The sequence below is a fragment of the Phoxinus phoxinus genome, assembly GCF_949152265.1.
Source record: "Phoxinus phoxinus genome assembly, chromosome: 17".
NCBI lineage: Eukaryota > Metazoa > Chordata > Actinopteri > Cypriniformes > Leuciscidae > Phoxinus > Phoxinus phoxinus.
Genome location: NC_136892.1, coordinates 23,482,213 through 23,626,391, shown reverse-complemented (window position 1 = coordinate 23,626,391; position 144,179 = coordinate 23,482,213). Strand labels below are relative to the sequence as shown.

General features: G+C 37.1%; 8 protein-coding genes and 2 long non-coding RNA genes across 12 annotated transcripts in view; 7 read left to right on the top strand and 3 right to left on the bottom strand.

Moving 5' to 3' along the window:
* The window catches only part of LOC306984874, a 44,550-nt gene extending 2,877 nt beyond the window's left edge, over nt 1-41,673 (bottom strand). Inside the window, exons 1-2 of the long non-coding RNA XR_013794678.1 lie at nt 41,489-41,673; nt 23,079-23,171 (exon numbers count right to left, since the gene is read on the bottom strand). This is a non-coding gene — a long non-coding RNA (uncharacterized lncRNA). The remainder of the gene's footprint in view (nt 1-23,078; nt 23,172-41,488) is intronic.
* Nucleotides 4,402-9,268, bottom strand: LOC306985047. The gene is made up of 3 exons (XR_013794736.1): nt 8,962-9,268; nt 7,696-7,772; nt 4,402-7,227 (listed from the first exon to the last, which is right to left on the bottom strand). It is a non-coding gene; the product is annotated as an uncharacterized lncRNA (long non-coding RNA).
* A 19,321-nt stretch (nt 41,674-60,994) lies between the features above and the next one.
* On the top strand, nt 60,995-72,046 carry smarcb1b (SWI/SNF related BAF chromatin remodeling complex subunit B1b). Of its 2 annotated transcripts, none has more exons than XM_079586856.1 (9): nt 60,995-61,235; nt 63,317-63,428; nt 63,581-63,689; nt 64,104-64,241; nt 66,437-66,564; nt 67,163-67,329; nt 68,604-68,794; nt 71,179-71,310; nt 71,417-72,046. In XM_079586856.1, exons 1-9 carry the CDS (start codon nt 61,152-61,154, stop codon nt 71,454-71,456), a joined length of 1,101 nt encoding a protein of 366 aa, XP_079442982.1. In that variant the 5' UTR covers nt 60,995-61,151; the 3' UTR covers nt 71,457-72,046. The 2 variants fall into 2 exon arrangements, 1 of the variants encoding a protein (XP_079442982.1); XR_013794723.1 differs by having other exon boundaries at nt 61,116-61,235; nt 70,733-71,310; nt 71,417-71,934.
* A 6,567-nt stretch (nt 72,047-78,613) lies between these two features.
* mmp11b (matrix metallopeptidase 11b) lies at nt 78,614-103,323 on the bottom strand. Its single transcript, XM_079585311.1, has 8 exons — nt 102,940-103,323; nt 93,945-94,243; nt 87,382-87,525; nt 85,232-85,365; nt 84,374-84,612; nt 84,085-84,289; nt 82,555-82,815; nt 78,614-81,400 (listed from the first exon to the last, which is right to left on the bottom strand). Exons 1-8 carry the CDS (start codon nt 103,081-103,083, stop codon nt 81,273-81,275), a joined length of 1,554 nt encoding a protein of 517 aa, XP_079441437.1. The 5' UTR covers nt 103,084-103,323; the 3' UTR covers nt 78,614-81,272.
* Nucleotides 103,324-112,221: 8,898 nt separating this feature from the next.
* On the top strand, nt 112,222-114,550 carry chchd10 (coiled-coil-helix-coiled-coil-helix domain containing 10). Its single transcript, XM_079585921.1, has 4 exons — nt 112,222-112,443; nt 112,968-113,193; nt 114,033-114,174; nt 114,368-114,550. Exons 1-4 carry the CDS (start codon nt 112,400-112,402, stop codon nt 114,385-114,387), a joined length of 432 nt encoding a protein of 143 aa, XP_079442047.1. The 5' UTR covers nt 112,222-112,399; the 3' UTR covers nt 114,388-114,550.
* Nucleotides 114,551-115,011: 461 nt separating this feature from the next.
* Nucleotides 115,012-121,231, top strand: ddt (D-dopachrome tautomerase). The gene is made up of 3 exons (XM_079585922.1): nt 115,012-115,238; nt 115,381-115,556; nt 120,350-121,231. The coding sequence occupies exons 1-3, from the start codon at nt 115,131-115,133 to the stop codon at nt 120,420-120,422; spliced, it is 357 nt and encodes a 118-aa protein (XP_079442048.1). The 5' UTR covers nt 115,012-115,130; the 3' UTR covers nt 120,423-121,231.
* Nucleotides 121,232-121,542: 311 nt separating this feature from the next.
* LOC306984483 (glutathione S-transferase theta-3-like) lies at nt 121,543-127,631 on the top strand. The gene is made up of 5 exons (XM_079585919.1): nt 121,543-121,792; nt 124,247-124,334; nt 124,895-125,045; nt 125,258-125,434; nt 125,550-127,631. The coding sequence occupies exons 1-5, from the start codon at nt 121,681-121,683 to the stop codon at nt 125,748-125,750; spliced, it is 729 nt and encodes a 242-aa protein (XP_079442045.1). The 5' UTR covers nt 121,543-121,680; the 3' UTR covers nt 125,751-127,631.
* Nucleotides 127,632-133,083: 5,452 nt separating this feature from the next.
* Nucleotides 133,084-135,890, top strand: LOC306984484 (glutathione S-transferase theta-3-like). Its single transcript, XM_079585920.1, has 5 exons — nt 133,084-133,379; nt 133,822-133,909; nt 134,488-134,638; nt 134,846-135,022; nt 135,138-135,890. The coding sequence occupies exons 1-5, from the start codon at nt 133,268-133,270 to the stop codon at nt 135,336-135,338; spliced, it is 729 nt and encodes a 242-aa protein (XP_079442046.1). The 5' UTR covers nt 133,084-133,267; the 3' UTR covers nt 135,339-135,890.
* A 388-nt stretch (nt 135,891-136,278) lies between these two features.
* p2rx4a (purinergic receptor P2X, ligand-gated ion channel, 4a) lies at nt 136,279-140,457 on the top strand. The gene is made up of 12 exons (XM_079585918.1): nt 136,279-136,753; nt 136,829-136,976; nt 137,958-138,029; nt 138,293-138,365; nt 138,481-138,577; nt 139,047-139,127; nt 139,236-139,377; nt 139,491-139,627; nt 139,715-139,808; nt 139,912-139,977; nt 140,065-140,160; nt 140,289-140,457. The coding sequence occupies exons 1-12, from the start codon at nt 136,614-136,616 to the stop codon at nt 140,307-140,309; spliced, it is 1,167 nt and encodes a 388-aa protein (XP_079442044.1). The 5' UTR covers nt 136,279-136,613; the 3' UTR covers nt 140,310-140,457.
* A 280-nt stretch (nt 140,458-140,737) lies between these two features.
* The window catches only part of idh3b (isocitrate dehydrogenase (NAD(+)) 3 non-catalytic subunit beta), a 9,989-nt gene continuing 6,547 nt past the window's right edge, over nt 140,738-144,179 (top strand). The window contains exons 1-3 of one of the 2 annotated variants that reach the window (XM_079587150.1): nt 140,738-140,892; nt 143,636-143,806; nt 144,030-144,150. In XM_079587150.1, the coding sequence (XP_079443276.1) occupies nt 140,848-140,892; nt 143,636-143,806; nt 144,030-144,150 (337 nt within the window). In that variant the 5' untranslated portion in view covers nt 140,738-140,847. The remainder of the gene's footprint in view (nt 140,893-143,635; nt 143,807-144,029; nt 144,151-144,179) is intronic. The other variant, XM_079587149.1, reaches the window with a different exon arrangement.

Sequence of the window (144,179 nt, the reverse complement as noted above, 5' to 3'; positions counted from 1 at the left end):
TCGTTTATCATATGTTCGTCTGTGATATTTCTCACATCAAACCTCACACAGTTCTCAAACAAATTCTCTAGGGCTCCTAGTTTACTTCTCTGGTAATAATTACTAAGGCTTCTTGAAATCAGTTTGCATTAGCTATGAATCTTAATGAGTCCCTCAGGGCAAAAGCACTCAACACTTTAACAAAGATTTCTCTTTCTAAGACATAGGTTGATCTACGGTATTTTATAATCTAAAATATTACTTACAGAGCCACAGGGAAGAATTATTTCAATTGCGGAAGAAGACAAAAACAAGTCTTGATTTTTTTTTTTTTTTTTTACAAATGTTATAAATAAAAGTGTTGCCTGGGTTCTTCTGTTCTATAAAAGAGAAGCCCATTTGTCATATTCACACACAGATACGGTATGTGTAATTTCTCAGAGACAGTCACTGGAAATCTCATAGCGTGTACAGTGTATCCATCTTCCTATAGCTGTTGTGTATTTTATGACAGATTTTAAAGCACATACATTTTTCATCAGCACATAAGGTAAATTGCAAAGCCTGCCATGAAGTGTCTTCTAAAGCAGACCCGGAGGGGAATATCTGGACTGTGAAGAAGGACTGAGGGAGAATATGAAATATGATGAATACATAAACTTAGGCCATTGAGGCGTGTAAATGATAAGCATGGAGACTGTCCCGTGACTCTACCGTTCAGCATCGATATACTTCAGGAACATGGAAATCTGGTCTACTATGCTAGAATATTTACACGAGAACTTCGCACAGTGTCACGCCTGACATCTTTCCAGAATCCATGGAAATGAATGACAAACCCTGTCAACCAGAGACACACACTTCAACATAGAACAGCATGAGAACGGGAGTGAGCTCAGATTTCAGTCAAAATGTTTTCTTGCGGCTCTCCCCTCAGAGGAAATCACACATCTTGAGTCATTAGCCGAAGGTTCCTTTGGGGCACGGACAAAGCGTTCCTACCGCCTCACCCGGAGAAAATAAAATCCCATCTCACTGCCGAAAGATTAGATACGGATGCCTTCAGAACACAGCAACATCATTTTAAAATGTACGTAGATGTAATACATCACAGAGCTAATGGAGAGAAAAACATGCAAAAACTAGATCAAAGGTGTCTGAGATGATTCAACTAGATTGCACAGAAAATGGACACACTCCAGCTCTCTCTCCCTCACATATACACACACATTCACTATAACCACAAAGCGGAAAATTCAGAGAGATATGGATGCAATGATGTGATAAATGTAGTCGTCCTGTCTTTTTTTTCTCCTTTTTTCCACACAAGTTTTCCAACTGACTCAAATGTCAGCACCCAAGGATGTGGAAATTACTGACAGCCCATCCAGATCTCAGGTTCAGATAAGCTTAAAAAAAGGAAAGAAAGAAGTAAAAGATGAAAGACTGTCCCTCTATGGAAACTTCATCAAACCAAATCCCCATATTAAATGGACTAGAATAAATGAATGCATTTAATTTAAAAGAACCCCGATAATGGAGTTCACTTAAGCCTTAAATAAGTGTTGAATACAGTCTTTAAAGCTAAAATTAGCAATTGTTTTATGTTACAATACTTTATTCTATTCCAGCACATAAATTTAACTTTTGTTCCTTTTAGGCCATGTTTAGCTTATCTATATGCTAGTGCACTCTACTGTTATTTTTAATTAAAATTAAAACTAAACGATGAACAATCAAGTAAAATAAAGCTAAAGTGAACTTTTTTCCCGCCAAACATGAAATTTTCTGTTATTTGTGAGAAAATAAATATAATTTTCCGGGTGTCCGTGTTTTCACTCTTATAGGCTATAGGGGACGCTATGACACATCTTCCGAAAGAGTACTGAGTCTCCTGATCAAAACACATGCGAAGAAGATGCTGAAACAAGCGATCACATATGTGCATTAGCATATATAAAATAACGCGATCATCAACATTAAACAGCATATAAATCAAAACTGTTATTGAATGAAATGTCGACCCAGGACAAGGTATAGGACTGTGCAAGCATTAGGGGTGTTGTGAAATGTTTTGTGTGAAAATGGTCAAAGACGCTTGCGGTGGCTGGCAACTTTTAAAAAGAAAACAATTCGGGTGGGGAAAAAGTTAAATAAAATAAAAATACAATGAAAAACAAACTTAAACTTATTTTATTTAAACTTACCTTATTAGTTGCCAGGGTACTTTTTTTTTTAAAAGTAGGCTACTTAAACTACTTACACTAAAACTGAAATAAAAATAAGTTAAATAGAAATAGAAATAGGCTACTTAAGAGAAAACTTATCTTATAAATATAAATTACTAACTAAATTACTAAAGGAAATAACACAATTACTGAAACAAACTAAAATGAAAATCAATATTACAAATTACATATAAATAAATAAATAAATATATAAATATAATAATTTATAAATAATACTAAAACAAGGCTGGTGTAAAAGTTAACCTAGCAGATATGCAAAGGTACAGTCTTCTTTATCTTCCAGGACAATGGAGAAGACGTGAAGTCGGACACTTTCTGCTTTCTGTAGTGACCGCTCATGTGGTGTTTGCATATTAACCACAGCTGAAGTGAAATAAATGCAATATTGGTGAGTTTAGGGGCAGGATTATCGGTTTGTCCAATCAATAGCAGATAAAGGGAGTGTTCTGACAATAATTTGTTTGGTGATACTGGAACTACAGTACAAACTTCAGCTTTCTTGAACTTTAAAACACGTCACCAAACTGTTCAGACTGACAATAAAAAATAAAGGTGTAATACAGTGTAATACTTTGATTTAAGAGACATGGGTTGCTAACACATTTAGCATGCACTATACATTTATGCTTCAGGGGCATAATGCAATACTTATGTCAACCTTTCTTCTGTTGTCAGTAACCTTCTATTTTCTCCCATGCAGGTGAAAGAGTGTGAGATCAACAAATTGTTCCTTCAAATGGGGTCACGAAGGTCTCCTGCTGGAAGTGTTATGGATGTGGTCAGACTTTCAGCACGGTACACAAAGAAACTCTATCAGTCTCTAGTGGGGGAATAATAGCATTTGCTACTGGGGTCAGCCTAACAGACTGAGGAGTATCATATTAAAGTCTAATGTCTCCAAGTAACATACTGTGGAAAAACACTTCAGGAATAAAAGTGGAAAACAGACAAATGATGAAAAACAGTGTGATCATATCATATTACATAACAACTGAATAACGGATTTTATATGCATTAAAATAATTTTAACTTAATCACAGACTGGATTTTGGTAAATGTGAAAATTGTGTTTGATATAATAATAAAAAGTTGCCTATGTAAGCAAGCACAAAGCTGGGCATTGAACATTTTCAATAATGTTTTCGCTTGAAAATGAAGATGAAATAAAAGAATGAATAATTATTATGTGGAAAAATTTCAATCTAAACAAAATTTAGAAATGTTTCCTTGGCTTGTCACCTAACTAAAATAAGTGCCCAATAATGCTATTTATTTGATGAAGAACTTCGCCGATTTACCGGTGCCTTGATGTGACAGATGCATTTCTGAAGGCGTGCAGTCGAGGCACAAAGCAGAGAGAGAGAGAGGGGAAAGAGATAAAAGCAAGCAAGTGTTGTTGTCTCCTCTCCTATATGCACTTTAAGTCATGCGCATAGACAAGAGATTAATCCTTTGTGACTCATCAGGACTGCATCGGATGTTTCTTCTCTAAGCTCACTTGTGCCCAGTTGCATTTGACACACAACTTGCTTACATTGCTTTCAAGCTCAAGGATTATAACATGAGTCTGTTTGCAGTAAAAAAAAATGGAATTAAATGTAAACCCCTTCAACCTTAACCCATGAGAGCAGAACATCTAACATTCAGAGTAAAGAGTGAAAACTCGGTCAAGGTTTAGCTGGTTAATATATATTATAAGAAGTTAATGTAAACAGTATATGTGTTTTCTATACATTTTTATTCTTTTATCTGTGACAACCACTATATAACGTTTTATACACTCTAAAAACTCCTGGGTCAAAAATAACCCATAATGGGTTATTTTTGACCCAACTCCTGGGTTAAAAAGGGACCAACTAATTTCTGGGTTATTTCAACCCAGAAAATTGGGTTATTCTTTTTGACCCAACTTCTGGGTTAAATACCTGACCCAAATTTTGGGTTAAAACAACCCAACATTGTAGTTAATATAACCCAACTTCTGGGTCAAAAGAACAACCCAACTTCTGGGTCAAAAGAACAACCCAAATATCTGGGTTTAAATAACCCAGAAATTAGTTGGTCCCTTTTTAACCCAGGAGTTGGGTCAAAAATAACCTAACTTGGGTTACTATGCCAGTATGCCTTATTTCAGAAAATAAAACTTTGTTTTAAATTATATTACACACTTCAAGCACTTTTACATTTGTATTGCATTAAATTAAATTAAACTATATATATATATAGATATATATATAAAAAACACACACACTTGGACATATTTATTTTCATATTTATTTTAGGTCAGACTGTAATAACAATATTGGAAAGAAAAATTAGAAAAATAAACAACTCAAACATTCGACAACATTCAATAACTGGATTGAATTTAAGGCTTAAAGGACAAGTTCGGTATTTTACACTTAAAGCCCTGTTTTCAGATAGTTTCTGATGAAATAAAACGGTTAAGATTACAAAGACGTGAAACTTACCGAGTGGTCCGGGGTGTTCACTGATATGCTCACACAAAAATCGCTGCAAAAGATGCTTTCCAACAGGTTTTATCATAGTTAATCGTAGGATTGTTCCAGTGCACCTATGCAGCCATTGTGGAGGTGGGGGTGCTACCACAGAAACCAAAAATTCTCGGGACAGCAGCATGTGTCCAAATTTCAATCTTAACCGTTCTATTTCATCAGAAAAGATCTGAAAACAGGGCTTTAAGTGTAAAATACAGAACTTGTCCTTTAAAGGACAATTCCGGCGAAAAATGAACCTAGGGGTTAATAACACATGGTTACCGAGTCGACCGTTCTCTGGGATGTGTTTTCATGATAATCGAATGTAAAGAGTTTTATCTCTAAAAACTGATTAGCTTATAACGCTAGTATTTATATAAAATAAATTGTTTACCACTAACAAGGCTCAAAATAGCCTAACACGGTAGCATAATGAGGGTCCCTACATGCAAACCGAAGCATTGAGAACTGTGTAAGTGTAAAGACAGTTTAAAAAGAAGATACTTTATAAAGACAGTACATACCAGTCGAGCCACGAACGCCGTGCTACGTGAGCTGGTCTATAGGTTAAAGTCACAGTTCAGCTGTCTTAGCACGGCGTTCATGGCTCGACTGGTCGAGTCTGTTTTCCAAGATGGCTCCTGCCTGTATACGCGTAATGTACTGTCTTTATAAAGTATCTTCTTATTAAACTGTCTGTACATTTACAAAGTTCTCAATGCTTCGGTTTGCATGTAGGGACCCTCATTATGCTACCGTGTTAGTGTTAGGCTATTTTGAGCCTTGTTAGTGGTATTAACAAACGATTTCTTTTTACTTATATTCGATATAGCGTTATAAGCTAATCAGTTTTTAGCAGTGGTGGGCCGTCAGGGCCAGCAAGGCCTTCTCTGCTGGCCTAAACACTATGAGAATCACTGACTTGCACTTTAATATATTTTTTTTATGAATGAGTATTAAATTATTCCCAATAGTCCGTTCTCATAATTTCATAGCTTTTCTCTTGGTTGCGCTGCTTCCAGTAGTGTATATTTATTTTAGTGCTTTTATCCAATCATATTTCAGTCATCATGTGTTGCCAGGGTCAAATATATCTGCCTCGAGGCCTTCAGAATCGATAGTGCGGGCGCCTGTAGCTTAAATGAATGGCAATGAAACTGTTACTTTAACCAATCAGATAATCGGTCAGATTTAATCAGCCAATCAGATATCGAGTTGATTGCACCGGGGCCATCTAGCAGGCATACAATAACGTAAGCATTTTCACGCCCTTTGATTGGATGGTCAGAGCGTGTACTATTATTACTGGTAGTCAGAGCTAGCTAACCGCATCTGTAGCGAACTGTGTAAACTAAAATATATTCCTGTAGATTTAATAGTTTTTCAACCCACAAATTAATGTTTATTTCCTTCCTCGACCACCAGCAGGTTCAAATCTACCGGAAAAAATCCCTTATCCAGCTTACGCAGAGTCTCGGCACTCTATCGATCTGTCCGGGTAAAAACAGAACTGACTGCAATGTAACGTTACGCCAGGACTGATTTTGAAGGCTAAAGTCCCGCTGATCTCATTGATATCGTTCATAAATCTGTGTGAGAGCTTGTGTCGGCTGTAACGTTACACATCGTCATGTTTTGCGGTGTTTTCCCTGTTTAACGTCTGCTTCTGTCGAGCAGACACTCTCAGCACTAAAGCGCATTAAAACTTATGCCAGAAATACGACGGGACAGACTCGACTTTCAGCACATTAGCCTCGATGGCGATAGAAAAGGTTGCTGGGACTGAAAAGCACAGACAACCTGTACAACCAAGTAATTCAAGTCTTTTTGAGGAAAGAAATTAGGATGGATTTTGTGTAAAAAAAAAATCAGTTTTGGAGAGTATAATGCATTTTTTGCCCCTGTTTTTGTCCGTGCTGAATATGATTTTCTTCCTAATTTTTCTTGTAAATTTATGATCGAAACAACTTCTTTTTTTCAAACATTAATACTATAGCCATTGAAGGATAAGACAGGGATGAGGATCCGTTTGTGAATTTATAATAGGAACGCAAGAACCTCTGTACACAAGCCGAACTCACTCGCTCGTTTCTCTCTGCCCGGCCTTTCGCGAACTCACCGAATTAACCCTATAACTGCCGGTGCAAAATAAAAACTGGAATTTAACAACAATTATAGATAGTATGTGCGTGCGCTGCTACACTATTAAACGTTATTAATTCAGGGTGGACATCACTGAAGGCCTAGGTGTGAAATGCACGGCCCGCCACTGGTTTTTAGAGATAAAACTCTTTACATTCGATTATCATGAAAACAAATCCCAAAGAACGGTCGACTCGGTAACCATGTATTAATTACCTCTAGGTTCATTTTTCGCCGGAATTCTCCTTTAAAGTCTCTGGAGAGCTTTAGGAATTTAAGCCTGGGACAAACTTTGGGGACAAGATTTTTGATAGTGTCCTCATCTAAGAGAAGAAATGCCTCCTCATCCATGTCTTCATCTGAAAGACAGAAAACAAGACAACATGAGTATTACTAATAAGTCGAGACAATTGTGAACCACTCACCAGACACTCTTTGATTATAAAGCTAAAAAATAATCACTTTTAAGGGAATGTTGTGTTGTTGTTTTTTAACGTGGCCCAATTTCCTAGTTAACTGATGTGGTTATTTTGCAGCATTGCCCATTTAGTGTGAATGACAGTCTATACTACTGTCCATCTTTTCTTTCATTAACAAGTGTAATGACATTAATGCAAAGGTGAATATCTGGCCTATTCTTATGCATAACAGCATAAAGACAAGGCACAAGTATCTTTTAACTATAAGGGTTATATAGATATGCATACTCCACTGTCGAAGAAGTTGTGACTTTCACAGAATCTTGCACCGACACATTTAAGCCCAATTAAAGACATTTTTTTAGGTATAGAGAGATGATATAAGGGTAGTAAGAGTAAAATGCTCACCTTTAAAATTCTCTATCAGCTCAGAAAGCCGCCACTGAGTTGGCACATCAGCGACAAAGCTGTCCATTTAAAATGACCTGGAGAAAACATAGCAATATAGAGGTTAGCAACAATTCAAAGACTTGACCTCAGGCTGCTCTTATGGATTGAAAACACAGTAACGTTACATCAGAGAATCCAGTGCTCATAATTATTACATCGACACATTTGGGTATAAATTCAATAAATATTATTCCTGTCTATAGAACTCTGATGTAAACCTATGAGAATCTATCAATATTTCTCCAAATCTGCACATTTTTGAGCTAAAAGCCCTGAGGCACGTTGTTTTGTCAAGCACTGTCATTTTTTTGAATGAGAGCGGCTGACGATCATAATTCATATTAAAGGACTAATTTTTTCATAACTTCTGACACAAATTAAGACATAACTGTCAATATAAGTTTCTCAGAATACAATAGTGGTCAAATACTGAAACTTGAGTCATATATTTTTAATGATGTATAGTTTGTCACGGTAATAACATTAAATCTGATAGTAACTTTGAACTATTTAACCAAATAACGCTTCAGTGCGCCGGCGCACTTGCAAAGGTTAACAGGTTTTACTTCAGCCAGTAACTTAGAGCACTGTATGATATGATAAGCACGGCGCAGCTGGTAAACATAACTCAACGATTGTGTCGTCGCTCTAGCCGCGGCACGACACGTTTATATACTGTCTATGGGCACGACGTCGCCACTAAGTTAGCTGGACTGTAACGTTAGCTAACGTTACTTAACGTTACCGTATTATTGCCGTTATTATAACAATGAGATAAGTACAGCACATGTTATGAAAAATAGAATTTAAAGACCGTGTAAAGTGAATTCAGTCATTTTCTTCTAAACACATTAAATAGCCTAGGTCATAAATGTATTTCTCAACAATGTGTAAAAAGCATTTCAACCATTTTGTCACCTAATATCATGAACCTATCGTTATTTTTAATCATTCAAATTGTCTGGGTGGTTTACACTTTCTTCTTTAGTCTGACAAACTCAAAACACATATTTATTTTGACTTTACACAGACTTTAAACTAGTTAAGTTAGATGTTTTCGCGATAGCGTAGCTACATGACAACCACAATTAAGTTACCACAGCTAACACTAGTCTCAACGTAGCAAAGCCATGGTAATTTTTTCAGCAAATGGTGCTAAACTAGCAACGGGGACATGGACACAGAAAATATTACATTATATCAACACTGAAAATACTCGCTTACCTTGAATACACGACGAAGTTGCACCGAAGAAGCACAGGCCAAGACGGATCGAGCGCGAAGTGTCGGTTATTTCAAATGTCTCCTGTGAGAAAATTCCAGAACAACTGCAGGGGGAGGGGCCGAGGGGGGACCCAGAACATGGGTTACTCTTTGAAAAATAACCCAGAAACTCAAACAACCCAGGAATTGGGTCAAAATATTAGCCCTATAACCCAGAAAATGGGTACTCTCTGAAAAAATAACCCATAAGTTTAACCCAACACAAATAACCCAGAAAATGGGTTGAAGAAATAACCCAGGAGTTTTTAGAGTGTAGTAGGCTACTTGTTTGCACTTGAAAACAATCATTTGCATTAAGCTATTACAATCTAAAATTGCCTGAATATTTAATTACAGTTTCAGAAAGAGTGTGTAATCATAACAACATAGCCTACATTCCTCAACCGATAATCATTTTGTTTCAGACTTTTACAGATACGCACAGGCCTACTTCAAAATATCATCACATTCGTTATATAATACAAAGAACAATCACATTAATTTGATGAGAGATGAAGCGGGGGGGGTTGAAATTAGAATGAACTTTTCTCGGTCTGCGCTCGCATCACATTTAAATAGTGTCAGACTTTTAACTGCTCTGACTCATTCTGATTGATTGTATGATTAGATTTTTTTTTTTAATCACTATTATTTTGGTATACACAATCTCATAGTGTACCACTGAAAAGATCAGTCTATAAAAAAATCTATAAGACACTCTTAGGAGAGATTTCAAACAAACGTACAAGAGCTTGACTAGCTGTACAACTTTTCAGTTCCAAAATACCAAAGCAATGTGCACAGAGATTTTTTTAGACAAGGCGATTTACTTTTAAAAAAAACATCATTTTGATTGACAGCCATGATCTAAAATAACTCGATGTGTTTCAGTAATGAATAGAACATAACAGCCTGTGGCATCAAGAAACCACTTTGTTTGGATTTTGGATGTTTCTTTTTCTTTAGTAAGAAAACACCGTTGAGGGGCGGCAGTGGCTCAGTGGTTCATGTAGATTGTCTACAAACCGGAAGGTTGGTGGTTCAATCCCCGGTTCCACCTGACCAAGTGTCGAGGTGTCCATGAGCAAGACACCTAACCCCAGCTGCTCCCGACGAGCTGGATCGCCTTGCATGGCTGACACCGCCGTCGGTGTATGAATGAGTGAGTGAATGGGTGAATGTGAGGCAATATTGTAAAGCGCTTTGGTGGCCATTGGGTCTGTGAAAGCGCTATATAAATGCAGTCCATTTACCATTTTACCATCTACTAACATCTACTAATTTAAGAGTTAACATCTGACATTATTTATATTTTTTTTCTTGGGAATAGCCAATACTGCAAGCTCAATTTGGTATCTAAGGTAATACTGTAAGTACAGTCCTTGAAATGTCAACTTAGAGTCAATAATTTAAAATGTGCTGCACATGGGGAATAACGGTCTAAGCATTGATCCTAACTCTTTTGTAAACCAAACATGAACCATAGAAGACCATGCCAGTGCAATATCCATAAAGCTGGCTTTGTTTCTTTGGAGTTGGCGAATGTCCAAAGGAAAACTGAACTGTCGAATAATATGGGGTCTACAGAGTGCATTGATGGTTTGGTGGATGGATCTGCTACCGATGGCTGGGATATCGCTAGATCGTCGGCATTACACAATCGCCTTTTCCCCGTTGCCAGGTAGCGAAGTGTTATCAAACATTTAAATTCGGCACTGATTGGGTTGTTGCGATTAGTTGGCGCTGTTATTGCATCCCTCACAAGATCCACAACAATCAGTATTCCCTCACGGTTAAGGCGGTGTCTTTGTAATAACTCCGTGTCATTGAGTGTCTCCAACACACTGTGTCGCGCGGCGATTTTAAGATCCTTTGTGAATAGGTGTTAGTGAGTTAGGAGTCCTCTCGACTTCTTTTAAGCTGTCCCAGACTTAGGTGCTACTTTTAGGACTAAAATGCTTCGTGAATTACTCTTAGTGAAAAAAATTAGGAGTCCTAAAGTTAGGAGTGACACTCCCATTATTTTTAGGAGTTGCTCCTAAATTCGCCTGTTAGGAGCTACTTTTAGCCTTAAAATTCTTTGTGAATACGGCCCCTGGTGAAAAACACCATCTGTAGTAAGTGAGCTCACTAGGTTTTGAGATACCGTATCCAACATCTACATTTAACATCCTTTGAAACTAACACCTTTAACAGCCTGGCTTTGATGGTTGGCAATTTATGCAGAAATTTGTCTTTACAGGAATGAAATTTCACCTGTAAATTGTATAATAGTTTAATTTCAAAATGGTTTCTTGCCTATTTACTCATCCCGGGGTAAATGTAGCCACTAGCATTGAATAACCTTGTTTATCTCAAATATAAGCACAGCCACCTTCATGTTTCACCTTGCATCCATCCTCATGCAGCTGCTTTTTCTTTTCCCAAGTCACATCAGTCCACTGCATGCTAATTGAATTTCTGATTAAATCTTTACATCCCATGACTCCTGACCCCTGAGTCGGCAGGGAAAATCTAATGTGCTCGTAGCATCCTAATGTGCAGGTTCTCCCCATTATTATGTGCCAATAGGTGAAAGCGTAGGCTGCATTCACATAAGCTATTATAGTAATTACTGACATACAGTACACTGGTACACAGTGCCATGATGCAATGCACTAAATCTGTGCTCAAACTGTGATGTGCCACTTATCATGCTGTGGAATGTACCTGCTCGCTCAAACGACCGGTATCGTGCTGGAGGAAATGGGAGCAATTGCATCCACATTCAACAATTTTCCAGTGATGTATGACAGAAGGGAAGAGTCAAGCTGTTGTTCCAATCTGTTCCACCTCTTTATACTAATACTGGATATAAATCTACTACGGCATGGTTACTGTTTTTGTATGATTTTTTTTCAAACTAGTTTGTTCTATCTAACAGGACAAGGCAGGAGAAGTTAGGCTGTGCCCATCATGTACATCACTCTCAGTCTAAGTTCAAGAACTTTCTTTGAGTATGCAAAAGCAACAAACTTTACCCATAATCTTTAATGAAACTTTAGAGAGAAAGGAATAGGGAGGGGGAGAAAGAGGTAAAGTGAGGTAAGGTGAAATGAGGAGAGATGGGTAAGCAGATGGCGAGAGACAGATCCTATCTGAGACAATTGATGGTGTAAAGACCAACAAAAAAATGCTGATTATTTACAGTTCAGACTTTCATATTTGTATTGTTTCATCAATGGTGGGAACTCACTATTTCCTTTTACTCTCTCAAAGATAAAATGAACCACCTTTTAAAGGCAAATGGCATAAAGCCTCTTGAATCAAATACATAATTTACTCTACGGTAAGATTTCAATGAAATACACACTGCACAGAAAACTCTTCCAAAGCATTGCACAGGTTTAGTGTGTAAAATAGGCTACATAATATATTTCACATAACATTCAGGCGTTTGGTGAGGCAAGGTATACATATATTTTATTAGTTCATAAATGTAGGCTCTAGGCTAATATTGCATATACACATTAATGTTCAAAACTGTCTAATTAGTCTCATTCTCAAGGCTGCATTTATTTGATCAAAATACAGTTAAAACAGTAATATTGTGAAAAATTATTACAATTTAAAATTGTTATATTAAAATGTAATTTATTCATATGGCAAAAAGTGTCACATGACCCTTCAGAAATAATTGTTTAACTGCTTAATACTTTTGTAAATAGAAACTTTTTTTTTAACAATGTCTTCACTGTTTGCTCAATTGAATGCATCCTTGAGAGAGAGTTAAAAGTAATTGAGCCTCAGGGTTAAGTTTAACAGTAAATCTAAAACTAAAATGAGTATAATGACTTACAAATGACCCTGTTCAGTAGTGCATTTAGAGTCACTTTTCTACGGTGGCATGAAATAATTTTCAACTCTGTACACCTCTGGGTTTCTCCAACGGAGACCCAATTTATGTGTCAGGTCAGGTGGAAATTGCTCCTTAAGGAAACCACTGCACATTTTCACCTATGACAGTGTGTATGCTGCTTTTGAGGCTCAAGATGAAAAATCTCTCTCATATTAGGCAGAATTATAAACACGAGGAAAGCGCTAAAACGACTGGCTTGGGGTGAATATACAGCTCTGAGCTCTATAAACATGGAGATCCATCAAAAAGAATATGTAACAATTTCCTGGGTGCTCAGCAACATAGCCATCGGCAATTACAAACTTTGTCGTTTTTAAGTGCATAACCTGTTTTGGAGTTTTTGCCAGTCCTAGTCTCTCGCTGCCTCTCTCTCATCTCCGTTACCCCGCAGAATCATGGAGATCTGAGAGTTACTCTCGTTTATGCAAGGCTTGGTGATAATATCAGTTTGAGACAACTCTAGTGAACAGTATGCAAGTTACGTTGTCCTTGAATAGTTTCTGGTTTTCTGATGATCAGTCTTGCAATACTTCAAGACGGTTGGACTGCACCTTGGAGGTCAGGAGATGGTTTGGGGAAATAAAAAAGAACAAATCCTCTCCAGTGGCCTCATGGGATAGTAAAGTGTCCATCGTATACACACTTCAGAATCTCGCCGGAAGTATAGGTCAGCCTACTGCAGCTTTAGTCTTTGTCCGTTCATTTGTTTTTGTTTTTTATCAAATATGTTTTTATTATTTTTATTTCTGTTTTCTTTTAGTTATTTTCCGTTTTTAATGTTAGTGCTTAAAACTTAAACTAAAATAAGAAATATTGACTTGGCAACTAGGTTAAAAGTAAATACTGATTTTATTTTAGACAACATCAATGACTGTAAATGTTTTTTTTTATAATTTTAGTTAACAATCGTGGTCAACACAACTTGTTTCCTATATTTGAATCATGATGAAATACTTTTAGTTGTTGGAGAATGCATCTCATTCTCTTGGGGAAATAACTGTAAGGGAACGAGATACAAATAAACAGCTAAGATATGTTATCAAGCTGAATAAATGAAACAGTTTTGATTTGTGAGAAATTACTTACAACCTGAGTGAATTAATAGCCACATAATGATGATGAGGGTTTTTGGATGACTGTTATTAATATGCATATACTGAACTATTTGGATTGATCATAATTGCTGCAATCAGGGTGAAGGGCGAAGGGATTTAGCAAGGGGAACGCACACACACACAGACGTGATAGTCTCCATGGCAGTCGCTCTCCTCGGTGTACAAACACTGGACCTGAGGGAAAGCACCTGCACGCTTAGAAACTGAGTACAGACACCCAATTCAATACAGTGCGCTCAGATCAATTCATTTATTCATTTACCACCTCATGTGACCTTCAGTATGTGATGCTGGCTTTCTATAATCACATTAGCAGACACGCAAGGGGTGCAGTCATGTTTTATTACACAAATGACTCTCCACACTGACATCTGATTAAGACTCATTTGCAACACGACTGTGGTGCCTTAATAACTGAACCTGGGGCAGAATTGTAGCAAGAGCAACAGTGAACACCATTAACACAAATGGTAAATTAATTGATATTCACGGTGTAAAACAATGAGAACGTTAAAACAATGGTCTATCCATCACTAAGCCATAGACCAGCAGTGTCTCATTTGGTTTCAACCCTAGCTGTCTTTCCCAGTGCTAAACTACCAAAAAAAATGGTTTGGCAGCACTGAAATTCAGACTCATTACTCATTCCAGCTACCAGGGCTGTGCAGCAAACAGAGGTTTATTGTATGTGAATGAGCACTAGACAGCAAGAAACAGAGATTCTTGCTGATGTTAGTAGCAGGGCACAGCCATTACAGGTAAACAACACAGAATAATTGGATTTATATCTCACAATACAAATGTATGTTTCACAAATACAAACTTTGTATCTTGCGATATGAATTTATATCTCACAATAGCAACGTATTATCTGACAATATGACCTTATTTCTCACAACCACAGCATTATATCTCAAAAATAGCTTAACTTTATATCTCACAATATGAATTTCTATCTAACAACATGGCCCTGTACTGTAGCTCCCATATGATTTATTATCTCAAGTTATGTTCTTATCTTTCAAATGTGAATGTATATCTCACAAAATGAATTTACATCTCACAACTGCAATGTCATATCTGACCATGTGACCTTATAGCTCACAACAGCAACTTCATATCTCACAATTTGACCATCTCTCAGCAGCAAGCACATTAATCGTATATAATCTATGATTTTATTTCTAATGTACTTGTTTGTCTGACGAAGACCTTCGGGTCGAAACGTTGCACATTTGAATAAACTGATTTTTGGAAGCAGTAGTGGCAGTGTGCCGACTTTTGCTTACTCTAGTCAAGTGCTTTATTTGTTTGCGCACCTGCCTAAAAAGTTTTTTCCTACTACTTTGAATATAATTGTATTTCTCACAACAACGTTAGCCTATGTCCTTATCTTTCAATCGTGACTTTAAACTCACAAGGTTTTATTATTTATTTCTCACATTTGCTACTTCATATCTGACCATATGACTTTATATATCTCATTATATGTCCTATATCAACTGTATACCTCATAACAAAATAACATTGAAAGCTATAAAATCATATATTGTGAGTGAGCTATAAAGTTGCAATTGTGAGCTACTCTGTAAGGTCATCTACATCTCACAATTCCAACTTTATTGCTCACAATATTCTGTATGATTTTATATCTCACAATATTATTGTATTATCTCTCAATTGCGACTTTATATTTCACAAAATGACTTTCAGTCTCCGATTTAAACAAGTGTGCCAGAACTCTTCATTGGGTACTTGACGTGCATGTAAACATCTATGGGTAAATCCATTAGCCTATATGAATACAAATTTCCAGACTGAAGGGTATTTATATTTACTATATTTCTGATAAGTGCTTCCAGTCCCCATTGGAAATAGCTGAATGACAAGTACTTAAATCTATGATCTTCTCTCCTAGACGTAGACAACACGATTTAGTTGATTCTTTATGACAGCTCTGTTTAGTTTAGAAAATTTCAGCCCATTCACTCTGATTAAATACAGTTGTCAGACCTTATTCCTCTTGGATGTTTTTGAAACAGACACTTTAAGCATTTAGAAAGGTCAGTTCCGTCACTTCTGAAACTTTTCCAAGGAAATGAAGTTAAAACATGTCTACAGTTATCCGTTTCAAAGAGTTAAAAGCACCAGACACTCCACCAGGCACATTAGATTCAGTTATTTCATGCAATCTTCTATTCTAAGACAGTTCTGTCTAAAAAATTGTGTGGCTCATTAGCAACAAGAGATTTGGGACGCACTTTAAAGTTCTAGATGCTTTATAAGATGGACTTAATGGCATTCACTGAGCTATAGCGCTAATGAGAAAGTTACCCAGTTCTTACAGAATTATCGTTTAAGCTAATTAGTTTACAACATTCGAGGAACAACTGTAGACTGACTGAGCCTCAATTAATACGTTTTATGTGGTAAGCATGGACTAATTGAGATAATAATCATATTAAACTGATTCATCACTTGAAACTAATTTTCCCAAATGTAATTGCAAAACATTCATATTCAGCTTGAGCAATTAAATGGGCCAAGCTTACAAAATAAAGCACACATTACATCGTATGCTCTTGTCTGACTCTCTTTTATCATCACAATAAAAGCCTTAAACTTAACATAACTTGAAATAATACAAAAGCAGCATATTTGAGTCATGGTTGAATGTCCCTTCCTTTCAAGCTTGATCAAGCTGACAGCCTTGTCGTAACAAAAGAAGAACGTTTGTCTCTGTCAGTAAATACAAAGCCTATATAGACTGCTATATTTTCTGGTCTGTCTCTTAGGAGCAAAGAAAGACAATGATTCAGAAATGTCGTGTGAATGTGTCTCTGCTTTTGCAACGAGCCAACATTGAGCTTTCATCAAACCTCCTCCGCAGCTATGCAGCAGTTGCATGAATTAAAGAGATGAAATGCTGGTATTTTCTGCACTGCATACCCAATTCCTATTGAAGTCTTGCTCACAAACACACAGTTGGACTCCTGACTGTATCGTCTGTCTGTGAAGAATCTCTGTGAGCAATGGAATAGGCTGCTTTGTACTCGGGCAAAAAGTGAGATCCTTCCCACATCCATTTTTCAGGTTTATCAGAACTGGCGTTCACATAAGGGCTTGCCATTTCACATTCGCAAGATGTAATGCATGTAAAATGTTCTATTATCCAGCAGATTCAGTTTTGTGTGTATCATTTTCCTCTCAGGGTTTCTATAAAGCAGAATAACCATCAGGAATTTGATAAATTATGCATTGATTTAATTGATTTTGTAGATCAGAGCATATCCACGTTGAATAAGATAAATTCCCATTGTAAAACAAATTAAAAATATATATTTTAAATTGAACTAAAATAAAATTAATGGGATTTAGATTGTTATTCTAAAAAATAAAGATTACACATTAAAAATAAAATGTTTTAAATAAGTGGGATTTACAATTGTATTCAAGAAGAATGGAAAATAAATATAGTAAGCAAAAATAAAGTAATAAAATTAGGATTTAGAAAATGTTATTTTAAAGAGATGGTATAATGCCCCTATTTACAATATGTAATATACGTCTCTGTTGTCCCCAGAGAGTGTATGTGAAGTTTTAGCTCAAAATACCCCACAGGTATTTTTTTTACAGCATGTCCCTTTTTGAGGGTCAGTAAAAATTTAGTTTTTTTTGTCTGTCCCTTTAAATGCAAGTGAGCTGCTGCTCCTGGCACAGAGGGCGGAGCTTCAAGAGCTCCTGTGTTAGCAGCTCCAATTACCTCACAGACGCGCACTAAAATGTCAGACACTGTTCTGCCTTTTATTTTTAAACTGGAGTCGGATTTATGTTGCTGATGTGGAGTTAACTATCTTCAATTAGCATATTTTTGTCATGAAAATCTATAAAATCGCTCGTGTGGTAACTGTTGTAAGATGTCTACAGTGTGACATGCTATTGTATTTATGTTACGTATTGTATTGCATGTGAAAAAACGTGCGACAGCTTGAACATATTCACAAATGGGCTCGACTACAACAACTCTTCCTCTTCTCAACATAGACTGCGTGTTCCCGGGGGCGGGGTTTCTGTAAATTTTAGGGTCAGTGATGTAGGGTCAGCTCTCCCCCTAACCCGGGAGGAATGCCGTGCCTTAAAAAACGCTTTCTAAAAGCAAATATCTTCCTTTGCTTTGAACTTTGAGCATTGTAACTTTACAGATGTTGTTTATGCTCAAACAGCAACATTACACACTAACTATAAAGTTAGAAAAGTGAAATCATAAATCAACCACCCCTTTAAAAGAACGAAATGAATACTAAAAATAAATATCTCTCAGCTTTGGCATAATTTGTACAAAAACTCTTCCTCTGTTTGTGCAATGCCAATTAGCTTGGAAAAACAAAAACCTGTTAAAAAAAAAATCCAATATATGCAATATCCAATCAAGAATTAATAATATATCCAATAAAATATAAGCCCAAAGAAATGGTTTTGGGGCACTTGCAACATCTGAGTAAATGATTTAGATAAATGACAATGCTAACGGGTAGCTTTTTTCCAGGTAATGTGGACCTCCCTGGATCTAATTCAATCGATCAATCACTCAAGATACTGTTCTGTAACTCAGTCTGATGAATAGCCTAAGCGTGGGGGAACAATGAACAATGTTTCAATGATGACCATGATTATTACTTTCAATTCAACAAGCTTTGTGCTGAAAAAAATGTATGCGCTCTTCATAGGCTCATTCCTCCAAAATGAACGTTATCTACAAAAAACATTCTTCATCTCTAGTTGAGCTCAGGCGGTAAAAGTGTCTTGATGGATAAGCTAACGTTCCTGCTAACAGACCCGGGGCTGTTTGGACACCATTGGGTTCCTCTCAAATAACACCGGTGTGACATATAATCCGCCTGAAGGAACGTACATCAAGCTGAAAATCTTCATTGCGTAATTCAACCATAAGGTCTGGCAAAGAATCTGAAAAGCTGAAGCCCTACGGGTGTTCATTCATAGTCTCACTTCCAACATGATCCTACCATCTCTTTAAAAAAGTGTCTCTGTCCTCGCTTGACGTGCCACAAAGAATGTAGGTTACATAGCTTTATTTGAAAGCTGTCATAAAAATTATTTCAAGATAATGTTTCTCCCATTTCTTTATTCTATCAGTTATTTAGGCTAGCTGTTTTACAAATGTTATTTTGCATTGCTGGATACACAAGGCTACAGTTATTCTTAAAAAATTGCATCACTTCACTCACAACTGTCTTTGTCTTGTCTGCTGGCTTATAATTTTGTAAGGTACTGACCACAGCTGTGCCTATGGAAACATTCTTTTGAAATTACAAGCCATCATATCATTGATGACGTGCGGTGCTACATTATGCCACTTATTCTGTTCTTCTCAATTTAATTATACTATTTTTCATGCGAAAAACATAACCATGTCAACCATTTCTCCTGAAGGAAGAAAAACTATTATGTAGCAGCACACAGAAAAATAAATAAACTGACAGTGAAACAAATTGCACATTGAATGACATTTACTGCAATGCATAAAAAAAAGGAAATTATATATAACCTCATACGATCCTAAAGGAACCAGAACAGTCAACAAACAGGAGCAAACATCAATTAAATTCGAAAAACAGAACAACATACCATTAAGTGCCAGAGTTCATTTCATCTTGTTTGCATTAAAATTAGCCTTTGGATAGGCTCTTTGAGCCAGGGGAAATACTGGATTTCAATAATTTATAGGACGTCTAAAAGTAGAGCTTGGGGAAAGGGCCTTTTGTGTTATTTGATGGTGTAAATAATTCATAAAGTGCGAGGAAAGAATGACAGGTTAAACAGAGACGCAATGTTGACAAGTCCGCAGGCTATGTAGGCAACACTGGGAACCCCTGAGAGAGGTTTAGATAAAATATTTTATAGAACTAGGCAGTAGGTGTAATGCAGCAGGGAATATTGAACTTTTAGGACAAATGAATGACTTTAGTTTATATACATGTACAGTAGACCTATACAGATATTGTGTATTTTTTTACTCAAAGGTTAAAAAGAAATCAACAATGCCAGTCACAACTCTCTAAACTGGCATCTTTGCGTGCTCAAATTGATCCATCCTAAACGTATTTGTAAGCTGTTACTGGTCCAAAACATAATGCTTTGAACAAGAACCAATTTGGCTGTGGGGACTTACAAAATGAAGATGACTTGTTTTGGTCATATACAAAGGGGGGCATATGAAACAAAAGCTGTTTATATGAAAGCGACGGCAATGCCTTGTATTGACTATAAATCAAGGCATTCTTCACAGGTTGATATGAGCTACGCAAATAAAATCTATAACTCAATCACACTTGTTATCCGTTTTCAAATGAAGAGTCCAAACGCCACCATTTTGGTTTGGCAAAGCATATACACTGGAGGGGGTCCAGTAATAATTTATTGAGCTCAACTATTTATTTTGTGAAAAGGAGAGAAAATTTGCATTAGGCTACTCAAAATAACTCTGTGCGCAAAATAATATAAAAATAAATCTGCCATCTCTCTATCCATCAAGGGCTCTTTAGACCGAAAAAAAAGTTTGTGAGTTGCACATATTAAAAGATGAACAATCAGAACATGTTTTAATCACATCACATTCCATCCCTCACAATTTATGAAAGGAAAAGCGTTTTTTATACCCTGGAGAACAAACGTGTCTTGTGTGATAAGCTTAAAATCAGAAAGACTGAGGCAAACCGTATAATTTAGTTTATTTCGCAGAGGATTGCAATTTGTAGGCCCATCAATATACGGTTGTGAAGTTCAGTAAGCTCCCACTGAGATCCCTGTCTTAAGCTTCTTTTTTGGGAAGCTTGCAACTTAACCTCACATGGCAGCTATGATTAGATTCTTCAAAGTCTCTCTTGCCAAATGGAAGTACCGTAGGTTTCTTTTCTAGATTGAGTATTTAAGACAGGATGGTTTTAGTTAACGATTTGTATCAATACTGCAGCTACAGCCAGGATCCAAAGTTAACACTCGCCAAATGAGAGTACAACAAATTACTTGGGCAAGGTACATTTTTTATATATTGTACATCTTTTAATACATTTCCATTTTCTATATTCCAATTTGTATTTCTTTGTCTAACAGTGGAGCACAAAAATAATTGAATTGTACTGGACAATAAACATCCTGACAAGGCTAAATAAAACCAGCCAACCATTAGGTGGTTTAAGCTGAATTGTGCCTTCCACTTCTGGAGACAGGTACATAGCATAAAAAACAGCTAAATGAGCCCATTGTCATATTGTGGAAAAAGTGTAAAGACCCCCTGTGGAGAAAATAAAATGTTTATTGCTGTTTATATGTCTGCCTATGTGGTGTTTTTAATATGCTTTGAGACAAACCATGTGCAAATTCATCAGTCAACACCATTGATGAGTATTTTCTCCTTAAACCTGCAGTGAAAAGATGTGCCCTAATTCCTACCGTCACAAATATGTAACCAAACTGTCCGCTTCCACAGAAAGCTAAATAACCCCTTTAAGAGACAAAATCAGGTGCATATAGCAATATAGCGGAATTATGTACATTATGAATATCATCACAATGTTATGATGAACTATAGCCTAGGCTATACCTTATTGACTTTCTATGTTCAAGGCGTTTCTAAGGATGCTGATTTTTAGAAGGCAGCGGTCTGACTCTGAGATGGCGAATGGGAACATGGTTTGTGTAACATTAGCAAAACATTATAAGCTGTTTGATAACGCAGTCAAGCCAAAAGCTAATTGTTACATGTATGGTCTGTCTCCCATGGTTCATCATGTTTTTGGGACCCAGTTTTCCCCTGTCTAATTAGTAATCTCATTCACCTGTGTCTTATTAATTATCTAATTGAGTTCCTTTTGTTAGCTCTGTACATTTATTTTAGTCCCTGTGTTCTCCCTAAGTCTTCGTCCGTTCTCGTCAATGTTAAACTGTGTTATGTGAGTTTCCAGTTTTGTAAATAAATACCGTTACTCCTATTTTCATCGTGCTTTTCACTACACACGTTAAGTGACACTAATCATATCAATTACCTTTATGTGTCCGACGTGTGAGCGATTTCTGGTTCAAACATATGACTGAATTAAACCAATATTCCCTCTTGCGATAGTGTTTACTACAGTTGAGTGGATCGGGAAGTCTGAGCTGGTGTGATTGAGTGGATGCGGGAACTAATTTGCATATTCATAGATCCGCGTATAATAAATGAAGCAAGGATATATAGAGTTACATTCAAGCTATTTGAAGGTATAAATAATTGAAATGCGTCATTTTTTATTATCAAAGAAGAGGTTTAAGGGATCAAATTTTAAGTAAAACATAATGTGAAATTGTAGAGACACAGTCTAGCAGTTAGTTAACATGCTCGAACAAGTTCCTGATCTTACCAAGGTCATCATTATTCAGTCAGGCGGGGAAAAAAAGTGTTAACAGGTGTAGCAGGTGTAGTTTATTTGCACCCTGTACGGACATACCTGGCCTTTTTCCTGAACCTCTCAAGCTGTGTTTATGAAATAAATTTAAATGGATAATTTGCTTCATTTTCTAAATCGCCGCATGGGATTTACAGTTTAGATATAAATGACTAATTAAATGGAAAGGCAAATCACAACAACCAGTTAATTTCACTAATTACATCAGTGGGAATGACACGGCGTTCATTTGCATGGTTCCCGACCTATCCTAATGTGAGCAGATAGACTCTCTCTATTGAGTCAACAGGGATTCCTACTCCAAATCAGTTCATATTCAGCTCGCTTTCGTGCCTGTCATAGCACTGTTCTGAATAAGGTCTATTACTATTCAAATAAATCCAACCCAACATGCAGGAATCAGGAATCAAGATCTTTTAGAGATCCTCATATTCCGTTTTTCATCAATTTACTCATTGTTACAGTCAAATCAGAGAGGGATTTCTCTGTCCATTCTGAATCTAAAGTTGTCCCAATCTTGCGGTCCATTTTGGCATAATGGACAAATTACTCACCCCCTCTTTCTCTGAAGACACGACACAACAAACACAGACTGCCACTCACTGGAATTAGTCCTGACAGCCGTGTCATAGGCCGTCTCGTCATCTCTCCAGGGCACATAACGACTCCAGATGAAGTTACGATTTTGAAATAATTCTGCAAGAAATTGGAAGACACGGGTATAATTTGGATCACTAATGCCTGGGGAAGAATAGAGCACCTAAAAAGTTTTTCTGTGATTCAGGTGACAACATAATCAGAAAGTAGGCTATATATTAATCCCCAGTATAGATAATAATATAGTATGTCATTGTCATCCCTGCAATAACTTTCAGCATGAGCTCTGAAAACTAACCAAATGAAATAACATGTCAAAACATTGTCGCAAATGCATCATAACTGTGTGCGGCGCGGCTGTTTCAAATACTACGCTTTGCATTTGGGTCACTATCGTTGTCATGTCTGATTTCATCTACACTTATCCACCAGGATATGAAAACAAAGTAGGGGATAACCTTGGAACCTTGCAAGCCAAGTGGGTGGTCTTAAACCATTGTGTTGGATTGTTTTAACAGCAGTGAAATGCTGCGCAGCTTGCACAGTCATTAGTCCTTGATTTAATTTGTAAACTAATAAGCCCATTCATCATTTGATAGCATTCTTATACACATCAATCTATGCTGAGATGAATTAGCTGTTCCGTTGAGCAAGAAAATAAGTTAGACCTACCATTTTGGCAGCACTAAATACAAGCCTGTAATCAAAGTAGATAGACTTCTATATATATATATTTTTTTTAAACACGTTAACTTTTCCTTTCCTTGTTTTTACCCACTGAACTAATGTGATAGTATAATTATAGCCTGGTAAATCAAGCTTAATTTTATGTAATTCAGAACGCAATGAGATCCGGATCCAGGTTTGTGCAGCCAACTGCAAGCTGTAGTGAGCTGCCACCAGAGTAATGAAGATAGAATAAAAGGAAAATACACAAAAAGATCAGTCAGGCATGCCACGGTCACGGTATAGCATTAGCCTGCTTATTCAAACAGCAGAAGCTCCCTGCTGAAAAGCTCAGGCTATAGAAGAGCTGCCCTGACCCATAATTCCTTGGGGCCTTGGACAGTGAGCACCACCCGTGAACAGAATGCTGAGAAATACTTTACTGGTCAGCATGAAGGATTCTTTTCTTGTGTCATGTGGCCATTTATTGTGCAGATTCGGTTTGCAAATCAACTGTTCTTCAATTAGCCCATTAATGACCAAAAAAACTGCATTGTTAGATTCACACTGAGGTGGGGTTGTGGGCTACCTAAATGTTCAAAAGCACTGTGTGGAAGTTGATTATGTCCTGCTCAGCCATCTCACCGTGAGCCTCTATTCATTTATGGAAAATGTGCCTTTTTCCAAGCATTACATGGAAAAAACTATAAAATATTCACTGAGATTGGGCTTGTACATATACAGCTAATAAATTTGCAACTGTCAAGCACCTTCGAGCAACACTTTCAAACAATACAATAATCCTCTCACACATACTGTCAATATCACAGAGTCATTACTATTTTGAAATAATAATAAATAAAAAAAACTGGAGAATAAGCAGGCAAAATATTTAGCTGTCAGTCAGCAACGTACAACTATGGGAGGCAAAGCATATTATAAGACAACAATGTTTTAAACAAAATATCTGTGATCGCTTCAGTTGGAAAAAAACATGTAATTTCAAAGGCTCAATAGCAGCCAATCATGGGTTTTGAGGCTATTAAATGCACTATTATAAAAGGAGTATGAATGATTTCAGAAGAGTATTTAGTAGTGGTGCAATAGATCACAAAACTTACGGTTCGGATCATTTTGCGGATCAGCAAAAAGTTCAAACATTATTAAAGACAAGTGAACAGTCAGTAAAACAAAAAACAATATACACTATTACAACTACAAGCATAAATACAATGTAACAAAGATACAAATAAAGTAAGGTTTTTAACAGTACTATGAAATCTAATAAATAACTGCATAATGTTCACTATATTAATTAAATATAGATTAGTCTTTGTTAAAGCTGTCTTTTGTTGTTTGTTTGATTAATATTAATGACTATATTAATCTGAAATGCGCTTCTCTGTGTGTGCACGCTTCGGGTGTATGCGGTTGTGTGCACAGCAAACCAAATTGAGTCCTTTATTGCCTTTTCTTGCACTGGAATAGTTTAAAATCACTTGAATGTGTAAACTGACAAGACAAAACATGTGCAAATGATAAACTTTCACTCTATGATGGTTCAACTTTGCAATTGGTCTGCTAATCGTGCTAAACTGTTGGGCCGGGTCCGTACGGATCGCTGATGATCAATTATGATCCATTACACCCCTAGTGTTCGGCAAAGTCTCCAAATACTGTTAATCTTCTCCCTAAACTATGCATGTTTTTTGTTATCAATGTTGAAAAGTTTATTATGAGATGCTGGTAAATGAAACACCACCAGAGGGTTTCTGAGTAAGAACTTCCAAGAAATGCAGGCAATGAATTATTAATGATTTTCCAACGTTTTAATAATGGACAAGTGCAAGGTTTCCGAAATTGATAAACCAAATTACAGTAATAAACCAATAAAAATAACTCAAACATGTGCACTGTATTAAATAAACATCAGACTGAATAATACGATATAGATTTTTGTATAATATCACAACATGCTCACTTTACAAATTAACAAAGCGTTCTCTTTCACTCAGTCAATATGCAAAGGGTTTGTTTGATGTGTCCTAATGTTTAGAAGAAATCAACATCATCACAAACAATCAAAAACAAAAAAGAATTTTGTCTGAATGGAAAGTCCGGATTTCAGCACATATTCTTAGAAGTGACCTATACGCTAGAATGCAAAAGAAAATAAACAAAGCCTTGTGTTCAATTGGTTCTGCGTCTGAAGCAGACAATGCTCTGAAACAGACTTCAAACGGAATCCACTAAACCAAACTGAATTCTCTCAGGGAGTTGCTTTCACTTGAATAGCGACTTGCCTTTAAAGCGACAGCCACTCTGAATGCTGACTGCCACACGCTTTGGGAGTGGAGTGGTTTGGCTCTGAAGTGCAGGTGGGCAGGAGGAGAGGTCTGGAACGACACTAGTGGGCAAATGTCCTTACAAAGAGGTTGAGTACATCAATGACTGGCTTTGTAACTAGAACAGCACTATGTGCTCTGAAAGAGAAAGGAACTTTTCAGAAATATTTCCAGAGATTTATTCAGCTTATCCAGGCCAACTAAAAAGAAAACTGCATTTCTAAGTAAATTTGAGCATTGCAACGACATACAGACAGATCGACGATTCAGCAGACGCAAAAAAAACAAAATGTCAGACAGATAGACATAGATAGATAGGCTAGATAGAAGAGAATAGAATAGAATGAGGCATATAGCGCTTTCATACTACTGTACACCCAAAGCGCTTTACAATCATATCAGGGAATCTCTCCTCAACCACCACCAGTGTGTAGCATCCAATTGGATGTAGCCACAGTACAATGGCGCCAGTGCGCTCACCACACACCAGCTATAGGTTGAGAGAGGAGAGAGTGATAGAGCCAATTCAATGGATGAGGATTATTAGGAGGCCATGATTGGTAAGGGCCAATCAGTGGAATGTGGCCAGGACACCGAGGTTACACCCCTACTCTTTACGAGAAATGCCATGGGATTTTAAATGACCACAGAGAGTTTTACGTCTCATCCGAAGGACAGTGCTCTTTGGCAGTATAGTGTCCCCATCACCATACCCGGGGCGTTAGGACCCACACAGACCACAGGGTGAGCGCCCCCTGCTGGCCTCACTAACACCTCTTCCAGCAGCAACCTGGTTTTCTCAGGAGGTCTCCCATGCAGGCTCGGGCCAATATACTGTAACATACACATATGATATGAACAACCCAAATTATCTCAGATTGAAATATTTTATGGATTATTGGAGTATTTATAATAAATGATTTATCCATGCAGATCCATTATTTATTTATTTTGATTCATGTGCCCTCGTAATCTTTAATCAAAATAATTTCCCCTCCCACTTACAACAACATCTCTTCTCTGATGAAGTTTCTCTCTGTGGGAAGGCAGGACAACCTGTCAATCACATGAGATCACATAGCAAACCACAACCATTCAATGATCCAATCAATCCCGGATGGACAAAATTAAGTCTTTTCTGGTTCAATTGATCTGAACTGAGTTTGGTTCATTTAAAATGCACTATCTGTGAAAACACCCTGACTCTGAACACGAGCAACAGAAATGATCCAAGGCCTCTGGTTAATGAGCCCAAGCAGATTTTCCTAATGAGAAGGACTGCAGAAAAAGTGGATGGGACTCTGTACATCAACCCTTGAAAATATATTATTAAGCTGGCGGAAATGCTCTGGAGGAAATACTTGATTTATAAAAGAAAAGAAAAAGAAAGTGTGTGAGTGAGTGAGGTCAAATATATACATAAATAAATACATAAATAAACATCTTACTGCATATAGCAGCTTCTGTCTATCAAGTTTACATCTTTGATTAGATTCTCAGGTTCAGAAATTGTGCCACGACAATTCCCTTGCTCACTTTTCCTTCATTCAAAATACATTTATAGAGAGGTAATATCACAACATATATTAATATTTATTTTCAGATAATATATCTTGAATTAGTCTAAGTTCAATTTCATTTAGTTTTAGCATATAAATCTAAGATAATTTAGTGGTGTTTATTCTTAAAAATCCAATGGAGAAAACTAAAATTATTTAAACAAAAATACTCCCCTACCACGCATCTATTTTTTAAGTATTATAATACAATTTTGCCTTGTGATACAGAGCCACTGAGACATGTAATTACATAAACTCAAACTCCTTGTCATCAGTCCTTCCCTAGAAAAAGGATGTTAAATGTGTGTGTTTTTTTAAAGAGTGTTGTAAAACTATTGACTCATCTTGCACCATAATATTATTTTTACACTAAGGGTAAATTTGAGCCTGTATACATGTCACATTATCTTATAATATTAACATCTCTGTAAAAGGATAGAATGCGTCTAAAGCGGAGATTATATATATTCAGCATAATCCACTCTCATCCAGAGGATTTTAATTATGGGATAAACACTATCGGTCTTTGCACATGCCAAAAGAAGCTCCTTACCAAGACACAAATTCTCCCCTTCTCACAAGAAAGGTTTTATTTATTTATGTCTATTTATTTATTTATTATTACAGCAAGACGCAAGAGCTGAGCTGTTATAGCTAATTAAATAGCTAATTAAAAATAAAAATATTATAAAGTAATTCAAGCTCTTTAGAATTCAAGAATTTACGTAAGAGAATTTAACACAAAAAATGTGTGTTTTGTATTTCAAAGAAACAGTTTTCTTTTAAACTCCCTCTGAAATGTCTCAGATTTGATCTGTGATTTTTTTAAAAATGTTGTTGCTTGCCCATTACAATTATTTCATCTCACCATCTTATCTGGTTTTATTCCAATCCAATTACAGATGTGTTGTTTACATTTTCTTTCCAAAGCTGAGATGAATCGACTTCATCGCATGTCTCTGTATCTATTAATCACAAAATAATATTTTAATTATTAATTAATAATATAGGAAAATAACTAAACTGGCCTGGTATGTGTTTCCTATTGCCATGTACATACTCGCGCACAATAAGATTGCCCTGACTTTGAACACTGCGGACTGACAACAGAGAAAAACAATCAGATAGAAAAGAGGGAGACAGGCAGACAGAAAGCAAACACAGAAAGAGAGAGTTCTGAATATTTCACCCAGACACAGCTTTCTTCTTTAAATATTGCCCTAAAACAAAAAGCATGCTATTGTAAAGCTGTAAAACAGAGGAATAGCGGGTTTGAGAATGAATTATTATATTACAGACAGACCTTTCTCTCAAGCACAGTCAGCTTTCGTCATCGCTATTCTTTTACGTTACGTCAGCTTGGCGTGTCGAGCCTTCGAGGAGCCTTTGCCAATCGGTTGCATCGAAAGAGACTCATAAATGGAACGAACATGTAAATGGTAATCTATTCTGATTAGCACCCATCTACCTGCCTTACACTAAATCAGTTATGTCAATTGATATTTCCTCATTCATATTCATGATTAATATTCATGTGATAAACTGCTAAAGTTTATAATGTGTCCATCCATCCTAATTGTCATTCCAATGGCCCTGCTGTAATCATGAATATTTTGGACGGTATATGAACAGCATGTTGTTTGGATCATATGATTAAAGAAAACCACATCAGACAGGAAGGTTTTTGACGGCAACTGTGCAGTTCAACCTACTAGACTGACTTTTAATTAGTCGGGCCATTACAGGCACACATAAGCCAGGGCATGATGGCTTCCTTCATCAAATACAAAGCGATCAAAGCCTGTGATGAAGAAAAGGGAAGAGGTTATTCATTACCTTGTTTAGTCAATAAAACAAATCAGAACACTGCCCTCTGATCCATATTCATGAGAAGGGGAAATGTTTCATTTCATACTTAGTATGAAGCTAAGGATAAAAAAGGATGTAAAAAAAGAGTTTATTTTTCATCCAGATTGCAGGGTGTACTATAAAATAAAATGATGATTGCTATTGCTATAATAATACAAAATAAAATAAAAATGCTAATGCTTACACCTGGCTGCATACCACAGACAAATGCCACATTAGTCTCCTCCGTGCAAGCACATGATGTAAAACATTTTTTTACTTCTATTTAATTGGATTAGTTTGTCCATGCATTAAATTCTCAAACTAGTTATTTCTCTCCCTCTCCCTCTGTCTCGTTCACTCTGTAATTGGCTTTTGTGTTGTTCAAGTTTGCCTTATGGCACTTTCCATAACTTTGGTGTCCTGTATGATTTTATAGCATTAGTTCGTGGTTGGTCAATGTCAGTCCTGATGAAATCTGAAAGCTTTCTGTCCCTCTATAGACAGCTATGCCACTTTCATAAAGAGATCATACAATTGAAGTGAGTGGTTTAGTCCATGTCCGTGCCGTTGTCCATAGCCTACCGGTCTCCATGCCGGTGTCCGTGTCATAAAAAAAAAGTAAAAATCTCTAAAATAGTGTAACGGGTCAAATATGTGCTTCCACTTGCTACATTTATTTTCATGTATGGCCCCTTTAATCACACTCTCCGCCCAGATCTGGTCGTACAATGAACTGGTTGCGGTAGGGTCATTTCGATTTGCGCCAGCCGAGAGAGTGAATGACTGCGGTGAGTGAGTGCTCCATGAGAAAAATATAATGGATTAATTGTATAACCATTTTATGGGTTAATACTGACTTATACGTGTGTTTAGAAGTGTGTTATATTTGTGTTCGTGCCACTGTTATAGGCCTATGTATTGTAATATCAAGTTTAATGTTCACCTCCATTATAGAATATGCACATGGGTGATTCCTGAATCTGATCACCGCTGTTCTATGTTATCAACAGAGGTACAAACCATGTGTTACAAATGTGTTGATTTATAACTGTTTATTGTGTAGTTTATGTAAACGAGACTTAGCCTAATTTAGATTCGCGCCACCCGAGAGAGTGAATGGCTGCAAATATGCACATGGGGGATTCCTGAATCTGATCACTGCTGTTCTGTTATCAACAGAATAAAAATCCATCATAAAGTGCAAATTGGTGTCCATCGTGAGTTAAACACAACACAACGCAGACAACACTGTTACAATTGCAACACACAGGAAGTGACATCATTTGGACCGTTTCTACAGCACAGCATGAAGACAAAATAATCTCATTCCATCTTCTCTATGCAAATATTGTCGTTTTGAAGCATTCATCAAGATTAACCATACAACCAAAGATATTCTAAGAAGACTTTACAAAATATAAGTTTATCAATAACTGCAAACCAACATTAGGTTCCAACTTAGCTAGACCCTGCTGAGTAATAACTCAATTTAAACTAAATATGCAACCTTGTTTTAAAGTAATTTTTAGTTATTGTTATTTTTATATTTTAAATGTTATAATTTTTGTGTATCCATTTTTTCTAGAAATTAATTTGGCTTTTTTATTTTGCAAGGATTTAAACGGTAAACTATAATCAGACTTGTTCGAAAAAATGCACACACAAAAAATCTGATTTAAATTTACATTTACATTTATGCATTTGGCAGACGCTTTTATCCAAAGCGACTTACATTGCATTAGCCTATACATTTATACATAGGTATGTGCAATCCCCTGGGATGGAACCCACAACCTTGCGTTGTTAACACAGATGCTGCATATAATGATAAGAAATATTATATTTGGCATGAGTCCTGAAGCTGATTATCAACGACCATTTTTTGGGGGGTGTCTTTATTTTTAGGAGTTTCAGGTGTAATTTTGTAATCCGGATGTGCCTGTAATTGTAAAGCCAAACCCCATGCATGTTTAAATTTGTGTTTCAATGGACAACACAAAGACACTTCCATGAAACAGAAAGTGGAGGTTAATATAAAGAACTAGCCTACATTCAAAAAAGTTAGAAGAAGTGCAATACACAAGGGCGATACGGTCATCGTTTGAATATCTGCCCCTCTGTGTTTGCAATCTCTCAGCACTCCATGGCGAGGACAAAGAAGACTCAAAAGCAAAAAGAAAAGACGTTTTTAATCTCAGGTTTCAGAACAAAAAGGACACTACAGGAGAAGGACTGACTGTGAGAGATAAACAATAGATAATAATAACAAATATGAAGGAAGTGAAAACAGGCATTTGAAATTTATGTTTTTCATTACCCACTCAGTGGGAAGATGTCACTACAGAAAAGTGAAGTAAACGAATGATTCAGTCGCCATGAGGTGGCCTTCCAAAAACAGGGAGCTGGCAGGAGGAGATACAGCCAAAGGATTCAGCTCCATCCTCATTCTGCATCCATGAACGACAGTGATGTAGTGCCCTCGTGAAAACACATATAGAATACGATTCCTGCTAATTGGCCAGAGTGGGAACGTGGATCTGAGAAAATTCAAACAGAGCCTCGTAGAAGTTTCTTCTAGAATGTGTGTGTGGGTTTCATACTCGCACACATCTCCTCAGATAATCATTTACTACTCGTTTCTGCTAGGCACAGAAACATAAATGGATTTTGATTCCATACATGCAGAAAATGAAAGTAGCAGAGGACGGGAAAATAACCTGGAGCCTCTCTACGCTTATTATTCCTCAACTCTTGAGTACGAATGCCAGATTGAAAACTTCTGCAGTTAATTTCAAACATACAAATAGCCTACCAGAATTTGGTAATTAGAAATTTAATTTATTAATTATCTCTGCGGGTCTGCTGGGATGAAGCAGTGGGCTTATTGTGAAGTAATTGCTCACAGTTTAAGGTCTATTTCACAGCTGAGCAGCCCGCTAAACCCGCGAATGCAGCATCTACAACTTTTCCCTGTTTATGGCAGAACTGCATATTGGGAGGGATTAGCTAGAGGTCACAAGTGATGCTCATTATGGCAAGCCAAACTGCCCGGGATTGATGATTAAAACACACATACACACACACACACACACACACACACACACACACACACACACACACACACACACACACAAGTGACAAAACATTGAAAATGAGCTTTACGTACACTTCAACTTAACACAGTTGTGCAACTCGGATGTTTTATTTTTGTCAGCAAATAAGTATTAGATGAAGACGATTTGGACCTATAGTGGATAATCATTATGATGGTGCCATCCACTCTTCTTGTCAGGTTTATTCTCTGGGTTGTTAAAATGGCTACTAAAATGGCACTGCTATTTATACTATAATGCCAGCCACTCAAGTGTACTGCAGCACTCCATTGTAACTTTCATCAACAAATCAATTCTTAAAGACATCAGTTCATGTATATTTAAAAATAAATATATTTAGCTGCAAGAAGCAATAAGCAGAATGTCCTAAAAATCTCAGATTCATTGAATGAATGGTTCATGAGAAGACAACCTTTAAAGGTTTTACTGTGTAAAATACTGAAGAAAAAAAAAGTCATGACAGAACTTTTGGATCCTTGAGGCAAATTGGTTCTCCATGACGAGTGGGACTCTCGTATGAAGTCTCCAGCTCAAAGTAGTTGGTCTGACGTTTTGAATTGAGCTAATTTAACAGGCAGTTGCCAAGCAACCATACGTTTCCATCCAACCAAAAAGTACACAAAATGCAATTAGCTGTAAACACTTTGCATATACAAAGTATAGGCTAGTGAGTTTACAGCATAAAGATAAAAAGTTATAGCTGTTCAAAATTAGGAAAAGTAACAATAAATGCAGCTGCAAGAAGCAGCAATTAGTAGAATGCAAGCCTAAGAAACTATAATATGGACATTTTTTTACAAGGGCATCCATCCATCAAAAAAAAAAAAGTTTTGTAACACTTTAGAATAGATTATGGTCCAATTTAGTTGCTTATTAGCATGCATATTACTAGGATATTGGCTGTTTATAAGTATAAAGCATGCTTTATTCTGCATGACCATATTCTACATCCTTTAATCCTACCTAATTACTACCGAAACTTAACAACTACCCAACTAACTAATAAGCAGTAGGAGTTTATTGAGGCAAAAGTTGTAGTTAACTATTATGTAGCCTATGTTAATAGTGAGAATTGGACCCTAAACTAAAGTGCCAAAAAAAAAATCTTACTCTTTAAACCTGATAAGGCTCAAGTATTTTGTGGAGTTGACTCAAATTTGTTAAAAGTCTCTTTAAATCAAACGGAATATCGAGATGACGTTTTGGAATAGCACAAATTTAATGGCTAGTTGCTAGATAACCATATATCCAATCCATTCAGTAAGTAGACAAATCTTACCCGTGGATCCTTCATGCACTCAAAGTTTGCTGTGTTTTTACCATAAGGATAAAATGTTATACGCTCAAACTGAGAAAGAATAATAACAATATTAACAATTAAAGGCCAGAGCAAAAGTTTACATTGAATCACAAATACTATTTTAATTTACTAATTAATAAGCATTATATAATGCTTGATGATGTTAATTAAATGTATTATAAATTGACAAATATATAATATATTAGAAATGCTAAACACACAAATGCTACACTAATGTCTGCACACCAAACGTCGGATTGATTTATCCTGTTCATTCAGTGTTTTCATTGCGATACAATGATGGCAGAGCTCTGTGACAAGTCCAGATGTCAAGTCCCTCGTGAACTCTTTACAACATACCAGCAGACCCTCTTCAGAATCCATCCCGCTGATGTTACACACGAGTGTCTACATCACAATGACAGGCCAGATGGAAGAGAAAAACCTGTTTGGTTGAGAGCCAACAATGCTCACCTCCCACACTGGCTGAATGTGGTGCTTGACTTCAGCATAACACTGGCATAAGAGCAGAGCACCATCCATCCAGATGACTGCAAGCCCCCAAAGAGAGATGAATGTCTCTGCTTACAACAACAGTTGTTGCTTGTTCACTAAGCATGTGGGCTGTGAACTCAATAGTTTCAGATTCTCAAGTTTAGGGTGACACTGAGCAAGGTGCTTTAACACGTGCTGCAGCAGATGGCCTGTTCCTGCAGTTACGCAGTCTTTTGTAGAGGCAATAAAGCATGTCTTATAATCACAAATTAGATTTGTAAATTAAATAAAATAAAATAATATATATTGGCAACATTCAAACTGTCAGTTTTGGGGATTTGGGACCTGACAGGTGTGAATCTCCCATTCAAACAGCAATTTACAGTAGTGTCTCGAATAGGCTACTGTTTGTAATAACGTGCAACGGGAGTCAAGCCCGTATTCTCTTACCAGTAACCATAGCGACAGTGACCAAAGTAATATCCAAGATGTCGACATCCATAAAACTGAAAGGTCTTATCACTTTTAATACGACAAGAGTCCAATCAAGTTCATCCATCAAATCTACATTTATATCTGGGTGGAGAGCGGAGCATTTGAGTCGCGAGTAGAACACAAAAATTACGAGAGCAGCTCCGATGGAGAACAGTGACTGGATCTAAAACCTTCAGATGACACACAGCTCATATCTCTGTCGCTGTAGTAAAAAGCGAAACCACACATGAAAACCTGCAACACACGGTGGAAAGGCGTTTGTGCAGAGCAGCTCTCTCGCACTGTATGACGCAAGACAACCAGAGGCGGCCTTTGCAGTTCGGAGGCCCGTCTCAAAGAACGACTAAAATTATTCTAAAACGATACTAAAAATGTATAGGTGGCAGCAGTTTAGCTAGTTGTTTTACTTTATAAAGTTTTAAATATGACTATTTTTCTTACACAAACTCATCGCTTTACTTCAGAAGGCCTTTATTAACTCCCCGGAGCCGTTTAGAGTTTGTTTATGGATGGATGCATGTTTTTTGTCGGTGCCAGTGTCCGTGCCGGTGGTATTGTGTAAATGTAATGTGTATCTTTGTTCTTATCTTTAATAACAAAGAAATAAAATAAAAACATTTTTAATTTTATCTTCGCCACTTTGACCTCAATGTCACCAATTATTTTTTATTTTGTTACCTTGTACGGCTTTGTTTTTAAAATAGGGACATTAGTTTGGTTGTAATGCTCAGTCACTTGCAAAATAGTAGTGTCCACTTTCACTTGCAAAATGAACTGTGTCCACTGTTTATTTCATTTGTATATTATATGTTTTGTATGTAATGTGTATCTTTGCTCTTATCTTTTAATAAAAAAAAGAAAATAATGGCCTCAATGTCTGCCACTCTTTTTAACCTAGCCTATATTTTGTTACCTTGTAAGGCAAGTAAACTTGTTTTTAAAATAGGGACATTAGTTTGGCTGTAATGCTCATTCACTTGCAAAAGAGTAAAACCAACATGAAAAAGAATCGTGATAAAATTGTGAATCGTGATTTTCCTGAAAAAAAAATAGCGATATGACATTTTTGCAATATCGCCCACCCTTAGACCCAGTGTGCGTGGCATCATGGCGGGGGACGGGGCTCTTTTTCAAGCGCAAGCCGAGGCCCTTTATTTTGCTAGGACTGTTTTATCGAGACAGCGGATTCTCATATTCGAGAATGCGGTTGTGAGTGCTGAAAATGTACGGATGTGACCGTGTACGGAATGTGTACGTAACGTAAAGACAACCATATTCTGCTGACGTGAACATGCCATTACATGGCTTTTTAGAATACTTGGTTCTTCTAATTATTTATTTGTTTAGCATAGCATATTAGCATGTAATATTTGGATAACATATACTTGACTTTGTGTCCAGGGTTTATTCTGTGAAAATGATACATCACTTATGCTACTTATTAACCATGAAGCACTGGGAGACCAAACAAGTTACTCCTGTCAACAAAGCCGGTGCCTACATTAACAACAACCATCCAAACACACAAAAGCAAAATCAAACCTCAGATAAAAGGCAATAATCAAGCTTCCACTTCCTTGCACCGCTCAGTCAACATTGAAGTTGAATAGCTATAACAATAGGTCTCTTCCAAGGAAAAAAAAAATATGGGTACAAAAATATAATGAACAATTTTTAGGACAACAAAAACATGAATTTGGCTTGTTACAAAGGATGTTTGTCCACACTGAAATTGAAATAATGGAAAGGAGAGCTATAATTCCGAGCTATTAAGCAGTTTCCTAGTAGGCAGTGAAGCAACCTTGTCATCAAACACACAAATAAAAGAAGTTTCTTTACTATTGTAATGGAAGACTGAATAGCTGTTATTCTATCTCATTTAGTGTAAACAGAGTAGTGAGCCTATACCACGGTAGACGGGACTCTATTTTCCATAAATGGTTATGAAATTTCTCTTAGTTGAATGATCATATAAATACAACTTTTTTTTACTTAGGTAAAGTTGGTTTTATATTCGCACATTCACACTTTTTTGCTTAAAAAGTGTCTCAATAACATATGCAATAAAGCATATTTTTGCAAAATAAAAGCAGCTACATGATCTTTAGGACAAGGATGGTGAACTACAACATTTTCCACAATCGATCAAAATGGGCAAGTATTGTTTTAATGGCATACAAACTTGCGAATGTTCACTGAATGTCCAATGTAGTGCGGTGAACAAGATAGGGACCGTCTAAAAAGTTGTCTTTTTTTTCATTGTGTGCAAACAGACAACTACATTTTTGCAAACTACAGATGTACCAGCAAATATCTCTCACATTATGTGTTCTAATGCTATTGATTGTACTTTAGCAACAATAAAAAGTGCATTATAATGAATGTATTTAGGAAACCTGCCTCACTGTACATAATTTACATAAGTACTTTTTAGAATAAAATTACATTAATTCACCAAAGGGATTTTTTACTATCCGAAGGTTGTAGCATGTTCCCAGTAACCAGTCTGACTTACTACAGGTGAGATTTTTTACAAAAACTCCCTTACTGTACGTACAGTTGACAAATATGTTTTTAAAAAAATTACAGTAATTCACAGTAAGTTTTTTTTCGTGTTCAAAAGGATGTAGTGCTTTCCTACGGACCAGACTGACTTACTACAGGTGAAATTTTGACAATACCTCCCTTACTGTACAATTATCAAATATGTTTATGTAATAAACATATTATTACATATATTATTACATATTTTTATTGCATATGTTTGTGAAATAAACTGTAATTCACCTATAGTGATTTTATTTTAATATTCCAAAGGTTGTAGTACTTTTCTAGTGAAAGGACTGACTTACTACAGGTGAAATTGTGACAATACCTCGCTTACTGTACGTACAATTATCAAATATGTTTATGAAAGAATTACTGTAATTCACTGTAAGTATTTTTTCGTGTTTCAAAGGTTGTAGTACTTTCCTAGTGACCCGACTGACTTACTACAGGTGACATTTTGACAATACCACCCTTACTGTATGTACACTTGACAAATAAGTTTATGAAAAAATTACTGTAATTCACTGTAAGTATTTTTTCGTGTTTCAAAGGTTGTAGTACTTTCCTAGTGACCAGACTGACTTACTACAGGTCAAATTGTGACAATACCACCCTTACTGTACGTACAATTGACAAATAAGTTTATGAAAAAATTACTGTAATTCACTGTAAGTATTTTTTCGTGTTTCAAATGTTGTAGTACTTTCCTAGTGACCAGACTGACTTACTACAGGTCAAATTGTGACAATACCACCCTTACTGTACGTACAATTGACAAATAAGTTTATGAAAAAATTACTGTAATTCACTGTAAGTATTTTTTCATGTTCCAAAGGTTGTAGTACTTTCCTAGTGACCAGACTGACTTACTACAGGTGAAATTTTGACAATACCACCCTTACTGTACAATCATCAAATATGTTTATGTAATACACATTATTACATGTTTATTACATATGTTTATGTAATAAACTGTAATTCACCTATAATGTTTTTTTTTATATTCCAAAGGTTGTAGTACTTTCCTAGTGATTAGACTGACTTACTACGGTTTAAATATTGCCAATATCGACCTTACTGTAAGTACAGTACATACATATTTTTATGAAAAAAATACTGTAATTTCAGCTCGTTCCATGTTCCAAAGGTTATAGTATGTTCCTAGTGATCACTCTACTCAATTAATTTTGATAAATGTTTTAGATAAAAGTAAGTATTAGAACTGCTGTTCCTTGTACAACACATTTATTTCATTGATTAAAATAACGGTAAAGATTTTAGCTTAAGCATTTTTTTTTAACATTATAAATAAGCAACACCCTTATTGTAATGATTCAAGTTTAGTTTTTGTTATGAAGTCCCGAAGAAGTGGATTCTGGATTCTAATGAGTGATTTTAATCAAGGTATTAATCAATATTTTTCCTTCTAAATATCAAATGAGTTGAATGACTTCTCTAGGCTTATGAGATTTTACTTTGTTATAGAAATTACCAGTGTGATTATCGAAAATGTTATTTAATGTATCCTTTAAATGTCTGTATTTGATATCTGAGGTGTGACTGAAGGGTCTGGCCCATGCCAGGAATGCAGTAACAGTGCTTGCTCATTTAGCCCGGTTTCCAGAGATTAAATATGGACTTCTTTAACAGGTGTTACTACATCCATCTGCTTTTCTAGGGTACCCTGATAGCAATGGTCTCAGCAGGGGTCATTGAAGTCTATAGTTGAGAGACCATTTCTTAGTTAAAGTCTTTACTTTACAGTTGATTTAAAGTGTGAGAGAAAGAACATGTTATCTTGATGTTTTGAGAATACTCTCCTGTTTATTGTTAAAGCCTGGCCAAATCCAATCTTGAAGAAACTGTGTCTGTGTGTGTTAGTATTCTTGGTTACAGGTTAAGGAACAAGTGGAAATATAGCTGCAAGCAGCGATACGGGGCCAAGCCCCTGAAGCAGCAGCAAGAGCAGGAAGAGTAAAAACAGCAGAAATTGAACATACATGAAAAAACAGCTGGTTCAGAAGTACAGGTGAAAATTAACTCAAAATGAACAGAAGTTCAGATGAGAATGAACACATAATGAACAAGACAAACTTATTTCTAACCCAAGAGGAAGAAAGATTAGTACAATGTTAAATAATAAAGGAATCGATATGACACAACATTACACACAATTTTATAAAGTCGTTCCACACGGGCTTGAACCCACTATCTCTGGGTCAGATGCCTGACTCTCATCTCATTGCGCCACTGTTTTTGTGCATAAGGTCCATACTTCAAGTGAGAAGCAACTCAAAATTATAATTGTTTATATACATTTGCTGCATGTTGGTATTTATTGAGTTCCTTCACATATAGACACCATATCTGGAAAAGAAGCAACTTTTCCACCACTTAAGGCCACAGTACCTCTTGCGGTCTGGGCATGTGCCACACAGGATTCGAACCCACGACCGGAATGGTTCGGGGCTCGTGATACGTGGTTTAGCAGCTTGTGCCACTCAGTTGACACTGTCTTACTATACTGCCGAGGAGAGGCTTCAATGTAAGAATGAGAACACAAAAGCATGTTAACCAGATTAGCAAGCTAAATTAGCTTAATGCTAATGTAGCTTATGGTTAGCCTGAGTGTTTGTGTACTGTATGTACAGTAAGGGAGTTATTGGCAAAATTTCACCTGTAGTAAGTCAGTCAGGTCATTAGGAAAGCACTACGCCCTTAGGAACACGAAAAAATACTTTAGGTGAATTACAGTAATTTTTCATAAACATATTTCACAATTGTACGTACAGTAAGGTGGTATTGTCAAAATGTCACCTGTAGTAAGTCAGTCTGGTCACTAGGAAAGTATTACAACCTTTGAAACACGAAAAAATACTTACAACGAATTACAGTAATTTTTTCATAAACATATTTGTCAATTGTACGTACAGTAAGGGTGGTATTGTCACAATTTGACCTGTAGTAAGTCAGTCTGGTCACTAGGAAAGTACTACAACCTTTGAAACACGAAAAAATACTTACAGCGAATCACAGTAATTTTTTCTTAAACTTATTTGTCAATTGTACGTACAGTAAGGGAGTTGTTGTCACAATTTGACCTGTAGTAAGTCAATCTGGTCACTAGGAAAGTACTACAACCTTTGGAACATGAAAAAATCCATTTGGTGAATTACTGTAAGTTTTACATAAAAATATTTGCGTACTGTATGTAGAATACACAAAAGTAAACTAAAGCAGTCTAGGTGAATGAATACGCATCAAATATCAAACCTAAAACTATGTTTGGCAACTTTTTTTTGAAAACTTGACTATGTTCGTGGCGCTGTCCACGTATGTGGTACTGAAGGTCATGATCCAGTCTGAACTTTGGGTAAATTTGGTTTTATATTCAGATATTCACCGAGATATTCAATATCTCGTGAGCTGAATATTGTTCCTTCACAAATAACATTGTTTCAATATTTTATTCTTCCTCAAAACGAGCTTTCCTTCAGGTTTGCACTTTGCAGATGGTCCCTTCTTAGAAGCCTGCGCATAGAGATCAATGTATTTTGTCCACTGCGAAGGAAAGATCGTTTTGAGGAAAAATAGGTTGTAGCTTCTGGTGTTATATGTGTAGTTATATGTGATAGGTGTTTTGTGTAGCAACAACGTTTAGTTCACGAGTTATTGAACGCGGAAGTCCGCGAATGTGCGAATATGCGAATATAAAACCAACTTTACCTAAGTCTTTTTTTTGAGGTCGCAGAAATTTCAACACCTGAGTGACAAAATCAGCTTTACCAGCCCACAACTGAGAAGCCTATTGAAGCGTTGTTAAACAATAGGCTATCCTTGTTATTTATCACGCACGTGACACATAGCCTAACTTACAACATTAGCACAACTTAAAATGTGCTGTGTACGCATACCGTTCTAGCTTGAACTTCCACCAGACTACTGACCAAATTAAACTCGCTTTCTACAACCTCTCCGCTTTGACCTAACGTTAGCCAGGGAGGGAGAACAATCAACATATTTAGCTATTAGCTTAACTTACCTGTCAGGTAACGTTACCGTTAGAAGCCGCGCAAGCTCGGAATCTGTTTTCAAGCGTTTTGAATTTCAGCTCCCTCCATCGATTAAAAAACTTTACTGATGTTCACTTTATTGTTCTCTTTATATTCCTCTGTCATCATATATTCCGTTTACGCTTTACGCCGTTGTTGACAAGAATATTTTGCACCATCCACACACTCCAAGTTCATTAGGCACGTTATCGACTTCCGGCTTCCCATAAATGGAATGCCCGCTTAAAATCGCAAAATGATTGACAAGTAAAAAAATGCTTCAAAAGCTATCCGATGGACACTTTTCTATCATCAACATCAATTTCTATCATCAACATACATTTTTTATTATTTTTTTTATGTAGGCTACATGTATAACACTATACTTCAATATGTAGCTTATAGGCTAGGCTACTATATTATAGTATAGCTATTATATAGGCTACTGTGTATTATATTAGCCTACTTTAGCATCAAATTACACAAAAATATCTAACGCGAGAGTGTTTCTAATACAAGGTCTGGGGAATGATGGTAAAATGTATATCTTTGTCTCTTGACTGCCATTATCAATCTTTCTCTGTTTTTTTTCCTCTCTTCGAAAGTTGTGAAAACACTAATTTTTTTTGCTATATGAGCAAATGGGAACACACAAATATTTAACGTAGTCTCTCATTCACCACTTTAGAAGTTTACCCAACTATGATGACTTCCGCTTTTGAGAAACCCGGAAATGTGAAAAGGGTCCATTGACTGAACAAAAACCTGTGGCGTAATGGCCACTTTGTATTTTACACAGAGACTTTAGGGCTGTTACAGAGTTCCGCACTAAATCTTTCACGAATTAGGGTCATTTTCTTTATAGCATTCCATCAAAATCACGTACAACAATTAGAATTACAACAATATTGCGACTTGTTTAATGCAGACTTTAAACACTCAAGTGATATACAGAGATTTTTCATTTCACATTGTATTGCACAAGCAACACTAACATCTGACTAATAAAAAACTCTTTAAAATTGTCTCCTTCAAAATCCTATGCACCCTAAAGTCCAGTTCATCCAAATGGATCTGGTAAATCATAGACCTGTTTAAAGTAAATTTATCAGTTCACAATTTCATTTTGTCAATATTTATATGCATCAATGTCAATGTTGCATTTTGTTAGTTACTTGGGTGTGCATTCATTTTCAGAGCAATACATTTATTTGTCATCAATAATTTCCTCCATCCATTTTCCAAAGCACTTGGTCGCGGGTGCTGGAGCCTATCCCAGCGTCTCGGGCTGTAGGCAAGAGTCAATTATTACATACTCAAAATACACTAAGGAGTGCTCCAGTGAAAACATAACACATCTAGATATCAAAAAGATTTGTTAGATTTGTGCAAATTGTGTCTGGAGGATTCTCTCCAGGAGCTCACAGATTACGTGCTCAAACGGGACGGGAGGTGGATAGAATGTGTAAAAGTTGCAAGGACGTCCAGCATCAGACGCAGCAAGAGCCCACCAGGAAATGAAACTGGCACACGGCTATCTAAATTTCATCTTGTATTGAATAGCAGAGCAGGTTTGCATGTCGGTATTGTGAGGTGGCAGCTGAGCCGTTCGCTGCATCCCATAATCCTGCCACCTACGGAGATTTAACCACAACCAACATGCTTTCCATTAGCCAACCCACAGGAGCAAGCAAGCAGAGGAGATGGGGAGGTGGAGATAGAACGGGGGCTTTGTGAAGGACAGATTCAGGTGTGACTGACAAGCAGACAAGGAGACAAAAAGGAGGCTGATTGAGTGACAAAGCGAAAATACAATACACATGACTCTTTCCAAAGGTAAATATTATGCATTGCTTTTCTACAGTTGCAAACAAAAAGAACATGTGAACCTTTGGATTTACTATACGTTTCTATAAATAATACTTTTTGATCTGATCATCAGTTAAGTCACAACACAATCTGCTAACAAAAATTCAAAAAAATAAGGATGTATTTTCATGCCTGTATTAAATATACATCGTAAACATGGGTTACACTTTATTTTAAGGGGATGTAGTTACATACTTACTCTAATAAGTACTGAGTAGTATTAATTAACTATGTACCTACTAGGGTTAATTAAATTAATGCATATATTGAAGAATTCATTAAAATGTTATTGCAACTGTATATCTGCATGTGGAGTGTGAAGATTGTGAAAGCTCAGATTTGCAAGTATTTAACATAATTACATAAGGAGCGTTCCCATTTTTTTTTTTTTTTTTTTTGTCATTTGATGGGAAAGCTTACAGGCAGGTGAATTTGCCTTATTTTTTTAAATCTCAGGAGTCAGAGTCAGATGTTAATTAACACATGATTGTGTGTGCAAGTGAATCTGTAGGTGTTTTTATGAGCTATTAAATGCATCACAACAAGCAACAATTTCTCGCAGGTACATCACCTTCGCGGCTGGCCCTTATTATCCTTTCATCTACCTCCCAGGAAGCGCCAGGTGCCACTCCCAGCCAGTCTCTTAATGCCAAACCGATGCCACTTTCTGCTGACAATAACAAGCAGAGCGTGGCATCAGCGCTGACAAGCAGGCTCCTCCGGAGAAAAGTAAACTTGCTGCACTCTCAGTGACTGCGTATCTTTCTTCAAACTTTTGTCTACTTTGCATCTGTATACTGAAATTCATATTTCAGTATCATTCACAGCCCACAATGGCTGAATAGCTCTCGTGTTGTTGACCTTGTGGAAGGTTCATGCATTTGCATGCAGGAATTTTAGTGGACTCCCGAAGGACGGCCACGATGAATGTAGTTTAGTTTAAATTCAGCATCATCCGAAAGCAGCTCGGTCGTCAGCCGCCTGGATTAATTTGAAAATTACAGAGTGTATCTTCATCTCTAACTAGCATGGAGAATGTGACTCAGCCCCTTTTGCAATGATAATAGTATTTATCTGAGCTACTTAGAGGGAGCTTCTCATACTGATATGGATTCCCATAGGGGATCTACACAAAAGGAAACTTGGATTTTAATTATGAGTTTTAGGCCACCAGTTCTGGATTTGCAGACTCAGCTTTGTCATTCTCACTGCAGGGTAACGTTGAATATATAAGTGTCTTCTAATCGTTTAAATGTAAAGTGTGTCAATGTTTGGATGTTAAAATATATACCGGTAAATATCCCAATATCAAAACATTGAAATCAGTTGTGCTCCCTAACATTTTTGTGGAAACTGATACATTTCTTTCAGGATTCTTTGATGAATATATTTCAAAACAACAGCTTTAATTTGAACAGAAATCTTTTGACACGTTTGATCAATGTAATGCATCCTTGCTGAATAACAGCATCAATTTCTTCTTCAAAATAAAAGTGACTGTCCCCAAGTTTTTAAAAGGTAGTGTATATTATTATTAATTCTAAAGCTCATTTTTATTAAACATTACATTACATTCACATTAATATTAATTATCAAAATAGAATTGATACACATTGACTCATTTTCAATGCATTAAGGTTTTGTAGACTTAAATCAGTAACACTTTCTTTTGATGGTCCTCTTTAGACATTCTGTTGCCTATAAGGAACCGTTGCACATATGTCAACTATACCAGTTATAAATTATTATTATAGAGTAGTAGACTGTCTACTGAATATTTGCTAACTCTTTAATTTGATGGTCCCCCAACAGACATAACTTAGTATAACTTTGCAAGTACATGTCAACTTACTATTAACCATAACCTCTTATTCTATTAACCCTAATACTTGTAATACTCAACTAACTTACTGAGAGTTAGTTGAAATGTAGGTACAACGTCAATTATAGGCCTGGTTTCACAAACAGGGCTTAGATTAAGTCAGTACTGAGCCTTAGTTCAATTTAGGACATTTAAGTAGCTTTTATAAACATGCTTAGATAAAAGCATTACTGGTGTGCATCTTGAGACAAAACAATTACACTGGCATATTTTAAGATATGTGAGTTCAAGTTGCTTTCAGTTAAAGCAGCTCACACATGCATTATAGTCTATTAAACCTGATCTGTGAAACTGGGGGAGCGTCAAAAAGTGTAACCCTTAAATCCAAAGTTTATAGACATGATAGATCTCCATATGCTTCTGTTGTTTAGATGTTTCTTATGTAGGCTAAAGCACTTTGTGGAAAATGTGCTGTTTTTAAATGCAAAGCAATAATACAAATTTAATCTGTGGCTTAAAGTGACATCAAATGGTATTTAAAATTCAGGTGATTTAGTAGTCAATCTCTATAATTCTTTTGTTTACATTAAGATTGCTAACATAATGACACCAAGGGACACACACCAAAGATTTTTCAAATTAAAAATTTGAATCATACAATTTTAATTTATTCTTAATTTGCTTCGCTAGAGCTACAGTTTCTGGCCGCCACATTTAAAAAGAGTCATATTGTCTAAGGGTCATAATGCTGGAAAGTGTGTATGGCCAGCTTGATGTGAAATTGTGTTTGTTGATGTGTCCGCATTCTTAATAAGCTTGAAGGGTGTTTACAAGCCTGTACCCAGCTGAGCTACTTTGTTAAGCTAAATGAACAATCTGTTTGTCCTGCAGGATATGACTATAGCTTCCCGAATGTAATCTGTCGTCTGATAAGTGTCTCCCGCGACACATCCTGCTATACCTGACTGGTTAAGTTAAGCTTTAGTGTTGTTTTCCATCAAATAAATAATCTCAATAACCAGCTGGCACAAGTAAAAACACACACACCTCTCTTCACGTTATGCGCTTTATTGTCTTGTCAGTTAGAATCAGTTTCTACAACATGCCAGTCATTTAAAGGGCCTACTAGTCTTGATCAAAGTGACAGATGAAACATGGCAGCCCTATGCTTTTTTCTTTTACATTCTGTGGCTTTCGAAAACCTTTGTACGATGCATTATCCATGCATCTCGCCTGCCTACAACACACACTCTCTGAACAGCGTGCCCTTGACCAGTCAAGCTACTTGTGATTTTCACATTTCACAGTAAATTAGAGTGCGTTGCACTTTTAAATGTGTGAACAACAAGTCCTACACAGAACATATCTGGAAGCCTATGGGAATTCATAGATTGTTTATGTCAACCTCCAAAAACATAAGGGGGGTGTGTGTGTGTGTGGGGGGGGGGGGGGGGTTTAAGCATCAATTTTTATCACACCTCTGCTCACTTTTCATTCTCGTTCTTTAGTTTACTGATATGAAGTGGAAAAATAGAACTAAAATACATAAATCTCAAGCCTCTGAGGTAATTCTCATCATTGAAGTCAGCGGTCCACATTATCTGATATTACTGTCAACAACAGCCTTGAGCGTGACACTTGCATACGATATGCAGTGCATATGATTTACAGTGTAATATGACCAAGACTAAACCTAAACCATAAAAAGGGACCATCAGCATCAACGACAATTATTATGGAATATATTACCCACCTAAAAAACATGAACAAATGTGGGCTTATAATAACCAAGCCATCTCGCTGTGTGTGAAATGAAAATAAGACAAGCTGACCACAGCTGTGCCTGTTTTTAATTCCCTATAATGAGCCAAATGTTACCAAGCACGAGTGGTGCTGTACTGCATTAGCCCTTCGCAGAAACGTCGGCCCCCTTTTACCTCTTAGAAGCCTCATTAGCTAATCAGAACCCTGTTATTTAATAAAAGTGCTATAGTTTCGTCCGGCTGTTCTAATCAGCATTATTGTCAAAAGCTCCTTGACCTCACCAAGAACGAGTTCACACGAAATACGCAAGCCTGGCTATGTGAAAAACTATAGCGTCATGAAGTACTGAGACAAAAAAGCTCATTTAAAGGACAATGAGCGACCGATTGAATCTTCAGAGGGTTGTAGGGATTGCCAGACCCTTAAAAATAAGTTTATGCACTTCTTTTAAACTAAAAATAAGAAAGTATATAGGCTACTTTCAGTCTACTTTGTATGTACTTCTCTGAAAAGAAGCATTTAAAATTGCACGTAAAGTACTTGACTTATACTGACAGAAAAGTCTAAGTATTTGGCCTATACTGTAGCTCAATGTTTTGATCGAGCTATACCTAAAAGTATGATTAAGTATTCTAAGTATAGTTGTGTTTACTCTTTTGATTGAGTTAATATTAATTATTATTAACTATTAATTACTTTTTCACACATATTTTACATATAGGTCTTATGAAAATATTGATTTATAAAGAAAACAGATATGTTCCCAATTCTTAATTTGTGTCTCTAGTCCATAGTGTGCATAGGAATTTACTTCAAATCTACTTTACTTTTCCCCCGCCATTGACTGAATTTTCGTTTTCACTGTTATATAGGGGCCGGGGGCGCTATTACGCATTTTCTGAAACAGTACAGAATCTCCAGATCAAAACACAGGTGAAGAAGAAGCAGAGAAGAAGCACAAGTGACAGAAGATTGCTTAGGTTTAACGAAGGAAGGTTTGCTCAGGACGGGTTAACGACTGAAGCTTTGGGGATGTTGATGGACTCGATCTACTATCTACGTTTGATCCTCCTTCTGAATCCAAACAGTTGTTGTGCCGAATTTCGACCACCTGCCAAATTATGTTTGTAAGAAAACTTACAAGTAGCCTACCTATGCTTGCAGCATAAAACTACTAAACTAGTACACTGATAGTATACTTCAAAGTGTACTTTCATAAACCAAAAATATTTGATTAGTTAACTATCAGTATACGTATTAGTTCACTTTTATACACTAAAAAGTAGTATTGAAACAGTACACTTACAAGTATACTTCTAGTTCATTGATATAAGTATACTTACTGCATAAAGTATGCTTAAAAATATACTTGACATTTACTAAAGTATTACTTAATCAAATAAACTTTAAGTATACTTATTTTTTGTAAGGATAGCCCAGTTGTAAAGGGGAAATGGCCCCTTTCGGTGAGATCCCCTGTGCTCTCATCATTTTTAAAAGTAGGGCAGCCGCCACAGCTGCACCGTGAATCAGAAGTGAAATTTCCATTGGAAATGGGGGGCTTAGCTCTCTTCCGTGACGACGGAGTGTTGCAGGTGGATGAGTGAGACGGCATGAAGTAACCTGTACGCATCCTGAAGAGAGACATTGCATTCTGGGAGGAGATGCAGGGCAAACAGCATCAATCTGGGTGAGTTGGGTGCCATATAGCATGTAAATAAGAGTTTTTGAGGATAAATGTCAAGCAGATTTGCAAAGGATTTTTTCCCCCCAATTCAAGCTCATTGAAAAAAACATGACTAGACTGACATTTTTGTGAAATTTTCAAGTGCCTGGTTTCACAGACAGGGCTTAGATTAAGCCAGGATTAGGCCTTAGTTCCAACTTCCATCATGATATTTAAAAAGCTTTCAGAAACTTGTCTTAGAGAGAAAAAACATTACTGGTGTTATTCTTGAGACAAAACAATGGCAGTGACATATTTTAAAATATGTTAGTGCAAGTTATAACATGTTAGTTATAATAGCTCAAACATGCATTTTAGTCTGGAAATATGCTTAATAAGGCCTCGTCTTTGAAACCAGGGGTCAAAGCATGTTCAGTTTTATCATAAAGAGGTGAACATGAAATTTGCAACATTTTATGTAGCGTTATGTTTGCTATTCTATGTATAGCGGCAGTTCGGAAATTAAATGTCCAGTGTCGCTAAAAGGTTAATGCTGTAATGCGATTGAAATGAATACTATCTGTACACTAAACCCAAGCTAACAGGTAACGTTATCAGAGCGTTCTTCCGCTAACGCCAATAGACCATGCGTTCGTGCGAAATGAAACCAAACACCTTAATCACTGTTGGCTTTGCTTAGATGATGGAACATCATACATCTCCACAATTTATTTAGGAAAAATCAACATGTAACCAAATTCAATGTTATTTTGGCTAGAAGTGGGATTACTCATAGACGGACTACAGTATATAGGCTCTATGCACGATCTCTTCCGTGTTTTGTCTCAGCCTGCCCAGTTACATCCGGTGCTGCGTCGGAAGACGTTTTTGCATTAGGTGGAGATAATGGCAAATAACACTCGCTGTTTACAAAAACTTCCAGTGGTTAACGTGAATGATGTTAACAATATTGTGAGGCAGTTAGCTGTCACACCTAAGAGTAAGAAAGAGAAGGGCTTTAAATTATATATTTCGAGCTACATCAACAACTTTGAGGGTGAGTATTCTCTAATTTCATGCGAAATCCGACTAGCGAATCGGTTTCTAAAATAGTTGTCTCCGTTTCTGAGAAAATGAATCTTATTAAAGTTCTGAAGCTAGTACACTTCGCTATAGAACGCGAAATGCAGAAGTAAAGACGCTGGCTGAGATTCTACCGGAAATACGTCAGCAGCGTTCATACATAGAGTCTATTGGGTCTATTATTAAAAAAAAACGAGACGAAAAAGCGTTTCACAGGACCGCATCAGTGTACCAGGTGTGTTGTCAAGCAAGTGTACTTGTATGAAAAGCGACACACATGGAGTTGGTTATGTAATGCAAATGTAAAAATGTATTAGTTTATAATTTTTGTGAAGAGGATTAAAATGCGTTGGTGTTTTACTAGTGTTTATTTCAGATGGAAAATGCAGTGAATTGTATGTATATGTAATATTTTTTGAGTTTAGCAAAAAGTGTTGGAAAATGTTTTTCCAAAGAGCCTAAATGTGTGTTGTTGTTGTCTTTTTTTTTTTTTTTTAAAGAAAACTGTTCTGAATGACAAAATAACTTCAATTTACCAGCACAGTTTGCTTATGTAGGCTACCTATGCTATACACCTAGTATCCTTTGTTCATTTTAGTGTGCAGCTTAGAATTCGAGTTTTATGCCATTTGGCAGTGAGTCTTTGGGGAAATGAAGGATTTTCCCCCACCAATGTAATCACGCTAATGGTTTCCAAGTCCACAGCGGAGTCTGTGCGAACTCTGGCATGGCTTCATGCTTTTAGACACGGCAGGCTGACGAGCACTGCCTAGATTAACATTTCATTTTCACGCTGCCAATCAACTCAGGTAAATATACCCACTCGCTGTTGAAACCTTAGGCAGATTTATCTCGGTGTGGTGTGATCCAGGGGGAGGATACTAGAGTAGCAGTTAAACAGTCAAGATGGAGTCAACTTCTGATTTCCTCCCACTGTTATGTGCAGACCCCATCATCGGACCCCATCTCAGAAGCCAGTGCCTTCTTGAAAACTGAATTGGATGCTTCCCAGAAACCAGAAGGAAAATAGGATTGATTCCAATAACAAGAAAGGTGGTGGCTATAAGGCAGCAGAAAGAGAATTTTTACTTTCAGAAATGACAGAAAACATCCATGGAGAGGTTAAGGTTTACCTGGTCAGTAAAAGCGGCCAAAAAAAACAAAAACAAAAAGTCGCTGTTTGGATTTAAATAGGCAAATGCTTAAGAGTCTATGATTGGATCATTATTGCAGTGATTATTATGTTTCATATGTTCTCAAAACATTCAAACCTAAGCTTGTTGCAGAATAAAAAATAACGACTTTTTTCTTCTTCTCAAAATTGCGTGTTTACATCTCGCAGTTCTGGCTTTCAGAATTTGGACAATTCTGAATTCAGAATTGCGTGAAATATAGTCGCAATTGCTTGTTATAAAGTCAGAATTGTGAAATATAAACTCGCAATTGCGAGAAATAAACTCGCAATTATGACTTTATAACATGCAATTGGGAGATATAAAGTCAGAAGCATGATATAAAGTCATAATTCCATGTTATAAAGTGAGAATTGTGAGATAAAAAGTAGTTTATTTTTTTATCCTGTGGCGGAAACAAGCTTCCATAGGTTTGAATGTTTTGAGAACATGCAATAATGATCCAATCATAGACTTTTTTCCTTAGAATTGGAATTTATAACTCAGAAATGCGAGTTTATATCTCACAACTCTGAGAAAAGATGTCAGAATTGCAATTGAGATATAAACTCGCAATTGAGTGTTGTAAAGTCAGAATTGCGGGTTTATTTCTCGCAATTGTGAGTTTATATCTCGCAATTCTGACTTTATAACACCCAATTGCGACTAAACTCGCAATTGTGAGATAAAAAGTCCCAAATATCTTTTAAAATGTTTTATTCTGTGGTGGAAACAAGCTTCCATAAAAATCACAACTTTAAACACAATTCAATTTTAGAAAGACGTCCCACGAGAATCACAAAAGGAAAATGCCTGTACCATCATGTTTGCTCTCATTCTTTGGTGTACAGTTGATGTTAACTGTTCATCCAAACATCAACATACAGAACGAGAGCAAATGATGGTGCAGGCCTTTTCCCCGATGACTTCTGTAAAAAGCTGCTTGTTTGTTTGATTCCTAGCTTCACTCCTTTTGTCATTCTCAGGGACATATATCTGAAATTGAATTGAAGCGTTTAAAGTTGTGATTTGAATGAACATAGAAGGATCAGACATTGAGCACACTCTTGTCTATTCAAGTTAGCTGGAAACATTTGATGAAAATCCTGTCCTCATCCTGTGGATTGTGCTCACTAAAGCAGTGGAAAGACAGGATTGTCAGAAACATGACAGGAGTGCGAGTGGATTTGGCAAGTGAAAGCGTGTGTGTGTGTGTGTGTGTGTGTGTGTGTGTGTGTGTGTGTGTGTGTGTGTGTGTGTGTGTGTGTGTGTTTGTGTGTGTTTGTGTGTGTGTGTGCAGACAATTAACTTTATTAACTAATAATTACTAAATTAACTAATAGTGGGAATATTTAGTATGATGCATAACTACAACAAGTACAGTAAAGTCTCATGTGTCTTGTGTGCTGATCTCAGAATTTTTGTGTGAAAAAGGCATCAATGTGCTTTTTAATGTGAAACCTCAGGGAAACTGTCCAACCTATAAATAAAATCACTATCTTATAATAATTGCATAAATACGTTAACAATAAAGAAAAACAAGCGGGATGCAACATTATTATTTCACATGCTACCAAATAAACAATGGAAAAGTTGTTTTCCAAACATGCTTGAAGTAATTAGCATAAATGAAAATTAAACCCACTGCTATACCAACTTTCCATTGCCACAGGCAGTTACTTGTGTTGCTTCTGTTGTGCTTTCATATTCGTAAACAGTTCTAAACTCAGCATGGAACATATTTGTTTTTAATGCATACGATATATGCTTAATATTTGTTTTCCACAAAATTAAAATGTGGTTGTTATTTACTCACTCTCATGTTGTTCCAAACCCATTTGACTTTCTTTTATCCAAAGACCACAAAAACTATTATATATTTATATATATATATATATATTAGGGCTGTCAAACGATTAAAATATTTAATCGCGATTAATCACATTAATGTCATAGTTAACTCGCGATTAATCGCACATTTTTATCTATTCTAAATGTCTCTTGATTTCTTCTTGTCCCATTATTTTTTCTCATTTTAATGCTCTTATCAACATGGAAAAGTGGATCGGCTTGCTTTGTGCAAATGTTTTTTATTGAAAACAAGATTGGCATATACTGTTCAATTCATTCTCACTTGGAGCAAATAATCTCTCACACAATGTAACACTGTCCATCAATAAAAGGGTGACAGAAATACTGACGAGGTACCGTTACTGATAGTGACGAGTGTGCTGAGATCGCATCATGCGGTGTGTGTGTGTGTGTGTGTGCTTGCCATCAAGTGGTATTTCAGACTGGAAGTGCTGCGATGATAGCTCAGTTCACAACGACAAAACGTAACGTTAAAGAGGGTCGCAGTCGCACACCGGACGAGAAGCGCAGCGCCGCGTATTTAAAATCCGAACACATTATTCTCTATGAGTGCACACACACACACCGGCGGCGCCATTCTGCGTTTTTATTGCTGGCCATAAACGGAGAAAGTGCGCGTCCGATGTGCGATACGAGTTGTGCTAGACGCGGCTCGGCTCGGCGCTGCGCCTCTCGTCCACTCTTTGGCGGCTCGCAAGCCCAAACAAGTGTGTGCGGCGTGCTGTTGTTTTGTTTCTGGTCTAGCTAGATCCGGTGTGGCGTTGTAGTTTTAATAACGTTACTAGTTGCTGCAAAAGCATGTGAAAAAAACTACAAAGTTTGCTAGGCGTTAATCTCGCGATAAAAAAATTGACGCCGTTAACATGGGTTTGCGTTAACGCCGTTAATAACGCGTTTAACGGACAGCCCTAATATATATATATTTATATATATATATAGTGAATGGAATGTGAGCAGCTGCAAGGAAAGTAATGAGAACCCCCTAGCTAATCTAGGCAGGTGGAGCTGGGGAAGCTGGAGGGCTAGGGAAATTCCATGGCACACTGCACTGAGTTGAGCCGTTTTAGGATGGAAATTCCATTTCGGGACGGAATGGTTACGTATATAGAACAAACAAATCGATTGGCCAAAGCAGTCGGCTTTACGAGAACCAATCAGCTGCTTGGAAGAGTTTCATGATGGAACTATCTATACCAGGGGTGGCCAACTTCGGTCCTGGAGAGCCACAGTCCTGTAGAGTTTTGCTCCAACCCAAATCAAACACACCTGAACCAGCTAATCATGGTGTTATGGGTTACTAGAAAGCTACAGGCAGGTGAGTTATAATGGTTGGAGCAAAACTCTGCTGGACTGTGGCTCTCCAGAACCGACATTAGCCACTCCTGATCTATACAGTATATAAAAAAAGATATGATGCTTTTAGTTATTTAGGGGCTTGACAGCCCTTGGTCACCATTTCCTTTTGCGTTCCACTGAAGAAAGAACGTGTTTTGGAATGACATGAGTGAATAAATTACCGGTATATCAAATTTTGACTTTTGAACTATCCCTTTAAAAGTGACATTTGTAAAGGAATAGTCCTCTTAAGTGCATCAGCTTATGCAATTTTGTCTCATTCTCATCACTGAGAGGTTCAACAGATTTTCTGTGGAATTACATTGGGATGTGAGGGCCCAGAGCGGCATCATCAGGATAAGGCGGGGAATCATTTTTACTACTAAAGAGTCACTTGAATGCGAGCCATCCCAAATGACATATTAAAGTGCCTCTCTCTCTCTCTCTCTCTCTCTCTCTCTCTCTCTCTCTCTCTCTCTCTCTCTCTCTCTCTCTCTCTCTCTCTCTCTCTCTCTCTCTCTCTCTCTCTCTCTCCCTCTTAAAATTCATGCTTTGAATGCTCATTTGCACTCACGACAACAATGCATCAATCACTGGCAGTCGTAATTAAAAACATAATCATAATCTTCTGGATGGGTTCCTGAGTAGTGTTCAAATCAAACCCAGACATTTCAATATTAAAGGTATATAATGAAAAATAGATTTATTTGAAAAAAATATGTTTTATTGATAATTAACCAGTACATTTACGTAATTCTCAATAGAAAATTCTACTCTGGCTTGGATATCCACTTACATTTGATAGAAGCACGCAAACTGTAGCACAGAAAATCGATTACTGGGAATCCGCAGTGAAAAAGGATAGCAGCTCACAGCTGTCTAAAATGTTGAAGAGTTGAGCTGAGAAGTGAAGGGAGTAGGCCAAAACATTGACAAAAATGGATCTAGAAAAGAAAGGAAAGAGGAGTGAAGATTTCTGGCGGTTTTCCAGGGCCATCTTTAAAGTGTCAACAAGATCAGGCTTTGGAAATATTCACAGATGATATCATGGGAAGGGGCAGAGGTGTTATTGATTTTTCTTCTCATGGCAGTTTATGAAATGTTTGCACCTACACTAAACAACACTGAGGCTGTAGTCCGTCCCGTCTTACTTGCGTAGAAAAGCATCTGACAGTTTCAGAAAAGCAGCAATGAAAACCTTGTATGCATAATATTAGCTTTAATAAGCCCTAACCAAATATCAAAAAGCAACGTCGTTGTTATAATTCAACGTTGAATATACATAACTCTTTTTTAGTAATAAACATAAACCTTATTTAGTGAACGACAGTCATGAGGGAGAGTCATGTTGATGAAGCAAATGGAAGTGACCTCTAATGTGTCACAAGATTAAAATGAAAGCTATTTGAAACTATGCTGTCAAAGGAGTGGTTATTGTACCAGAATCACACAGTTTTTTCCCCTAGGCAATTGAACAAATACAATTTCAACTTCTAATCTAATTTGTATTATTTAAAACAACATTGGCGTTGCTTTTTATATTATCAGTATAGCAATTTGAGTGATACATTAATTTAATTAAAAATAAAGAATGTTTTTTTTAAGAACTAAGGGATAATTCACCCAAAATGAAAATCCTGTCATCATTTACTCACTCTCGAGTTGTTCCAAATCTGTATGAGATACTTTGTTCTGCTGAACACAAGATAAGATATTTTGAATGCCAGTAACCACTAAGTTGACAATAGACATTGTAGGAAAAGAAAATACTATGCAAGTCAATGTATAACGTCAACTGTCTGATTACCAACGTTCTTCAAAAAGATCTTATTTTGTGTTCAGCAAAACAAAGAATCTCATACAGATTTGGAAAACCTTGAGGGTGAGTAAATGATGACAGGATTTTCCTCTTTGGTGGACAATCCCTTTAAGGTGCGGTTTGTTTGTCGAATTTCAATTTCATTAGGAATTTGCCTGATTGGCAGTTTGCATGATTCAAGTTCAAGTTGGTTTAAGGCCAAACGGTTTCAAGTTGGTCACCAACAGAAAACTGCTTGTTTTGAAAGTGACGTCTGTGTGAGCTGTGTGTCATCACTACAATTAACTACAATTTCGTCAACATTTTGCTAACCGCAGCTTTAGTATTTGGTTGGTCCTCATTTTGCTTTAATGACAGCAGCAGGCCATGCATGAACTGCACAAGTTTGTGTAAAACCTGATGATCATGTTCTCCAGCATGATTCTCCATCATGTGTTCAATGGAAGCCTTATCCATGAAATTTAATTACCTCAGAGCACAATCTGAAATACCTCCTGTCATAATGTTTTTTTGTTTTCATTTTCTTTTTAAATCCTTAAGCTTTCTGTTTTTTCCCCCAGGCTTATTTGATTTTGAATACCAGATTTTCAATGTGGTCTCAGACATTTAGTTCCCACTATGGACGATTCCTGGTCCCTTTTTTTTTTTTTTTACTTGAAAGTGCTTGCCAGCACTCCAATCCATCTCTCTAATAAAGAATAAAAGCTTTCTGTAGGGTCAGAAACAATCCTGCCAGTGCGCATGGAGCCTGGTATGTCCATATGTGCACTAAATTATTATGTCAGGAATTCATCATAATAATTCCTTTCAGGAAGACGGGGTTTTATGTCTGCAATATTGAATTCATTGGAAGTCATGTGTGCACTGTAAAGTTTATGGCCACTGTGAGTGCTGGATTATGACCAGAAATGGAAAATATATATATATTTTCCTTCATATGAATATGCACTTACACACAGAGAAGTATAAATATTACATTTTCAGGGAAGACACATTTAAAAAATGCCGCAAAACACACAATAGCACACTATTGACAACAGAAGGTGCCAGTATTTGAGAAATATGAAATCTCTGCTTTGAGGGCTTTGGCAGGCGTTCGAGACATTTTTTATGCTGAATCACACATAAAAACATTTAAACTGAGCAAACACTCCCTCAGTATACACATTTCAATAGTGAATAAGGGCTGAAAGACCAGTGAAACTGAGTAGCCTAACTTCCAGCATGGAGTCACTGAAACCATCTCAATGTTATGAGGGCATATGTTTGGGTTGAGGAACATTTATACAAGATTGCCATCTAGTGTTCGTAGCAAACATGGACAGCAGAATCTAAAACGGTACATGACATGTTTGGAAAATAGATGCAAGTGAATCTTATCAATTAAATCTCATTTAAAGACCCACTCCGATGAAAATCATGTTTTTCTAGGTGTTAACATGTTCTTGTGGCATTTTTCTGATGTTAGAGGACATATCTTGAGAAAAATAAGCTCAAAGTTGTATTTCTGAGTATTTCTACATTCAAATGTCTGTGAATCAGTAGCAGACGCTAAAATGCCGTTTAAAATAGACTGGAGTTATGACGTAGTAACTCCACTGGGCGGGGCCACGAGCTCATACTCAAATTGGAACACATACTGTCACAAATAAGTCACTTTTCACCGTCTATCAATCGTCAAAACTAAAGTTTGGAGAGCACAGACTGATACCGTCAGTAATTACATCATTACATAAAGAGAGAGGGCAGCCAGCCTCCTCCAGCCAAGCAACAGGCGACATTCGTGCATGTGAAATTCCGCGCTCGTCCAAGTAGACTTGCACACGCCGGGTGGCGACGAGTTTCGCCTGTCGCAGTCGTTTGTCCCCTCGTGTGTCAAGCCCATCACTCGTGAGAGAGTCAGTCAGTTTTTCAGATATAGCGGTGACATTAGCATCATAATAATCCCGAAATTCCGAGCAATCCACCGATACTAAATATGTCCTGATTGATCACTGTGGGAGGGATGAAATATTGAGACGAAGTCGAGCTGTTTTTTACCGCGACGTCTCGGAGTGAAATAATGATCGGTGATAACTTTGATTAACTTCGGATAATAATAATTAAGTGTATATATATAATACAGTAATGCTTCTCCGTGCCAACGGCTCCGCCCACAACGCAGAGGCGAATTGCTAATGAGCTACTGCCGCTCTGCTGAAGCGAAGTCCCAGAAAACGGCACAGGTTTTGAGATTTTGGCTAAAAATGGCATAATCATAATTTAAAGACCACTGGGAATGTTTAAAAATAGCTCAAAATATGATCGGAGTGGGACTTTAAATATTCGTATAGTGTTTAACACCCCTAAATATAGAAAAGTAAAGATGTATCATTTATAAGCTACAACTAAGCCACTGCGGATAAAGGTACCTTCTATTCAAATAGGCAGTGAAGTGTTAGATCTGTGGGATTATCCCATCATTTCATTAGGATTATAAACCGGTATGAGGGCAAATTGCTTGAAAATCCAAAAACCGACTGAGTAAAGAAACGCATATAATTAGATGGAGGTTTCTATTTCCTCTGAGGCTCAGTTCTGTCTTTTCTATTATCTTCCACTATGTTTGAATCTCTCATGTGAAACTATCTAAGAGGAGCACTCTTGTAAAATTATGATTTTCTCTATTAAATGACTGAACAGATTGACTATGAAATGAAGCCACATAACACTCTGGGCCTATCTCGTTTTGCAGAAACAATTTTAACAGTGTAGTGTCCCTTATGGAGATTAGGTCATTGCTGTATAGAACTATCTTAGGCTCTTATATGTTCAATAAAATGGTGTGATAGATAGTTAGAAAAAATTGTTCTTTCAAGATCCATTTACTGAAAGGTTATTTGGGGTTAGCCCAATGGGGTTCCACAAAAGCCACCCCAACCCCCACCATCCCATATCCCCCATCCCCCACCCCCGAAAAAACTGTGATGTGACGTTAGTTAATAAAAAACATGGGGAGTTAATTTTGGGTGAAGTATATTAAATGTTTTTGTAGAACATTTTACAACATCGATTAGTTTTGTTTCACAATTGTTTCCCCCTAAAGGACACCAAAGGATGTGATTAAACTGCTTCAGCAAGAATATTTGTGAATCTTATTGGTAATGACTGATTATTAATGTTCCAAGCCAAAGGATAATGTGAAGTTTAATGCATCATGTCTAATGAAAATATGTGTTTGCGTTAATAAAGCGAGTTCAGGCTTTGACCCGTGTTAATGGTTTAGATCAGTGAATATGCCAGCTTCTATCCATCAGGGCTATGTTTCAGGTGTCTGGAAAGTGCTGCAAATGTAAGAGTTTCACCACCTTTTTAGGAAATACCACCACAGGAATGTAGAATGAGCAAATTTCTTCTTTCTAATGGAAATTTCACACCTGATTACCATTTTAAAAGGTCTGTTTTAAACATTTATGTCTGTACCCTTTAATCGCAAGCACATTTTCCTCCAAACTTCCCAGTCTAATTAGCATAGTGGCTATGCCATAGTCACATAATTGCAAATAAATTTAAATAATTTGACTTTAGATTATATGACTCACAGATCTCAAGCAAGATGTTCTTCAGCGAAGCCTGGTGGGCTTAATGGATAATACTGGATAATAGTTTTTAATAGTCTCTTAGTAAAGTAAATATTTTTAGCAGCCTAAAATTGGCCTTTCTTTTAGCGTGTACCGTGTTTTGTCTCATACATTTGTAATTAATTGATTGAATATGAACACAACTTGAGTGAAAAGCCACGGCTGGTTCTTAAAATGCGAGAAGCACAGGAACACTTTAAAAAAATTGTTTTATTGTATTTGTTAATGTTCCTGTACAAGCAATGGCAAACAAATGATGACTATACAATATAAAATGTATTAAATATGCAACCTGTTAAATAACTCTTAAGTTGGCTTGGAGCATAAAGTTTCTAGTGATTCCATTACATGCTTTTTGCATTACTTGTTTAATTTATTTTTATTTTTATTTTATTTCCAGTTCATAATTTTAGTGCTTCAACTAACCTATTATGCCCCTTTTTACAAAATGTAATATAAGTCTCAGGTGTCCCCCGAAAGTGTCTGTGAAGTTGCAGCTCAAAACACCCCACAGAGATTTTTGAGTGGAAGGAAAAACATGCTGTTTTCGTGCATGTATCTTTAAATGCAAATAAGCTGCTGCTCCCCACCCCACTTTCCAGAAGAGGGCGGAGCCTTTATAGCTCCTGCCTCAGATACTCTGCTAAAAACTAAAATATCTGTTTGGTTTTGATTATCATCTCTATCGCGGTCATGCTCACGTGACATTGCAGTTCTTCCTCATCATTAACGTTTTTTATCTGCATATCATTTTAAAGCCATATCTGTATAAACTTGATATGGATTTCTGAGCCACACCTTTCATCCAGTGACTATTAAACTAAGTTATTTTTCACATCTTATTTACATATTACTTACGTAGTAGCATAAGCCAGACAATGGAGGATTAAAGGAAAAGGAAATAATTAATTCCGCATTCCGGATGAGGGTGGAGAGATCATTCCACTTATTGCGCTTCAACTTTCAAATAGGCTACACTCAAGGTTGTGTCAAAACACACAACTCACATAGTCGGTTATGTCTGTGAAAGTAAACAGCAAGTAAAGAAATCGCATGTGTTATAGTGGGTTGTTCCCAAATATGGACAAACGCAGTCGTTGGGTTAAATTATTTTAATTAAAAATGTTAACCTGACGGTTGGGTTTGTCCATATTTGACCCAAATTTGGGTTAAAACAACCCAGCATTTTTTAAGAATCAACAAAAGAAAAACAGAAAATCTCTCACTGCTTGATTGAATAACTTTATAGCTTTAATACAAAAAGTATTTCTTACTTGAATGCTACTGTTAAATGCTCTGGTAAGGAGATACAATGTAAAAGTGAATTTTGCATAATAGGTCCCCTTTAAACGTATTTCAGTTTATTGCCAACTTGGCATCGTTTCTATTTTTGTTTAGTTTCAGTTTTTAATAATTTATAAATAGCCTACTGCGATATTCCGTAGAAAAGTAGACTGTTTTTTTAGGGCTTCCTAGAAGCCTATTGTGTAAGTAACATATCTAGTGAGATGTCCTCCAACAGCAGGCATTACTGCACGCCTGCAGCTTTGCGCCCCAGAGCATGAGCTCTTGTTCCCACCTCGCCGCTTCCTTTATACGCATGCGCGTTGTCGCTCATTGTGTTCGCAAAGATGGCGTTGAGTAAAACATTTGGACAAAAACCAATAAAATTTCAACTCGAGGAAGATGAGGATTTTTACATGATAGGTTCAGAGGTACGTTTTCTATCTCACAGAGAATTGTGCGTATTTTTACACCTGATATCCATTAACTTAATGTAGCCATCGTATTAACATCTTTGTCTTGTCTTTGTTGGTTGTTGCCAGTTAAAGATGCTGACATCTGCATATCGACGTTATGAATGAATGATTCAATGATCAATAGAGCTTGCAATTATCTCTGTTCCACTGTAAAGTGCCTATCCGATCTATAAAAGTCAGATTTGGAGTGCGATATGTATATTTGGGACAGACATGTTGGCAGATAACGAACGTTATAAATATAGCAGTTTTTCATTTCAATAGTATGTTAAACATGTTAAAGCGAGTTCACACATAAAATAATTCTGTGATTATTTACCCTTTTGTTCCAAACCTTTATGCTTCCCCGCCATTGGAACACAAAAAGAGATGAACAACGTTAGGAACTGACAGCCTCAGTCTCCATCTAACGTACTACTTTCATTGCTTCTGTTCTCACAATGAAAGTGAATGGTGACCTAGAGTTTGGAATAACATGAGTGCGAATAATTTTTTAACTATTTCAACTTAAACAGTGTAAGTTACTCTGTCACACCATGCACACGGAAACATAGCTATAGTACTACTTTTACTATTTTTAGCACATCTTTCAATGGCAGATATAGTAAGACTCGAGTAATAGCCTATGTGTTTGCGAATTCAGCAGTGCATTTCTTTTAAAGGGATAGTTCCACCAAAGATGATAATTCTTTCATTAATTACTCACCCTCATGTTGTTCCAAACCCCTAAGACTTTCATTCATCTTTGAAACACAAATGAAGATCTTTTGGATGAAATCTGAGAGATTTCTGTCCCTCCATAGACGGCTATGCAACTACCACTTTGAGTTTATAAAGAGATTGTTAATCTGATCCATGTGAATAAAGCGGTTTAGTCCAAAATGTTCTGAAGAGACACGATTGCTTTATATGATGAAAAGATTGAATTTAGGCTTTTATTCACATAAACATTCATCAACTCACACATCAGTTGTGGTAAACGGAAGCTCAAGCATGTTTGCTTGACGTGCAAGAACTAATGAGGTTCATTCTCATGTTGCCCATCACGTTTGAGCTTCTGCAAGAGGTTTGTTCTTGTGTGTCAAGCAGGTTTTGTTGAGCTGTATATGTTCGCTGACCTAAATTCAATCTAAATTCAATTCATACAAATTCATATGTATTAGTTTTATGATCTCTTATTCTCTTTATGAACTTTTTGAAGCGTCAGTTGCGTAGCTGTCTATGGAAGGATAGAAAACTTAAAAAAAATTGTGTTCTGAAGATGAACGAAAGTCTTACAGGTTTGGAACAACATGAGGGTGAGTAATTAATGACAGAATTTTCTTCTTTGGGGGAACAAGACACCACATGTGGAAAGTGTAAAAACTAGATATATCACCAAACTTACTAAGTTGAACAATCTTATCACAATTTTTCTTTTGGTATTACAAGTTTTCAGAAATGTTGTTTGACTATGCAAATGAGGAATTAAATAGGCATTAATGTGCATTCATTTTCATACATTTCAAGAAACAGAAATCTGAACATTGAATAAAGCCAGGTTCAAAATTCACGTTTCATTTTGTTGACATCATTTTAAATGTTTATACAGAGGGGATTTTGGATATCTCTTTTTATTACTCTATCAAATGAGAAAATACTGTCAACAGCAAGAACAAACTATATCTGTAAGAGTAAAATGTTTGATAAACTAGCTGAATGATATATTATCAACTAACTAACCTACTATTATATAGGTTTTGTGTAAATGCGACTGAAGTGGAGATTTCTGTCTCAGTGCAGGAGAAAAAAACTAATTTTAAGAATACAGCCTTTAAAGATATGTATTGTAATTGAAATCTACAGATGCAAAGAGAAGTGTAATAAAATAAACACTTAAATGTATATTTTGGATGTTTTCTTTCCACTAGGTCTGTATCAAAGTCAAATTATGGGAGCAAAATAGCCCAACATTTCAAAATTGACCAGTGAATGAAAAAACAGTGTAGTGTCTTCCTTTAAAAACATTTAGTATTTACTTTGTCTTTGCTTTTTAGGTTGGCAACTACCTGCGGATGTTCAGAGGCTCTCTGTATAAGCGGTACCCGTCACTATGGAGACGCCTTGCATCCGTGGAGGAGCGGAAGAAGATAGTAGCATCCTCACACGGTAAGTGATTCCTTTCCCTTTGAATGATCTTTTCAAAGTCTCAGGTCCAGAAAGCACCTGTAAGCAGCACATATCTCATAGTCCCTTAGTCCTGCTTCTAGACAGCAGTTTGTGCAGTGTTTTTGTTTTAAATCATGGTTACACAACTTTAGCCACCAGTGTGACCCTGCTGAAGGCGTCTGAATGTGAGGAGATCTTCGAGGGGAATGATGAGAAGTACAAGGCAGTGTCCATCAGCACAGAGCCGCCGGCGTATCTCAGGTGAGGAGTCTAGTGGTCCTCGGTTATGTGATGTACAGGTCTAAATGGAGAACAAGAAGTGATACAAATATAATAAACACAGCACCAAGTCAACTGGGGTTGATTTTATTAATACACATATGGACACTTCCAGTCAGTTTTGTGAATAGATTTTTAAAAAAGTGTTTTATAGCAGATTTGATCGATGTATTCTATCTTAATTATTTTGTATGTGTTTTATATATGCATGTGTATATATATATAATATATATATATATATATATATATACACACACATACATATATACTGTACATAAAACACACATTACACACATATTATATTATATAAACACACATATTATATATATATATAACCCCAAAAAGATAATTTTCTATTGAAGTTTATGTTGTTGTGACTTTGTATCTGAAATTTAGGGAGCAGAAGGGAAAGAGGAGCAGTCAATGGGTGCCTACCCTACCCAACAGCTCCCATCACCTGGACGCAGTGCCTTGTTCCACCACTATCAACAGAAACCGAATGGGACGTGACAAGAAAAGGACATTTCCATTATGGTAATATAAGTAATGAGAGTTTAATACACACAAAAAACACATTCACTACCATTCATAAGTTTGGCGTCAGTAAGATAAATGATATATTTGCTAACCCCAAACTTAAGAACAGTTGTGTATGCTTTTAAGGTTTCGCTTAGCTTTGCTGCTCTTATTTGTGTTTTTATTTTTGTTATTCAGGTCTTACTATCTTTTAAAATGGTTGTTCTGTAAAGCACTTTGGTCAGCCTAGTGGCTGTTGTAAATGTGCTATAGAAATAAAGTGAACTTGAACTTGTTCAAAAGTTTTGGGGTAGGTAAGATGTTCACCAAGGCTGCAATTCTTTGATAAAGATACAGTAAAAACAGTAATATTGCAAATTATTATTACTTCTTAAAAGTTAGTATAATCATAATTTAATTAGAAATAGTACTACTACTTATTACTACTGTTTTCTATTTGATTATAATTTAAAATGTAATTTTTTTCTTGTGATGTCAAAGCTGAATTTTTTTCAGTCTTCACTGTCACATGACACTTCATAAATCATTCCTAAAAGCTGATTTCGTTGCACAAGAAACATTTCTTATCAAAGTTGAAAACAGTTGTGCAGCTTCATAGTTGTGTGGAAACCGTGATCCATTTTTTCTGGATTTTTTCAAGATTAAAATGTCTTACTGACCACAAACTTTTGATTGGTAATGTATATGCTTGCGTACTTCTAAATGTTTACAATTTCTTTCTGGGAAAACAAAGCCAAATTGATGCTGTCAGCCTCCATTTGAAATATTTCAGTAGGAAATATGTCAACACAGGAAAGAAAATGTGCTCAAGCCATTTCACGGGTCTTTAAACATTTCTTAGGTTCGACCTGTCAACAATCATCGACATGTTACTCAATCTAAATATAATTAAGAAATGTAAAACTGGATGATTATTTAAGCAACGGTGGATTGTTGCATGATGTTATCAGGACAATATCGAACCAGAGGATGTTTATGAAGGAACCAAACCACATTTCCGCTACATACTTCCCATGACTTCGTTGTTTTGGGTCAGCAGATGAAGCAATAGTCCAAAACACTGGCTTGTTATTGCGAACGGGTTCTTTCAGGTTATGTTGTTTATCGCTGACAGAATCTTTTCTGATTGTTATGAAAAGCAAATACCCTTGTTAGGCTCATTTTCCTTTGGACATGCTGAAGTTCCTTCTTCCTCATTTCCTTCACGAAAAGATAACCTGATAAAGGTTCAAACGCTCAAAGTCAATTTGTGTTATTAGGCCCTCAATTGACCGTTCGCAAAGACCCGCCCCCCTTAGTTACTGTCGCTATGCCCGACAAGCTACTCCGCTCTCATGCCACACCATGTTCTCACGCAGTGAGAAATACATCGTGGAGCAGAGAGGAGACTAACAACACGCTGACAGACAGGACAGACCAGGTTACTTTTGATATTAAACGTATTAAACAGTCTCACCTTTCAAATTTGGTCATTTTTTAAAATAAATTTACAATAAATACCTTTTTGTGGCTCTTTAATGTGTCTGTCAGATCGCTGTAGAGCTTCAGTTAAAGCTGCTCGTGAACCGATCATCTCTTCCTTCTAGTTCATTTATAGCATCAAATAAACATGAATGAACATAAGGAATGTTGTTTTAACCGCGGAAAGACGTCAGTACACTGTTTTTCAAGCTCAAATTCTCCCATATTAATCTACTAACTCTTCTGACTGCTTTGTCCGACAAAATGGCGGATGGGGAAGTATGATTGGTCAGATCGCCTGTCAATCAAGCTCCCTGCGAAGGGTCAATTGACCTATATCATCTTATCCCAAGAGGAAGTAATGGACCTTGCAATTTTTCAACATATCCTTCTGAGGACTGTGGTAAATGTCAATGATTGGCTTTAAATTAGACACTTCAGACTAGAATGCCGCCAGCCAGCTGTTGGTTTAAAGCAAAGCTCCAAAACTACTTCATTCTGCTGTCATTACTTACAAGACAAGCATTTTAAATCCCTCACATAATCACATATGCAGGTTGTTAAACTTTCAGGCATTTGTTGTGTCAGAAAAGGGCAGGACATGAAGGAAAAATGTGGGCAGTTGTTCAGAATCCGAGCCCTGGGGTGGAGTTGAAGAGCACATGCTGCGCATATGGTGCTAATTAATTATAGAGTGTGTTTATGGGTCTCTGCTTTCTTTCAATGCATAGTTTCGATGACCACGACCCGGCAGTCATCCACGAAAATGCATCCCAGGCAGAGGTCCTGGTGCCTATCCGCTTGGACATGGAGATTGATGGGCAGAAGCTCAGAGATGCCTTCACCTGGAACATGAACGGTAAGGCGACAAAATAAAAAACATTAATTTCATGAGTTACGCATAATTTCCCCCCAAATAGTCAATACAGTAAGGTGCAAAACTCTCATTCTCATTATTTTAAAAAAGAAAAATTAAAATCATGAAGGTCAGACACAATCTGTCTGTGTGTGTTTTAGATGCTCTGACTTATTCTTATGATTCAAAGTAACTTTTCTATATATTTTAGTATATTTTCATTTGCAGTATCTCATGGTCCTCCAGAAATCATTCTAATATGCTAAGTTGGTGCTCAAGAAACATTTATTACTTTTAATAATAATATGTTGGAAACAATTGTGCTGCTTCATATTTTTGTGGAAACTGATCAAATTTTTTTTGATCGTTCAAAAGAACGTTCAAAAGAGCAGCATTTGTTTGAAATGGAAATGTTACGGTCTTTATGGCACTTTATTGCTCAATTCAATTCATCCTTGCTGAATAAAAGTATAAAAAAATTCACTGACTTAAGGGTTTTGAATGGTAGTGTATGTTTTTTCTTTTCTTTTGCTGTTGAATGCAAGATGCATTCATGCTAAAGACATTTAAGTGCAGAAGTGTCTGCTTTTTGCGTCTCCAGAGAAACTTATGACTCCAGAGATGTTTGCTGAGATCCTGTGTGATGACCTGGACCTGAATCCTCTCGCCTTCGTCCCCGCCATCGCCTCGGCCATTAGACAGCAGATCGAGTCCTACCCTACCGACAGCATTCTGGATGAGCAGACAGACCAGAGGGTCATCATTAAGGTGTGTTTCACAGTAGTACCCAAAAGCACATTTTTTTATTTGATCAGTTTGGACTAAATTAGACTTAATTAGCTGATCAAGGCCTAATTTATATTTGTTTGTAAAATGGTCTCTTTATGGCAGTGTTCACACAGCAGCAGAATTGTTTTGTCAGTCCTGTATTTGAGTCTTTAACACAGTTCAGTTATTTATGGGAGTTACCGCATTCTAGTATACCCGAAATCACACCTGTACATTTTCAGGACTCAACACCACATTTTCGAAAAACCTGTGCTGTGAACGGAACCGAACTGGACAACTACTTGTTTTTCACGTCATACAGTGCGAGAGAGCCGCTCTGCACTGCACAAATGCGTGTCCATCGAGTGTTGCAGGTTTTCAGTTGTGGTTTTGTAACTTACAGTGAGCTGTGCGTCATCTAAAGGTTTTAGATCCAGTAACTGTTCTGCTCCATTCAGTTTTGTGTTCTACGCACGACTCAAATGCTCCGCTCTTCACCCAGATATAAAAACTGCTATCAATTAATGAAGATTGGACTTTTCCGTTTTTTGGCCGTCGCCATCTTTGATATTACTTTGGTCACTGGTTACTGTATAGAGAATACAGGCTTGACTCCCGTTGCACATTCATACTGACAGTATTCGAGGCGTTACGGTAAGTTGCTGTGTGAATGGGACATTGAGATTCACACCTGTCAGTGAATCCGGTTGTCAATCCCAAAAACGAACAGTGTAAATTTAGTCTGTTAAAAGGCAATCATAATTCATGGGGCTAATTCTAGGGATGCACCGATATCAAAATTGGCCGATATGATAATTCTTTATTATTAAAAGCCGATATGTTGGCCGATAAATCTAAATCCAAATTTTTATATACTTTTTGAGAGCCTACAAAAACAAAAGTCTCACCATTAAATCCATGCCCCAAGCACACAATTATAATGATATTCTCATTATAATTTAATGTAGCCTTAGCCTATATGACAGACTTGCACTGCACATCTTGCACTTAACTGTATTTTTCTTTTTTGAAGTGATTCCAATCATATTTCAAGTAATCAAGTCAAAAACATCAATGCGAAGAGTGCGCATGAAGTGTCTCAGCTGAAGAAAAATAATCCATTACTTATCGGCTTTAATATATCGGCCAAGTTTCTTATTGGGCCGATAACGATAATATTAAAAATGAACATATATCGGGCCGATAACCACATGGTGGCTGATATATCATGCATCCCCAGTTAATTCCATTGCTGACCTGCATTGTACTTTCAGCTAAACATTCATGTGGGGAACATCTCTTTGGTGGATCAGTTCGAATGGGACATGTCAGAGAAGGAGAACTCACCAGAAACGTTTGCTTTGAAGCTCTGCTCTGAGTTGGGCCTCGGTGGAGAGTTCGTCACCACCATCGCCTACAGCATCCGCGGACAGCTCAGCTGGCACCAGAGGACGTACGCCTTCAGGTGAGCAACACGCATACTCTTCCAATATTGGCCAGTTAATGCTCGCCTCAAACATAAGTTTGAGTTCTAGTTAAATTTTTATTCTTTTGCTTTCTCATATGGACCAGCAGTGCTTCACAGTGTGTGACAATTATTGATATAAAATGCATGTGCCTTGGGGCTTTTAGTTTCAGGATGATGATGGTCCATAAATGAAGTTGCTTGATGCACAAACCGCTCTAGAAACACTGTATTCCCCGTAGAGTCATTTTAGGACAGTTTCTTGTTTTCAAAATCCCTGCTTGCCATGATTTATGATCTCCAAACTCATTTATAATCCGTACAGTGAGTGTAAAGGAAGACTCGCTGTGGTATTCCCTCTGCGGCTCACTGTTGAGACATGATTTGTTCTTTAGTATTTATACCGCCACTTCACTGTCATAAGGCAGAGAGTGAATTATTTCCCTAGCCTGTAATATTGCCTTGGAATTTACCCAAGAATCAGAAGGTATTTTGTAAACAGACTGAAAACCTATTCACAGTTTTCGCAGAAAATACAAAAAAGAAACTAGGCATGCCTTGACAATGATCCAACTTCTTTGCATGTAGGTTGAATTTTTTCCCACTCGCCACAAAAACCTATTTATCAGTGAGAAAGATGCTTATATGGGTTATGTGTCTGGTATGGCATTCTAATCACTGTCATGCAAGGAACTAAAACTCATAGCAGCAACAAACAAGTGGAGTGAAAAAACGAGTACAGAGGATTGCATTTATTAAACATTTTTAGAAGTAATAATAAGTTAATTAGTAGTAATAAATGTTTAAATAAACTTTTTAAACGTGTATTCTTAAACTAATAAAATAAGTCATATGTTTTTTAAAGAAATTAATTATATTCAGCAAGTATGCAATAAATTGAAATCAAAATTGAAATCGAAAGTGACATTTGTTTACATAATTTCTGTCTTAAATTCTATTGAACTTTCTGTTCATCAAAGAATATATCAGGTTTCCACAAAAATATTAAGTAGTGCAAGTGTTTTCATCATTTATAATAATATGAATAAGCATATTAGAATGATTTATGAAGGATCATGTGAAACTGAAGACGGAAGTAATGATGCTGAAAATTCAGCTTTGTCATCAGGAATAAATAAAATAATATTTTTAAAAATATTTTCACAATATTGCTATTTTACTGTATTTTTGATTAAATAAATGCAGCATTGAATAAAATAAAAAAACGTACAAGCCCAATTATTTTGGACGGTAGCGTATGTCTCACATGGTGTTCTTGCATGTAATATTTACATTGATATCTGTGTCTGTTTGTGCTGTACTGCATTGTTTGATTGTAGAGATGTCTGGGGCCTGGTTCCATTTTAAACAATGATTTACGGTGTTCTATAAGGTTGTATGAAGTGGAATTTCCATAATGTGGTCATATATACACACATGGCATGTCTTGACGCCACGAAATTGAGACCATCTTTAATGCGGTCTGGGCCTTTACAATCTCGTTTATTTGTCCGACAGCAAGCAGACAACCGTTTAAACATTGTGACTTCTCTTTATTGTGCCCTGAAGTAGTTTTATGTGTTTCTCTTTCCTCCGTTGGTTATAAAGTAACTACATTTTCTCCCTGCAGTACAGCCTACATTAATTTTTGCTTCCATAATGATTCATAATTCAGTTGCTTTTCTCTTGCATGGCTTGCAACCTTACTTTAGCCTTTTAGAGGTTGTGGTTTGTGAGGGCATAACCGGTTAGCATTACATTTTCACCATGAGATCATGCTGTCTGTAGATCATAGGTGAAAATGGCACATTATTCGCTTTGAGGTTTAGTTAAAATGTTACTGAGTTTTTTGTTTCATTCTGTGTGATTAACTTCATTGCTTTTTGTTTTTGCTTTAACCTTCTAATTGTTTGCTTCTCCCACTGTCTGTTCCAATAGGTCTGATTTCAGGTCAATATGCTTCAAAATTTCTTGATCTTCTCTCCCTCTTACCCCCCACGTTTCATACCCCGGGAAGCTGAGTACTTTCATCTTATTTTTTATATCTTTGCAGGACTTGTCCCTGTATATTGACATGCCGTTAATGCCAAATTCAGTTTTCCTTTTAAAAATGACATAGCATAAACCTAGTGATACCAGAACAGACTGTTCTTGTTTGACCCCTGCATGTGCTGCCACAAGCATGGCTTTGAAATCTGTATGACGGTTAAAAGTAAATCATATCATTTATATGAACCGTTTTCCTTTACAAAAGTTTACTAGGTATTTCTAGATAGCATTCATCACCTTTGTGCCTCAGTGGTCATCAATGATGCATCATTGGCCTTCCATGATGTTAAAGTGATGCTGTCCACTTCTGACCCCATCTGGCTCATTTCCTGTAGTGAGAACCCATTACCAACGGTTGAGATTGCCATTCGGAACACGGGTGATGCCGACCAGTGGTGCCCTCTGCTGGAGACCCTGACAGACGCAGAGATGGAGAAGAAAATCAGAGACCAGGACAGAAACACAAGGTGAGAAAATAGACCTTGCCTACTAGACAACTTTTTATTTGTTTTATATATAATGAATACACATGTATTGCATCTGAATAATATTGCTTTTTTTTAAATTTCGCAGGCGTATGCGACGACTTGCCAACACCGCCCCGGCCTGGTAAAGACAAGACGTTACTGATGCTGCCACTCAATAAGCTCAGTCTCTCGAATGGCCTCAGGGTTGCTGGAGGCTTTTGCACAGATCTACACAGCTCTAGATAACATTCCTCCAGCCTTCTGACCTCCTCAGTCCACACAGCATTACACACTTTCTTAATACCAGGCCTTTAAACTCTGATCTGGCAACCTCATGGAGGCTGTTCGGGACGTCCCCTTAGAAAGCCTGTCATGCCGTTTATCTGGTCTTCAGTTATAGAGACCTCTGTCTAGTCTGGTTGTAAGAACAGGACATTGTTGAGAAGCTTTGATTGAGTATTGTGCTTTTCGTTAAAGGTGCTAATGCATACTATGAACTTGACTTGCTTTTTTTAAATAAAGACAATGGCAAATTGTATTCTTATAGTTCTCTGTGTATATATTTATATATTATTATGTATTAAGTACAATGATCTCAGTCATTAAAAACCTCTAAGTAATTCTAAAAATAATAAAATGATAATTAGAAAATATTTTAATAATTAAGTGTCAATATAATAACAATTATTATTATTTCCAGGAACCATTGAAATTAATAAAATCTTAATTTTATTTTAATTTATATAGTGAATGCTGTTTTTCTACTCTTCACTAAGATGTTGCACTTTTAGTCATACCAATTCCTTGCTTTAAAGCTATGGGAACTATGAATTTGTCTTGGTTTATATTGGGATGCTTAAAAATAGGTTTTTCAATGTCTGTTCCAGCAGTCATTTTTAAGTGTCCTGTCGTCTGCTGTCTCATTCTGTGCATTAGTTCATCAGCCGGGCCCAGAATCTGTTCTCTCAACCAGATACGTCATGCACAAAGGACCGCTCGCTTCAGTTTCCAAAGCATTCTTTTGAAATTTGAGATGATGTGTCTTTAATGTGTATGGAAACTGGAGGCAGTTCAATCAAAATCCACAAAGCCCTCATTAGACGATGCCTGTGATAGATTATGCATTCCTATAACCCTGTGCCAATCTATCACAGCACATGCAATTGGTGGTTCTAGAAAAAGTAATGGGAATAATAAATACAGTAGAGTTCCAGCCCCCTTGACATTTGTTGTGCGCTTAAGAATCAATGACATTCAATTTCATTTTTAGAATTAAAAGATTCATTTTAAGCAAGCACTAACATGCATTGAGTAAACAATGGGTCATTTTCAGACTTTTCACTGTATATTATTTGTTCATTGAATATTTGAAACCTATAAAATAGATGTAAATGGAACATACTGATGCAATGTAGGAACTTTACCTGAACATGTTACTGCATCCCTAAAACTCTGGAAAGTCATATATTTACACTTTTTTTTCATTATTAGGATGTTTTTCTTTCTTGCACTTGACCACTAAAACCAACGCACAAGCATCTCTGGGTGACTGTGACGGGATTTCATGCGTATAAAAGTAATAAAACTAAAGTATAACAAGAAAACACTATTAGGCTAATTGGCGACTTAAGTAACTTAGTGCTGAACCACAACGAAAACGATTTTTCACAGATACATGCATTTCTGTGTTTGTCAAGCCTAGTTTAAACTGTTCACTTAAACCAGTAAACAAACTATAGTTAACAGAATGGGTTTGGAAAGAAATGTTTGCACGTTATTTGAGAGTGGTTGGGTTTAACAAAAAAGCTTTTCAAACCTTTTTTTACAGTTTGTTTGGTCTGAAGATGATTTAATTGTCTTGGGTCAAGGAATCAGAGGACATTTTGTTAATCTAATTGTAATACCCTAACCCTAATTTTGTTTCTATCCCTTATGGTTAAAAAGTTATTAGAACAAACAAATGAAACTTTGGACAGTTGGTGGCGCTAGAGGGATTGATTTGTAGACTCCAAAATTGCTGTGGTTAATGTTCAGACTGTCCTCTATCTGTGTGCCACATTTCACAACTTTTTACCATACAGTTATGGGCTGCCAAAGACTCAAGAGCGGAAGAAGAAGAAGAAGAAAACTAGCAGATACAATAGTTGCCTATATGCACCTTCGGCGCTTGGCCCCTAATAACAGTACAACCCAATGAAGAGATGTATAGCCTATGTCTATCCTTCACAGCCTCGCTTTCATTCCCATTTAAAATCAAAGTTGGTGCTGCTGTGAATAAGGTCTATGCTTGTTTGTCCTTACTCGAACAAACAAATTGGACATTCCAGTCTTATGAAGATCATCTATCAGGAGAGGTTGTCAGTACATGATTAAAAGGGTGGTTGATTATGATTTCAATTTTCTAACTTTAGTTAGTGGGTAATGTTGCTGTTTGAGCATAAACAACATCTGCAGAGTTACAACGCTCAAAGTTCAAAGCAAAGGAAGATATTTGCTTTTTAAGAAATCGTTTTTTTAAAGACTACAACAAACGGCTTGTAGGGACTACACGACATTCCTCCCGAGTTAGTGACATCACCAACCCTAAAATGTACATAAACCCCTCCCTCGGGAACGCGATTTATAGATTATCATGACAGAATGTGCTAATCAATGACTAGAAGATAACTACACTTCAGCTACATAAATTCATCAACTAACCATTCAGAAATGTCCTGTTGCATTCTACATGTTGTCACTTCTTCTAGAGTCTCTCCATCATTGTCTGACTCCGGTTTGAACATAAACTTTGACATTTTCAGTGCATGTCTGTGTGAGGTAAAGGAGCTGTTGAAGCTCCGCCCACTGTGCCGGGAGCAGCAGCTCATTTGCATTTAAAGAGACAGACACAAAAACGGTGTGTGCTCACCCTCAAAAAGTGACAATTTTACATTCTATATAAAAAATTATGTGGGGTATTTTGAGCTAAACCTTCACATACATATCCTGGGGACATCATAGACTTATTTTACATCTTGTGAAAAGGGCATTATACCACCCCTTTAACAAACTCAAAATCTGACTGTTGACTTTTAATCAGATCATGATTCAGACCGATCAGGATTAGGAACAGACATGATTCTAAAAAAAGTTAGGTTTTATTCTGCAGCAATCATTAAAAGCCACATGTTTTCTCAGTTGCAATGTTGTATGTGATTTATAGGAAATATGTCAACATACAAACAATCTGCTTTTTAATTTAATGAGAGAAATATTGCTGGGGTCGATCGGGTCAGCTGTGTGCGCATGCTTGTGGTTAGACCTGTGTAGGCTTGTTTTATCCTGAAGGCAAGCGTCCTTCTTCAAGTTCAAAATGCAGACATGTGTTTTACAACATACTCTTAGAAGAAGTACATGTGTAGGCTATGCGTAACAGCGGCACTTTAAGACGTCTGGCACAGTGTCTGGCCTCTATGACTACTGAACGAGAACAATGCCACTTTATTAGCGAGAGTTCGTCTTAATTCATGACAACATGAGGGGTGTTGACGTGTGCAAAAATCACTAACTCAGCAACTGATATAATGGGTTCTGTTTGTTTGCTAGTCAGTTGCCAGAGTGTTCTGGGTGTTAGGAAACCTTGAAAATAATTTCATTTTTGGAGGATGTAATATGCATAAACGGAACTAAGCTCTTGAATGAAAAGCATAAAACACAAAAATGCTTCTGAAATGGTTTGACTGCCCGGTAATCAGATTTGGTGTAGGGGAGAGCGGGGCACAACCTAACGCATTTTGGTTTTGGCTCAATTATTTAAAAAACAATTAGGTTAGATTAATCTTTTTTTTACACAAGAAACATACACATCTCTGCTACAAATGAACACTTAAAGTTTTTTCTAGGACCTTCCATTTTTGTACAGTTGCACTGAAAGTGACAGAAGTGCAAATGTTACAACTTACCCCATATGCGGGGTTAGTTGTAACAGACAGAGGGGTTAGTTGTAACACTTGTAACACACATAATTCAGTACTATTTTATCTGTATAGTTTGATATTGTTTGTACATCTGTATAGATAGATATCCATACATCCATCCCTCATCCAATCATCCTTCTATTATGGATCAATATCATGGATAGAGATATAGGAAAGGGCTGCACAGTTTTGCATGCAAAATTATTATTATTATTAATAGTAACAGTAATAATAATAAAAACAAGCTTAAAATCACATTTTAAAGTGTTTATTACATGAAAACAGGCAATATTTTTTATAAATAAACAAGTGAGCAATATAGTAAACAAATCCCATAGGCTACAATATTGTGAACACTTGGCGGCTTAGTTGTAACACTGTGTTACAACCAACCCCGCTGTGTAAAAAATATTTTAAACCTAGCTAACAGTTGCTAGGAGTTGCTGACATGTTTCAAAATGGTGCCATGTTTTAGCCAACAAGACAGTGATTAAGGCAATATATAAAGTTAGATTTGGTGACGTACACACACAACTCAGAAACAGAAAAATACGTATGATGAAAAAAAATACTTAGATGGTGTCAAAACACTCTTTGTCCCGTATCTTCACAAAATATTACCAAAACTTTTCACAAATCCACGGGAGACCGTCTTCTGGCAGCGAGAGAAAAAGATCGTAAACACAACCCGCGTGACCCTGAGTAACTACGTAAAAGGTCCGTGTTACATTTAGCCCCGCGTTAGGTTGTGCCCCGCGCTCCCCTAAGGCTTTCTTATGTGAAAAAAAAACACACAAAGACACTCATGACTGGTGAGCCCATTTAGTAAGCATGATTATGAACCGATTCTGTTTCAAATCCTTTATAACGCAAGAATCGGGGTTTGCGTTTCGTCCAAAGCAGCACGACATCTAGTGAAACCCAAAACGTGGTAACTTGGCGAAGGATGGCGGAACAGATGCTTCACATAAAACGGAACTGAAATAATGATGTCATTGTGTTGCAATGTCATTGTGTTACAAATTTGCTCTGTGTGATAGAAGCAGGGGAAAGGGGAATTTCAGTCTGAAAGCGGGCCAAGACAGCAGGATTCTGGAATTGTCTCGGCAGGAGGGTCTGCGGTACAGCCGTCTTCCATTTCCACCCCAAAACCTCTGATAGAACATATTAGAACCAGACCAGAGAGGGTGGGATGGACACTTTTGATCCTCTTTACTTCACCACAATGTTATTCTCATCGCATTTCATGTGATGTATTGCGTTGATAACATTCTGTGGTGGAAATGACATTTAAAACATTAGATTATCAGATTATCCAAAAATTCTTAGAATTATTTTAAATATAAAATTAATGTTTTCAAATATTATATGTATATACAGTGGGGAGAACAAGTATTTGATACACTGCCGATTTTGCAGGTTTTCCCACTTACAAAGCATGTAGAGGTCTGTATTTTTTAATCATAGGTACACTTCAACTGTGAGAGACGGAATCTAAAACAAAAATCCAGAAAATCACATTGTATGATTTTTAAATAATGAATTTGCATTTTATTGCATGACATAAGTTTTTGATCACCTACCAACTAGTAAGAATTCCGGCTCTCACAGACCTGTTCGTTTTTCTTTAAGAAGCCCTCCTGTTCTCCACTCATTACCTGTATTAACTGCACCTGTTTAAACTCGTTACCTGTATAAAAGACACCTGTCCACACACTCAATCAAACAGACTCCAACCTCTCCACAATGGCCAAGACCAGAGAGCTGTGTAAGGACATCAGGGATAAAATTGTAGACCTGCACAAGACTGGGATGAGCTACAGGACAATAGGTAAGCAGCTTGGTGAGAAGGCAACAACTGTTGGCGCAATTATTAGAAAATGGAAGAAGTTCAAGGTGACGGTCAATCTCTCTCGTTCTGGGGCACCATGCAAGATCTCACCTCGTGGGGCATCAATGATCATGAGGAAGGTGAGGGATCAGCCCAGAACTACACGGCAGGACATGGTCAATGACCTGAAGAGAGCTGGGACCACAGTCTCAAAGAAAACCATTAGTAACACACCACGCCGTCATGGATTAAAATCCTGCAGTGCACGCAAGGTCCCCCTGCTCAAGCCAGCGCATGTCCAGGCCCATCTGAAGTTTGCCAATGACCATCTGGATGATCCAAAGGAGGAATGGTAGAAGGTCATGTGGTCTGATGAGACAAAAATAGAGCTTTTTGGTCTAAACTACACTCGCCGTGTTTGGAGGAAGAAGAAGGATGAGTACAACCCCAAGAACACCATCTCAACCATGAAGCATGGAGGTGGAAATATCATTCTTTTGGGGGGAAGGGGACAGGACGACTGCACCGCATTGAGGGGAGGATGGATGGGGCCATGTATCGCGAGATCTTGGCCAACAACCTCCTTCCCTCGTAAGAGCATTGAAGATGGGTCGTGGCTGGGTTTTCCAGCATGACAACGACCCGAAACACACAGCCAGGGCAACTAAGGAGTGGCTCCGTAAGAAGCATCTCAAGGTCCTGGAGTGGCCTAGCCACAAATTTCAACAAATTGCCTCTCTGAGGACATTAAAGTTTTCTAAGTCTAAGTCTAAGTCTAAGTCTAAGTCTAGCCAGTCTCCAGACCTGAACCCAATAGAAAATCTTTGGAGGGAGCTGAAAGTCCGTTTTTGCCCAGAGACAGCCCCGAAACCTGATGGATCTGGAGAAAGTCTGTATGGAGGAGTGGGCCAAAATCCGCAGTGTGTGCAAACCTGGTCAAGAACTACAGGAAACGTATGATCTCTGTAATTGCAAACAAAGGTTTCTGTACCAAATATTAAGTTCTGCTTTTCTGATGTATCAAATACTTATGTCATGCAATAAAATGCAAATTAATTACTTAAAAATCATACAATGTGATTTTCTGGATTTTTGTTTTAGATTCCGTCACTAATAGTTGAAGAATACCTATGATAAATATTACAGACTTCTACATGCTTTGTAAGTGGGAAAACCTGCAAAATTGGCAGTGTATCAAATACTTGTTATCCCCACTGTATATATATTAAAAAAAAGTCTGAGTCAATGACAAGAGTAAAAAAAAAACAGGTTGCAAAATAAATAATGAAGGCATAGTGAATAATTTCCAATATGTTATTCTCATATAAGCAATAAAAAATAAAGTCTGTTCGTTTCATAAAAGTGGCCGAAGCTGAAGAAACACACAAACATTGATAATATTACAAGCTGTAAAGGAAAGTAATTTAGGAGCAAAAGCTCTATGCAGAATCTTTGATAATTCATATTATCAAATTATCTCTGAAATGAGCCGAGACAACAGATACTTAGACAGAATACAATAAACAAAGAGAGACTTTTATTGGAGCTGGAAATGTAATACAGTTCTTTTTACAATATATTTACACAGTAAATGGATAATTAAAAACAATAACAAGAGAAAGAACTGATTACATGTCAAAAATTATAATAACAGTGAATGAGAAGTGTACAGTTTCCTTAGATCAAAAGCCATCATTACCCAGGCCATAAGGATTATATACCTCAGTAGCCCCACTATGCAAAAAGTTTGATTGGAATTACACAACATGTGCACCAGTGACCTGCACTGTAACATAGACATTATCACAATTGAAGAAGAGGTCTTCATAAGTCCTTTACACACTGACAACCATTGTGAAATAGCCATTTCTCATTGAAAATGAATGAAATCGCTGTCGGTTTGAAGAGCACTAAATGCTTCAACAAACAAATTTTAAAAAAATGTTCAGCTAGATCTACAAAGTCCAGTAAACATTGGTAACTACATTTGTATCACCTATACCAAAAGTGCCTCTGAACTTAAACTGCTAATGTAAGTAGATATGTGCACTTTTATTTTGAAATATTTAGGGCATTAAAGGAATCTTCCAGATTTAAAGGTACAATATGCAAGATTTTCTGCCGCTAGAGGGCGCTACATTCCAAAACAATAACAACAACAGCGTAGCTTGATGACGATGTGAAGGAGCGCGGAATGATGGGAACTGTCGTTTTTAACTCCACCGTGGATGTAAATCAGTCAGACGGGAATAGAAAAATCATGGATGAGGTAAAGTTCTATTTTTATAAATGTTGTGTTTAATGACATGCTTTTATTTCATTAAAATGAATTAACCGCAAGAAAAGTAAAGTTTAACACTAAATTGGTTATCATAGATGTTACTGTATTTGTCGAATTCATTGTTGTGATAACACTGCGCAGTTTTACGTGTTCTAAACAATTGTTGTAAAAGTACATTCGAACATATCCACATCATTTGCCAAAAGACTGATTAATCTTTATGTATAACACATGCTATATTTTTTTTACATGGCCATAAACACCAGACGTGATAAACAATGTCAATAAACTAAAAACAAACCTAAAGCAATAATACTTTCCTTACATAAACATAACTATTACTGAATGCTACATTTGGAATATATAAAATTGACCCGTACGTTTATGGGACTTGTCTTTGTCGACAGAACCAGCTGCAATCGGTAAAGACTAATTGTGTTTCATAACGACTGCACGAAACAAGCTAACGTTTGTTGCTTGATAGACGCTACAACTACAACTTCCGCATTTGTCCAGGACTCCACGCAGTACGAGCGGAAACCGAGGGTAACGCGGATATGACGCCATTGACTGGCGACTCCCAGCTCACCCCTGCTCACACGCCCCGTTTCCTTGGTTAAAATTGCAATTTTCTCATGATTTAAAAATAGTTGGAAACATTTGGGATATTGTAAGTAATCAACTTAACAAAATATATAACACTGGCCTTGTGATTTTGGGATATTTTAATATATGCACAAATCTTACATATTGTACCTTTAATACACATTTTAGCAACAGCACCTGTCACGCTGTCTATTACCAGTTCTTCCAAGCATTCCCACTACTGAAAAAGAACAATTTAGATAACGTTACAACTCAAAAAGCACATTTTTATGGAGGAATTACTCTATTAACATACATTTCTGCTTTAATAACCCCCTTAGGAATCACTTGTCTCATAGACTTCCATTATAAGTGCATTATAGTTAATGCATTTTTTTTTTTTGTTATTGCTTGTTTTTACGGTCAAAATGATCTTCTGTGGTTATCAACGGCATGTAACTGTTTTTTAACCCATTAAATTCTTTCAATTTGTCAAATAATTTATCTAATGGCATGGCACACTATGGTATTTTGCAAAAAAAATGACTGTTTTCCTAACACTATCAATACTGCCAAAAAATACACAAAAATAAATAATCAATTACACAATACGTACGAAAAATATTTTAAGGCCAGAATTTCCTGCTTTTCCTGAGAGATGAGAGTCAATGTGATGCAGACGAGAAGCAACAGTCAATTTCCGTATTATGGTTAAAGGGATAGTTCACCCCAAAATAACAATTCTGTAATCATTTACTCACCTTCATGTTGTTACAAACCTATAGGAGTTTATTTCTTTTGTTAAACACAAAAGATAATTTAAAGAATGTTGGTTACCAGACAGTTGATAGCTCCCATTGACTTCCATTGTATTATTTTTCCTACTGTGGAAGTCAATGGCTATGGTCAACTGTCCGATTACCGACATTCTTCAAAATATCTTATTTTGTGTTCAAAAGAAAAAAGAAACTCATACAGGTTTGGAACAACTTGAGGGTAAGTAATGACACAATTTTCATTTTTGGGTGAACTATCCCTTTAAGTGGCGCAGATGTAGCATCTTGAGTGACAGATTGAGTAGATACACGGTATCTGCTTGAAACCACAGAAAAGTGTTTAATCCAGTGGTCAGATATGGAGACTGCATATCTGACACTTTACCTGATTTTAAAAATAACCCTGCTTGAATAATTACATTTGAGCTTGATTGGTTCAAAACTGTTTGTGGGGTACTAGTTGCACTAGGTGTGTGAAAAAGATGAACAAATTAGAAACTAATTTGCTATTTATGCCTAGTTGCACCCATGATTCATCGATACAGGGCTGCAGAACAACCGAAGAAATCCATGCCAATATATCGTGGGTATCCCTCCAGAACCCTCACTTCCACTGGGTCAAACTTCCAGTACTGCTTCCCTCTCAAGAAGTGGGCGAAGCCTGTGGCGAGATAAGGAACAGAATGACTTTGACTTTAGTTTCCATCAAGAATAACCTTTGTAATTTCAAAAACATGTTTATATGCACCCTAATAATGTGTTTATAATGAGATTTACGCAATACAACGTATAGCAATAGCAACTGTGATGTGATGCGCAGATTCATAAACATAGTGGTAAAGGTATTACATTTTTGGGTTGCTGAGTTCATGTTGACAATGTTGCGCAGCATGAATATAATAAAGTGTATTGATGGTCAAAAACATTGTAATGAAGACATTAGTAGATTAAGACCAGAAGCACAGCTACTGTATGTGAATAACAGTGGTAAAAATAACCACCATTTTTTTGTGAATAATGAAAGTTGCATGTAAACATGAGTAAAGAAGTTTACTCGTGTCATGTAAACATCTTACTGCGATTAAAGGGTTAATTCACCCAAAAATAAAAAATATCCCATAATTTACTCACCCTCAAGCCATCCTAGGTGTATATGACTTTCTTATTTCAGCCAAACGAAAAAAGCGCATCCATCCATCATAAAAGTAATCCATATTTTTAACTTTATAAACTATAATCACTGGCTTCCGTAATGGCCTCACGTGAGTCTAGTTCCGGCAGAAGAGTGAACTCTGACCCGACGCATGACGTATTGACGAACACGGAAGCACAGAGGATAGAGCAAAACAAAACACCGGTCACGAATTAGAAGTCTAAATTGTTTGAACCGCTAGAGGCGTCTACGTCTATGTCCTACGTCACGCTTCAGGTCAAAGGTCACTCTTCCGCTGGAACTAGACTCGCGTACGGCCATTACCGGAAGCCAGTGATTATAGTTTATAAAAGTTATAAATATTATCAACCCACTGGAGCCGTACGGATTACTTTTATGATGAATGGATGCTCTATTATGGGCTTTAAAAATTATTCACTCCCATTATAAAGCTTGGAAGATCCAGGATATGTTTTAATATAACTCCGATTGTGTTGAAAGAAGAAAGTCATATACACCTATGGCTTTGAGGGTAAGTGAATTACTGGATAATTTTCCTGTTTAGGTGAACTAACCCTTTAAGTCCTTAACTCTGATTATTTGTAAAAAATACATTATTGGTGCGCATGTAAATTTAGTCCACGTCTCAGTGACAACCGTACCGAATCGGTCCTGGAAAGCAGCATCAATGTCACTGGGTATGCCTCTCCAGTCTCTCATGCTGCGAGGGTGGATGCTGTCTACACGGTTTTCCTTCAGGTTGAATCGCCAGTAGCTTCCTTTTTTGAAGAAGTAGATCTTCTGGGCCTTATCTTCCCCCCACATAAGGGCTGCCTGGATGTCGTTCACTGTTAGACCGAGTCGGCGTACAGAGTCCGGCCCTGTGATCTGCCGCTCTGCGTCAAACACCCAGTAACTCTGGCCTACAGAGAGAATAGTGGGTGAGAGAAGTTACATTAAACAGCGGCTGATGAATTTTCCATTCGTCTTGAACCCCTGCTAAGGCTGCTCAGTTTACTGGATTATAAAGTGCAATGCATGTAATGCTGTAAGAAATTGGAGAATTGCATGCTTGGGATTGCAGGATTTCTATATTTATAAGGAACATAAAAGGAATATTAGGGGTTTAATACATCACAGCATCTGTGACATAGAAAATAAAAAAGCTAAAATAAATGCATTGTAAATCAAAGTAAAATAACAAATGATAAACAAACAAACATAAAAATAAACACGGTTTCAAATAGCTGCAAAACTTAAAATGGTACATGATATGAAACCTGTCCATACCCCTACCCCATATTTCAACTCCTGTCATAACCATGTAAGGCAGTAAACACGATCAATTTAATGCAATACGCACAAATACTTCTACCAGAAAATGACTGTTTACGTGAAGAGAAATATGCCAGAACACATAGCTAGCCAATTCCCTCATACCCCACCTCAGTCTGTCTCTTTCTCTGGTATCTTTCTTGATTAAAATTGTTGGATAATTTTTTTTGTAAATATTATTTGCTGGGGTTATTCCCAGATCTCTCTTGTAGTCAAACGTTTTTGAGTAATTTGACACTGCATCATGCTAAAAGATCTAGTTTGCTTAGAGCAATTTCTTAATGATTTGTTTTGACGCCAGTGCTCCCACGAGAAACCACCACAGAATCCATCATTGTCCACGTACACTACCATTCATTCATTCATTCATTCATTCATTCATTCATTCATTCATTCATTCATTCATTCATTCATTCATTCATTCATTCATTCATTTCACTCACTCATTGAAATACTTTTTTATGCAGCAAGGTCATATTTAATTTGATCAAAAGTGACAATAAATAAACACATTTACAGTGTAAATGCTGTTATTTTGAACATTCTGTTAATCCCAGTTTGCACAAAAACATTAAGCAGCACAACTGTTTTCAACACTGATTAATAAGAAATATTTAATGAGCATTCTATTAGAATGATTTCTGAAGGATCATGTGACTGAAGACTGAAGTAATGGCTGTTGAAAATTCAGCTTTGCCATTTGAAATTGTAATAATAATTCACAATATTACTGTTTGTACTGTATTTTGATCAAATAAAAGCAGACTTGGTGAGCATTAGAGACTTCTTAAAAAAAAAAAAAAAAAAGATACCCACCCAAACCTTTTGTATGTCTAATTTATTTTGAGACAATTTACCTTGGAAAAACCAGATGTTTCCAGACTTGTCCTCAAAAGCAGCATCAATGTTGCCCGGGATTCCTCTCCAGTGCCTGGATGCCAGTGCAGGATATCCAGCCTGGAGTGTACCATCACGGATCCGCCATACATAACCCGACTTAAAGAAAAACAGCTCGCCTCGGATCATGGATACAGCATCAAAGTCGGTTTGGCAAGCATCAGGCTGGAAAGATAGGGAAAAAAATATAACAAATTAGAAGGATTGCCAAGATTCCCAAGATCAGACAGAATCAGCCATATAACTCACCACAGTGCTTTCAATCTCATTGGTCTCTGTGACTTTGGGAGGTCTCTCTTCCTTCTTCCTTCTGTCATCCGAATGTTTGGCTCCATAGAGGGACTGTATGCCACGCTTGTCATCTTCACTCAGTTGGAGCGGGTAGGAGAAGGTGTAGAAAGGAGACATCACTGCGCCTAGTTCCATGGAGTGCTGCAATCCTAAAACATGACCAATCTCATGAGCGGCCACCTGGAGAAGGTCAGTACCTAGTAAAAAGAAAGAGGATTAAAATATGTATATATATAGTATTTCTGTCAGACAAATATCATTGAGTGATTCAACTGATTAATTCAAGCACATTGATTCCTTTATGAGAGTGTCTTGAACCAAATAGTTCGATTCATTCAAGTACAAAACAAGTTACAAGCTGCATCTGAAAGCTTCAGAATGTGGCCTTTGGAGGATCAAGGATTGTCTGAATGTTCCATTCTGTGACAGATGAGCTAAAAAATAAAGATGGCATCAGAAAGTTGAGGTTGGTGGTCAGTTTGTGTGTAAATACATTGTGTGTGTACGCTTTTGACCAACGTTTTCCACTTATTATGTCATTTCATGCACGAAAATACTATTGTAGTAATTAAATATTAGTTTAGTTTAAATATCACCAAAGCTCTCTCTATTTTGAGTCCTTAAAGTATTCACTCAAATGATTCAAAAACATTGATTCAGTCAGAAACTAAATGATGTGTTGCTCGGAGATGTGCAAATGTTGATTTTGCTTGGACTTGCACAGTAAATTGCATTTTTTGCACAGTAAAAATGGAAACAACGAAAAATCTTTTTTTTACAGGACAGGGCACCAAATGAACCAGGATTCTCACTAACCCATACTGTTGCCCACTGTCCAAGACTCGTCATAGTCAAAGTGAATGTCTCCCTCCCGGTACGTTCGGGGAAAGAAGGCATGAGCCAGAATTCCTCCTGGACCATCAAAAGGAAGATTGTCTCCATGCCAGTACCTAAATGTGAAACACAGTCTCTCAGGCAACAGGACAATACCAATGATTCTCATTCTCTTATTTCATCAACATGCCTGATGAGCTGATCGCTGAAAATCATTTTATGAGCACACTTCGTATGGAATGGGTGAGAATAATGGCCTGCATAGAGGCATTGCCGTAATACATGTGACTGTTCCACATTATAGTCCTGTAACTGCCACACCTGAGTAACTTTCCTGATTCCCTTGTTCTTAATGGAATGCCAAATTCCACCCTGGCTGAATGGTACTGGATAAACCAAACCCCAAATTTTCCACTGTGAAATGTAGGGAGGTTAAATTACGCACATCCTTGCAGGATCACATATCTTTAAATCTTGAAGACCTGAAAGGTCAAGGAAGGCCACTATTCTGGCTAAAACAAACCCTTAAATGTTCGGTCAACTGCTATCCCGTTGATGGAATCTAAGATTGAGTTAGAACAAATGAAATTGGCATGCCTAGAGCTCCACACTTAACTACACAAATTAACCCAGATGTTCTGCTTTATGCGAGATGGATTTAGATATATTTCACTCTGCTTTGAAGAAAAGCGTTATCCCTCATTGGAGCTTCAAACGTGTGTATCTCAGAAAAACAATAACTGCATATCAGTGCTTTAATTGAAATCCACGTTTTTATATGGACTATACAGTTTGCAAACTGAGAAAATGAAGCGCTGCAGGGAGCGAGAGCCTTGAGCCAAATAAAACACACTGTTGAAAAAGAGGACATTTATATTGGTCTGATGTGTAGCTGCATAGTGTAAAAAGCATTTAAACACCTCAGCTTTTTAATGACAATTATTGTGTTTCTACTCCAAATTGTTGTCAAGATATAGTCATAAAAATTAGTTAGATAAACATTTCAAACAATTTTCATACTTTTTAGACAGAATTTCAGTAAATTGTGCGGTATCTTTCAACATACTTGCTTATGATAATTCATGTTTTTAGTGCTGTAACTAACGATAACATAAATCACAAAGCATACAAGGGTTTTTTCTGAATTGCGTTTCTCCACATTGCAAAATAATATGGGGGGTATGCATTTTTTAGTAATCTGCTACCAACTAAACTCATGCTTTTTAACATTCAGGTTAGTTTTTCAAAAAGAAAGAAATTGTGGGCTTGATTTTGAGCCGCAGTGTTGCGTGTCCATATTTAGAACTCAACCCCACGGGTGTTCCGAGTTATGACTTTTCTTATATGGGAATTTAAAACGTAACACACGTGCATGAATGAACGTGCAGTGTAAATTTTCAACCTATAATCCTAAACCGACACCCTCTCTAATCTCCCACTTCTAGAGGAGATGAAAAGCGTCTGTGTTTGACTAGTGAAGTGGAAACTTTTCCTCTTTGTGTCAATGAACACACATCTCTCAACTGACAATGTGGCGTTACAAGCTCAGTAAAATGAGAGGCCAGAGAAACAGTTTTCATCAATAAAATACAGATTTATAGAATATAAAGTGAAAGTGAGCTAAATTGAAAGTAGTTTTTTTCACTGAAACATTGTCTTTGATGATTCTTGGAATGCAACTTGCAAACTTTAAAGTGGTCATAACATAATAAATCGGATTTGTATTCATCTTTTTAAAATAAGAGTTTCATGGATTATGAAACATTCTGTAGGCTAATTTTCAGAGCTTTTTCTTTCAAATTCAAAAAGATAATATAAGACTATCGAAATTAAGCTGCAAATATGACTTATTTAGAAATATTTCTCCCCATAAACAAGCTCATTACATATTTCAGGACGTTAGCCAATCACAACAGAGTGCATTTACATAATTCTAAAGCTGCAATAAAAAAACATCAAACCGAGTGGAAAATGTTCATGCATGAATTATGATGCAAGACTCCCTATCTGGACCTCGAGTGAAAAAAATAAAATGACAAAATGTGTGTGACCCCTTTAAACACATCAACATGGATTCTGACACATGCAAGGCACACAGTGGACAGCGAAAACAACTTTTTTTTTTTTTTTACCTGTTAAAGTCGATCATGATATCCGCCCGTCCGCTGACGACCTCAGTAAAGGTGAGAGGGGTGACGTCACTCCAGGCCCGCAGTGCCTCCCGCAGCACTTCTCTGACTTTCTCTAAACTCATCTGCCAAGGGGTCCGCATGATCCTGTAACACGAGCACAAACTCTCAGAAACGCTTTTTACAGACCACCCATTTGGATGAAAGTGCATGACCTCCATAATCCCCTTTATTTAAACATGTTTGCTACCCTTCTTGGTGGTGAACTAAGGAACTGGATCAGAATCTGTCTTTTGTGAAAAGCAAAGCGCAGTCTGAATGTTTGCCACTACGCTCTCTGACCACAATCACAAAACAAATGTGATACTTGATCAGTGTGTGACAGTGATGGCACCCCTATCGATGGTACCCCTAAGTGCTTAAGCATTGTAGAAATACATAGCATCATATTTCACCACTCTTGTTTCTTGTCATTTAACAAGATCTTAATTCAAAATAATTCACAATAGACTAATCTAGTGACAATTGTTTTGAAGAGGCTTTAGTAGCATTCTTCCATGAATTAGATTTGCTTCCTCCTAAAAACAAACAATTGTTCTTTCTATTCTTGATGAACAGCTTAGATGTTTGAATGCTGTTTACAAATGAACATGCATCCCTCATGGAGTGAGCCCAGAGGATTAACTTCTCTCAGATGAAAGACGACCTGCATTATAAAGCTTGCTGATTGATGGAGACATGCATGCTTATTTTCACAAGCAGAATCCCCACCGAGCGCATTTAAACTGGTGGACCACAAGTCCGTATCATGTTCCATAAAGCTTCCCTCTGGTGCATTTCATTAAAAAAAAATAATGAAATGTTTTAAAGCAGCACATCTGAAGTATTGTTTAGCTCCTGACCAGCAGCTATAGTGACTGGTACCTCTATGTTGTTTTCCATGCTTGGACACCTTCATGCTTTGGTCATTATTAGCTTTGTGGGACTGAGGATCGCTCTGGGGTTGCATGTTGGAGCCACAGACCATCTAAGATCGTGGGGCCTCTGCCGTCTGCAAGCCCAGACAGGAGCTATGACAGCGGGAGAGAGCCCAGTGTGGTAGTCTGTGGATTTAAAAAACTGTCCTGCCATAATCGCTGTACCAATTAGAATTGGGATCATGTTCTTAACTCTTGACTCTCGCTACAGTCACAAAAGAATAGATCGAATTTAAACCAGGTTTAGACTAGTGACTCTTAAAAATCCAATACAGTGGCCCCAAAAAAAATGAAAGTCAAGGGTTTTTAAACTGGGGACACCCCCAGGGGACCACAAGAGGCCTCCATGTGGAACTCGCTGCACAGGTGTCGTTCATTATTATCCACTGAAGGTGCACTCACACTAGACTTAATATTCACACCAGGAAAGTCCGCTATAGTTCACTTGCTTTGGTCCGGACCAAATACAGTGTTGATTTTTGTTTTTGTTTGGTGTGGTTCGCTTTCACACTGCCCTTTTTGCAAGTGAACCAAAATTTGTAAACAAAACCACACATGTGCTAAGGTCATCCATTCATTGGACAGAAATTCGAACCAGTGTTCGTTTGGAACCGGACCGAGTCCACCTCTTCAGCTGGGTCTCGGTACGGTTGTTTCGTCTGCACCCGAGTGTGATTGCTGTATTCACACCTGCCCAAAAGATCCGCACCAAGAGGGGAAACGACCTTAAGTTGGATTCAATCGAACCAAACAAGACAGATGGTAATACACCCTAGTGTGTTCACACTTGGCAGGTTTGGTTCGATTAAAACAGACTCTGGTGCGATTGCTCTGTTAGTGCGGTTAACTTGAATAAGTGTGAACACTGCCATCCAAACCCTGGTGCGAAACAAACAAGCGATCGAGACCCACCTTTTTCATACAAACTATCGTGCGGTTCGACTGAAATATGAACGCAACATAAAAAAGACATCTAAACAAAGCAAAAACAGGAAATTTTCAGATGGTCAAAATATTATCATACGTGCACACATACAATGAGCGCATTTAGCCCAGAACACAGCATTGCTTTGGATGTTTTGTTAAGTTCCGTCGCAAAATAAGTTTTTTTCTTTTTTATCTTTAGGTTCTGTCTTAAAAACGACAGTGTGAACATTAGAGGTGCTATAAGCGATATCACACGTTTTTTAGGCCAAAACATTTTTTGTCACATAAAGCAAACATCTCCTCACTATCTGCTAGCTGCCTGTCCCCTGAACACACTGTAAAAAAACACGGTCTCTGTAGACAGCCCAGGCTCCACAAACGGCAACAAAAACAAACTGGGGCAACCCGCACCGCGAAACATAACAAACAGTGTTCCAGCCAATAACCGACAAGCAAAGTTTTGGAGGGTTAGTGTGCGTACACATGAAGGGGTGTGTGGAGGAGGAGATAGAAGTATGAAGAGGGAAGTTAGAATTATATTCTCTTGAAGTTTGATATGGCCGACACACAACCAAAGAGACGACGTTCCGATGAACAAATTGCAAAGAGGGAAAGGATAAGGAACGCGCAAAGTCCCAAATTTACATTGGAAAAGCCTGCGAAAGGTGGCGAGAACTCCGTCGCCAGAGGGCCTTCCAATCCGACATTCAGGTAGCTCTGTTTTTGCTGGACAGGTGGGTAAATAAATGTTTTTGTTTTTCTAAATGGACATTCGTGTTCGCCTAACCAACACAAGGATATAATTAGCATGATCTATGCAGTCAGCGCAAACTTTAGTGAATACAACATATAGGTTTATAGCAGCTAGCGATCGATCACTATTGTAAATGATCAAGCAAACTCACAGTAGGGCGACAGCTTGTGTGAATGATTGTATTCACCCACTGTTTGTTATAAATTTGAATGTTCATTTATAGGCTATTGACAACTTTGACTAAATTTGTTTATGACGGAGCCGTTGTTTATGCTCACTGGGAAACGAAGGGAGGGGGAGGAGACGGGATGAGGAGGAGGGAGGGTCTAGCTAGCCTCCGTTTTGTTTGACAATACTTTGAATGTCAACAAGAAGTGACGTCACCCAGCATCGCTTAGAGCACCTTTAAGCGAACCAGGACAAAATGTATTATTTTGTTTTTTCACACCCTAAGGGTGTTTTCCTGGATATCATTTTGTTCTGGAATCTGGTGTGTACCTGGTGTGTTTTCTCCCTTAGTTTGGTTCGTTTAGGCATGAACACTAAACAGGGCAAATTCGCGTGAGAGCGCAATTCCAAAAAAAAAGAATTGATGGGAGTAGAAAGTTCTGCATGTGATCTTCTGACGACGCACAAATTAAAGAACACAGACTTAGCCGGATCATTTCCATAAAGACCAACGCAATCTACCAAGAGCAGCGCAAATTAGCGTCTGGTTTAAGACATGTTTTTTTGGATGTTAAATGTTTGCGAGTGTCACGAGAGCCACAATAAGCCCGCGGAGTGAATGTGGATGCGGAGTGAATGTCAATCCATCTTGATGGATGACACAGGAAACGTAAACAGGTGAAATTTGACCAATAAGAGGACAGTTTTACTCACATGTGACTTGCATAAACACATTTTGGTACGCTTTGAAATGTTGCTTTGTGAAATCGAACCGAACCAGGAAGAAAATGCAACATTGTAACAAATTATGTCCCTGTTTCGAAAAAAAAAGAAAGATCTACAGGTCTGAAAACACCTTAAGATGCAAATGACTTCAGACCCCCAAAAACTGCACACATGTGACATGAGAAACACATACTCATTAAAACAGTCATTAAAGTAAAGAAACTCAATTGAAAGCGTGGGAGTGGGGGTAGGACGAGGTTTGGTGTCTTTGAGCTCACTGTTCACATGTATACAGTCCGTCATTAAGTGAGGGGACAAATTACAGAGGACAGTGAGGTGCTAGCTCATAAACAACCTTCAGAGACGTGAGTCATGACAGCACATAGTGGCACAGCATTAGAATGGTGCTGACTGGGGTATGCTGGGATAAAGTATGTGTGTGTGTTGCTGTCTTGACATCAGATTCTGATGAGGCAGCATCTAGGTTACAAATTACACGATTTCGGGGGGGAAGGAATCTAATGGTCATTTTCAGGGTGCAACACGGTTAGGTTTGTCTTGCTCAAACCAGTTAGCCAAACATCAACTGAGACTAAAATTAAAAAGTTTTTGCTATATATTTGTCATATTTAAATTTTAAAAGCAATAAATACTTGCAAGGGATGGACCGATATAAAAATTCTTCATTTTCACTTTAAAGTCGGAATGAAATGGAAATTTTACGTTAATCATTGAAACCGTCTATTTTCTAAATGCACCTCAATGATCTTATTGCGAACAGTTCATCCATGCATGTTTTTTTGTTTGTTTGTTTGTTTTTATCTTATAAATTTAATTAAAATGTCATAACTCGATCTTCCTTACAATAGACAGAAAGCTTGCATTCAGATCTGCCTCCATCCAATAAATAACTGATGGGTAAATCTAATGCAGTGCTGTATGTCACAATATGGAAGAAAAGATCTGTCACTACTTCCCTGTTGCCCAAAAGACTATTTTTCTGTTAAGACTTCCGTCTCTACAGTATGCAGACGTAAAGTTTGCCCTACAGCAAAGTTGGTTGATTTGGATGGAGAACCACGGGAGATTTATGGGCTGTGATATTTTACGGGAAGGGCCATAAATCAAGGGGCAGTTTTAATCATGGTTGTACGCCTGGTTTTCTTTGTCTGGGCCCTCATCTCACCCCCCGCTGAGCACTGAAGAGAAAACTAGAAGCTCCGCTGCCGTAACACACATGAGTGCTCTGAAATGTAACATCTTCTCCTGATCTTCTCCTGATCTGCTTGACTTGAGATTACAGAGGAGTCCTGTCCGGTGGGAACCATCTTAGACAAAGATGTACGAGGCAAGTCAGTCAAAACATGGAGTGGTGAGCAGACAACCACAACAGTAAGGTCATCATGTCAATCAAAAAGGGTTCTTAAAGGGATTGTTCACCCAAAAATACATTGTGCTGTCACCATTTATTCAGCCTCATGTCATTCCAAACCTGTTTGTCTTTATTTCTGCTGTGCAACACAAAAGAGGATAGTTTGAAGAAAGTCAGTGACGTTCAAAACAGCATTGATTTTCATTGCATGTACAAAAAAAATACATTTTGAGACAATGTCAAAATATCTTCTTTTCCGATGTTTTGGAATGACATGAGGGTGAGTAAAGAGTAATTTTCATTTTGGGTGAACAATCCCTTTAAAAACCAATAAAATTCAAGTTGACTGAATAGCACCTGTCTCTCTGTATCTCTCTTTCTCTGTGTGCGTGTGTGTGTGTGTGTGTGTGTGTGTGTGTGTGTGTGTGTGTGTGTGTGTAGTTTTGCCATTTTTTGGTCCCCACGATGAAAATAGCTTATAAATCATACAGAATTATGATATTTGAAAATGTACAAATACAGAAAGTTGTCTGTGATGGGTAGGTTTAGTGGATAGAATAGTTAGTACAATATAAAATCACATTGAAAGTCCCCATAAAACATGAAAACCCAACGCGTGTGTGTGTGTGTGTGTGTGTGCGTGTGTGTGTGTGTGTGTGTGTGTGTGTGTGTGTGTGTGTGTGTGTGTGTGTGTCTGTGTGTGTGTGTGTGTGTGTGTGTGTGTGTGTGTGTGTGTGTGTGTGTGTGTGTGTGTGTGTGTGTGTGCTTTTGTTTATATTACATTGTGGGAACCAAATGTCCCCACAAGGATAGTAAAACCTGAAATCACCTCCATTGTGGGGACCAGCCAGCGGTCCCCATGAGGGGAACGGGTTAATAAACATACTAAATTATATTTTTTCGAAAATGTAAAAATGCAGAATGTCTCCTGTAAGGGGTAGGTTTAGGGATAGGGGCAGTGTAAGGGGATAGAATATACAGTTTGTACAGTATAAATTCCCATTTTTACCATTACGCCTATGGAATGTCCTCACAAGGATAGCAAAACCCCCTTGTGTGTGTGTGTGTGTGTGTGTGTGTGTGCGTGCATGTGTGTGTGTGTGTGTGTGTCTGTTTAAGAAAATGATTAACTGTTTTAAATCAAAGTGGGCTTGGTATTTCTGTGTTCTGGAGCCATGCAGTCCCGGGTCTGAGACAGTTTACTGCTTCTAATTAAATGGGTGTAATGCTGGAATGAGTGTGTGGTCTTCTTTACAACCGATAAGAACTATAGGAAATGTGAGAAGATAAAGAGAGAAACATTCTGATTTATTTCCTAGCATATCCTGTGTGGGCAATAAAATACTGTATTTCTGCCATAAAAAGCTAATATTTCATTTAAAAACACACTTTAATAAGGAAAAAAAAACTTAATGTATAGATTCAGTCAGATGTGTGTTGACTAAAGCTAGAATGCTAAAAATAGCTATATCATTGCCTCAGCGAGGCCTCAGTAAGGCTCAAAATGGTACGTTGGCAAATACATCAAAGTTGTTTTCTCCCATTTACGATTTTATGTTTCATTCATTTTATGTCTATCATCTCAATAAGTGTAGACACAGCAACCAAATACAACCGCAAACACCATCCGTGCAAGTCTTACTTGTATGTGAGGTCTGTTTTGTCCCAGCGTCCTCCGAACAAATCAAAGCGTTTTCGGCGATGACGGCCCCCAAGCAAGCCTACTTTGTGGGTTGAGTAATGCAAGGCGTTCCCTCTCTTCTCTGAGGGGTAGTCTGGGACTCCACAGCGAGGCCTGTTCCAGAACTCAGTGTCATTCTTGGGAAGAGCCGAGTGTGGGTGCACTCTCTTATTGCTAGAGTCTTCACTCAGGGTATCCTGAACATAATCAAGTTGGTTCCTCTTTTTGAGGCCATGGTGATGGGTCTTTTGAGACCAGTCCTGTCAACACACACATAAGCTGTCAGTCAAATGCACCTTTGACCAGAAACAACATAATTCGTAGATGCTACAACATTGAAATGGGCTAGTTTGGTTTGGTTTGGTTTTGCGGTGGCTTTTCTGGGTGGTTCTTAAGGTGATGCTATCAGTATTGTTATTGTTAATTAAAACTAAAACTAAAACTATTACATACATATATATATATATAATACAAAATATAAACCTTATCACATTTTATCAAAATTAAGAATACAAAATTACTAAAACTTGAACTAAAATTAAAATGTAACTAAATATAAACAATTAAAAAAAATGAAACACATTTTTATATATTTGTTTTAATAAAAAATCTAAAAGTTATCACGTTTATTAAAAAGCTGATAAAAAGATAATAAAATGCTACATAAATACTGTAATAGTAAATAAAAAATGTGTGGGTGCTTGCTAGGGTGTCCTGGGTAGTTTCTAAGGTGTTGCTCAGTGGTTGCTAGGGTGTTCTGGGTAGTTTCTAAGGTGTTGCTCAGTGGTTGCTAGGGTGTTCTGGGTAGTTTCTAAGGTGTTGCTCAGTGGTTGCTAGGGTGTCCTGGGTAGTTTCTAAGGTGTTGCTCAGTGGTTGCTAGGGTGTCCTGGGTAGTTTCTAAGGTGTTGCTCAGTGGTTGCTATGGTGTTCTGGGTAGATTCTAAGGTGTTGCTCGGTGGTTGCTTGGGTGTTCTGGCTGGACAAACAGTAAAGTGAAGGGGGCAAATAAGGCTACATTGTTGGCTACATTGGGAGCGGTCAAATTATAGTTATGCAGCAGTTGGATTTACGTCACTGATAATTTGCAAGAAGCATTATCACAGTCAATTTCCTCAACCAAATTTCAAGGAAATGGTTCTGTTAATGGACTGGGAGGTTAGTTGCCTGAAGGGAAAGTCAGATTGCCCCAATATCTCTCTTTCCCCAAACCTCTCTACTCCAGCTGTGCTGGTTTAACAACCCCCCCTCTCTCTCTATCTCTCCCTCTCTCGCTCGCTTTCCTTCTCTATACCTACTTCTCTCTAATTTGTGCATGGTTAAGAGGCCAGGGGTGGTATAGGTTGAACTATTTTTTTAAAAATGCTTTTAAAAATCCTTCCGCCACTCGTAGCCATAAGGAGTCTTTTAAAAGCTGTAATTTAAGTACAAGATATATTTAGACAACCATAAAACATTTAGAAATATAAAGCAACATGTTTGAAAATAAAAAAAAGCAATTTGTTTAAGTGTTTCTTTATCACAGAGAGCAGGTAGGACTACTATGATGAAGCGAGTGGCTTTAAAGTGAATAAAAATGAGTGACCATGGATGTTTTTATTTGCATGTTTTTGACTTTTTTCATTTGGTAATGAAACTTTTTTCATTTCAAATGGTAAAACGACCAGGGATAAAATCTTGTGACCCCGACAAAGAAGAATGACAGGACAGTTAATCTCTCTGTATCTTTTTTGTTGGACTGGCTTGCCCCACCCACTTTAAAATCTCATTGGTTCAAAAGCATGCTCCACATTATAGAGAGCTGCTGCCATGATGATGTATTTTGTAGGCCAACCCGTAAGATAGAATCACACTGGTTCCTTCGACAAAAAACAATAGGATCTTTACATTGTCTATTGGATTATTGCAGAAAATACGTGGCCAACAAACGTTTATGATATTTACACGTTTTCTTCATCATGAAAATCTTCACAAATTATCAAATGTTTTTTTTTTTTTTAATACGCCTTTAATACCTTGCCAGAAAAAAAAAAGATAACCCTTGCCTGTAAATGAACTATGCTATGGTCGCATGACTTCAAAATCACCATCACTAATCTTCCGTCAACTCTTTAAGTCTTTATTTTGAAGCCTTAAGTTCCGGTGTATATCAGATCGGCACAGTCCTTAACTATTTTTAAATCGTCTCTTAAAACAAATTTTTTTCCCTTGGCTTTCAATTCACTGTGACCTTTTGTCATTTTTGTGTTGTTCAGCACTTTGGTCAGATGTGCTTGCTGGTTTTAAATATGCTATATAAACAAAAACAACTTGAAACTTGAACTTGAAAATTAATTTTTCCTGAAATTTTGAGTTAGAATAGTTTGCGAGAGCGTGATTATAAACACAGCAAAGCTGTGAAAATGAACTAATGAGTAGATTAGTTTTCCTTTTCGATGTGGTGATGTTCAATATCCTGACAAGCTCTGTTTAGCCACTTGTTTAGTTTTTTTGTTTAGTTTTTTGTACAAAATCTGATGTATTTTATGTCATAGAATAAGACATTAAAATAACTTGAGCTTGTGTTCACAAGAACTTGAACTTGTGTTTATTTCAAGCATTTAACAAAAAAACCCATTCAAAAAACCCATTGACTTCAGGACGATGGAACTGGAAAGGCGTAAATGCTCATTTCTTGGTTTATGCCTAAAAAAATATGTAATCCCTACAGCACTCTATAGTACATCAAATCAAACATCAAATATCATCTGATTGGCTACAAACAAACAGTTTCACATTCAGTGCAAAGAGACAAATTGCTGCTTATTGCTGGACACTTGTTGCGTAGCATCTGGTTAGAACACGGTGTAAATCAAGACCAATTTTAACAAATAAATGGAAAAACAACCAAATATTTGTGGGCAAGTTGAGACATAGTACCTTAGTAAAAATCCACTGACATGTGAACTTGATAGCGTTGCTAAAACATGACCCCACACCCCCGGCAATGAGGAACCGCACAAATTCCACAGATAGAAGTGAAGAATTTACCGCACTTTATCTACTCTCAGTTTGTTTCTCAAATCCGCTGAGTGCGCATGGACTTTCCATGGGCTGAACCATCATTAAATGGTCATACATGTTGAAAGCATGTAATTTAAGCAGTCTCTAAACAACCTGGAGACAGGCAAGTTTTTTGTACAACAGTCAAGATTGTTTATTGTAGAGCAGTCAAACCTTTCAGCGATGACAAACTGGCCTCAAGACTACATAGGGAGCGACGGAGGTGGAAGAAAAACACCCGGGTGTCTCAGGTTCAACGGGAGTCAAGGGTCAAAGGTTAAAGCCTAAATCAATAAAACAGACCCCTTGGGCCAAAGTAAACACGCATACTCCCATTTCAAACCAAAACTCAGCAGACAGCCTATGTTTTTCCCCCCTTCTAGAAAATGTTAACTGATAAATTCTGTATAACCAACACACAATTCCAAGTACTCTAACGTTCAAACGTTTATGCTCGTTATTTTTATTTTATTTTTTACATTTTTTGGAAAGAAGTCTCTTGTGTTCATCAATGCTGCATTTATTTAATCAAAAATACAGTAAATAATATTGTGAAATTTTGATCAATATAATGTGTCCTTGCTGAATAAAAGTATGAATTTCTTTAAAAAAAAAAAAAATCTTATACTGAATGGTAGTGACTTAAAAAAGTCATAGAAATACTATGAACTCTATGATCCAATTTTGTTACCACATTTCATAATAGGCTATCAGTATGTTATAAAAGGTGGAGGTGCTAAGTGCAAACAAGATGGATCAGGTTGCTGATGTAATGACACATAATATTATATCAGCTGAAACTGCCAAGTCTCGTAAGAAAAAGCACGCAGCCAGAATTTTTTTCAACAAACATCCCAACTACCAATCTATAAGTAGATCTTATGAAACACTGCTCCATAATTGTGGCGAATCTAAGAGCTAAATTAAACTGAAACCTGTTGATATGTTCATAGAACACAAAAGGAGAATTTTTACAAACCTTTTCATTTTTCATACACATCTTTCAAGCTCCAAAAATGAAAACCAAAAAGGGTGAGATGAACTGTTCCTTTATGACTAATTAAAAAAAAGATTAAATGTTACTGTAGCATTGAGGGACTGTGCTGGGAAATCTTTACTTTGCCAACAATTTACCCCAACACGCACACATCTCATTTTAACAATAGGCCCAATTTACAGAAAGTTTTCTCAACCAGACATTCCTCAAGTCTGGGCATATTTTACAGCATCCACCTGCATGTAGTGAAACGTGAAAATGGAAGTCCGTTCGGAAACCCACTAAAGCGGCTTCAGAAGCACTGCGGCCATATAAAACAAAACTCTCTTTTTCCAAACCTCATCATGTTGTGCACATTTTTGACATTTTTATGATACCTTCCTGACAGATATATGCCTCTCATCAGCTGAGAAACAAAAACAACTGGGAATTATTTTACCTTAAGCGGTAGTAACACCTTTATGCATCCAAACATCAGGCATTTGTGCCTGCGGGAAGATCTGGCATGTTCTAAACCATACAGAAGAACTATTAGTTTTAACATCTCCATTTATAATATCAAATATCCAACATTTGGGAATCATTTTAATGTAAATGAAAACTAGGCTGCATTTCTGCATACATGTAATTAACTGCTCATTTATACCACCATGTTCACCACCAGCATGTGCATCTGTGGGTCAATAGGCCAGTGGGTAAAAACTCTAACATGATACAGTATGTTATGCTGAAACAAAACACAGAGATCCTGAGCCGACGACAAGCCTTTGGGGGGAAATCCAGAAGAAAAGAGCTGACATGTCAGTGCAAGAAGAAGGTTTAGAGAGAGTTGGCGTGCCTGGCACCGTGCCAATCTCTACAGGGTTCCTGAGGATAACCTCTTTGTCTGTAGCCGAATCTTTCTCTATGGGGCATCCGAATGATGTCACCAACTCCTGACAGATCCCTTACATTCATCAGCACAGCCGGCACCAGGAGCGAAACATTATGCGTTTCCAAAACAAACTCAAACGCCTTTCTACATTCGGATGACTGTTTACTACTGACTCAGCAAGCCCTAGAAATACAGCCAACAGCACTTCCTATCATCCTGCTTTTCTGGCTTGGCTATTTAATTCCAGTGCATCTATGATACAAACATCCTGGCTCTGTCTCTTTGTCTCTCTCGAGCATGGCATTGTCCAGAGAAAAATTACAAACAAGAAATTCCAGCCTGTTACAGGCATTTTCTGGCACATTAAAAAAAGGCCACAACTAGATAATGTATGAACCAGAGGAAATCGGACTAGGGTAAATATTTACATGCAGAGACCTCCAGAGATCTACATTCTTTTGGGCTTGTATACATAAGTTAAGTGATTACACTGAAAAGGAAGATTGTTTAGTGGGAACAGGATAGGGATGATGTTGATTGAAGATGTTCATAGCCTAGTGCATCCAAGGCAGACCATCAGTGTCTACTCTAAAGTCAAGTCTAGGGAGGGAAAATACTAGAGCTTATAAACGTTTTAATGGTTTCCACTTGTCAACTCTTTCGCTTCCATGTGGAACAACTAGTCAATATCACATCTGATGTATTGCCAGGAGCAGCCATTAACTTGAAATAAAGGTATTTCAAGAGCATAAGTTCTTGTCTCTTCATTTCAGTAGAGATAGAAAACAGCTGGTGAGAGGTTTCTGTATCTAAAGGTCAGGTGACTGGAAAATGGGGGTTTGAATCAGAACCAGGTACATCAGGGTTTCTGGTGTCAATCATGCTCTCATTTGAGCCTACGGGCAAGAAAGCTAAACCAAACCGCTCCACAGGTGGTGTGTTGCAAATGACCCTGACCTATAGACTCGACCCTCTAACCTTGTGTGTCCTTTTTTTCTTATATGTTGAGATTGGGTTATAGGGATAACCAAAACTAAATAATTGGTGCTGATTAACAAGGTGAAGGGGTAAGAAGATATTTTCCTTTCCTCTCCCTAAAATTTTACAAAGGTTACATCCTGGATTGTGCACGATTCAGAACTGAATTGAGAACACGTTTTAAATCGCAATTTAATTCTTGAATTTGAAACTGATGCACAAACTGAAATTCAAAGAGAATGACAAACTTTTGTCAGGACAATTTTTGAATGTTGGCTTGACAAAGACTTGTTTGAAAATTTGAATTAGAAAAAATCCTAAATCCTAAACCTAAAGAATTAGGTTTAAAAATCCTTGAAGTTTGAGAGTTTATAGGCCTTATGGACAGACAGATAGACCGGTGCCATAGAATGATAGAATGATAGATAGAACGGATGGTCGGTCGGTTGGCCGATGGATGGATGGATGGATGGATGGATGGATGGATGGATGGATGGATGGATGGATGGATGGATGGATGGATGGATGGATGGATGGATGGATGGATGGATGGATGGATGGATGGATGGATGGATGGATGGATGGATGGATGGATGGATGGATGGATGGATGGATGGATGGATGGATGGATGGATGGATGGAATTCTTGTCAGATTCCAATCAACTTCCTGTATTGTGTAGCCAATTCAATTAAAATTGCAGCTCACGAGTTTAAACAGGATAGAACGAACAAACGATGGATGGATGGATGGATGGATGGATGGATGGATGGATGGATGGATGGATGGATGGATGGGATACATGTCAGATTCCAATCAACTTCCTGTATTGTGTGGCCAATTCAATTCATATTGCAGCTCATGATTTTAAAGAGGATAGAACGAACAAACAAACGATGGATGGATGGATAAATAGATAGATAGATGAAAATCTTCTTCTCAAATTCCAATCAAACTTCCTGTATTGTGTGGCCAAATCGATTCAAATTCTAGCTCATGATTTGAAAGGGAATTCAGCATTTTGCATAACCCTGTGGATTGCACATTAGTCATGTTTGGTTAGTGTGTTGACCGAGTTGTATAATGTTTTGGCAGTTCTCATGGAGCTTGTGATGCGTGCACAATGCCTTAAAGAAGGGCATCAGCTTTTCTTTTTCTCAGGGGGGTCAACAAATGCAGTGGTAGCTATCTGGATCCTTCCATTTTCCTCTCTGTCAGCAAACACAGGGTTTGTTATCCTGCTCAGCGTGCCAGATGACTTGTCCCTGCCTGCATAATCTCCTGCTCCCGCTTTGTCAACATTCGAGGAACAAATTGACAGCACATGCTCCGCATCAGAGCTGCCTCTCAACTTTCAAACATGAACAATGCTTTTTAAAAACGTCTGGAGCTGGTTTGATTGCAGGTGCCATTCCTATTTGATTGGCAAAGTGGGTCAAGACAAACATACAATAAAAGGAAGCTGTTCTTTATAGCCAGATGCTTTGACATCATGCAATGTTTCATTGTCATTTTGTGGTAATGCTTTGCGTTCTGAAAACAAAGACAGTGTTCAGTTGTTCTCCGCCCTGTTACAACTACTCGTTTCTGCTCTTTCATTCACAGTTTCAAATAGATGTGTGTTTTTTAGCCCGACATTTTCCCTGCAAAAATCTCTGTATGGATATTTGCCAACTGGGTTACAACAGCCATCTGTAGTTCTTCTTTGTCCACTTCCTCTAAGCCCTACAAGCCCTCTCTTTCTTTGTGCAAAACAAAGTTCTTATAGCCAGATTTCAGTTCTTCGAGGATCAGCAAGAAGTTGAAACCATAAAGACTACAGGACAGTTAAAGATCTTTTCTGAAACCAATTCAACATAAAAGAGCTGGGTTTGGTTCTAAAGTATAACATTCAGAAATATGGATTCAAAGGCATGATACTGACAAATTAATGCAAATGCAGTGAGTTTATTTAGCAATGGCTATATGTGTATAAAAATGTTTAAAAAAAAATCCTAAATCAAACATTTGCACCACATCCTAAATGGCATCTGATGGAGCGGTTGAAGTGAATTAATTTATAAATGTAAATTAACTTATTATTCCATGTCTAAAAAGAAATAAGAATTGTATTAACTAAATATTTGCTTGGCTATGCTAAAGTTCATTATAAATTGTGTTTTTTTTACCCTAGGCATTATGTTATTTTTGGAAGCCAGTTTGAATCGGTGCATTCATACACAAAACCCTGCCTTTCACTTACTGCCAATGACTCACTGACCCAAAACACACTACCTGAAAAAAACAACAACATTCCAATAGTAGGCTATATCCCACCTTTAAGACAAATGCAAATATGGCAAACCACACTTATTAACAGTTACAACGAAATTATCGATGGCACAGTCATAAAAAAAAAAATAGAATGGAATCCAATAGTAGAATCGAGACAAGCTCTTTAGATTCTTGAGTCGTTTGGTAAATGAGTAAAACAAGTCAATAAATAACTAAATAAAGAACATTAAGAGAATTCTGGTAGCAGCATAAAATGTGAACGCAACTAATCAAAATGTTGCTTTTTCAAAGACAAAAAAACGTAGATAATATTAATCTCCACTACAACTGTGACAGTAGCCATACATTTAACTAACACAGTCTCACCCCAATACTGACGGGTCTTGACCATACGTCACCATACGACGAAAAGGGTAGCCTACCCCATGCAACTATAATGTAAATGAGCTTTGTGATAAAAAGAATAAAAATAAAAAATAAAACTAATCTCTGCTGGTCAGAGGTATTGTCTTCTTTTCTCATCTACACAAGTTTTGTTTATTGTAGTAGGCTAGCATATCTTGTGTAGATCCTTGTGAAACAGGTGAATGGTAACAAATGGGTAATAAATCATGTTCCAAGAAAATGTGAACTTTCACTTGTTCACAGTGAAACAGATGCTTATATGTCAATATTTGCGACTCGTTCGTTTAGATATTAGTTTTTTCCCATGTATGTATATCTTTATTACAAGTTACTTATGTTAATTACTATTTTCTAGATATAGTCTCTTAAAATAATTTTACAATCACTCACCGCAGCAGGTTTGTTGTACCTGTAGCTGTTTCCGTCTGGAACCGGTAGAGAATGAATGCACACTGAACAGTATAAGACTGCAGCGACAAGCTGTGCAGATCGCATCATCCTGCTGTGATTCAGAGCCGCACGCACCACCTGCATGCGCGCGGGACACTTTACTAGACGAGCGCGAGAGAGAGAGAGAGAGAGAGAGAGAGCGCGCGCGCCTGTCTCTCGAGCTTTACTGTGACCAAGCGCAGACTAGCCGAGGGATTTATACTCTCTGATTTCTTTGTTCTCTTTTCTTCAAATTACACTTGTCTTTCAGGGGCTGGAGTGGCAAGTTCACCGGCAATCACGTGATCCAGCCCTCCATTCCTCTGGCGCGCTCCGTCGCGAGAGGGGAGACTGTGGGTAGGAGCAGGATTGGTTTTCAGTGATGTGGGTTAGCAGGAGAGGTTTAGATAGGCTAGTAGCCCTCCTCTTAAACAGTTGGATTATAAAGTAATAATATGCTGTTAACATTTTATCAGTCGTTTTATTAAATACGTGTCCGCCTAGCCTACTATAGGCTAGTGTTTATTATTTGTGATTTTAAGCAAATTTCTAAAGTGCACCTGTTCCATTTAACCCCTATATTATATTATCTACAGATTAAAATTATATCATGTTAAATATTCTTCATATAAAAAAATTCAATATAATTTATTAAAATAATAAATTACTTGAAAATGTACTATATTGGCCTATGTGTGTGTGTGTGTGTGTGTGTGTGTGTGTGTGTGTGTGTGTGTGTGTGTGTGTGTGTGTGTGTGTGGACCACAAAACCAGTCACATTGGTCCATTTTTTTAAATTGAGATTTATACTTCATCTGAATAAATAAGCTTTCCTTTGATGTATGGAAATATTTGGCCGAGATACAACTATTTGAAAATTTGAGGGTGCAAAAAATTTAAACATTAGAAAATCAGCTTTAAAGTTGTGCATATATGTTCGCTATTGTGTTGCATTCACTCACAAAAATAAATGTTTTACATTTACGGTAGGAAATTTACAAAAAAACCTTCATGAAACATGATCTTTACTAAATATCATGATTTTTGGCATAAAAGAAAAATCAATAATTGTAACCCATACAGTGTATTGTTGGCTATTGCCACAAACATACCTGTGCTATGTGACATGGTTTTGTGATCCAGGGTCACATATAGTGTTAATTCAGAATAATTGGGTTATAAAAACTTTACTTTTTTATCACCATTTATTTGAATTTGTTTACTGTAAGAACTAATTATAATTTTTTTAAAGGAATATAAGGCATTCATTTTGAAATTACTATACATCATTAAAACATAAAACAGTAACCTGTCTCATAAGGGTTAAATTCATTAATAGAGGAGAAACAATACTGGAGATGAAGGTTTATACGTGAGTAAAATACAGACTTGCTTTTTTGAGATTGAAACAAAAGCTGTGTTCTCTATTTGGCACTGCTCAGAAAGTGGCATGCTTGATTTATCCACCTGACCCTAAAAGCACCTGACAATGAGAAGACACATTTCTCAGATGCCTCTGGTTAAAGCGCATGAACAGTGTCATTAGTGTTGAGTCCATTGTTGAGGAAATTGCCTGCTCGGGAAGCATGCAAATTAAAGGGCTTTTGCTGATCTCTTTTGAACAGCATCAGTCTGTGGTGTCAAGAAATTTGCCATTTTGAGGAAAGGATCTGATGTGCCAGTGTCAAGTACTGACCTTAGGAACAACTTTGTTTCCAACGTTCAACTTTGTCAAATCTTCAGTGTCAACAGCATTCTACATCTTACATGTGCTTCGTTTGTTCACTTGTTTGGTGTGTACCAGCTTGATTTTTCTTCTCAAACTTTTGGCAGTTTTCCATTTTGTTTTGATATAAATCACAGCTGGGGAAAATGCTGAAACTATATCTATATCCTGTTTTAGAACTCCTGCCAAATGAGTCAGACCCTTCTTTGTCTCCATCACTGTAACAAAGAGCCTTGTTTAATTTTGCTCCACGCATTTGGATCCAAACCAAGAGAAATCTTGCTATGCGAAGCAGTTTTTTGAAATAGTGGGCTGATGATGGTTTTTTCAAGAGCTGCCTTTGGAGGGACACGCAAGCTTCTTCAAAACAAACAAACAATTATTTTTTACTTCTAAACTTCACTGTAACTAATCACAAAAGGTTTGGTTTGATTTGACCGTTGAGTATTTCAAGCATTTTCAGAGATAAGCTTCGACTTTTATTCAAGAGATGATTATTCCATGATCTCCAGCTGTCGCTTTATTTCCCCTCAGCGTTCTATAAATTGATAAGAGGCATTCATCTATTTTTTTAAGACGAAGCTTCTGCACAATTTCAAATTCAATTTGACATGAACCCTCCAATCCTAATAAAACATTTTAGCACCATCCTGTGGATAAACAGAGAGTGTGTTGTTACACGTCGAGGACTCACCTGAACCTAATCCACCTTTGTGAGTGGATTTCACCGACAGCCTCAAAAAAAGAAAAAGTTCTTAACTGGCATCTGTGCTTCCATAAAACCTTTACATGGCATACAAGGATCTTTTTAGTGTGAAAGGGTTCTTTAGATTATTAAAATGTTCTTAAAATAGTTATTTAAGAGATTTTTCAAGGTTCTTTGAGGAACCCAAAACGGTTCTTTTATGGCTTCGCTGCAAAAAAACAAACATTTTTTGAACCTTTATTTTTAAGAGTGCTTCCCATTTCCTCAAACTAAATGCCAGTGTTTGTTAACCCTTTGACCTGAGCCAACCACAACAAAGCCATTGAGACACACATATAAATCAATTATGTCTTCAGATAGCTGTCTGAAAACAAAGAAAGAGTGTCCAGACTTCCTTTAAAATCCATCAATCCCCTTCACTTTAGTGGAAAGAACCACAATGAGGCTGACTCATCTCAAATAACAGGGTCACTTGTAAACCCCCATTAGATGGGGGCAGGGGGGGGGGGAGACACTTTTTATTTCTCTCGGTTTTCTGCCAGGCATCCCAGGTGCGCAAAGCCGGAGAGATCAGAAAATGAAAAGCACAGATAGTGAATTCACTTCTGTTTGCACTGTCAGCTCAGTGTGAACGCAATATACCAATAGACGCTTCCACATCTACTACCTTAACAGCACCTACTATTTACTTTAAACTCACTCGCACGTTGCTGCGACAGCCCTGCGGTGAGCTTAACTGTGTATCTACCGATAGCTGTAAAGTTAAGGGCCTCCTTGCTGTAAAATCTCTGCTACTGAACATTCAAAGCACATTTACAGCAGGGAGTATCAAAGTACGCAAACAAGGAAAATCTCGAGAGATGCTTCTCAAATGTGCTTTTTTGTCTTTTTACGCCATTATTTGATGTTTTGGCCGTAAACATAGGTATGTCTACTCTCTCTCTCCCACTCTTTCTCACATGCACACCTGCAAAAATCAAAGTCAGCATCTGCAAGGGGTCATTAGGGAGGAGATCTTTAGGCTTCCCATCATTGCATTAAGCTGCGACTGAATCACATAATCGCTGACACGCAGGCACATTGATCCATTTAAGAGAGTGATGTCTAATGGTACAATTCATGCCACACTGGCTCATAAACATTTAAACGTATCAAGGACATTTCTGATAGCAAAACCCGAGCCTTAGAAGGAAATGGAATACAAATGTGTCTTGAACTTGAACTCCGTTTTACGAGGTGTCTGGTAACACTTATTTTTCGCCCTTCCATGAATTATAGTCCTTTTTTTAACTCCTCCAAAAAAAAGTTGGGTGCATGAGTCAATTGTGAACGACAGCTTTGGGTTCTTTCAATTCAGGGGAGAAAATACATGTTTTAATGGTCAAAGACAGATTTGATACATGCTGAAAGTGATTCATGTATATCATCAAGCACATGATCTGAATTCATACCTTCTCCAGCTGGTTCTCTTCCCCAAGTGATTATGGTGTGTCCGTACAGGACCTGAAATGACACTTAAAACTAATACTAAACATATGGGAATAGAAACTGCTGTTAGTGTTCAAAAGTTTACGGTCAGTAAGATTTATTTTTCAGCAAGGATGTATTAAATTGCTAAAAAGTGACAGTAAAGATTTTTACATTGTTACAAATCTATTTCAAACAAATGCTGTTAAATTCTATTAATCAAAGTCAAGTCAAGTCACCTTTATTTATATAGCGCTTTTTACAATACAGATTGTATCAAAGCAGCTTCACAGTGATAACATGAAAATAATACAAAAAACAATTTCATCATCATCCACCTTTAAGGCAGATCTATAATATTGTTGAATATTAAATGTCCCCAACTAAGCAAGCCAGAAGGCAAGGCAACAGCGGCAAGGAACCAAAACTCCATCAGTTGACAGAATGGAGAAAAAAACCTTGGGAGAACCCAGGCTCAGTTGGGGGCCAGTTCTCCTCTGGCCAATGAGTGAACAGTGTATGATTATGATTCAGGAGCATTACAGGTCAGAAGTTCAGAAATGAATCAGAGTATTTGTCCAGTTGGTTGAAGTCGGAGTGGAGAATCAAAGAATCTTGAAAAAAAGATCAGTTTCCACAAAAAAATATTAAGCAGCGCAACTTTTTTCAACACAGATAACAATAAGAAATGTTTCTTGAGCACCAAATCATCATATTATGATTTCTGAAGGATCATTTGACACTGTATTGATGCTGGAAAATCAGCTTTACCATCAAATGAAATATTAGAATAGAAAACTGATTTTAACTGTGTTTTTGATGCAGCCTGGGTGAGCATAAAATACTTATTTTAAAAGCCTTATTAAAATGTAACCGACCCTAATCTTGTGAATCATAGTGCTGTCACAGGTTGCAGTAGGCCTAAAGTAAGCGCACAGAGACAAAGTGCGCACGAAACTAAACCAAAAAAGAACATATGTTACAAGTGCATGTTTAAATTTGGCGGAAAATTCTATAATCTGATATTTGACAGGTTCAGTTGTGACATCTTACCCCATATAGTGTGACAACATGTCCCACTAATAGGAAATACATTTCTTTTATTTTTCAGGGAAAATATTATAGAAATGTTCAATAGCTTTAAGATGTGCACTTATACAGAAATTGCCTTAAAAAAATAGTCAGGAGGAAAATGAGTGAAAATCACCCCTGTCTCTCTCTCCCCTATTCTGTATCTGAGATCAAGTGCATACATTTTCTCTGCTTACTCAATGTCCTTTAAATTTAGATTCCTAAGATGAAATCCTTCAATTACCCCTCAGACAAAGTTCAAAGCAGAAAGATAGTCTGGTTTAGTAACTTGTTTCCCTGCTAAATTAGTATTTTATCAACACACACATATATAAAAACACCACACAGCATTGTGCAATTAGATTACAGAGATGAACACGCGTGGTTGCAGTTATATGTGTTTTTTTACTGATTGAGACAAGTTCTTTCTTTCAGTGCCAAATGTTTAAAGCATTTATATGGCTATTTTGGGAGTGCAACTCTTTAAGATTCAGTGGGTTGTAAGAGGTGGGTATCACTAAAACGCCTATAGGGAGAGAAAGTTAAGAGTGGAAAAAGATCATACAACTACCTGAAGCCTCCCTTTTCTTCCTCTGTGCCCCATGGGACTTTTCATTAATAAGGAATCCTGTGAAGATATTACAATGCTGGAACCCTCACATCCCACCAGGATCATGAACCTTTGGGGTACGAATGGCATTCAGAAGCCTCTAATGAACAACTCAACAAAAGACTCGCTTTATTTTTGCTGTATTGGTATTGTGTTGGTCCATGTTGTGCATTTCAGCAAATAGTAATCATTATGGTTATCACACAAGATGTTTGCTTTACATTTATGCATTCGACTTACAGGGCCTTAGGGAAAATATTTTTCCAGTACGTGTGTGCCATGCTACAAGTTGAACTAGGGGTCCATACCAGCATGCAGCTGTTAATTACGTGTTTATTTGTGAAATTCTATGTTGATTAAGAACAATAAAGCTAAAGTTTCGATCATGAAGACCAAGAGGTTCAAAACAAGCTTCTTTTGTGTTGTTGTCAGTCTTTCTCGGGGTCCGGGCCCCCCTCAGTCCGATAAAATGCAAGCCAGACTCCTCAAACACTCCACCATGGAAGCAGCTTCAACCAGACCCCTGAGGCTCTATTAAACGTCACTCAGTGGAAACATGAAAGAAAGCCCCGTGGAAATGAATCATAGCCTCTACCCCTCCTCACCCTGAGCCCTCCATCCCCATGTGCCTGTGACCACAAGAAAGAGCATGGAGAAGGAGTGGAGGTTATAAAACACAAGCTGGCTTTAGTGCAACTTGTTGTTTAGCACTGTGATGCGAGATGCAATTGGCACAGTGATATATATAGTTCCTTTCATCTGTTGAACACAAAATAATATATTTTGAAGAATGCTAGTAATCAAACAGTTGACGGTAGCCATTGACTGTCATAGTATCCCCCCCCCCCACCCCCCCCCCCACCCACATACTGTGGTTTTCCATACAATGCTACAGTCAACTGTTTGGTTACCAGCATTCTTAATAATATCTTCTACAGAAGAAACTCATTCAGGTTTGTTACAACTTGAGGTGAGTAAACGATGACATAATTTTCTTTTTTTGGGTGAACTAACCCTTTAAAACTGCTATCAGAATTTTTGAAAACGTGCATAACAAAATTATTGCATTATTTACCTCTTGGATTTTTTTAATTACTTTTTAGACTTAATAAATCATTTTGGAATTCACCACAGACGCTTGAGGAACTCTGGTGCCTGCCTCATCACAGACCATTATGGACACGGTATTCCTGTTGACCCCTAATGGTTATTTAAGTTCAATCTCATATAATGTAGACACAACAGACCACCTATAATGTTGAAATAAGGCAGAACCTTATACAAAGCCTATATGCTGAATCACCTCCTGCCATCTGAGATTGGGGTGTGAATCATGCCAATTTAAGTCAATTTGAGCTCCCCCACGCCACACACTAAGCAGAAATTATCAGGCCAGCTGTGACCACAACACAATCTTGGACAGTATTTGTGCTGTTTTTATGTTTTTGTCCTTGGATTTGACTAAAAAGCATTTATGTCAAATTACAATCTTCCATTTCGCCTAAAGTTGAACCTTTCTTCATTTATTTATTTACGTATGTCATTTTTGAGTTGAAAATTTCCCAATGTTGGAGTTCAACTTGAATTTGATTTAGAAAAGCAAGGATGCATAGAAATAGATTTTGAAATATGTCAAAAACATCACATCACATTTTAAACATATTTTAAACCAGCAAAATAACTGAATATGTTCACATACAAATAATTCATGACACTCTGGGGAAAATCGAATGGGTTTGAAGACAAACAGTAGGCTAGGCATATAAGGCCTGCGTCTATTCCCAACTGAGAGATACAATAGCCTACATCATTAAACACTGAAATAATCTCAATCAAGCACATGATATACAATAAAACATAACAAATTTAATAGACCCTCTGTATTTTTGTCTACATTTCCCACTTGCTCTATTCTGTGCTGAACTGAAATTACCCTATTATCAGGGGTGCACATAACTGGTACGCAGGTACGCATGCGCGACAAAAATCAGGAATGCGTAATGCCACTTGTGTTACTACGCGCCTTTGCGTACTGTCGCCAAAATGCAACCTAGGCAGTGTTAATTAAATTTTTTCACAGATGAAAACGAGACGATAACTAAATAAAAACCTTGTTTTAAATGACGACCACTATGACGAATAAAAACTAGACGGAAATGTAAGGGAGGGACGATTGGGGAAGTGATCCAGTCAGAACTGATTTGCGTTTGTGGAAGACGCGCACATTTGAATTGTAACGTGCTGATCTACCGAGTCGGCATGCGCTTCATGCATGTCTCAAATGAAATCGTTAAAAAATGTAAACGTCTGGGAGAAAGAGAAGAGCAGACAAATGGATAGATCTGAATAAGAGTGACGACGCGAAAGACAGCTTTATTCGGTATGTTTTTCTGTGCGAACACACACACACACGACCCGAAGCGTGCAGCCCCGCACATAGACGCTGCGCGCAAGGACTGAATCGAGCTCTCTTTCGCGTCTGAATGGACAAATACACACAACATTATGCCTAAATGTCCGTTTTGGAGAGTATTCACGTAAACACAGTCGGTTATGTCTTTACAGAACGTACCGTGCATCAGTGCAATTGGATCTGCACACTCTTAAAGTGACAGTGCGTAATAAACCTAATGCCTTCTGTACACTTAATATTGATCAAACAACAAAATAAAAAGAGAAAATTCACTGCTCTTTAATACCTTTAATAAGGATTAATTATATTTAATTTATTCAAATACATATATCTGAACAATCAAATAACACTTCAAATAAATTTTTCTATCGTTTTATGTCGTTCTTTTCACGCTGATGTAAATTTAAGTGTTCATTTATTTTTATTTTATAAGTTTGGTTTTAGTTAGTTATTTTATGCTATAAAAATGGAAATGTGACGTCATGATTGACAGCTGTGGCCACGCTACATATGGGGTGAGTACCAAACACCATCTCCTGGTCCTCACCTGAGTAACTCACTGAAAAAGTTATGTGCACCCCTGCCTATTATTATGCTTCATATGCCTGCCTATTAGGCTATAGTTCAAATGGCTCTGCGTTCACCGCGATGGACTCAATGCCGATATTTTAGTGCCATCTAGTGGGAATGCTTGTGAGTTGTGAGTGTGACATAAGATGAACTACTAGAGTATATATAGTGTTTCTGTTTAGTAAAATGTATGAAAGGATTTCACATTTACAATCATAAATTCAAAAAATTAAATAAAAAAAATCTGTCAAATCATTCTAAATCTCCCTAAATAGCCTACCCTAAATCTCAAATAGGCTATCTTATAAGAGAGAGTAGATTCTACAACCCAATGCCGATATTTTAGTGACATCTAGTGGGAATGCTTGTGAGTGTGACATAATATAAACTATATGTAATGTAATGTAGTGTTTCTGTTTAGTAAAATGTATTAAACGATTTCTCATTCACAATCATGAATTTAGAAAATTTAATTAAAACAAATCTGTCAAATCATTCTAGGCTAGGCCTACCCTAAATCTCAAATATCTTATAAGAGAGCTAGTATTCTACAATCTTGCCTTGGTAGTTTAGGAAAATCATTTGAGCTTCACTTTTATACACAATAGTTTTACGCCACACACACACACAAAAAAATAATTGCGCTTTTCTACAAATTTCTAGAACACTGACGCGCGCATGCGCCATGGCTGTAGTTAGAGTTACCACACAAGGTCAAACACACGTGCGCACATACCGGCTGTCATTCAGTAGTCTGTCTGTGTGGATAGAGAGGATATAACTAACCCCTCGCTTTGTTCGAGACTTTATAATAATAATAATATTGGGCATTAATTGCGGTTACGATCTACTTTTGAAATGGCAAGAGGAAGCCGCAGTCGTCCTTCAACAGCACAAGCAAGGTAACGTTATGCCAATTGATAGTTTTGTTACGCACTGTAATTCTGCGTTAGCGAGCTGCAAGCTTATTTTGACTCAATGTAAGAGTTAAGTTACACGATATAGCAGCATTAAATGAAAAACTCCAGACTGTGGAACTGTAGGGGAAAAAACCCCACTAAACAATGTTTGTTTGCTTAGAAATTAGGGAATTCAGATATCCCTTTGTGTAGCCTATCCTAAATACATCCAGTAGGTGAAAGGTCAAACCAAAAACCTTATTCTTTATGACAAGGAGTTGAAAAGCATTCATATCTGCTTAGTGTTTATTTATTTATGCGTAATGTCTGTCATTTAATTGCCTATGATTCAAGCAGACTTTATCTTCTTTCCATCTGAAGTTGCCAAAAGCAGCTCAAACTAAGTCGTGTTTGCATCACGTGATACTAATTCAGGTTAATGTCAAATATATTCGTTATATATGTATAACTTGCTTATACTTAGTTACTTGGACTCAATAACATAGTTCACCTTATTTCCTTGTCAGTGCGCCTGCCCCATCCTATGCTCCAGCCCCCGCACCACCTCCTCCAATGGCAGTGGCCCCTGCCGCGGTCCAGCCCAAACAGCCAGGTCTCATGGCCCAAATGGCCACCACAGCTGCCGGAGTGGCAGTCGGCTCGGCTGTAGGGCACGTGATGGGCAGTGCCATCTCGGGTGCTTTCAGTGGAGGCAGCAGCTCGGAGGCACCCAAACCAGCACCTTCATATCAGGTGATGCCTGAAAAATGTCATATTTATCAGTGAAATAAATTTTTCCATTGAGTGCAAACTGTTTTATTGGGATTTTTAAAAAAGGATTCATTACAGAGTTATAAGCCATGAACCAAAACATTACAAACTTTGATTTGAAGCAAAAAAAGTATTTACAAAAAGATAAAGGTACAAGACTTAGGCTAAAGGCTTTGAGGGAAAGAACTAAAATCCCATGAAGCATTGCAAATGACAAATTAAAAACCACAGATATATAAAACTGTTGATTTAGAGATGTTGTTTACAAATATTTAAGTATTTTGGGAGCGTAGGGAGCGCTTTCACAGTGTGTCATGGGACTTACCTTTTTCTGATCGGTGCAGAATCATGGGTAATGTAGTTTTTCACCATCTGCTGTTAAACATGGTCATTTAAAAAAAGTTGAAATAATGCGGACGGCTTGGATCAACAAAAGCATATAGAATTGATTAACAACTTTGTTATTTAATGGTTTATATGTTGTTGTTAAAAAATGTATTACCTTATGGAGAAAATAAATTGGATTTTTACTTCCAGAACTCGACTGTTGCACTCGGCAGCAACAGTTAGTGCCAACATATATCAGGCTCCAATTTTTTAAAATAATTTTTATTTAAATTTCCATGGGTGCACTTCTTAATGTCACTATCAACGTCAGTAAACTTGTCCAATAGATCGCTGGCTTGCATACGTGATGATGATACGATTGATTTTAATGTACTTTTTTATCTTAATGGAGAATATGAAACAAACCGAGAAGCATGGCAGTGGTTACATCTCCTCATCCTGTATTTCTCTGTCTGTTTTCTTCATGTTTTCAGGAGCCCTCACGACTTCCACCCTCTCAGTCTGGCCCATGTCTCTTTGAGGTGAGGCAGTTCCTGGACTGTGCCACGACTCAGGCTGATCTGAGCTTGTGCGAAGGCTTCAATGAAGCTCTTAAGCAGTGCAAACTCTCACAGGGTAAGCCTCTCGTCAACAGCCAACAACAATTTTAAATCGGATTGTTTTGTTTCAAAGTGCTTGAAATGCGAAAAAATATTTTGTAAGAATTACTCACGAATAAAGTGAAAGATACACTTGCATTTATGTAGGCTAATGTGACAAATAAAAACTCTTGTCTTTGGTATGACTTCGTGATATGTTGTCCCTTTAGGTGTAACATCTCTGGTGTGATGGAGAACTTGGAAGATCTAAACACTAGATTGAAGATTAGTCCTCGAAATCTCCAGCAGTTAATTTGAATTACTTATTATGTAGATAGTTGTGAAATACATACCAGTACTTCTGAATGTGAGATCATGTAAATGATGTTGTACAATTAAAAAGCTGCTATTTATCTTTTTTCTTTGGTTTATTTTTTTAAACATGTGAATGTCATACAAATAATATGTCGTCATGCTGCTCTGATGTGTAACTTTTCTGTTGTGTGTAGTCTGTTTCATGTGCACAAGTGTATGCCATTTGATAATGATTTAATGACTTACAAGGATCTAATAGAGTTACAAAACAAAAGCCTGATAACTAGTGATATGACACTCTTTCCTAACTAAATTTGCTCTGCAAGACTTGATTACACAATCTCTTAGTTTGTCAGAAGTAAAGAAAAAACAAATACTGACAGCATTTTTCACTTTATACAAACAAGGAACAGAGCATTGGATTCAGTATGCAGAATAGAAACACTATTTTGTAAAATTGCAATTTTGAATTGACATTGATAAAAACAAAAAAACATGATTCAACCTGTTTAAATCTCATCGTACAAGAGGCGTGAAAGGAATTCGGCATGCTGACCAATCACAGAGCTCGGTGAACAGGCGTCTCTGTCTTTCAACCAATCAGAGAGGGCGGTGTATCACAGAAGAGGGGTTACGGGTCGTTCTCACACATTACTCGGCAGCAGTAACTTATTCAAAATGCCGTTCATAGATTTAGAAACTAACTTACCTGCAAGCAAGTTTCCAGAAGACTTTCTGAAAAGACTATGCTCTACATTGGCTGCAGCGTTGGGGAAACCGGAAGACGTGAGTAACTTATGCCAGAATAAGCTATGCAAAGGGAAAAAAAGTGGTTCTTACAATGGTCTGTGGACAGAAGATATTTTTCTATACACGTTATTATATATCTTGACCTTGATCATTATGACTTCCGCCGCCATTTCTCCAGAGGATGAATCTGGTGGTAAAGACTGACCTGCCGATGATGATCGCAGGGTCCTGCTCCCCGTGTGTGTTCATGTCCGTGTCTGCCATTGGAGTGACTGATACTGCGGAGAAGAATAAGGAACACAGCGCCAAAATCTTCCAGTTCCTGAAAGGAGAGTTTGGGCTGAGCGATGACCGGTAAATTAATAAATAAATAAAAAGATGGGAAAACACAGGGTTGAACACACCTTGAATATGTTAGTTACCTACTTCAATAAAAGTTATAACGTAGAGCTTGAAATCTAATTTTTTTAAAAAGTAAACCTCTTTGTGAAAGACGGACTAAAATGTTGATTGACATTACATTAATGTGCGTGAATATTTGATATTGTCCATCCCCCTTAATTATAAATCCCACCTACCATTGACAAGTTAATAAGTAGAAAATCATGGGGCGCATCTCATTCAGCTCCCTAGTTCATAAATAATTATATAATGTACTTGTGGCACTGTTAAAGAGCATATTATAAAATGTTCTCACAAAAACGACTCCAGAAGCCACTGTAGCATATTTATAAGTTTTTTTTTAAAGAAAATCTAGTTCCTACATTATTTTTCTATACATTGACTCGTTGGGTCTTCTAACCTGCAACATGCCCTTTAAGGACATAGCCTACTTCTGGCACTGGTAAGGACCCTGGCTCACTACACATTGGTGGCCTCTGAAATCTCATACTCTTTTGAGTAGGTACTTATTTTGAATAAGTAATTACTTTATGACCGCTGAAAATGTATGTTCTATATAGCATGAGTGTGTAGTATGAATGTAATCGGTTTGTATTACATTCGCCATGGTCTCATTATCATGTGACCTACCAGCGTCAGTCACTTCACTGCCATTCATAAATCGCCAGAAGAAGTAGGTCACCCGAGTATTTTCCTACTCTTGCATGAGTACTTTGAATTCGGACATACTTCTTTTGTCACATACTGTTTTTCACTTACTATATAGTTGGGAAGTAGCCTATACAATTTCGGATACAACCATTTGGGACACTGATGACCAGTGTTGCCAAGTCTGCAGTTTGATTTTGGCGCTCCAACACACCCAAAACACCCCCCAGATGTACAAATTCAGCAGAGAATTCGGCCCCCTGATGGGAATTTTTGGGCTACTTTTGTTGCACAGACCTGGCAACCCTGCTGATGACTTTGTTTTCGGTGAAATGACACCATCCTCATTGTACAACATCATTACTAGTATTTATGCACAACAGCAGAACTGATGTCTTTCTGACATTTTTTAAAATGTTATTTAAAGTACATTATGATAAACACTTTGCTTGTTAAACATGCAACATTTCAGCCGTAAACAAAATTTCAAATGTTTGCTACATAGTTCATCATCTGCCTAGAGATGCATATTTATGCTGAAATATAATTAAACAATAGTTTGTGTTTTAAAAACATCTATCGCTTGTCATTATGTGTGTCGAGTTGGGTCACATGCTTTGTATCGTGCTTGAGAATTTCAGTTAAGGGAACATATGCTGCATCCGAAATCACATACTTCCCTATTATATAATGGGTGAAAAACAGTGTGACAAAAGAAGTATGTCCGAATCATAAAAGAGTAGGATGACCTACTACTTCTGGCGAGATTCTGAAGTGTGCATTACGATGGACACTTTACTATCCCATGAGACCACAGGAGAGGATTTGTGAATGGCAGTGCTATATTACTGACGTTGGTGGGTCACATGATAATGACAACAGGGCAAATGTAGTAAATATGGATTACATTCATTCTACATAGAATGTACTTTTTGGGTAATTCAAAATAAGTACCTACTCAAGAGACGATGCGATTTTGGACGCAGGCCTACGGAGCATCAATGCTCCCTGGTTTTCATGGTGCATTGTGGGACTTTTTAGGGAGCAAATGTTTCAGTGCACTGGTAGGATTTTGCAATTGAGACAGCCCTTAAAATGTCAGACTCCCTGATCAGGGCCCTGACTACTGAACTAGGGATCTGATTAAAGGGATAGTTCACTTTAAAATGAAAATTCAGTCATCATATACTCACCCTCAAGTTGTTTCAAACCTGAATTTTAAATACATACAGGTTTGAAACAACTTGAGGGTGAGTAAATGATGACAGAATTTTAATTTTAAAGTGAACTATCCCTTTAAAGTAACACTAGGTAACTTTTGCTCTCGGGGTCCCCCTACAGTTGGGAAACAGTATTGTCCCCTACAACTGCCGTAAACTCTGTCATCCTACATGCACGTGCATTTGTTGACAACCATGATAGCCCTGAACACTGTAGTAGGAGTTCACATGCAGGTGTTCTGCTTGCGTCGCGTGTGAAATGTCTTCATCCAGGTACAGTGGCATATATTTCAGCATGTCATATGAATATAATTTCATGGGTTTTATTTTTTTTCTAACGACAAATGATCGCAATGCTCACGTTTACAAGCCAGTGTCATTATAGTAGCCTAGTCTATTGGTTACCGTTTTACTGAATCTATATGATACTTCAATGCAATGTTTGAGTGGTAGATAATAACCATATCGTCAATATTATAATATCAAGCTACCATAGATGAATCTGCAAATTTTACAAATCGATTTGCATTATAGCTCGAGGCAAGACAAATAAACAAATATCACAGACATGTTAGGTATCCTAAAATATGATTTTGTACATCTTATATATTTACTTGCAAGAATGTAGCCCATACAAAACTTGTACACGCCGTTTAGACATAGGCTTTCATTTGATATTTTTTTATACTTACCGTACTAGTCCAAAAGCATGACAGCCAGTTATGCGCGGGTCAATGTATAAACAACCCGCACCCGACCGACGTTTTCAACTACCCGCCCGCATTTTTTTAAAGTAGCTAGTAAATGCTCATCGTAGCGTCATTGGGCCATAGACGTAGGAACTAGGGGTGCACATTTTTCTGAATGCTGTATGATATAGCCTAGTGTTATGTAATAAAGGCTTGATTTATTCATTTATTTCGTTTCATTTTCTTAACAATTAAGATGCTGCATGTGTTTATCCAGTCTAACCGAAGTGTGCGTCTCTCCCCGGACTTTCCCAACAAAAATCCCGCCCCCTCTCAGCAAATACATTTAAACTGACATTACTGAGCTATATGCGTTTAAAAGTAGCCTATTAAAATGGCACAATGGCATTGCTCAGTTCACTTCAACGTGTTGGGAAATCTGGCATTTTGTCCCGCGTCAGCTTTTATTCAAAAGTTAATAACGCGCTCAACATTCAAAAGGTAAATAAGGATTTCCCACTTTCATCTCTGCCTGCAGACTGAGCTCGTGCGTCATCTTCGCACCAGTTATTCAGCCAATAAAGTGTAGGCCTATGTATTTCATAGACAATTGAGTCTAGTACTATATAAATTACAAAGGTTTAATTGGCATTTATTTCAAACGACCTGACCGACCGCGACCCGAATATCATTAAAAATATTTTTGGATGACTCGTAACCGCAGGCACCCGCTCATTTTGGATCAATCCGCGCATCACTGATGACAGCCAAGTCCGCATCGGTCGGGCACCCCTCCTCCTTCAGCTCACGCCAGCGAGAAAACGCTGGCCCAATTTTGATCCTCGTTCTGCCTTTAATGCGATCACTTTCTCGTTTCCTCTTTTTGCTTTGCTCCGACAAAACCTTTGCTTTCTTGCTTTTCTGTGCTGCTTCCGCCATGACTATAACATTTGGCAAACAAACACTAGTTTGGCTCGCACGTCCGATTTTAAGGAAGTGGGGGTGGTGGTGGAATTGACGTATATGCCGTAAAGCAGTCGAATTTTGTAGTTCTCTTTGTTCGCCGGTTACTACCCGAAACCCGAAGTTTAAAAGTACGATTAAAAACGCTACAGACCCCGTCAGGCTATGGCAGACGTGTCATTCAACCTGTTGTAAGTCGATGTACCATCACAAGAGACTTGGAAATATATTATGAAGGTTGAAAAGTTACCTAGTGCTGCTTTAAGACTCAAAATGGCTACCAGATATACCAACTTTCCTTAAAGGAGAACTCCAGCGCAAAATGAACCTTTGGTCTAATTACACATTGTTACCTAGTCAACCGTTATCTGAGATTTGTTTTCATGATTATCGAATGTAAATAGTTTTATCTCTAAAAACAGTTTAGCCTATAACGCTAGTATAACGCTAGTATATGGGGCATGGAGTAATGACAAATAAAAATCGCTTGTTAATACCACTAACAAGGCTCAAAATAGCCCCACACTAACACGGCAGCATAATGAGGGTCCCTACCTTCAAACCGAAGCATTGAGAACTGTGTCAGTGTCCAGACAGTTTAATAAGAAGATATTTTATACATACAGTCAACTTCACGTATACAGGCAGAAGCCATCTTAGAAAAACAGACTCGATCAGTCGATCAACGAAACGCCGATCCAAATGCGCTGAACTGTGTAGAATCTCATATGGTCCAGCGCATTTAGATCGGCGTTTCGTTGATCGACTGATCGAGTCTGTTTTTCTAAGATGGCTTCTGCTTGTATACGTGAAGTTGACTGTATGTATAAAATATCTTCTTATTAAACTGTCTGGACACTGTCAAAGTTCTCAATGCTTCGGTTTGAAGGTAGGGACCCTCATTATGCTGCCGTGTTAGTGTGGGGCTATTTTGAGTCTTGTTAGTGGTATTAACAAGCGATTTTTATTTGTCATTACTCCATGCCCCATATACTAGCGTTATACTACCGTTATAGGCTAAACTGTTTTTAGAGATAAAACTATTTACATTCGATAATCATGAAAACAAATCTCAGATAACGGTTGACTAGGTAACAATGTGTAATTAGACCAAAGGTTCATTTTGCGCTGGAGTTCCCCTTTAAAAGCGACCTTTGTTCAAGCCATAGTTTGCGTTATGAAATATAATGTCCTGATTGTCTTTCTCTTCTTATTTCTGTTGCAGTGTTTTAATATTGTTCTACCCTCTGGAGCCGTGGCAGATTGGGAAGAAAGGAACAGTTATGAGCTTCCTATAAGGCCTTCCTTGTTTGAAAGTGAATTCTTCATATATGTGATTCCTATTTGGGATTCAGCTAGCTGAGTTATAAGGAAGTTGTGTTCTTATAGAATTAAGAATATTTTGCATTAACATCTCCAGGTTCTCTTGAAAAGTAGCTAATTTATGTGATTTGAAAATAATCTGTTTACTAATAAGTTCAATATAAAATGCATTTAGCATTTTGATAGCAAGTTATAGTGGGTTGGGTGTGTCTATTTTTTAGTTTAAAAAGTTTAAGAAATTAAGCTATAAGAGTATATTATAATAATGTATTCCATTAGCATTGTGTTTGTGAAACTTTTCCAGGGAAAGTGCCACATCAATCAATATATTATTAACCACATTTATCGGTCAAATCAGGCCATATAAAAATCAAGAATCATCTAATCACAAGCTTATAAAAGCCGTAGAAATTATTCAAAGCCAATGTAGTCAGTTTAGAGTGATTTATGAATTGCACATTTACTTTTAAGACATCAGTTTCAAACACATTTTCTTTGGTATAGTACAGAGTCAGACTGTGTTTGTCAAGAACATTGATTCAGCCTTCCAAATAAAGATTTGCAAAAACAAAAATGCTCAAGTAAAATGTCTGTGTAATTCATTCTGGGGATTTGGTACAACGTAGGTTGCATTTGCTTCCAAGGGAAAGTTGACAAATTAAATTCAGACCTCGGTGTCTCATGGTTCAAGAAGAAAGGTAGAACACTGAGTGTTTTTGCACATAAATAAAAATGTATTAATAAATTGTCATTGTAAAGTGAATAAACAATTTTTATCTCCAAGCAAGTTTTATAAAGACTTTCTAAAGTCAGGAAAGTAGTTTATTAGTATAGTATTATGTATTATCTTCTGTAGGGATATCTTCAATATCTGGAGTTTTACAAGATACTGATCAAAAATGCATAAATTAATTTGTAAAATAATATATTTCTTGTTCTATGAGCTGTCACGGTCAAAATACTGTGGGAAGAAAAGAAATGGGGAAAAAATGTATCCAACGTTTTTTATTTCACATTTGACAATATTAATTAGCTTTAAATGTTACCAGTATTGGGTCATTTCGTGATATTTTTGATACATTTGTACACACTTACGATGTCATGTGCTCTAGTCAGTGTACAGAGTTCAACGGGGTGTGGTGTAGTAGTCATATATACGGTAACCTAGCACTAGGCAGCAAGTCCTTGGTAGCACTGCAGTCATTTTATTGCTTCAGTCAGGTCCTTTAAAAAATGTCTTTGGAAATTTATTTGGATTTGTTTTCGCAGCCCTGTCGCTCTGTTTACATCTTTACCAAGAAAAACAACATCCAGTTCGACCACAAGAAGATTACGCTGTTTGACGGTAATACATCGTTGTATAAAACTGCGTGGAGTTTGTTTGTGTGCACTTTACTTTTATTTTGCAGCATTCATCAAGGAAGGAATTTTCATAGGAAGGAAAAGCTTTATAGGCTATTAGAAGTTCTTCATTTTATAATATCGTTTCCCCTTTTGGCACAATTTAATTGTGTGTGTGTGTGTGTGCATGCGTGCGTGTGTGTGTGTGGAGAGAAAGTTGCGGTTGCTTGGACTACATGCAGTCCTAGTGTCAGATGTGGTTAGTCAAGCTTAGGCCTACTTGGCAAACAATAGGGGATTATCCATAGACAGTATGGGATTATCACGCTGATACGTAGTAGCCTACTTCCGCATTCAGTGATCTTTGTGCACTGCCACTTCCGGTGAATCACTCATCACTCTGGCGAACCCATAATGGACGACCCTAAGTTTATTTATACTGCATCCCCACCTCTGCATTATATATTTATACAAACATACGTGCTACCTTGTTTTATTTTAAAGTTTAGTGGTAAAAAAAGAGGTGGGTAAACTATAAATTCTGGTGGACCACGACCTGGTCACCCGGTGTATGTGTATCCTGATGACATCGCTATAGGCTATCATTTGATGTTAGGCCTACTACCAAGGATATCACTGGTTGTTCCCTCATCCCTCATAAAGTTTATAAATGAAAAAACAGAGAGAGCAAAAATATTTTTTAACCCGTAATTGCAAAACGAAAACGGTTGTTGTATTTTTAAAACGCAAAGTTGAACACCAAAATTTTAACTGTAGGCTACACCAAATGCTGCGCAAAAAAAAGATATATATATATATATATATATATAGACAAATTTTTGTTTATGACTTTTTGCCCTGTTATTAAACATTTAAAATATTCACAAATTAATATGGATTTTTTTTTTTTTTACTATTTTTCTAAGACAAAATTAGAACCTGGAAATGATATTTTTTCCCCGCAGTGCTGAATGAGAAGAGCCATAGCAATGTAATTTAGGTGAGTTAGGCTAATAATAATAAAATGTGTCTGAAAAAATAACGAGGCATTTTAATTGTTTATTAATAAACTATTGTTTCCAAATCAGTGTCGGCTAAAAAAACATATCTCCATCTCCGCTGTTAAGCGGATGCGCCTTTAGAGAGAAATGCACCTTTCACGCATTACATAATCAGAAGAATGTATTAGCTTTCGATTCGAATTTGTTCGTTTAAAAGTGGACATTTCAAGCTTTAGCCTACATCAGTGATGCGCGGGTTAGTTGAAAACGTCGGTCGGGTCGGGTGCGGGTTGCTTATACATTGACTCGCGCATCACTGGCCTACATAGGCTATATTTAGTTTCAGTTCTCGCGCTCCAGTTCACGGAGATCATGAAAGCGCGCCTAAAGCACAACGTTTTCTTGTTATTGTGAGTTTACACAAATAAAAGTAGTTGCGAATAATGTATTATTATATTCTGTATGACCAGAAATTATAGAGTATTTTATGTTGTTTCCACTGTTGATAGGAAAATGCAAGTGTTCGCGTCCGCGGCTCCGTGTCATGCAGTGCGCGCTCACACTCCGCTCCACAAACCCTTGGATATGCGTCAAAATCTTGTGTTTATTTGTGATATTCTTAGCCCAGTATTATTATTGTCTAACCCGTATTATGAATGACATTTGATGAATTGCTTTGTTCCTTTTTTTGGATAAAAGCGTCTTCTAAATATGTCGCCTAATAAATGTTATAATAGCCTAATGATAATAATAATAATTATTATTTGTGTAGGCTACACGGAGCCCAAACACGGTCAAGTAAATGCGCAAAAAACTCTTTCCAAATATTCCTTTTTCGAATTGCCTGAATAACCACCTCATGCGAAATTTACGTGTTATGTATTTTCAATTCGCAATTTCAATGTGCGCAATTTGAATGGAAACGCAGCTACTGACAGTAATGCAGCGTCTAGGTTTAACAACCTATGAAACTAATAATGAACAATATTAAACTAGAACGAAATAAGCTTAATTTAAAATGGCTTAGGCTATAAGAGGTGGATAAACGCACTTTGGAGGTGGGTAAACGCTATTTCAGAATTTTGGGAGGTGCGCCAAAGCGGCGTTTACGTGCGTTTAGCCTCCCCTACATCCCGGCGAAACGCTTTAATCCACTTCTTCCTTAGACTCAGTTCAGTCGGGAATCCATGGAAACTTAAATAAGGTTGGCGTTGTTTGTTTGATTGACAAAGTGGAACAGAGCAGTGACATCTAGCCTTCGTTTCAGCCATTGTTGAACTGCGCCGGAAGTGGACATGCACAAAGTTGAAAAATCCCGCCCATGAAACCCGGAAGCGTGATAATCCCCTATTATGTAGTTTCTCCTGCACGTATTTGAACATTTAAGTTGTATCTAAATAAAAGAAAACCCCGATATTATTACATGAGTATTTTACCAAAACGTAATTGTCCCTTAGGTTATCAATATGGTGAAGAGTATGGAAAAATCAATCTGTTAAGAAAACTACCAGCAATCAAAGATGGAGACTTTTGCTTGGCTGAAAGGTATGTGGTCTATGGAATGCAAGTTATTCCTTGTTTTCAATTTAATTTGAGATCTAATAGTGATAAAATATTTGTTTTAAAAAAAAACTACTGGTTTCAGCAATTTCTTCTTTTATCTTAGTTCTTTCTGTGTGTATTCAACAACTGAGATCTAAAGAATAATTCCACACCATCTTTTACACCACCAATATTCATAGTTGTTGAGGGGTGAGAGAATGCAGAAGTAAAAACAAATATTTTTGATAGACCCTTTTTTGGTCTGAATACATTTTCAGTGTGCTTTTTTGTTAGAAATGAATAATAACATGTTGATTTTTGTTGTGTTTTTTGCATATTTTAATCGTTTTTTTAGTTATGACTTATTTTTTGCTTGTTTTATTTTTAAATAATTTTATATAAATATTGAAGCTTGAGGCCCCCGGCACCGTGCTTGAGAACCACAGTTCCAGATAAATATGAATATAAGTGTTGAGATTCAGATACACCTGTTGTTTGTTTTGTGACTTCTGTGAAACTGTTTATTGTGTAAATTAACTGTTTCTTCCTGTTCAAATCCCTAGTATTGCGATTATGATGTACCTGGCTGAGAAGTTCCACACTCCGGACCACTGGTACCCAGCTGACTTGCAAAAGCGTGCTAGAGTAAATGAATATCTATCATGGCAACACACTGCCATACGGACACATGGATCCAGGATACTCTGGTTCAAAGTGAGTAAAGCGTATTTGTTCTCATTCGAAGGCACTAGTGAACAGAACAGTGCTTAGATTGCAGCAAATCCCTTGTTGATGGCTGACTCCAGTCCAATTGTTCTGTGATTTTGGGATTGAAACCTAATCTTTAGAATTGCTATTCAGCTAACTGCTAGCTTTTTGATTGTTATTTGTTAATGGAACTAAATTGTTTTCTTGTATTGCTGTAGCTTTTGATCCCAAAAGCTATGGGAGTTGAGGTCCCTAAAGAAAAGTTGGACAATGCAGTTGAGAGTTTTGACGGATCACTGAAACTTTTTGAGGAGAAGTTCCTGCAAGGCAAACCGTTCATTGTTGGTGATCAGATCTCATTGGCTGACCTGGTTGCTATTGTGGAAATCATGCAGGTATAATTTCAATTCAAGATAAAGCAAAATGATAACCTGAGAATTTAGGGGGAATAATATCTGGCACAATATACACATTTGATAACGCCTTGTCATTTCTGATGGTTTGTTTCAGCCTGTAGGTGCTGGCATGGATGTGTTTGAGAACAGACCCAAGCTCAAGGCATGGAAGGACAGAGTCAGAGAAGAAATTGGGGCTGAGCTGTTTGATGAGGCCCATCAGACAATCCTCTCTCTCCAGGAGGAAGTGAAAACCATGGATCCCAAAAAGATGGAGCCCTTAAGATCCAAAATTTTGAAATATTTCCTCTCATAAACAAACTGGTAGACATTTTTGGTTAAAACAGCCAGTTATTCATGCATGAAACTTTAATTATACAAAAGATACTTTATAATTTTCTCAGTAATTCCATATAATTTCCATTTGATTAACCACTAAGAATGAAATTAGTTTTTATTAAATTGTATATGCAAAGACAACCATTATGACAATCATTAATTTTTCTGTGTAGAATTTACCTCAAAATGAAGCAAACTGTGAAATCGTGTTTCCAGCTGTTTACTCTAAAATTCTGAATTGCTGCACTCACTGTGACCTTATCGTTTAAAAAACTAGGCAATAAAACACAGACACTCAATACAGCATTGTTCCAGAATATCACTAAACACCCATGGGAAAGAGCTGGGAGGAATGTTTCCTCCCTGTGTGTTTATGGAATGTAATCAGATATTAGGGTGAATTGCCCTAATGTGGGACATTTTTTGCACTTTAGACTTCTGTGACATATTGCGATGTGTAACCAAAACATTAAATCCACACCCAATACCATTTAAAAAACCCCATTATGTTTCCTAATCAAATCAAAGGAGAAAATTCAATTCAAATAACCCATTCATAAGAGAAATTATAGACATATTAGTGCTCTTATAGCAAGTCGTCTGAGACAATCTGCAGCTTTCCTAATGTGGGACAGTTGTGTTCCCAATATGGGACACTGAAAAATCTATGATAAAAAGACCAAAAATCACATTGATACATGTAGAATAGTAAAATCTTATTTTATTTCTAGATTGTCTCTTAAATCTTAGTTAGTAATTTTATCTTTTAAATAGATAAATCCTTTCCCTTTTTTAGATTTATCCTTTCCCTGTTTCTGCCTCTATTTCTGCATCTGACAATCAGCCCCTGTCTTTCTCACCTTTGCCACTGTGATCTGAAATACATTTCATTGAAGAATCAGATGCATAAAATAAAGTGGAATGGCTTTATTGGTTTTTTTCTACTGCGTTTTTTAAATTCAGAGCTATTTTTTATTTGAAGTCAACTACCTACCTTTTACACACACACACACACACACACACACACACACACACAGAGAGAGAGAGAGAGACACACACACACACACACACGTACGCATGCACATGCACACGCACACATACACACACACAAAAAAGAGCCTTCAAACCACCCTCCAAGAAAAAAAAATTCACATGACTGTAAAAATCTGCATTAACAGTATTCTAATATTGCATTACAAGACTAAAACCATGTAAATAACCATGTTTGTCCCACAAACCATGCCCCACCACACAGTTTTGACTCATTGAAGCACTGTCCCACATTAGGCTGGTCATGCTGTCCCGGATTTGGAAACCACATTTCCTAATGTGGGACACTAGGAAATTTGATAAAAATATAAAATATATAGTTTATACACACAAAGTTACACTATTTTTTGATGGACAAACATTTCATAAGCATATTAGGCTAAAAAGTAGCAGGATTGTTTTGTTTAAAATGTATTTAACTCCTTAACATCAAATTTGTTAAAACTCTATGTCAGTAACCTTCGGATGGTCTTCACTCAAAGTGCCTCCTGTTTGATGATTGCTCCACCCTCAAATATGATTGGACATTTGATAGGTCATGTGATTTTGATAACATGACACCACAGCTTTGTCTAACCAATAGTTTCACTGTCATTCATGTATTTATGTGGGCTCTACAAACACTAGACCTTAGGTGTCCCACATTAGGCAGTGTCCCACATTATGGCAATTCACCCTATGCGATTTCCTGCAGCATATACTCTGCATGAATAGCACTTTTTGTTAATTTCTTGTGGAGAAAAACAATGTAGTCAGATTTTTTCCCCTATAAATCTCCCAAATATTATCTATAAAGTTATATTTCGTCACCAGTCTCTGTCTGTTTATTTTACCTTTATGTGGCTAAAAAGAGGGTAGGCTACATTTAGTCAATTCTGCACGAATAGCACGTTTTGTTAATTTCTTGTGGATAAATTATTTTTTTCTGTCTTTTCCTATAAATCTCTCCAATATTGTAAATAAATATCTTTCGTCACCAGACTACTTCCTCTCTACACGAAAAAAGCATTTTATAAAAAAAAATAGTCTAGACAAAATTTGAGTCTGTTTAAACATAATCGACAAAATGTGCCTATATGAAGGGTTATATTTGCTAACAGTTGTTCACATCAGTAAATAATGTCAAGTGAGAGCTCAGTGGAATTTGAAAACCTTATGGAAGACATATCATTTTCATTATTAAAATGAAAATGTTTGGAGGCCTCTGGCTGAGCCAGTTTATTGAAGGAGCTTATCTGTGTTCACTTTCATTGTGCAGAAAACAGCAACGTCATCATCATTTCACTGAACAAAACATGTTAATAATATACAGGAACCACCTGACAAAGCTTCCTTTTTTCCCGGGTCAATTCCTTTAAAACTGCTCTTAAGGAAATGGTCGTATTTCTATTCTCTGAAAGTGAAACCTGCTTCAACGTGTAGCGTGGACCAGATTGCGGCGTCGTGGAAAGTGAATAACCTACTGAACTTGTGGCTGCATTTCAACTGCAGAGTGGAGGGCATGTTTTAACTATTTAATCAAGCGATCATAATGAGCGAAAAAGGATGTTGTCATTCAGTAGGTCAGTGTTTTTTCGACTACTACACGTTAAAGAGCATATTATAAAATGTTCTCACAAAAACGACTCCAGAAGCCACTGTAGCATATTTATAAGTTTTTAAAAAAAGAAAATCTAGTTCCTACATTATTTTTCTATACATTGACTCGTTGGGTCTTCTAACCTGCAATATGCCCTTTGAGGACATACTTCTGGCACTGGTAAGGACCCTGGCTCACTACACATTGGTGGCCTCTGAAATTCTTATACTCTTTTGAGTAGGTACTTATTTTGAATAAGTAATTACTTTATGACCGCTGAAAATGTATGTTCTATATAGCATGAGTGTGTAGTATGAATGTAATCTGTTTGTATTACATTCGCCATGGTCTCATTATCATGTGACCTACCAGCGTCTGTCACTTCACTGCCATTCATAAATCGCCAGAAGAAGTAGGTCACCCGAGTATTTGCCTACTCTTGCATGAGTACTTTGAATTCGGACATACTTCTTTTGTCACATACTGTTTTTCACTTACTATATAGTTGGGAAGTAGCCTATACAATTTCGGATACAACCATTTGGGACACTGATGACCAGTGTTGCCAAGTCTGCAGTTTGATTTTGGCGCTCCAACACACCCAAAACACCCCCCAGACGTACAAATTCAGCAGAGAATTCGGCCCCCTGATGGGAATTTTTGGGTTACTTTTGTTGCACAGACCTGGCAACCATTTTTTTAAAGTAGCTAGTAAATGCTCATCGTAGCGTCATTGGGCCATAGACGTAGGAACTAGGGGTGCACATTTTTCTGAATGCTGTATGATATAGCCTAGTGTTATGTAATAACGGCTTGATTTATTCATTTATTTCGTTTAATTTTTTTAACAATTAAGATTGTGTTTTAATTGTTTAATTAATTAGACATGTGTTTATCCAGTCTAACCGAAGTGTGCGTCTCTCCCCCGACTTTCCCAACAAAAATCCCGCCCCCTCTCAGCAAATACATTTAAACTGACATTACTGAGCTATATGCGTTTAAAAGTAGCCTATTAAAATGGCACAATGGCATTGCTCAGTTCACTTCAACGTGTTGGGAAATCTGGCATTTTGTCCCGCGTCAGCTTTTATTCAAAAGTTAATAACGCTCAACATTCAAAAGGTAAATAAGGATTTCCCACTTTCATCTCTGCCTGCAGACTGAGCTCGTGCGTCATCTTCGCACCAGTTATTCAGCCAATAAAGTGTAGGCCTATGTATTTCATAGACAATTGAGTCTTGTACTATATAAATTACAAAGGTTTAATTGGCATTTATTTCAAACGACCTGACCGACCGCGACCCGAATATCATTAAAAATATTTTTGGATGACTCGTAACCGCAGGCACCCGCTCATTTTGGATCAATCCGCGCATCACTGATGACAGCCAAGTCCGCATCGGTCGGGCACCCCTCCTCCTTCAGCTCACGCCAGCGAGAAAACGCTGGCCCAATGTTGATCCTCGTTCTGCCTTTAATGCGATCACTTTCTCGTTTCCTCTTTTTGCTTTGCTCCGACAAAACCTTTGCTTTCTTGCTTTTCTGTGCTGCTTCCGCCATGACTATAACATTTGGCAAACAAACACTAGTTTGGCTCGCACGTCCGATTTTAAGGAAGTGGGGGTGGTGGTGGAATTGACGTATATGCCGTAAAGCAGTCGAATTTTGTAGTTCTCTTTGTTCGCCGGTTACTACCCGAAACCCGAAGTTTAAAAGTACGATTAAAAACGCTACAGACCCCGTCAGGCTATAGCAGACGTGTCATTCAACCTGTTGTAAGTCGATGTACCATCACAAGAGACTTGGAAATATATTATGAAGGTTGAAAAGTTACCTAGTGCTGCTTTAAGACTCAAAATGGCTACCAGATATACCAACTTGCCTTAAAAGCGACCTTTGTTCAAGCCATAGTTTGCGTTATGAAATATAATGTCCTGATTGTCTTTCTCTTCTTATTTCTGTTGCAGTGTTTTAATATTGTTCTACCCTCTGGAGCCGTGGCAGATTGGGAAGAAAGGAACAGTTATGCGCTTCCTATAAGGCCTTCCTTGTTTGAAAGTGAATTCTTCATATATGTGATTCCTATTTGGGATTCAGCTAGCTGAGTTATAAGGAAGTTGTGTTCTTATAGAATTAAGAATATTTTGCATTAACATCTCCAGGTTCTCTTGAAAAGTAGCTAATTGATGTGATTTGAAAATAATCTGTTTACTAATAAGTTCAATATAAAATGCATTTAGCATTTTGGTAGCAAGTTATAGTGGGTTGGGTGTGTCTATTTTTTAGTTTAAAAAGTTTAAGAAATTAAGCTATAAGAGTATATTATAATAATGTATTCCATTAGCATTGTGTTTGTGAAACTTTTCCAGGGAAAGTGCCACATCAATCAGTTATATATTATTAACCACATTTATCGGTCAAATCAGGCCGTATAAGAATCAAGAAAATCATCTAATCACAAGCTTATAAAAGCCGTAGAAATTATTCAAAGCCAATGTAGTCAGTTTAGAGTGATTTATGAATTGCATATTTACTTTAAAGACATCAGTTTCAAACACATTTTCTTTGGTATAGTACAGAGTCAGACTGTGTTTGTCAAGAACATTGATTCAGCCTTCCAAATAAAGATTTGCAAAAACAAAAATGCTCAAGTAAAATGTCTGTGTAATTCATTCTGGGGATTTGGTACAACGTAGGTTGCATTTGCTTCCAAGGGAAAGTTGACAAATTAAATTCAGACCTCGGTGTCTCATGGTTCAAGAAGAAAGGTAGAACACTGAGTGTTTTTGCACATAAATAAACATGTATTAATAAATTGTCATTGTAAAGTGAATAAACAATTTTATCTCCAAGCAAGTTTTATAATGACTTTCTAAAGTCAGGAAAGTAGTTTATTAGTATAGTATTATGTATTATTATCTTCTGTAGGGATATATTCAATATCTGGAGTTTTACAAGACACTGGTCAAATATGCATAAATTAATTTGTAAAATAATATATTTCTTGTTCTATGAGCTGTCACGTTTTTTATTTCTCATTTGACAATATTAATTAGCTTTAAATGTTACCAGTATTGGGTCATTTCGTGATCTTTTTGATACATTTGTACACACGGATTAATTAGGGCAGTTATTGATTATGGATGTACAGTTTACCAGTCTGCTTCGAGAACATTATTAAAAAAGCTGGATGTTATTCAAAGCCAGGCGTTGAGACTCTGTTGTGGTGCTTTTAAAACAACCCCAGTAGCAGCATTACAAGTGGAAATGAGTGAGATGCCATTGGATATTAGAAGAAATCAGATAGCATTAACGTACTGGGCAAATTTAAAAGGGCATAAGGAAAGACACCCGACTCAGAAGGTGCTACAACCTTGTCAAGAAAAGCAAAGGCGACAGAGTAAGAGTTTTGGTTGGATAATAAGCGATGCTGTAAATGAGATAGGGATAGGAAATATGATGGTAAGCCCCACTGTGCCATTATCCAATGTTCCACCTTGGCTATTAGGGGAATTAGAGGTAGATTTGCACCTTTTAGAGTGGAAAAAAGAGAATAGTATTGACAGGAGTCAGGTTAGCAGATATCTAGAGGAGAATTATTCTATGTTTACTAAGATATATACAGATGCATCAAAAACAGATGATAATAGAGTAGGAGCTGCGTTCATTATACCAGAAATTAATGTTATGTTAAATAAGAGAGTAAATGATAAATTGTCAGTGTTTACAGGAGAAATGTTGGCCATTCTCTTAGCCCTTGAGTGGGTAGAAAATAATAAACCAATAAAAGCGTTAATAGGGTCAGATTCAAGCAGTGCGTTAACCAGTATTAAGAACATGCAATCAGAAGCAAGACAGGATATTATGTTGGAAATAGCCCAAACTGTTTTCAGAGTTAATAGAGTGGGGGTAATAGTAAAATTCATATGGATTCCAGCCCATGTAGGAGTAGATGGAAATGAATTGGCAGACAAATATGCAAAAAATGCAACCAAAAAAGCAGAGATAGATATGGTAGTAAGATATAGTAAGGCGGAAGTTAAAAGTATAATCAAAGCAGAAATGAGAAAGAAGTGGCAAGAGGAGTGGAATATGGAAACAAAAGCGAGAATGTATTACAGCATCCAAAAGAGGAGACATGAGAGAAAGTAATAGGAATAAAAGGGAAGAGGACATTATTTCAAGAATGAGATTTGGGCATACTGGATTAAGTAGTACGCTAAAAATAATAGGGAAACATGAAACTGGGATGTGTGAGGTCTGTAATATTAATGAAACAGTAGAACATGTAATTATTGATTGTCATAGGTATAAGGAGGAAAGGATGAGGCTGAAAGACTGGTTAAGTAAGGAAAAATTTAGATTTGAAATGAAGGAAATATTACAAATGAATTCAGGGAGTGTAGGGTATAGAGCAATATTTGTGTTTTTGAATAATACAGGGCTTATTAGAAGGATATGAGTTTAGGTGTTTTTGAAAGTTGTATATAATAATGATGTGAGTGATAATGTTTTAATATTAATAATGTTATTAGATATTTATGTAGGTATTTATTGGTTTTATTTATGTATTTATTTGTATATTTAAAGAGTAGTGAGTAAATGCTATTGTGATCCACACTCCATATCAGAAGGTGGCGGTAATGCACACTTAAAAGTTGTTTGCCAACCGCCATAAAAAGGAAAAGAAGAAGAAGAAGATTTGTACACATGTCATGTGCTCTAGTCAGTGTACAGAGTTCAACGGGGTGTGGTGTAGTAGTCATATACGGTAACCTAGCACTAGGCAGCAAGCCCTTGGCAGCACTGCAGTCATTTTATTGCAGTTTTGGACTGGGTTATGCTTCAGTCAGGTCCTTTAAAAAATGTCTTTGGAAATTTATTTGGATTTGTTTTCGCAGCCCTGTCGCTCTGTTTACATCTTTACCAAGAAAAACAACATCCAGTTCGACCACAAGAAGATTACGCTGTTTGACGGTAATACATCGTTGTATAAAACTGCGTGGAGTTTGTTTGTGTCCACTTTACTTTGATTTTGCAGCATTCATCAAGGAAGGAATTTTTATAGGAAGGAAAAGCTTTATATTAGAAGTTCTTCATTTTATAATGAAATGTATCGTTTCCCCTTTTGGCACAATTTAAGTGTGTGTGTGTGTGTGTGTGTGTGTGTGTGTGTGTGTGTGTGTGTGTGTGTGTGTGTGTGTGTGTGTGTGTGTGTGTGTGTGTGTGTGTGGAGAGAAAGTTGTGGTTGCTTGGACTACATGCAGTCCTAGTGTCAGATGTGGTTAGTCAAGCTTACTTGGCAAACAATTATGTAGTTCCTCCTGCACGTATTTGAACATTTAAATTGTACCTAATTGTAAAAGAAAACCCTGATATTATTACATGAGTATTTTACCAAAACGTAATTGTCCCTTAGGTTATCAATATGGTGAAGAGTATGGAAAAATCAATCTGTTAAGAAAACTACCAGCAATCAAAGATGGAGACTTTTGCTTGGCTGAAAGGTATGTGGTCTATGGAATGCAAGTTATTTCTTTGTTTTCAATTTAATTTAAGATCTAATAGTGATAAAATATTTGTAAAAAAAAAAAAACTACTGGTTTCAGCAATTTCTTCTTTTATCTTAATTCTTTCTGTGTGTATTCAACAACTGATAACTAAAGAATGATTCCACACCATCTTTTACACCACCAATATTCATAGTTGTTGGGGGTGAGAGAATGCAAAAGTAAAAACAAATAAAGATTTATTTTTGATAGACCCTTTTTTGGTCTGAATACATTTCCAGTGGGCTTTTTTGTTAGAAATGAATAAATAACATGTTGATTTTTGTTGTGTTTTTTGCATATTTTCATAGTTTTTTTTAGTTATGACTTATTATTTTGCTTGTTTTATTTTTAAATAATTTTATATAAATATTGAAGCTTATTGAGGCCCCCGGCACCGTGCTTGAGAACCACAGTTCCAGATAAATATGAATATAAGTGTTGAGTTTCAGATACACCTGTTGTTTGTTTTGTGACTTCTGTGAAACTGTTTATTGTGTAAATTAACGGTTTCTTCCTGTTCAAATGGTCCCTAGTATTGCGATTATGATGTACCTGGCTGAGAAGTTCCACACTCCGGACCACTGGTACCCAGCTGACTTGCAAAAGCGTGCTAGAGTAAATGAATATCTATCATGGCAACATACTGCCATACGGACACATGGATCCAGGATACTCTGGTTCAAAGTGAGTAAAGCGTATTTGTTCTCATTCGAAGGCACTAGTGAACAGAACAGTGCTTAGATTTCAGCAAATCCCTTGTTGATGGCTGACTCCAATTGTTCTGTGACTTTGGGATTGAAACCTAATCTTTAGAATTGCTACTCAGCTAACTGCTAGCTTTTTGATTGTTATTTGTTAATGGAACTAAATTGTTTTCTTGTATTGCTGTAGCTTTTGATCCCAAAAGCTATGGGAGTTGAGGTCCCTAAAGAAAAGTTGGACAATGCAGTAGAGAGTCTTGACGGATCACTGAAACTTTTTGAGGAGAAGTTCCTGCAAGGCAAACCGTTCATTGTTGGTGATCAGATCTCATTGGCTGACCTGGTTGCTATTGTGGAAATCATGCAGGTATAATTTCAATTCAAGATAAAGCAAAATGATAACCTGAGAATTTAGGGGGAATAATATCTGGCACAATATACACATTTGATAACGCCTTGTCATTTCTGATGATTTGTTTCAGCCTGTAGGTGCTGGCATGGATGTGTTTGAGAACAGACCCAAGCTCAAGGCATGGAAGGACAGAGTCAGAGAAGAAATTGGGGCTGAGCTGTTTGATGAGGCCCATCAGACAATCCTCTCTCTCCAGGAGGAAGTGAAAACCATGGATCCCAAAAAGATGGAGCCCTTAAGATCCAAAATTTTGAAATATTTCCTCTCATAAACAAACTGGTAGACATTTTTGGTTAAAACAGCCAGTTATTCATGCATGTAACTTTATTTATATAAAAGATACTTTATAATTTTCTCAGTAATTCCATATAATTTCCATTTTGATTAACCACTAAGAATGAAATTAGCTTTTATTAAATTGTATATGCAAAGACAATCATTATGACAATCATTAATTTTTCTGTGTAGAATTTACCTCAAAATTAAGCAAACTGTGAAATCGTGTTTCCAGCTGTTTACGCTAAAATTCTGAATTGCTGCACTCACTGTGACCTTATCGTTTAAAAAACTAGGCAATAAAACACAGACACTCAATACAGCATTGTTCCAGAATATCACTAAACACCCATGGGAAAGAGCTGGGAGGAATGTTTCCTCCCTGTGTGTTTATGGAATGTAATCAGATATTATGTGATTTCCTGCAGCATATAGCCTACTCTGCATGAATAGCACTTTTTGTTAATTTCTTGTGGAGAAAAACAATGTAGTCAGATTTTTTCCCTATAAATCTCCCAAAAATTATCTATAAAGTTATATTTCGTCACCAGTCTCTGTCTGTTTATTTTACCTTTATGTGGATAAAAAGAGGGTACATTTAATCAATTCTGCACGAATAGCACATTTTGTTAATTTCTTGTGGATAAATTAGTTGTTTCTGTCTTTTCCTATAAATCTCTCCAATATTGTAAATAAATATCTTTCGTCACCAGACTACTTTATCTACACGAAAAAAGCATTTTATAAAAAAAAATAGTCTAGACAAAATTTGAGTCTGTTTAAACATAATCGACAAAATGTGCCTATATGAAGGGTTATATTTGCTAACAGTTGTTCACATCAGTAAATAATGTCAAGTGAGAGCTCAGTGGAATTTGAAAACCTTATGGAAGACATATCATTTTCATTATTAAATGATTACAATTAAAATGTTTGGAGGCCTCTGGCTGAGCCAGTTTATTGAAGGAGCTTATCTGTGTTCACTTTCATTGTGCAGAAAACAGCAACGTCATCATCATTTCACTGAACAAAACATGTTAATAATATACAGGAACCACCTGACAAAGCTTCCGTTTTTCCCGGGACAATTCCTTTAAAACTGCTCTTAAGGAAATGGTCGTATTTCTATTCTCTGAAAGTGAAACCTGCTTCAGCGTGTAGCGTGGCCCAGATTGCGGCGTCGTGGAAAGTGAATAACCTACTGAACTTGTGGCTGCAGTTCAACTGCAGAGTGGAGGGCATGTTTTAACTATTTAATCAAGCGATCATAATGAGCGAAAAAGGATGTTGTCATTCAGTAGGTCAGTGTTTTTTCGACTACTACACGTCGAAATTATTGGTGATAAGGAGCAAGAAAGTGGGAACGCTGAATCGGTTCACTCAAGCTTTAGTCATAGCATACGTCATCGGGCAAGTATTTTACACTTTATTCTTTATAAATAAATAAAAAATGATATCGTTTAAAACGCCCTTATTTGGGGACAGGTATGTGTGTGTTCTCAAGAAAGGATACCAGGACACGGACACCGTCCTCAGCTCGGTCACGACCAAAGTGAAAGGCATTGCTCTAACAAACACAACTGAATTGGGCGAACGAATCTGGGATGTGGCTGACTACATCATCCCACCTCAGGTAGTCCGTCGATTTGACAAAGAGGAGGTACAGGCTTGACAATTTTTATGTCCACTGACCCCTCACTGGTGCCACCACCACCACCTTCATGGGTTACAAAGTATCTAGGGTTATCGCACCTGCATGCTGTGTTCACTGTTTAAGGGCTGTGTGCAATCTTTGAAAATGTGTACACAATGTTTTTCATTGTGGTGTATTTGAACAATGTATCTTAGGCAATAAATGTAATGTGTGACAAGTTTGCTTTATTTATCTTAAACCCGTGGTTTTCAACCAGCTTAAAATGTCATTCAGACTGGCCAATATTTCAAGGCCCTCTCAGGCAATGTTTTTTTTTTTCTCTTATGCTAAAAAAAAAAAAAAAGTTTTACTTTTCATGCTAGCACTGTCAATACATAGAAAAGAAAAGGAAAAAGAGTAATTTCACTTGGTTGCTTTTAAAAGGTCAGAAAGCAAATAAAATAAAAACTGTTTTGTTTTTCTGAAGGCAGACTTTTATGCAAAACTTGTACTCAATACTCACACCTCAGCTAGCATTTAATTTTCCCAAACTAACAAACATGAGTAAATATGTTGTTGAAGAGTATAAAATCCACAAAATGTCCCTATTCAAATTCATTTGCCAACGGTTGCATGCTACGGTAAATAATGTCAAGTTAGAGCTAGCTCAGTGGTGCTGATTTTTCCCCAGAGTTTTAGCATTTTAATTACTAAATGATTTAAATATATTTTATTTCAAAGTGTTAACCTCTTGTAGCCCATTTTTTTAAAATTTAAGAAAGCCTCTGTTTTAGAAGTATCCACTTCTCTTTACCAAAAATACACTTTTTTTTCTTCTTCATTTAATCAAAACTGCACAACAGACCATAGGCTACTTTTTGCTAATAGCAGTGCTTTAGCAGTTCATGGGCGTTGGTCAGTTATGAGGAAGTATATACATGTTCGATACTACTTGAAAACACGTGCTTTTGAATGTTTCAGGAGGATGGCTCATTCTTTGTGCTGACCAACATGATTATCACCCCTAACCAAACACAGTCCAAATGTGCAGAGGTGAGCCATTATGGGAGGTATGCCGTTCGTTTGTCACTTAATAAAAAGTAAAACCAGGCTTACTGGCTGAAATAAAATACCAAAAAGATAAGATTTTTTTGTGATTGTAAAATGAAATATTTCACATAAAAAAGCGTATTTATATATAATAGAAAAAATATAAGATGGTCTAATATATTAGAAAATATAGCTTTTTGTACATTCATATAAATGTATTTTCTGTATCATGTATCTTAATATTATTTTAAATGTGTGTGACTTAGAATCCAAATCCAGCATCCATATGCACCTCTCACAGGGACTGCAAGAGAGGCTTCAATGATGCTCGTGGGGATGGTATGGCTCAGAATTTACATTATGCATTATGACATTGTCATCTTTGCAATCCCATCTGTTTAGACGGCAAACAAATCATTTTATATACATAGAACAATGCGTTTTATATTTTCAGGTGTTCGGACAGGCAGATGTGTCAATTACAATGACACCGTGAAGACTTGTGAGGTGCTGTCCTGGTGTCCTTTAGAGAAGATTGTTGATCCCCCAAAGTAAAGTCTCGCAATTTAATTAATTGTATCAAGATTTTTTTTTAATATATATAAGACTCCTATGCTCAACAAGGCTTTATTTGATAAAAAGTAAAAAACGTAATATTGTGAAATATTAATACCATTTAAAATAACTATTTTCAAATTTTAATGTTTACATTTATTTCCATAACGGCAAAGCTGAATTTTCAGCATCATTACAGACTCCAGTCTTCAGTGTCTCATGATCCTTCAGAAATCATTCTATGCTACTTTGGTGCTCAAGAATTATTTCTTATTATTATGTTGAAAACGGTTGTGCTGCTTAATATTTTTGTGGAAACCATGAAAAACTACCATTTAAAAGTTTGGGTTAAGTTAGATGAGAATTGTGCACTAAATCAGCATATTATACTGTTTTCTGAAGGAATATACTGTGTCTAATGTTGGTAATATTGTTTTTTTTCTTCCCCCCGTCTTGACTTCTCAGTCCACCACTTCTGGCAGATGCTGAAAACTTCACTGTGCTCATCAAGAATAATATTCGATATCCCAAATTTAACTTCAACAAGTAAGCTTTTTAAATGCATTATATTTTTCTACTTGGATGGCTGCAAAATATAACCATTTAAGCCCATTTATTAACTGAATAAAATGTGCTCTTTTGTCCCCCTTACAGAAGGAATATCCTACCAAATATAAACAGCTCCTACTTGACACAGTGTGTGTTCAGCCGTAAAACAGACCCTGACTGCCCAATCTTCAGACTCAAAGACATTGTCGGAGAAGCTAATGAGGATTTTCAGACCATGGCTGTCCACGTCAGACACTTCATTTATATTTATTTGCCATTGCGGTTTCAAGCTCATGCTATACAATGTTTTAATGTCATGCTTGGTGTTTTACTTTTGTGCACTTTCTTCCTTCTGCGTAGGGGGGAGTGATGGGAGTTCAGATCCGGTGGGATTGTGACCTTGACGTGCCACAGAGCTGGTGTGTTCCTCGCTACACTTTCCGCAGACTAGACAACAAAGACCCAGAAAACACTGTGGCACCAGGTTACAACTTCAGGTTAGAGGTGTTTGCCGTTAGTAAAAGTGGTTCCTCAGAGGAAGTTAGGTCGCATTAAATGAGTGTGGTTTGGTCAAATCTCTATAGATTTGCTAAATATTACAAGAACAATGATGGCAAAGAGTCCAGGACACTTATCAAGGGATATGGGATTCGATTTGATGTCATGGTATTTGGCCAGGTGAGACGCTTTGATATTTCTAATGTTATAAATTGGACTCCTGTTATGCAGATTAGCATTAAAATTGAGCTGTTTAGCACATACTATTCTTTTGTTTCTCCAGGCAGGAAAATTCAATATTGTACCAACACTTCTGAATATAGGTGCAGGCTTGGCCCTTCTAGGCCTGGTAAGTATGTCTGTTACTTACTGGATTACAAGAAAAAAGAAAAGAAAAAATAATTATATTAATCAAATCTTTTGTGGTCCATTTCAGGTGAACGTTATATGTGATTGGATCGTCCTGACATGTATGAAAAGAAAGCATCATTACAGAGAGCAGAAGTATACATATGTTGATGACTTCGGACTTGTGAGTATTTATGGCCTCCGTTATCAAATATTTTAACATCATCTAGTTAACTTTCTAGAATTGCTGATTGAAAGCAAGTAGTTCTCGTGCCTCACAAGAAACTAACATGAGATATTTCTTTCAATTAGTTATCAAATGAAGAATCATAGAAGATCGCCAGGCTACTGATTCTACACTAATTCTATGCAAGTTTCATCATGAAGTTAATGTATTTGTTCAGGTTCTAAATGTTATTTTGAATGGACAATCAGGGAAATTATATGAATAAAAAATAAAAATTATCAGTGTGATTTATGTAGTTTTGGGGTGATGTGGGTTCTGTCTGGTTCCAAATTAGGGCAAAAAACATATACATATATATATATATATATATATATAGGCCTAGATATTTTTTTATACAATTAATATAAAATAAATCTTAAATTATTTGCCAATCCAAATGGTTTACAACCATTACACCCTCTGAGGTCCGTAGAGTTCTGTAGATTTGTTAAAGTAGATTTGTTAACTTATTATCTAATGTCATTTATAAAAAAATGATGTATATTTAGTTTACTGAGGACCCCTAGTGGGGGTTGAGAAGCACTGTGGTAACACTGCATCCAGCAGGGGTCAGTAGAGAAACACACACTGAACGGTTCCTCGTTCAGGAGGAACATCGCAGCGACCTTTTCCTCACGTCAATGCATGATGGCGGCCGCGTTGAGAGGGAGCCTAGTAACATTGGCCAAGGTGAGTCTTGAAACACGATGCTGTCTTTTTCCTCACAGTTTACACTGAAATATTACTAATGTATGTTTGCGTCACACGGCCAAATACAAAGATTAACTGGGGAATAAACTGCTGTCTGTAGACGTGTTTAAGTTCAGAATTGCATTTACACATGACGATGGGTAACGTTAACGTAACGTTACTGGGAAAAATAGTAAACAAATATATCAGATGACAGCTCACGGGAGAGGTCCATTAAAACTCGTCTGTACATGTATTTTATTATTACTATTTAATTATTATTTGCCATTAGCATTATATAGTACAATTTTAGACACACTGAAGGGTTGTTTACATAACATTTTAAAGGGATATTTCACACAAAAAAAATGTTTAATTTTGTCATTAGTTGTTCCAAACATGAATGGATTTCTTTCTGTTGAACACAAAATAAGATATTTTAAAGAATGTTGGTGACTAACCAGACACGACACCCGTTAGACTTCCATAGTAGGAAAAAAAATACAATGAAAGTGCCGTTAACTCTCTGGTTACCAATATTCTTTAAAATCTTCTTTTGTGTCAAAGGCTGTCAATATATTTTGGGAAATGATGCAAGGGGAAATGTATTCTCTTAATTGGTTAACTTAAAATGTAAAACATTATAGCTGATTAATTCAACATTATCAAGCTGCAGACTCGGAGCCTGCTGCATCTACAGTCCCCGCACCCAGAGTCCCGCATTCTCAGTCCCCTCGTTTTTCGAGACAGCGCCTCCTGCTGTTCGGAAGATCGTATAACACCCTTATCCAAATGCCATTGAAAACATTGGAATGCAAGATTACGGTCTCTTTTAATTTAAAGTTATCCAAATAAATATTTGCGTTCCCTGCTTGATGCATGTACCAAAAAAAAATAAATAATAATTGTGTTCTCAAACTAACTAATTACCCAGTATTTATTTTTTGAGCGTGGGTGTAATTGAAAGGAAATTACTGATGTAACAGATACAAATACAGATTTAACTATCATCTGAAAAATATGATGTGATATTATATTGCTACAATGTTTTAGTTTGTTTTTGTACAATGTTTCAAATTCCATTTTTTCTTTCAGTTCAACATATAATGGTCTAATTAACATTATACCATGCTAACATTACAAAACCTGTTTTTTGATATTTTGCATGTGAAGCAAAACTCAAATAATAGACAAAACACCAATAATAAACAATTCTGTACTTTATTTAACGATCACCTTAATCACTGTCATCTTGCTGTAAACAGGACAAAGCAAAAAAAAAAAAGGAAAAAAGAATTGTGTTAGTGACTTTATTTGTGTCTTCAATTGCATTCAAAAAACCTCCATTTATAAATCTGGCTTTCTTAAAATTGTGGACTGGCAATACAAGCAATGGTAATGTTGCTGGGTTCGGCAGGGGCGACCGCATCGATGTACGGTGTACCCTGGAATACAACAGCATACAATTGCACTGTCACACACAGTCTTATGATCTTTCAAAAAGCAAAAAAAAAAGATGTTTGCTAATGTTACCTTCATGTTGCACTGCTCTGTTGAAGTGTCCCTTAACATGTTTCTGAACTTTGGACAACTTTGTCGGATTGAAATATATCGGGGCACAGAATGGGCAGTGAAAATCACTGCAGCATTTAATACATTTCTGTATTTCTGGAAGTGAATTCCCCGTTTGAATTGTTATATCCATCTTCAAAAAAAAAGAGAGAGTCAAACTCAAATTAAAAATGTAAGACCACCCCACAGAGCCCATACAGTCAAATTTCAGTAAATACAAATTAAAACAAGGAACCCTCAAAAAAAGACCAAATGACACATTCTAACTCACATGTTAATACCATAGACTGGTTAATACATAGTGAAGGCATAGCAAATTTGATTATTAGGCAACTGTAACCTATGAGTTGTGAATGGCTGGCAACAACTTCATATCACAGTAAAATTAATATTGATCCATTTGAATACTTTACGTTTTATAAGAACTAATTTAAGTAGTCTACATAAATTATATAAAGTAAAATAACTACTCCGGCATTAATTAATTCAATAGTTTTAGGAGAAAAGTTCCGATAATTAAAAAAAGGTAAATCTGATTAAATAATTAATGATGACATTCTTTGATATTAACACATATAATGTATTTAATTGGTCAACTTTAATGTCAACTATTTTTTTACAATGGCTTGTCTACAATAAGTCCATGGTTAAAGGCTAACGTTAGGGAAAAAGGCGAAAAAACATGTTAACGGCTCAAATTTTGTTACAAACTATCATTACAAATATTAAATAGACTGTTCATATATTGGTGTATCGATGAGCTATAAAGTAGTTTGATTAAAAAAAGAAATCATTGAATAAAATTGACGATACTCACGTTTCGGTTCTTCACGTGTTTATGTGTTTATCCGATCCAATTTGATAGGTGGCGCTGTCTCGAAAAACGAGGGGACTGAGAATGCGGGACTCTGGGTGCGGGGACTGTAGATGCGGCAGGCTCCGAGTCTGCAGCTTCATACTACTCGATTAATTGGCCTGGGTTTTTAGGATGTGAAAGACCTTTTAGAACCATGGTTCACGCAAATCCATTTTCCAATGACTGAATAGCTCTTTAATTATCATGACTGTTAAATTCAGAATTTAAATTCACTTCATAAATAACAGTCTGACTCTGAGCTGTCTGTGATGTCAACCTATAATAGCCCTTGACCTGTGTTACTTGACCCTTCAGGGTCTGAGTGCTGCCCGTCTCCAGCCGTTGTGCGCCCGCTCCCTGAGTTTGGCCGGTCAGAATGTTGCGGAGAGTCCCCCGGCACGTGCTGACAGCACCTTCAAGGTCACCATGGTCCCTGGAGATGGAGTTGGACCTGAGCTGATGACTGCTGTCAAAGACGTTTTCAAGGTACTGATGCACTTCCTCAGCCATGTGTTCAAAGGCTTGAGAATACTTTTAAACATCTAACCTTCAGTGGCATTCTTAGCCACCGGCCCCGATATTCTCAAGGTGAAGTTCTTTCATCCTTCACTCAGGAGTTAGAAAGAAGTTTGAGCCTTTGCAGCAGTACACTGTGTAGACTTGCATCTATGCTTGTTTCCAATGCCTTTTTCACTTTCACACCCTCTAGGCAGCTGATGTTCCTGTGGAGTTTGATGAGTTTCATCTGAGCGAGGTGCAGAACATGGCCAGTGAGGAGAAACTGGAAGAGGTGCTGTCCTCCATGAAGAACAACAGAGTTGCCATCAAAGGTAACGTTTCTAACAGTTGATCACATTTT

Bases quoted from the DNA above. Each gene is read 5' to 3' on its own strand.
- smarcb1b (XM_079586856.1), top strand. From the start codon at position 61,152: ATGGCGTTGAGTAAAACATTTGGACAAAAACCAATAAAATTTCAACTC. The intron at 61,236-63,316 runs GTACGTTTTCTA...TTTGCTTTTTAG, and splicing joins TTTACATGATAGGTTCAGAG to GTTGGCAACTACCTGCGGAT. The intron at 68,795-71,178 runs GTGAGCAACACG...CATTTCCTGTAG, and splicing joins CAGAGGACGTACGCCTTCAG to TGAGAACCCATTACCAACGG.
- mmp11b (XM_079585311.1), bottom strand. From the start codon at position 103,083: ATGCAGGTGGTGCGTGCGGCTCTGAATCACAGCAGGATGATGCGATCT. The intron at 94,244-102,939 runs GTGAGTGATTGT...GTGTGTTGACAG, and splicing joins GGTACAACAAACCTGCTGCG to GACTGGTCTCAAAAGACCCA. The intron at 81,401-82,554 runs GTACGGTTGTCA...ATCTCGCCACAG, and splicing joins TGCTTTCCAGGACCGATTCG to GCTTCGCCCACTTCTTGAGA.
- chchd10 (XM_079585921.1), top strand. From the start codon at position 112,400: ATGGCAAGAGGAAGCCGCAGTCGTCCTTCAACAGCACAAGCAAG. The intron at 112,444-112,967 runs GTAACGTTATGC...TTTCCTTGTCAG, and splicing joins CCTTCAACAGCACAAGCAAG to TGCGCCTGCCCCATCCTATG. The intron at 113,194-114,032 runs GTGATGCCTGAA...TCATGTTTTCAG, and splicing joins AACCAGCACCTTCATATCAG to GAGCCCTCACGACTTCCACC.
- ddt (XM_079585922.1), top strand. From the start codon at position 115,131: ATGCCGTTCATAGATTTAGAAACTAACTTACCTGCAAGCAAGTTTCCA. The intron at 115,239-115,380 runs GTGAGTAACTTA...CCATTTCTCCAG, and splicing joins CGTTGGGGAAACCGGAAGAC to AGGATGAATCTGGTGGTAAA. The intron at 115,557-120,349 runs GTAAATTAATAA...TTTCTGTTGCAG, and splicing joins TTTGGGCTGAGCGATGACCG to TGTTTTAATATTGTTCTACC.
- LOC306984483 (XM_079585919.1), top strand. From the start codon at position 121,681: ATGTCTTTGGAAATTTATTTGGATTTGTTTTCGCAGCCCTGTCGCTCT. The intron at 124,335-124,894 runs GTATGTGGTCTA...TCAAATCCCTAG, and splicing joins GACTTTTGCTTGGCTGAAAG to TATTGCGATTATGATGTACC. The intron at 125,435-125,549 runs GTATAATTTCAA...GGTTTGTTTCAG, and splicing joins CTATTGTGGAAATCATGCAG to CCTGTAGGTGCTGGCATGGA.
- LOC306984484 (XM_079585920.1), top strand. From the start codon at position 133,268: ATGTCTTTGGAAATTTATTTGGATTTGTTTTCGCAGCCCTGTCGCTCT. The intron at 133,380-133,821 runs GTAATACATCGT...ATTGTCCCTTAG, and splicing joins GAAGATTACGCTGTTTGACG to GTTATCAATATGGTGAAGAG. The intron at 133,910-134,487 runs GTATGTGGTCTA...AATGGTCCCTAG, and splicing joins GACTTTTGCTTGGCTGAAAG to TATTGCGATTATGATGTACC.
- p2rx4a (XM_079585918.1), top strand. From the start codon at position 136,614: ATGAGCGAAAAAGGATGTTGTCATTCAGTAGGTCAGTGTTTTTTCGAC. The intron at 138,366-138,480 runs GTATGGCTCAGA...TTATATTTTCAG, and splicing joins CAATGATGCTCGTGGGGATG to GTGTTCGGACAGGCAGATGT. The intron at 139,978-140,064 runs GTAAGTATGTCT...GGTCCATTTCAG, and splicing joins GCTTGGCCCTTCTAGGCCTG to GTGAACGTTATATGTGATTG.